This window comes from Mangifera indica, chromosome 4 (assembly GCF_011075055.1).
Source record: "Mangifera indica cultivar Alphonso chromosome 4, CATAS_Mindica_2.1, whole genome shotgun sequence".
Classification (NCBI taxonomy): Eukaryota; Viridiplantae; Streptophyta; class Magnoliopsida; order Sapindales; family Anacardiaceae; genus Mangifera; species Mangifera indica.
In genome coordinates, this window is record NC_058140.1 from 15,946,925 (window position 1) to 16,074,620 (window position 127,696).

The 127,696-nt window shown below is 32.8% G+C and overlaps 16 protein-coding genes, 1 long non-coding RNA gene and 2 pseudogenes across 29 annotated transcripts; 9 read left to right on the plus strand and 10 right to left on the minus strand.

The window, feature by feature from the left end:
• The first annotated feature begins 2,252 nt into the window (after positions 1–2,252).
• LOC123214591 (DNA (cytosine-5)-methyltransferase 1B-like) lies at positions 2,253–9,309 on the plus strand. The gene is made up of 11 exons (XM_044634458.1): positions 2,253–4,093; positions 4,465–5,959; positions 6,226–6,384; positions 6,485–6,683; positions 6,780–6,891; positions 7,135–7,282; positions 7,366–7,563; positions 7,777–8,055; positions 8,150–8,311; positions 8,401–8,619; positions 8,837–9,309. Exons 1-11 carry the CDS (start codon positions 2,574–2,576, stop codon positions 8,975–8,977), a joined length of 4,632 nt encoding a protein of 1,543 aa, XP_044490393.1. The 5' UTR covers positions 2,253–2,573; the 3' UTR covers positions 8,978–9,309.
• Positions 9,310–9,645: 336 nt separating this feature from the next.
• LOC123214592 (DEAD-box ATP-dependent RNA helicase 51-like) lies at positions 9,646–15,562 on the plus strand. Its single transcript, XM_044634459.1, has 12 exons — positions 9,646–10,066; positions 10,714–10,899; positions 11,238–11,423; positions 11,534–11,620; positions 12,193–12,234; positions 12,482–12,553; positions 12,648–12,947; positions 14,158–14,196; positions 14,304–14,408; positions 14,718–14,786; positions 14,870–14,995; positions 15,179–15,562. The coding sequence occupies exons 1-12, from the start codon at positions 9,704–9,706 to the stop codon at positions 15,356–15,358; spliced, it is 1,755 nt and encodes a 584-aa protein (XP_044490394.1). The 5' UTR covers positions 9,646–9,703; the 3' UTR covers positions 15,359–15,562.
• A 3,225-nt stretch (positions 15,563–18,787) lies between these two features.
• On the minus strand, positions 18,788–21,367 carry LOC123213412 (ethylene-responsive transcription factor ERF113-like). Its single transcript, XM_044632844.1, has 2 exons — positions 20,871–21,367; positions 18,788–19,859 (listed from the first exon to the last, which is right to left on the minus strand). Exons 1-2 carry the CDS (start codon positions 20,992–20,994, stop codon positions 19,291–19,293), a joined length of 693 nt encoding a protein of 230 aa, XP_044488779.1. The 5' UTR covers positions 20,995–21,367; the 3' UTR covers positions 18,788–19,290.
• A 1,746-nt stretch (positions 21,368–23,113) lies between these two features.
• On the plus strand, positions 23,114–29,265 carry LOC123214698. 4 transcript variants are annotated; one of them, XM_044634640.1, is made up of 5 exons: positions 23,114–23,214; positions 25,785–26,283; positions 27,480–27,593; positions 27,689–28,065; positions 28,595–29,265. In XM_044634640.1, the coding sequence occupies exons 2-5, from the start codon at positions 25,792–25,794 to the stop codon at positions 29,091–29,093; spliced, it is 1,482 nt and encodes a 493-aa protein (XP_044490575.1). In that variant the 5' UTR covers positions 23,114–23,214; positions 25,785–25,791; the 3' UTR covers positions 29,094–29,265. The 4 variants fall into 4 exon arrangements, with proteins under 4 accessions (XP_044490575.1, XP_044490576.1, XP_044490577.1 ...); XM_044634641.1 differs by having other exon boundaries at positions 23,127–23,214; positions 25,789–26,283; XM_044634642.1 differs by lacking the exon at positions 23,114–23,214 and having other exon boundaries at positions 23,344–26,283; positions 28,604–29,265.
• A 1,567-nt stretch (positions 29,266–30,832) lies between these two features.
• Positions 30,833–38,268, minus strand: LOC123213002 (DEAD-box ATP-dependent RNA helicase 1). 2 transcript variants are annotated; one of them, XM_044632303.1, is made up of 10 exons: positions 38,035–38,268; positions 36,699–36,842; positions 36,389–36,623; positions 35,481–35,735; positions 34,901–35,055; positions 34,532–34,709; positions 33,630–33,817; positions 32,795–32,999; positions 31,664–31,769; positions 30,833–31,253 (listed from the first exon to the last, which is right to left on the minus strand). In XM_044632303.1, exons 2-10 carry the CDS (start codon positions 36,809–36,811, stop codon positions 31,141–31,143), a joined length of 1,548 nt encoding a protein of 515 aa, XP_044488238.1. In that variant the 5' UTR covers positions 36,812–36,842; positions 38,035–38,268; the 3' UTR covers positions 30,833–31,140. The 2 variants fall into 2 exon arrangements, 1 of the variants encoding a protein (XP_044488238.1); XR_006501645.1 differs by lacking the exon at positions 38,035–38,268 and having other exon boundaries at positions 30,833–31,003; positions 31,051–31,253; positions 36,699–36,900.
• A 523-nt stretch (positions 38,269–38,791) lies between these two features.
• Positions 38,792–45,343, minus strand: LOC123213001 (protein PAT1 homolog 1-like). Its single transcript, XM_044632302.1, has 5 exons — positions 45,022–45,343; positions 44,683–44,831; positions 44,069–44,119; positions 41,858–41,930; positions 38,792–41,335 (listed from the first exon to the last, which is right to left on the minus strand). The coding sequence occupies exons 1-5, from the start codon at positions 45,095–45,097 to the stop codon at positions 39,291–39,293; spliced, it is 2,394 nt and encodes a 797-aa protein (XP_044488237.1). The 5' UTR covers positions 45,098–45,343; the 3' UTR covers positions 38,792–39,290.
• Positions 45,344–46,352: 1,009 nt separating this feature from the next.
• Positions 46,353–56,030, minus strand: LOC123213702 (heat shock 70 kDa protein 17-like). 5 transcript variants are annotated; one of them, XM_044633180.1, is made up of 16 exons: positions 55,953–55,987; positions 55,053–55,827; positions 54,307–54,542; positions 53,961–54,120; positions 52,497–52,742; positions 52,260–52,396; positions 51,791–52,130; positions 51,499–51,660; positions 51,116–51,187; positions 50,909–51,009; positions 50,702–50,771; positions 48,773–48,829; positions 48,630–48,691; positions 47,698–47,770; positions 47,282–47,586; positions 46,353–46,944 (listed from the first exon to the last, which is right to left on the minus strand). In XM_044633180.1, exons 2-15 carry the CDS (start codon positions 55,812–55,814, stop codon positions 47,320–47,322), a joined length of 2,745 nt encoding a protein of 914 aa, XP_044489115.1. In that variant the 5' UTR covers positions 55,815–55,827; positions 55,953–55,987; the 3' UTR covers positions 46,353–46,944; positions 47,282–47,319. The 5 variants fall into 5 exon arrangements, with proteins under 5 accessions (XP_044489115.1, XP_044489113.1, XP_044489114.1 ...); XM_044633178.1 differs by having other exon boundaries at positions 46,353–46,947; XM_044633179.1 differs by having other exon boundaries at positions 46,923–47,586; positions 55,973–56,030.
• On the plus strand, positions 48,962–50,289 carry LOC123213710. The gene is made up of 2 exons (XR_006501729.1): positions 48,962–49,352; positions 49,452–50,289. It is a non-coding gene; the product is annotated as an uncharacterized LOC123213710 (long non-coding RNA).
• Positions 56,031–58,001: 1,971 nt separating the features above from the next.
• On the plus strand, positions 58,002–58,954 carry LOC123213709 (cysteine-rich and transmembrane domain-containing protein WIH1-like). The gene is made up of 3 exons (XM_044633190.1): positions 58,002–58,342; positions 58,433–58,568; positions 58,657–58,954. The coding sequence occupies exons 1-3, from the start codon at positions 58,312–58,314 to the stop codon at positions 58,700–58,702; spliced, it is 213 nt and encodes a 70-aa protein (XP_044489125.1). The 5' UTR covers positions 58,002–58,311; the 3' UTR covers positions 58,703–58,954.
• Positions 58,955–61,173: 2,219 nt separating this feature from the next.
• On the plus strand, positions 61,174–61,873 carry LOC123213708 (60S ribosomal protein L27-like). The gene has a single exon (XM_044633189.1). It carries the CDS (start codon positions 61,265–61,267, stop codon positions 61,670–61,672), a length of 408 nt encoding a protein of 135 aa, XP_044489124.1. The 5' UTR covers positions 61,174–61,264; the 3' UTR covers positions 61,673–61,873.
• Positions 61,874–64,296: 2,423 nt separating this feature from the next.
• Positions 64,297–66,437, plus strand: LOC123213704 (scarecrow-like protein 23). The gene has a single exon (XM_044633182.1). The coding sequence runs from the start codon at positions 64,770–64,772 to the stop codon at positions 66,126–66,128; it is 1,359 nt and encodes a 452-aa protein (XP_044489117.1). The 5' UTR covers positions 64,297–64,769; the 3' UTR covers positions 66,129–66,437.
• Positions 66,438–68,138: 1,701 nt separating this feature from the next.
• Positions 68,139–72,104, minus strand: LOC123213706 (peptidyl-prolyl cis-trans isomerase FKBP19, chloroplastic). Of its 5 annotated transcripts, none has more exons than XM_044633186.1 (12): positions 71,948–72,104; positions 71,789–71,849; positions 71,452–71,627; positions 70,800–70,934; positions 70,236–70,321; positions 70,083–70,133; positions 69,791–69,871; positions 69,660–69,704; positions 69,278–69,333; positions 68,830–68,905; positions 68,608–68,752; positions 68,139–68,530 (listed from the first exon to the last, which is right to left on the minus strand). In XM_044633186.1, the coding sequence occupies exons 4-11, from the start codon at positions 70,918–70,920 to the stop codon at positions 68,657–68,659; spliced, it is 612 nt and encodes a 203-aa protein (XP_044489121.1). In that variant the 5' UTR covers positions 70,921–70,934; positions 71,452–71,627; positions 71,789–71,849; positions 71,948–72,104; the 3' UTR covers positions 68,139–68,530; positions 68,608–68,656. The 5 variants fall into 5 exon arrangements, 4 of the variants coding, with proteins under 4 accessions (XP_044489121.1, XP_044489120.1, XP_044489122.1 ...); XM_044633185.1 differs by having other exon boundaries at positions 71,434–71,627; XM_044633187.1 differs by having other exon boundaries at positions 71,434–71,627; positions 71,933–72,081.
• An 809-nt stretch (positions 72,105–72,913) lies between these two features.
• Positions 72,914–76,397, minus strand: LOC123213705 (transaldolase). The gene is made up of 7 exons (XM_044633183.1): positions 76,069–76,397; positions 75,370–75,541; positions 75,203–75,252; positions 74,268–74,568; positions 73,849–74,037; positions 73,577–73,759; positions 72,914–73,461 (listed from the first exon to the last, which is right to left on the minus strand). The coding sequence occupies exons 1-7, from the start codon at positions 76,257–76,259 to the stop codon at positions 73,216–73,218; spliced, it is 1,332 nt and encodes a 443-aa protein (XP_044489118.1). The 5' UTR covers positions 76,260–76,397; the 3' UTR covers positions 72,914–73,215.
• A 2,633-nt stretch (positions 76,398–79,030) lies between these two features.
• Positions 79,031–85,020, minus strand: LOC123213469 (cysteine-rich receptor-like protein kinase 10). The gene is made up of 9 exons (XM_044632904.1): positions 83,653–85,020; positions 83,400–83,564; positions 83,132–83,265; positions 82,823–83,033; positions 82,492–82,729; positions 82,120–82,270; positions 81,409–82,045; positions 79,905–80,591; positions 79,031–79,789 (listed from the first exon to the last, which is right to left on the minus strand). The coding sequence occupies exons 1-7, from the start codon at positions 84,740–84,742 to the stop codon at positions 81,737–81,739; spliced, it is 2,298 nt and encodes a 765-aa protein (XP_044488839.1). The 5' UTR covers positions 84,743–85,020; the 3' UTR covers positions 79,031–79,789; positions 79,905–80,591; positions 81,409–81,736.
• A 991-nt stretch (positions 85,021–86,011) lies between these two features.
• LOC123213473 lies at positions 86,012–87,293 on the minus strand (annotated as a pseudogene).
• Positions 87,294–96,846: 9,553 nt separating this feature from the next.
• On the plus strand, positions 96,847–99,065 carry LOC123213471 (class V chitinase-like). The gene is made up of 4 exons (XM_044632906.1): positions 96,847–97,945; positions 98,034–98,198; positions 98,303–98,437; positions 98,536–99,065. The coding sequence occupies exons 1-2, from the start codon at positions 96,860–96,862 to the stop codon at positions 98,046–98,048; spliced, it is 1,101 nt and encodes a 366-aa protein (XP_044488841.1). The 5' UTR covers positions 96,847–96,859; the 3' UTR covers positions 98,049–98,198; positions 98,303–98,437; positions 98,536–99,065.
• Positions 98,073–99,081, plus strand: LOC123214334 (cysteine-rich receptor-like protein kinase 25). Its single transcript, XM_044634083.1, has 4 exons — positions 98,073–98,078; positions 98,303–98,437; positions 98,536–98,746; positions 98,840–99,081. Exons 1-4 carry the CDS (start codon positions 98,073–98,075, stop codon positions 99,079–99,081), a joined length of 594 nt encoding a protein of 197 aa, XP_044490018.1.
• A 5,015-nt stretch (positions 99,082–104,096) lies between these two features.
• LOC123214335 lies at positions 104,097–109,648 on the minus strand (annotated as a pseudogene).
• Positions 109,649–110,546: 898 nt separating this feature from the next.
• Positions 110,547–114,673, minus strand: LOC123213468 (cysteine-rich receptor-like protein kinase 19). The gene is made up of 7 exons (XM_044632903.1): positions 113,455–114,673; positions 113,174–113,362; positions 112,928–113,061; positions 111,742–111,952; positions 111,410–111,647; positions 111,035–111,185; positions 110,547–110,960 (listed from the first exon to the last, which is right to left on the minus strand). The coding sequence occupies exons 1-7, from the start codon at positions 114,569–114,571 to the stop codon at positions 110,652–110,654; spliced, it is 2,349 nt and encodes a 782-aa protein (XP_044488838.1). The 5' UTR covers positions 114,572–114,673; the 3' UTR covers positions 110,547–110,651.
• Positions 114,674–127,696: the final 13,023 nt, after the last annotated feature.

Genomic DNA, 127,696 nt, shown 5'->3' on the forward strand with positions numbered 1-127,696 from the left:
TTTCTTGTTCTTTAGCCCCTTTTCTCACTCTGAACTTGCAACAAATTCAAGAATATGTGTTTGCTTGAGATAGGAATGAGTGGAATCCTCAGAAGGTTGTCAGTTTAGGGGGGTTTTCTGGAGTCAAAGTGAATTAATTTAAGAGTGTTTTTAAAGAAGGGTATTATTTTAATTGAAAAGAAAGAAATTTTGAGTACTATTTTGATTGAATTCAATGAAATTTTGATCAAAATTGTGTGATTCAAATGCGAATTTCGGGTTCTTATCACTAATTAGATGTTTTTTGGTTTGTCCTTCTGCATAAATTTCAAAATTTTGTGTATAAGTATATAGTCTTTAGAAGAAAGTGAGCACATTGAGAGAGTGCATAAAAGAAACGGTATTGTTTGTGTTAGTAGGATTAAAGCTTCTATTTTGACTGAAACTGAGTAAAACCTTGACTTTTTTTTTATGTTAATAATGCAAAATTTGAGCAATTTTGATAATTGTGATGTATATGAACCACAGGTATGTTCTTTGCATATGAAAAGTTCATATTTTTTTCCTTTTAATTTAGCTCTGCATGTTCAAGATAAAGCCTTCTCTTCAGTTAAGCTATCTCTCTTTTGGTCTACTTCTGAATAATTTGATTTTAGGCTTCTCTTTGTCACAAATGATGAATTATATGTACTCTTTAAATTTCTTCTCTTGTCTGTTGATACGCTCTGAAAGCTTCCTGACTGTATTTTGTCAATTTTCATTTCCTGATGTGAAGGTTTCATGTCTGATTATAAAGGGAGCCGTTTGATCTAGTTTACTTATTTTGCTTTCTAAGTTTTTAATCTCAGGACTCTGATTTCCTGATTTTGGTGATATTTCTTTTGTGCAATTGATCAAATCTGTTTTTCCTTACCTGTTCGCATTTGCATTGTAGTTTATCTTGTTTTCAGTTGGATTACTTTACCTTTAAGACATTTATCAAATTCTTTTCACCATGCATATTCTAGGGTTCATTATGAAGTTAGCAAATTTCAGGCTTCATTTTTTAGCCTTCTTTCATATATGAATATACAGTTGGTTGTTTGTTTGGGTGTGTAATTAATATTTTATTTGCTTTGCTTGTCTGCGAAACTTTTTCCTAGTGGATTTATTGTGGATCATCTGCAATACATTGGATTGTTCCCATTTTGTTCCTTTGGTTTATGAATGTAAATCGGGAGTATGTTTTATACTTTATATTTATTGAAATGTTATGTTCAGCAGTGATGTATTTATTTTATGTGCAATAAAATTTTTGGTGTTATAACTATGGCATGAACTTGTATGAAGGGATGGAAATATTCTTTTTCGTAGCATTGCACGTCAAATGTTCAGTGGTTTGGCATGTAGCTTCATTTTCTTGCGTGTCTTTTTAGTTTATATACATGTAGGTTATACAGATTTGGGAAGACTTAAGGAAAGACATTTATAATTGAGGTGAAAGTAGTGATTAAGAATTTGTTTTAAGTAATTAGCCCCTCTAAGAGCTTTTCTTTACATAAAATGATGAACACGTATACAGATTACGTCATGTTTTTTGACTTTCCTTAGTGCTTGATTGCATAATAGATTCATAAAATTCCTTTTTGAGATGCATTTATTTATATATTGCTTGCTTCTTAAATGCTTTAGACAACTGAAATTGGCATGTTTAACAGGTGTCCTCTTTAAGTTTATTAAAGTTGAGCATTTCATGTGCATTAAAACTTATTATCACATATAATTTAGTTACCTTATCTTTTGTGGGTATAACATGTCTTTAAAATTGTTAGCAGTCATTTAAATTTTGTGTCATTGAAAGCTACTTTGCAACCAGTTTCAACTGTTCTGGCAACGTTTTTATATGTTCATACTAGTTGAACTATGAGAAACTCTTCCTAAAGTCACTGTGGCTTAAATGATGGCTGAAACTTTTACTTTTAGTTCATTGATTCAACGGCTTCAGCCATTTTCAGGTAGATCTTTTACTTTCTACCTGATTTTAGTTTACTATTGTGTAAATTAAATGGTCAAAACGAGAGGATTAAAGACAAGCTGTAGACAATAACTTGTCACTTAATTCTTCTTTAGAACACAAATGGTAAATAAACCATGTTTATAAACTTCACAGTGTTTTGTTGTGTAATTTCATATGTCAGAAAATAGTTTAATAGGTTTCACTGGCAGTATTCTAAACTATCCTCTGCCTTAATACCATCAATCTTGCTGCCTCAAAGGGCTGCATTTTGGTCTTCTACAGATTTTTCTGTGCTTTGATGTGTAGTTTCAGTATTCAAGTTCCTTGTTGTTTTATCTCTCTGTTTTCATCTTTCATCTTTCATCTTTTTGCAGCATAATTTATTGAATGTAGACTTTGCCACTGAAGATATTTCTCTGTTGTCTCATATATTTACTTGATTGCATAACATTGGCACGTCACTGATAGGTCTTTATATTTATTTTTGAGATTACCTTTTCGGTCATTTTTATTTACATTAAGTTCATGTTATTTCTAGTAGATTTCTATCATTGCTTCCCTTTTATATTGATAAAGGACATGCACTTCTTTTTGTTGGATGGATATGTTTCTAGGGATGGCAAAGAAGACCAAAGGAAAATCATCTGCTGCGTCGAAGGCTAATAAAAGTGATTGTGAGTTTGAGATGGTCACAAAACCAAAAGGGAAGAGAAGCAGGCCTAACAATGATGACAAATCAGCTGTTTCTCGGAAAATGCCAAAGAGAGCTACAATAGCTTCAGACTACAAGGAGACATCTCTTTGCCAAACTGACAAGTCATCTCTTATTAAAAAGAGAAAGAAGGTTGAAATAGAAGATGAGGCTACTGCCGTAAACTTAACTGCTAGGCAAGATGACTCTCAAGCAAATCGAAGACTGACAGATTTTGTCTTTCATGATATTTATGGGAACCCACGTTCTATTGAAATGTTAGAAGTTAACGACTTGTTCATTTCAGGACTAATATTGCCCTTGGAAGGAAGTTTTGAAAAAGAGAAAGTAACAGGTGCTAAATGTAAAAGCTTTGGAAGGGTAGAATCTTGGTCAATATCTGGATATGATGAAGGCTTGCCTATCATTTGGGTCTCCACTAAGATTACAGATTATTGTTGTGTTAAACCTGCTAATAATTACAAAAATTTATATAATCTTTTTTTTGAAAAAGCTCATGCCTCTGTACAGGTCTACAAAGCATTGTCGAGGACTTGTGGAGGGAAACCTGATTTGACTATTGATGAACTAATTGCAAGAGTTGTTCGTTCCATGAGTGACAGTAAAAAATTTCCTCTTGGGATGTCTATCAAGGACTTTATCATTTCACAAGGTGAGTTCATATATAATCAACTCATTGGTTTGGATAAAACATCGAAGGAAAATGATATTCTCTTCAAAGACTTGCCTATACTGTCTATCCTTAGAGATGAGAATAAGAAACATGGAAAAAATGTGGTTCTAAAAGACTCAATTTCCAGTAGCGTGGTGAATACAAGTCTTACAATTCGTGAAGGGGAGCAGATCAATACATCCATTTTATCTGCTATTGTTAGTAATGATGTGGATATGAAGTTGGCCAAACTGTTACAGGAAGAAGAAAATTGGCAATCAATTAAACTGAAGAAAACTCAACACTCTGTTGGTTTATCAAACAAGTTTTATATTAAAATCAATGAAGATGAAATTGCCAGTGACTATCCTTTGCCGTCATATTATAAGCCCACTGTTGAAGAAACCGATGAGTATATTGTCTTTGACAATGATGTTAACATGCTTAATGTTGATGATCTTCCGCAGAGTGTGCTTCAAAATTGGTCACTTTACAACTCAGATTCTCGGTTTATTTCTTTGGAGCTACTTCCAATGCAACCTTGTGCAGATATTGATGTGACAATCTTTGGGTCGGGGTTCATGACAACCGATGAAGGAACTGAATATTATCACGACATTGATGCTGATCAATCTACCTTTGTAGGAGTACAAGATATGAATGGAATTCCTATTTATTTAAGTGCAATAAAGGAATGGGTGATTGAATTTGGATCATCAATGATATTTATATCAGTTCGAACGGATATGGCATGGTATGCATCTTTACTCATACGACGAAGAACCCTAGAGATAACTTTACAGTTTTTATTTCCCTTTTTCTTGTTCCTTTTTCTGTCGGCTAGTCTTTAAGAATTCATTTTCTACCATATTTGTGTTCTTTATCTCCTGGAAATTTTATATGGGAAAATTTGGATGGTTTTAAATTGGAAATGACTGGTTTGTGGCATGAAACCTTGACATGTTTCCATATGTGGAGGGTAAAGATTCTAAATCACAATCTAAACAACTTTTGTTAATTTTAAAGAAGTTGATATTTTAATTCCTAGCAATAAAGTGGAAACATATAAATTCAAAATGATTTCTAATTTCTCTCACTTTGTGTTCTTTGATTTTTGTTCTTCAGGTATAGACTTGGGAAGCCTTCAAAGCAATATGCACCATGGTATAAACCAGTTTTAAAAACGGCAAGGTTGGCTGTTGCCATAATTACCATGCTGGAGGATCAAGCAAGAGCCTCACGACTCTCATTTGCAGATGTGATCAAAAGAGTTTCAGGACTTAATCAGAACCATCCTTCTTACATTTCCTCCAATCCAGCTGCAGTTGAAAGGTATGTAGTAGTTCATGGGCAAATCATTTTGCAACAATTTGCGAAGTATCCAAATGATACAATCAGGAAGTGCGCTTTTGTGACTGCTCTTTGCAATAAAATGGAGGAAAGACATCATACCAAATGGTTGGTGAAGAAAAAAGTGGAGCTGAAGAAGGAAGCCAATTTAAATCCCAGGGCAGTAATGGAACCAATGGTATCAAAAAGGAAGGCAATGCCTGCAACTACTACAAGACTGATAAATACGATTTGGGGAGAGTTTTACTCAAATTATTCGCCTGAATATCCAAAGGAGGCAGATGGCGCAGACATAAAAGAGGATGAGGAAGTAGAGGAAGAATCTGAAGAGGTTGAAGAGGAACAGGTGCAAGTTGATAAGAAAATGGAGGACTCTCCTTCAGCTGTAATACTAACTAAATTGTCAATTTCTGACGAGGATATTAAATGGGATGGAGAATCAATAGGGAAAATGTGTTCCAGTGAGCCTCTATATAAACAAGCCTTTGTTCGTGGCAACTTGGTTGCTGTTGGTAGTTCTGTGTTGGTGGAAATTGCAGATTCTGGTCAACTGCCTCCCATTTATTTTGTAGAGTATATGTTTGAAAACTCAGATGCAAGAAGGATGGTTCATGGAAGACTGATGCTCAGAGGACCACAGACTGTTCTTTCCAATGCTGGTGATGAGAGGGAGGTGTTTCTGACCAATAACTGTAAGGAATTTGAACTGCGAGATATTAAAGAGACTGTGGAGGTTAAAATCCAATTCATTCCTTGGGGACATCAACATCGGAAGGCTAATGCTCATAACGACAAGATTGATAGAAAAAGAGCAGAAGATAGAAAATCTAAAGGATTGCCATTGGAATATTTTTGCAAAAGCTTATACTGGCCTGAGAGAGGTGCTTTCTTTTGCCTCCCAGTGGATAATATTGGGCTTGGAAATGGAGTTTGTCACTCTTGTAAAATCAAGGAAACTGAGGCACAGAAGGAGGCCTTTAATTATGATGTTAATGGGAATGGTTTTACTCTGAACGGAACTGAGTACCATGTCCATGATTTTGTCTACCTAGCACCTCATCATTTTACAGCTGAATATAAGGAAAGGGAAACATTTAAGGGTGGGAGAAATATAGAGCTGCAAGCATATGTTGTATGTCAGTTACTTGAGATTGAAGTACCAAAGTGCAAAAAACAAACCTCTCCAGAATCTACTAAAGTTAAAGTTCGGAAATTTTTCAGGCCAGAGGACATATCAACAGAGAAAGCATACTACTCTAACATTAGAGAAGTAAGTCCTATTCTAAGTTGCAACTTGCATCTAAATTTTAGATTCTATAGATTGGTTTAGAAGCACTCTGCTTGATATGTAGACAATCTACTTTTCAGTTGTCTTTGGAATATCTAAGTAAACATTGGTGTATCATCTTATAGTAGAACTCAATCCAAATATCTGTTTGTCCAATATTTTCAGTTATAGAAATCCTGTATTTGAAGTGTTGATGTTATCAAGTTGATATGGATCTTGTGTTGAGTGTCTTGGTATTGAATTTTCAGGTTTATTACAGTGAACAATTGCTGACAGTTTTTCTTATTGGAATAGAAGGCAAGTGTCAAGTCGTAAAGAAGCATGATCTTCCATTTTTGGATGGTCCTATTGAACATGTCTTCTTTTGTGAACACTTGTATGATCCTGACAAGGGAACTATCAAACAGGTATTTATAATATTTCCTTCCTTTCCCTTACAGCAAATTATGCTAGTTAAGCTGTTGCACTTTCTTATTATATTGATTGTGACTACTGTTTAATTGCCAGTTACCGGCTCATTTCAAGTTCAGTTTAATAAAAGAAAGGGTGGCTGACAGTGCTGCTTACCGAAAGAAAAAGGGAAAAACTAAACAGGGAGAGCTAGATGACAACATTGGCAAAGAAACAGTTGATCTACATAAGCGCCTATCCACCCTAGATATTTTTGCTGGTTGTGGTGGCTTATCAGAAGGCTTACAACGAGCAGGCAAGTTTTTAATACAGTTTCTTCAGCAAGCGACCCAAGCTCGTCTATAATATGAAGTGTTTAATGACTGACAATATGTCCATCGCATACTTGTAGGTGTGTCACAAACCAAGTGGGCTATAGAGTATGAAGAACCTGCAGGAGCAGCATTTCAGCTTAATCATCCGGAGGCTTTGGTGTTCATTCAAAACTGCAATGTGATTCTAAGGTGGATCCTTGCTTTCATATCAAGTGTTTTTAAGTAGTGCCTTCTGTTTTAATTTTAGATCTAGTTCATTATGGTCTTGTTTCAGTCCTCTTTTTCATTAATAAATAGACCTTTCCTCCATTCCATTTTTCAGTTTTCCTGGTTATGATTCTAGTGAATTTCCTCTCTCTAACTTCTATTCGTTTGTGTCACTATTGCTTTGTCAACCCACTTCTCATTAGTAAATTAATGAATTAAATACAGGGCAATCATGTCAGCATGTGGAGATGAAGATGACTGTATTTCAACCCCTGAAGCTGCTGATTTAGCTGCAAAACTTGATGAAAAAGATATTAATAATTTGCCTAGACCAGGACAAGTAGAATTTATCAACGGAGGGCCCCCTTGTCAGGTATATCAAGCTTCATGTATTGTAGGATTTGATTCACAAGCAACTCAAACAATGACAATCCCTTTTTTGTTACTCATTTGCAGGGGTTTTCTGGAATGAATAGGTTTAATCAAAGCCCTTGGAGTAAAGTTCAATGTGAGATGATCCTGGCATTCTTATCATTTACTGATTACTTCCGCCCTAAATTTTTCCTTTTGGAGAATGTGCGGAACTTTGTGTCATTCAACAAAGGGCAAACGTTTCGGTTGACTCTTGCTTCTCTTCTCAAGATGGGCTATCAGGTAAATGCAGTTTCAGTTTTCTAATATAAAAACTAGCCACTGTTCTCATTCATCGCATCATTGAAATATTTAATACTTCCAATAGAGGGTTAGATTTGATTTGGAAATTGTGGATATCTGGTTTGCAGTTCAAATATTTGATTATTCTGAATCTATTATATATTGGATGAAAAGATTTCTTTATTCTGTTAAATTTCGTACGAATTGTCATAGGTGAGGTTTGGTATACTGGAAGCTGGAGCCTACGGTGTCTCTCAGTCCCGTAAACGTGCATTCATATGGGCAGCGTCACCTGAGGAAACACTCCCAGAATGGCCTGAACCAATGCATGTCTTTGCTGGTCCGGAGCTTAAGATCAAATTAGATGGAAATTCCCAATATGCTGCTGTTCAAAGTACAGCTACTGGGGCTCCTTTCCGTTCAATAACGGTAAGAGATACGATTGGAGATCTCCCAGCCGTTGAAAATGGGGCTTCTGTAATGACAATGGATGTAAGATTTCTTTTAACATCTCTTATATTGTTTTTTTGTTTACTGTGTTTCTCAATTTGCTGACGGTCCCGTTTCTTGCCTTATTATTGCACAGTACACAAATGAACCTGTGTCTTGGTTTCAAAAGAAAATACGAGGGAATATGCTGCTCTTAAATGATCATATTACAAAGGAAATGAATGAGCTGAACTTGATTAGGTGTCAAAGAATTCCAAAACGACCTGGTTCTGATTGGCGTGATCTTCCTGACGAAAAAGTAGTGAAAATTTTCATCTTTTTCGAACTAGTATATACTGTAAGGAAATCTTGTTAAACTTATTTTATTTTCTTTTGTTTTTTGTGCAGGTCCAGTTGTCCTCAGGACAAGTAGTTGATTTAATACCCTGGTGCTTGCCAAACACAGCCAAAAGGCATAATCAATGGAAGGGCCTATTCGGAAGGCTGGACTGGCAAGGAAACTTTCCAACCTCCATTACTGATCCTCAACCGATGGGCAAGGTTGGAATGTGTTTTCACCCGGATCAGGATAGAATACTCACAGTACGTGAATGTGCTCGTTCACAAGTAAGTCTACTTAACTTTCTCTCAAACATACCAGAATAGAAGTTCTAAAGTAACCAGAAAGGGAAAAAATGCAGAATGGAAATAAAGGATTGCTTATTATAAGATGTGGAATCTTAAAATTTGCAGCCCCAGCTTGTTAAAAATAATTGGATTATTGCCCTTGGCTCTTTGCTAATGGCCACCATTGAAGGTTTCCTTGTTCTTCTTGTTTGTGCAGGGTTTCCCGGATAGCTACAAATTTGTAGGCAACATCCAACACAAGTACAGGCAGGTTGGAAATGCTGTGCCCCCTCCTCTAGCATTTGCAATGGGAAGAAAACTCCAAGAAGCAGTAGAAAAGAAACATTTAACACAGTAGTTTTTCAATTCCTGGCACCCTGGCAAAAGTTGTAGAGATTGTTTACCAGCAGGGTTTGTCAAGAATAGCACACATTCTTCACAACTCCACAGCCAAATACAAAAGCAAACGTTGAACATTAACAACCTTACAAATGAGACAGTCAGAAAGAATAATTTTTCCTCTTTGTGATGTTGGATTCTCAAAATAAAAAGAGATTGATTGCAGCAGCTGATTGTAAGAGGAGAAAAGCAACTAGTGTATTTGTTATAAGCAGCTCGAATTCGCCTGTATTTTTCTCAAGTCATTTTTTAAAATTCTCATTCAACAATAAAATTACTCTATTTTTGATATCCTGATTTCCTTTTAGAAGTAATTTTTTCTTTCATGGTATGAAAGTCATTGTGACAAACGTCAATAGTGAATTTTTCAAATTACTTAAGCATTTTGAATAATAAATTATGTTTATTCATATAAACCAAAGTCCAATAAGATATTATCATATTAAATATTGTATGGATAAATTTGTATACTATGGAAAAAGAAATATTTGAACATTATGTAAATATTCTGTCTAATTAGTGTTAAATTAACTCAGGTGAAAAAAATATTCCTATGTAATGATTTAATATTGAGGGTATTTTCGTCCTAAAATTGACACCTTTATATTTTCGCTAAAATATAAAACTCCGTGCTTTCGTCAAAACCCTACTTACAGTTAGCAGCTAGGGTTTGGGTTTTGTGACCATGGCTAAGGAAGAGAAGAAGAAATTGACGAGAAAACGTAAGCGCAGTCGAACCAAGAGAACTGAAGAAACAGTCGCCGAGCATGAACAAGCTGCTCAAATATCTGATGATGAAGAGGAACTGGAACAAACTGAAGAAGAGATTGAAGAGGTTGAGAAGAAAGAAGCGGAGAAGTATGTGAAGTATAAAAAGGAAAAGGATGAGCGGAAAGATGAGGACACTGAGGAAGAAGAAGAGAAGAGAGTGAAAGTGAAGAACCGGGGTGGGAGTGGGATTATGAGTACGACGTCGTTTGAGTCACTGGGGTTGTCTCAGCATACTTTTAGAGCTATTCAGGAGATGGGTTTTCAATTTATGACTCAGGTTTGGTTATTTTCATGGTATTATTATTACTATTATTTTTAAGGTTTAAACCTATATAAGTTTTGATTTGGGGTTCTTGATGATTATGATTCGCTTTGCCGGCAGATTATTTGTTGGAGAATGGGAATTTAGTTTCTGGGTTTAATTGGATTTGGATATCGTTCTTTTAACTACCAAAGATGCAATGCTAATGCTAGGACATTAGGCTTGTGAAAAATTATTTGACTGCAATTTTGGGAGTTCTTAATATGGATTTTTGTAATTTTTAATTCAGGAAACTCGATGTGGAATGGTTACAAAAATGATTTTATTTATGTGCCATTATTCAATACCCTTCCTAAGATGCTAGTTGAAATTCAGTAGGTTTACTAAATCCATTTCATGATAAGTATATAGAGTCTCCTTTTAGAAGGTTCTTATTTGATTTATCTAACAGTTGAATGGCGTTTCTGCTTGTCACATGTTAAGATGTTTATTTGTCATTGTAGGATTTCTTGTATAGAACTTTCCAAGACATTTTGAGGAGGAATGTATATATTTTGTGGTATTATTGTGAAGATCTTTTTTATTGATCTTTCATTATGATTGTGAATGCTGAGAGTGTATATATCATGTTGCTAACAGTTTACCTGTCATATTAAATGTAGATTCAAGCTAGAGCAATTCCGCCACTTATGGTTGGCAAAGATGTGCTTGGAGCTGCTAGGACTGGTTCAGGGAAAACTCTTGCTTTTCTAATACCTGCAGTGGAGTTGTTGTATCATGCCCAGTTTGCTGCTCGGAATGGTACAGGTGTTATTGTCATCTGCCCCACTAGAGAGCTTGCCATTCAGGTGAAAATCTATGATCATTTTTACAGATTATAAAATTTAACGTTTTCTTATCACTTGTATCTCCTTTTAAATATTTTTCTGTGCTATACTTCTGATCAAAGCTGATTCAATATTACTATGATGTCACTACCATTATGGTGCTAAAAAATCACATATCTCAACTTCTTGTTCCTTTTTGTATATCTTTACATTTTGAAATTTAACAACCTAAAATGTTGATGAGGGACTTAAGTTGGGCAATTTTCATTCCTGTTTCAGAACTTCTTATGTATCTTTGTTCCCTTTTAAACTCTTAACTATCTATCTATCCAGAATTGATTTAATTTTAAATATTTCAGACTCATGCTGTGGCAAAGGATCTTCTCAAGTACCACTCCCAGACTGTTGGTTTGGTTATTGGTGGTTCAGCTAGAAGAGGAGAAGCAGAAAGGATTGTAAAAGGAGTAAATTTGTTAGTTGCAACGCCTGGTCGACTTCTTGACCATCTTCAGAACACCAAAGGGTTCATATACAAGAACCTGAAGGTGACATGACAAAATTCAATATTTTCTCCTTAAAGTGGTGATTTTGACATAAATATGTGCATGTATATTTTTGTATACAAACTTATCAATCTAATTTCTTGAACTTGCAGTGCTTGATGATTGATGAAGCTGATAGGATATTGGAAGCGAATTTTGAGGAAGAAATGAAACAAATTATGAAGCTTCTACCAAAGAAGGTAAATCATGCGCTGTTCATCTATGTTGTCAATTATAAAGTGACTTAAACTTAAAGCTTATGTATATAATGCCCAGTTGGCCAGTATTTATTCAATCTGTCTTTAGGGCTTTTCTGAGAACATAGTAACAAGCGAGAATAAAGATAATAATCTGATTGTAATTCTCAAAAGAATGGTATATGCTTAGGGTGAATAGACATATTTATAAAGATGATTATAGCAGCACAGGTGAAGTAATATCACTTAGCATTCTTACAATAATTGTTGCATAGGCAAACATTATGTTTTGTGTTACAGTAATGCTGTGCTTTATCAATTATGACTTAAGTCTTTACCTCATATGGTGGGTTTCAAAGGCGTTGCTGCTTTCATTTTAGCTTTGACTTTTAGGATATTTCTGCATCTTTTTTAGAACTTAATAACCTAAGTAATTTTGGGCTTAGTTGGTAATGGTGACTGTGCTTTAATATGTTTATATTCATGAGTTCTTTCTTTGTTATAATTGCCTTTATGTTTTGTATTTATAATATATAAGGCCTTTGAGCTTATTGAGTTCCTTCTTAAATTTGCAGGATAGGCAAACTGCTTTATTTTCAGCCACTCAAACTAAGAAGGTTTGTGTTTTAACCTAATACCATAGATAATCTTTTTGTCTTCAGGGTTTCACAGTCTGTCATTGTGTTCAATTTTGGGCTGTGTTTGTAATCTAATGTTTTGGAAACTTTGTTTTTTCACTTGGATGTATGTATATTTCAATAGTCAAATAAAATATATCCTTATTAATTTTCACTGTGAAATGTGAAGGTTCTTTGTTTAGTGTTGAAATTCTCATAAGTTGCTTGTGCTTTGTGGAACCTTCAGGTTGAGGATCTTGCCCGCTTGTCATTTCAGACAACCCCTGTTTATATTGATGTTGATGATGGACGAAACAAGGTAGATTAAGAGATGAATTGTGATCCTTCAAACAACCATAAATGTGCCTGCATGCACTTGCCATTTAAAGCTGACAAAATGCTGATTATTTTAGGTTACCAATGAAGGATTGCAACAAGGCTACTGTGTTGTGCCGAGTGCCAAAAGATTTATCCTTCTGTATTCATTTCTGAAGAGGAATCAGTCAAAGAAAGTGATGGTCTTCTTTTCATCATGTAATTCAGTCAAATTTCATTCAGAACTTCTCAGATACATTCAGGTGGATTGCTTTGATATCCATGGAAAGCAGAAGCAACAGAAGCGAACCTCAACCTTCTTTGACTTCTGCAAAGCTGAGAAGGGCATCTTGCTATGTACTGATGTTGCGGCTCGTGGACTTGATATTCCTGCTGTGGTATGTTTGTGATGCATGATACAATAGTTAACACCAATAGATCTGATGGAGCATACATAATCTGATTGCGTGCTCTATTCTGTTATTAACTAAATGGTAATCTAGGAATTTACCTGAGACATTATCTGGGCTGTTGACTCAGCCTTTTTCTTGTGATAACACTAAATTGGATTATGGCTGATAGACACTGGAAAAACTTGCAAACAATAAAAGTAGAAGAAAGATAGATTGTAGTTTTACCAATTGGAATTCTCTCCACATATCACCTAAGATCTCTTCGATTTGTACCTAGGGTTAGGATCTTATCATACATTTTAAATGAGCTTTAGAGTTAAGTATTCTGAATTGCCAGCATTACAATATTATATGTGGACTTCAGAATTTCCTGATCTGACTAGGAAATGGCAATTTTATATAACTTAGATGCAATAAATGACCTATTACCAGAATATATGGCATATATCCACAATCTTTCGGCTTAGGTCTGGAAATCGGAAATCTACCATAGTATTTTGCATCCATGAAACTTGAGAAAACTGAAAAAATATTAATCTTGCAGCTTCTTATAAGAGATAACTTAGGAACTAAGGCCTAAAATTATATAGGAAAGAATATCAAGGGTCCCTTGTGCTCATTATCTAATTTGGGCCTTTTCAATCTTTTCGTTGTTTTTTCTCAAGTATTTTGTAGCTGGAACAGAATATTTCATTTATGATCTATATGATCTTTTCATAAGTTTCCTGTCTATTCATTGGATATCTGTAGTATACCTCAGGATGTTGCCTTCATTATCTTGATATTTCTCTAAATTGTAGTTACATCTTTTTTCCTTGGTTTCTTAAAATTGTGATGTGCAGTGTTATGTTAATTTTTTGGTTAAAATTTAGGCTTTACTTCCAATAATTCAATATATTCATTTAATTGTCATTGTAAAATATGAGACAAAGGCTATGTGCAATATCCAAAAGAGGGGGTGATTACCAACCAGAAGGCTGTGTGGAGATGATATAGATTGAAGCAAAATACAAACCAACATTATTTTTTCTGGAAGCTTTGAAGAAAATTTAATGTAGATTTTCAAGAAATATCTGTTACAGCTGTTGATTCTAGTAATTGTATGGCCATGGCACTGTGCTGGTTGAAATGTGTTGTGAAATTGAGATTGATGAATACAATTATTGACAATCTTTTTTCTCATTTATTCTTGTAGGACTGGATTGTGCAGTATGATCCTCCTGATGAACCCAAGGTCTCAGCAATTCTTAACTGTTAAAATTTCTTTCTAGTTAATCTTGGTCTTGTTTCATTGTTGATCATACTGCTGTGTAACATATAAATTCTGGTTACTTATTGCAGGAATACATTCATAGGGTTGGTCGAACTGCTCGCGGAGAAGGCGCAAAAGGAAATGCATTGCTTTTCCTGATTCCAGAAGAGTTACAATTTCTTCGATATCTGAAGGTCAAGTATTTTAATTATAGAACTTTGGTGATAGAGCTAAATCTTATTGGGATAAATGCTATCTGATGATCTAAATGCCAATTTAAAAAGTAGTGAACCAATTTCCTTCTGTTATGTTTTTGCAGCATGTGAATGGTTAATGGTGTAACTTATATATGTGGGCATGCATTACCAAGTTATATACGCCCAGAATTTCCTTCAGTTTTGCTTTTGCAGCATGTGTCATATGAAAAAGTTTCTGATGAACCTTTTGATTTGAAGGATAAAATAAGCAACTATTCTGAACTTCATAATTGTGTTTACTTTCAGGAGGCGAAAGTCCCTGTTAAAGAATATGAATTTGATCAAAAGAAGCTGGCAAATGTGCGGTCTCATTTGGTAATTTTCCACTTCCCCAGTTTTCATGATCAAGTCATTTTAAGTGCAGGGAAACTTACCTTTCACTATTTAAATTTATGCAGGAGAAATTAGTTGCCAACAACTATTATTTGAACAAGTCAGCTAAAGATGCATATCGATCATACATACTAGCGTATAATTCACACTCTATGAAAGATATCTTTAATGTTCACCGGCTTGATCTGCAGGTATTACTCAACACCTGTCTAATAATCAACAGATCTTGTTAAGCCTTCTTTTATGTAGTGCTTAAGAATATGAAGATGTTTGAATGGTTCTATATTAGTTTGTCAATCATGCTTTTTTCAGAAATTGGTGAGAAGAAACCACTGTAGTAGTGTAATTGCAAGTTTTGTTGTTTATTTGAGCAGGCTGTAGCTGCGTCATTTTGCTTCTCATCACCTCCAAAGGTTAATCTGAACATAGACAGCAGCGCATCCAAGTTTAGAAAGAAATCACGTAAAGTTGAAAGTCGCAATGGATTTAGTGAAAGCAATCCATACGGAAAGCAGGGAGGTGAAGTCGGTAAACGTCAGTTTGTAAGGTATTAGCAGAATTTGTGTTGGCAAACCCCACATTGATCTGCAGAAATTTTGCTCTAGTTGTCTGTTCTACAAATTACCAATTGTCACTTGTGGCCTCACACAAAATTAATATTTTTTCATTAGATGTGAAATCTGTAACTTTATGTTAAACAAATAGACTTGAAGGATCTTGATGATATTTTATAATTCAACTCTAATATTATCAATGTATACTTTTGATAAGTTAATATGAAAAAAAAATCTTAATTAACGCTTCATGGTACATAAGAAATAGACACAGTGATGGGTTGGGTTATGCCAGCCCGTCTCCACAATAGGACCGAGCCGCAAACCTTCTCAACAATCCTGATGTGACCTGCTTTATTTTATCTCAACCCATAATTTTGTGAACCATGCCACAGGGTTTGAGCTTTTTAGATTGGCACCGTCTAACTCAAGGTTTAATAAGAATAAACACAAGGGTGTAACATTGAAGTTTAAAGCGAGAAAATGATAAAGGGGGAGAATGTTTTGATTGGAATGATGAAAATTTGTAGTGTGTTGATATGATAGCATGCAATGCAACTCTGGACGGTGTAGAAAGGGCGGTGTGTAATTAATGGTCTCAATCATTACACCTCACCGCGTACTTTCATTTTGGCAACAAAGCATGCGCCGTAATCTATCCTTATCATGCCAACCCTTTCGTACCTTAAACTTATAATTTTAATGTTAGGAATGATTCTATTCTATGTTAAATTTGAATTCAAATTGGGTAAATCAGAATTGTAATCGAGAGTAGACATGGCGGCAGTGGATTCACCATGGCCTATCAAGATCTGTTGCAGTGTGAGTTTTACAAGTTTAAGTTATTTATAAGATAGAAAAGGTCTATGACAAGACCTAAAATTTTTTGGTTCTGATGGTATTAAGTTTTTAATGAGTCAATTTGTGTATTTTTACGAATTAACTTATCCAATTATAATATTTTTGTTATTTTTAATTTTTAATTTTTCTTTTCTTTTTCGTGAATCCTAATAAATCAATCATAAGTCTTATCTCAAAGATTTAATATGGTTCATACGTTATTTGAGTCTGACACAATCCACTATGACCACAAGTTGTGCCAAACCGACCCTGCTGACAAATCTAGATGAGTATAATATTAGGAAAAAAGCAGCCTGTAGCCGCATAATTTGACATAAAATTTTAGAAACCAAATGAATCCAAAATTAAGGTCATAAATCATACGAAAATAGAGTGGCCCCCAAAATCGAGCTGAAGCAACCACTCTCTTCACTCTTTCATGTTCATGAACATGATCATGCATGCATCTCTTCATTGAAATTCGTGCTCAATGTCAGTCTGCACGCGGCTTACGCTACTTCTAAGCTTCAAAAGAAAAATTAAAAGACAAAAAAAAACATCCCTTTTGTCTTCCTAAATAATTTGTTTGTGGCCAAAGTTTTTGGTGAAAGGGATTCTATTATACAAATTATGGTACAAAAATTATATGTGAAAAATTTTGATAAAATATTATTTGGTTGAAGAGGTTTTCTTTCTAAAAATGTTTTCAATAATATTGTAAAAAATATAACAAATTTGTTAATAATTTAACACTTAACAGAGGCTTAAAAAGTTGATAATCTGTTGTTTCATCAAATCTTGAATAGGGAATGGTCATTTTGGCCTCATTTAATTACAAATTTAACTCTACATAAGAAGAGAAATCACTTAGAATACAAATCTAGAAATAGTTTTTAAAATGTGCCTGAATAATGTTTTTAGGATTCCTCATTCGGTAAGTTTCATGTGATCAGAACCTAAGTTATCCCAAGTTTCGTGTCATAACGAGAAACTATAATAAAATTATATGTATAATATTATGTATAAATAATAATATGTTATTATATAATTAGATATTAATTTATCTGTAATTTTAAACTATTTAATCATATAATGATATGTTATTATTTATATATATAATATTATTCGAGAACCTATGATATGATATATATATATATATGTAGTTAATCAAAATGTAATGATAGTAATGGCATCCAAGATTTTACTCAATCTGAGAAAATTTTATTTGGAGAAATGTGATTTATGAATAAGGATAGATTTGATTGAAAAGAGATTGTTGATGCCACATGCTTTTTATAACTTGGTTGAGGTGAGGCCGGTTCTGATATAACAAGTGAATTAATATTTCATTTGACCTAGCTTTTCCTTAAAAAAACAATTAGTAAGAATGAGTGATTCTAATGAAAAAGAAATGTGGGTCTTGTGTAATTACAGTATAATGAGAAAATAATATGAGAAGTAATAAAAAAGAGAGAGTACGAAAGGGGAAGAAAAGATAAATATGAGGGGCTGAAGGATAAATATAAAAAAATATAAAGTGATTAATATTTCATTTTAGTATAATTTATAATATCTAAATTACATGTGCACCCAATCATGATGATCTCTAGAGCTCACTACTTGCTTATTTAATCACTTAGAAGAGGAATCCTACCATGCTTTCGAGGTTGAGAGCTAAGACAAGTTTGGTGAGAAGATCTCTTATTTTGGCTAAAAGTTAAGTTGAGACAATGACTTTGTGCCATTTTTCTAATGCTTTCAACCAAAGTTAGGCTACTGCCTTTTGAAATTCGATATATAAAAATTTAAAGAAAGAAGCCTCTGGTTCTTTCTCTCTCTCTCTTTCTCTCTCTCTCTCTCTCTCTCTCTCTCTCTCTCTCTCTCTCTCTCTCTCTCTCTATATATATATATATATATATATATATAAAAATTTAGGGCTACTGGGGACTTATAATATTTTGTTTTAGTACACGACAGGTAATAGAAAAGGTTCAAGTTACAATGAGTGTAGCATATTCCTAATTAATTATCTCTCCTAATCAGTGTCAATTAACATTTCAATCTAATAAAATTATATAACACCTCTCTCTAAAGATTTATTTGAAACTGATGGATAAAAATAAAGTCTTGAACTTAGCTTTAGTCCAATAAAAACTTACATGCTTGTCTCCACTTACAACTTTATAGCAATTAATTTATGTTGAAATTTCATTGAAAATCCACCATCCCAATAGATTAATGTATTATGATGTTAATTCTAAACAACTAAACGGGACATTCTAGTAGATATATTTTTATTGGAAACTAGTTATGAATTTATTCCTCTTAACCAAATCTATAACCTACATTGATGAATTTGTTCTATAAAGAGTAATATTACATGTACAAATAAATTTTATAAACTTATATATTCATATAATTTGATATTATATCTTCTAATTAAATGATTTTGAAGTAAAAGAAAAAACATAATTATATTATTTAATCATAAACTGTTATTTCAATTTGTATAAGTAATTTATATAATCAAGTAGGATTATTATTTTCTTCTCAAATGTAATCAAATGACAAAATAGAAGTACATTGATATATATTACTTCACTATTTCACTTCTTTAAGGATAAGTTCTTACACACACACACACATTTATATATCATAATTAAATCATAAGATGACAAGAACAATAGATTTTGCAGAAGAAAATACAAATTAAAAGAGAAACTGAAATCTCTTACTCATTTAGAGTTTTCACCTCTCTTTACACAAACTAGAAGATGCTCCTTAGGCCAATTATTACTACAAATATATATTTCACATAGGCATGCATCAAAAAACCAGAACTAGCTAAACAAGCTTTCCAAAATTGTTTCAAAAATACTTGGAAATCGCTTGCTCATGTTCTTGTGGTCGATTCTGCTGCAACTCTTTCTTGAAACTTGAATATATATACATATATACACACACACATATATATATATATATCTTATCACATATACATTCGTTTTAAAAACTACCCACAAAGGTAAAAAAAATTATGTATATCTGATGAAGATTTTATTAAATAGACGTAAGGAAAATTAAACATGGTACTACTACCCATTCGAGTCATCAAAATCCTTCCTGTGATGATGGATATCTTCCAAGTTTGACGAAAATCTCATAAGCTCCTGTTGGTTTTGCTGCTGGTGATCATGTGATGAGATGGTGGATGAAGATAAGGTTGAAGAAGAATGTGGAGAAAAAACTCCTTGATTAAAGAGACTTGAAGTGTAATAATTAAAACTAGCATCATCACTTGAAAGAATTTGAGCATATTGAAGCAAGTCGGGATAAGCTTCGTGGTGAATTGGAGGAGGAGGAGGATTATTAACCATTGGTGGCCTTACATTTTGGTCATTAAAGGACCTAGTGTTTGAAGAAGAATCTCCACCCATTAAAGAGAGAAACTCAGGCATTTCTTGAACTCTTTCAGGGAAATTAAGTTTAGCCTTGGTGCCTTTGAATTTTAGGGCAGCTTTATCATATGCAATGGCTGCATCCTCAGCAGTCTCGAATGTGCCAAGCCACACTCGAGCTGCCTTCTTGGGATCTCGAATTTCAGCTGCCCATTTGCCCCACGGTCTTTGTCTAACCCCTCTGTAATGTCTTCTCCTTGTTGTTCCTTCACAAAATTCATACAAATATACAAGATGAAGAAAATAAATAAATAAATAACACATAACATGAACAAACAAAGATACGATAATGAAATAAGAAAGGGTTTATGTATGAGTGGAATAAAGCAATTGTTATTTCATGCAAAAGCTAGCACTCTTGATTGTTTGCCATGCACGAGTAAGGAAGGTTTTAGTGGGAGACCGGTGGCCCTATATTTACTAAAATGAAATAACATGCTATCAGAAGTAATTAATTTTAAGTTCCAAAACAACTTTCGGCAACACTTTCCTTTATTTCGGGGGCCATTTTCCTAAAACAAAATTAAACTAAAAGTAAAATACTCCCCAAAACAAGTTATATTATATGAGTTAAATTCCTTTTGGTCATCCAAGATACATTTTATTTTGCTTTCTTCATTTTCATCATGCAACAAATTAAGTAGGGAGGATGATGTAATCCATAAATACTGAGGAACGTCAAGCAAAATTAACGATATTGGTTGAATTTTGATAGTTCTAGAAGGAAAAAGTAAGATCAGGTTTAAGTCCGTTAAGGAACTTGAGGCCAAGTACATGGCCACACCTTTTTTAAAGCAAGAAAATTTGATTGGAAAGATAAGGTTTGAATGCCAAAAATTAACGGGAACAAATGGAAAGATCGACATGCTATAAAAGCATAGCAGAAGAAATGTTCCAGAAAATATTGATAATTTGATACCAGACCAAAAATAAAACATGAAAAAGACTATTACAGTGTGAACATAATATAAAAAATATAAATAAAAATACGTGTTATCTTGCCAAAAATTAGACAAAATTACTCTTTAGAGAGAGATGGTTCTCTACGCAAACTTAATTAGAATACATCGAATTGGCAATGCCTTGACATTTGACTCTTTCGTCTTCATCATCCGTATGTTCCTCTACCAACAGTGTTAGCACATGCATATATTTCTCACTGCTAGGAAAGGCAAGAGTGTAATCATATGGAAAAGGGTAAGAATTGTATAAAATACCTTGATCTTGAGTTGGTTGAGGTGGGTCAGCTGAAGAAACTGATGAAGGGTTCGACTGCACCACGTTTGGCTGGTGACCGGTGGTGCCAATCACTTGAGTTAGAGCAGAAACCATGGCTGACATATCAGTCTCTGACCAAGAAGATTCATAAGGAGGAAAGTCATGATGCTCTTGATGTTTCTCTTTATCCTCTGATGCTTCCGATGGAAGTGGGCGCTTTCCATGCCTTCGATCCACCGTTTTCAGCTTGTAAAAAATGCAAAAATCGAACAATTATGTAGTGAGGATAGACTAGAAGTTGAAGATGTAGGAATTGTTAGAAGAAATATTTGTCAAAAGGGTTGCTAGATTTGAGACTAAGGTATCCAAATCAGGAGTGAGATGGAGGAAGAAATGTTGAATCTATAGGAAATTAATAGAAATAAGGGAAGGTCTAGAAGAGGAAAATTAGGGTTTGGCTTAAAGGATTTTATGGCTTTATCGGTTTAAGTTCATCTCCTGTTTCTGGTGGCATGTAATTAAATAATAAAATAATACAACATATACTTTTAAATATATAATTAAGTATATAAATAATATATCATATTTTATATAATTAAGTGATTTTTAATTTAAAATCACTTAATCATATAAAATGCGATATATTATTTTTATATATAATTATATATTAAAAAATATATATATATAATATTGCACGTGATGAAAATTATGTGCGAAGGATAATTTAATATTGAAAATAGAAAAGGAACTCAAAAAATTAAAAAAGAAAAGTAAAGAAAAAGATGAAGAGCATCTTGTATAACTATTGGTTTATCTTCCATGCTTCTGAAATTTTTGGCATAAATGTGAGAAGTGAATAATTTGTAAGATAGGTTGGCACCAAGTGAATAATAATAATAAGAAGAAGAAACATTTCAAATATTTCCAGATATGAGAATTTGGGTTCTTTCCGTATATGAATTTACATGAATTTGATATATATATATATATATATATATATATATATATATATATATATATATATATATATATATATCCCTACCAACTTTCATATATTTTACTTATTTTTTCAATTGAGTGAAACGTACAACGTGTGGTAAGAATAATAGTTAAGAATGTAAATTCATTAAACTAATCATTTTAAGAATTCATGACATTGTCCCTCCAAAGGTTTCGTCTAAAAACATTTCTCACCCTTTAATGATAATAATAACATTTTTCACCCAAAATCAAATCCTATTTGAAAAACAACTGGTGTAAAGACGATGTAGCAATTTTATTATCCATTTAATTCTCAAAAAAGATTAAAAAATAAATCCTTTCATATAACAAACCAAAATATTTTAAACATGATAGTTAGATACTTTTACATATTTAAAAATCTACAATATAGTTTCTACAAAAATTTTAAAACTCTAGCTTTTTTTGTCACTAATTAAAACCTCGCCTTATAGTTAACTTACCACCTTCATTACTTACAACAATATTACAATCCCTTCTTCACCTCATCAAAAATTGACACAATTAGATTTGGTCAATAAATTGATGGTATCAACAATTTAAAACAAAATTTGATAACTTCACATTTATGGTTATATTCATGGAATGATTTTTTGGTGAAGATGTCATCACCATTAGATTTTGTCAACAAGTTTTTAAGCCAGTATTTGTTGAGAAGGAAAACAAGAGGGTTGGAGAAGAAAAAGATGAAAGTGAATGGAAGAGGGAAAGATCAGGGTATTGTGCAAATTGAATATTTATAGGGTTTTTCTAAAAGTTTTTGAAGTTTTTATGTTTTTTGAGAGTTTTAAAAATAATAATTACACAGCTAAAAAATTTTAAAAAACATAAAAAATTAAAAGTGTAAATCTAATTACAAATTATTTGGATTATAAATATTTTTAAAATATATATAATAAATATGATAATTTCTTAAATAAGATAGAGAAAATTATTTATTCTAATAAATTTTAAAAACTTATAGCTACATTTCATAAAATTATTTAAGTTTAGTCTAATTTAACATTATTATTTTATTTTAAACTTAAAAAATATAACAACATTTAATTATATAATAAAATGATATAAATATCATTGAATTGTTAGAACTAATAGTTATTTTGATTGATGGGTAAAAAAATGGTTTTTTTAAAACTTAAAAATGAAATATGTCATTTTATCAAACCTCAGGCGGGAAACAATATAAAAAAATAAAAGGAAAACACTTCCGAGACATGGCCTTATCCGGGCCACCCATTCTCTCCAACTCTCTCTCTCTAAATAAATACCAACGTTGCTCACTTCGCTTTCACATCCATTTTCCTTTTCGTTCGAAATTTGGAGGTAATTTTCATTTAAAAGCAAAATCTCTCTCTTACGCTTCTTGAAATTTCAATTTTGTCTCTATTTTTTTGATTTTTTTTCTCAATTTGTTATTCCTGCGTCGAATTTTTCTTTCACATTTTTTAGTTAATTTTCTTCAATTTTGCGTTGAATTCTATGTTCAGTTTTGCTTGTGATACGATTAATTGAAATATTTCTCAATTTATTTTTAATTTATTGAATCGTATTTGTTTGCCACGCTTTTCTTTGCTATTATACTGATTTGATGGCAATACGAAGCCTGGGAGATACGTAGAATTGCAGTATTTGAGACTGTGGATGTCTTGCATTAAACATATAGAGTGTGTGTGTGTGTATAAAAGTTTTTAGAGAGAATTTTGTTACGTAATTCATGTTATAAGAGTGATTCGATGCTGATATTTGTTAATGTCTTGGATTTCAGAGAGAGTCGAATTATAGAGTTTAGTTGTAGAAAGAGAGGAATTTAAATTGTTTTGGGTTCTGTGAGCAACGAATGAGGACTCTGTAAAGATTGATTTATGGTTTTAGTAGATTTTTTATATGTCAATTTGCTCAGAGCCAGTGTGCTGAATGAACTTGTAAAGCCATGCCCATTGTGGTATTTACCTAAGTTTTGAAGTGTTGTATGACTTGGTTTCCCAAGATGGATTGGCTTGGTTGCATTAGTGGAGACAATGGGTAGAATTAATGGAGGAGTTAAACAGATGTAGTTGAATGAAATGATCTTCTCTTTTGTAGACACTCTGTTGACAATAGCAAAACATACTTCTGTTGATTGATGAAAAAATGGGTGATATTGGCTTGATGATATACCTTTGGGAACTGTGGGTATAAGTTGCACTATATTGACTGGAAAGGGGGCTATACCTATAAGAGACTATGTGGGATTGTGTGGTTTTTCAGATTGTTTTGAACATGCTTGTCTCTTATTTGAGGACCTAGCTAGTGATGGTCATACCATAAAACTCCTGGTGCATAAGGATGTTTGATACCTTTCTCTTTTTGCTGTTTTTTTCAATCCTAATCAACTTCACTTATGTTTTTACCTTTTCGATTATTATTACTTATTTGCTGAGGTTTGCAAGGAATGTAACCTAACAATTTAAGCTAACTTGCTCAGTTGGGATTCTTTCAGACAACTCATCATTATTCAAATGGATGAATGAAAGACACGTGTTCACTGATGGAAGAAATAAAGAAACATATATTTCATTTAATGGAATAAATGAGAACAAAATGACTTTATAACTCTACATGTACTTTGGAAAATTGGCATTTAGTATTTTTATTTTATCCCAAAATTTTGATCCTTGGGGAATTTTTTATATCAGGTGTATGAGTGATTGAGATGTTATTATCAACATTCTAAAGATATTGAATGACTTGTTTTTTATCAAATATCAAAAATATGTTTTTAAAAGGAATGATGTTCTATCCATGGATCGAGACCTAGGGGCAAGCCTGGTTCAAGCTTGCCCCAAAATCAGGAATAGTAATTAGACTGGGGTGAACCGATTTCCAACCACTAGAACACTCCCAGTTTGTGCTTTGATTGATAGTTTACCTTACCCCGATCAAACCCAGTTGTTGATGTCAGCACAAAAATTCAAAATTTTTATTCAAAGGCTAAGACACAAACTTGAGTCTCAACCTTTGCATAAGGTAGAAAGAACCACCAAGTCACATGGATGTTTGTATTTTTTTTCATTTAACCTACCTTTTGTATTTGGAAGGAAAAAAAAATTGCAATTATTGGAACTTGAACATCACACCTCATCCATTAATACAGTGTATTTGTGCCATCAGGTTAAGTTTATTTATATGTTAAAACAATTCAATTCATATATTTAATGATTAATTATGCTAAATTGATGTTATTATTATTTTTAATATTTATTTTAATAGTTCTCCGGTCTAACTTTCCATTGAATTGGACTTCCCCCCTCACTTGATCAACATCCGATTTGACTTTGAAAACATTGGTTCTATCTTTTGTGCCTTGTATTGTTGTATGATCTTTTTTGTCAACCTCATGTAGTGGGTCTGCTTTTATAACCATTGTACTTCAAAACAAAAGGTTTCATGACCAAACTTTGTTGAATCAAATCCTTCTTTTTTCTTATTCTTTAAGATACCCTAAAATCCATTTTCCTTCTCAATATGTTTACAAATTTCTAAATCGGGATTATTTCTGGACCCTTCAACCTTGGTACCCAAGAAATTGAGGGGTATATAATAGCTCAAGAGATTGAACCATTAACCTTTTAGGTGAAACCAAGGGCTTTAACTGCCAAGCATAACCCTCGGGGTTGTATTTGTGCCATATTGTGTTATAGGTTCCTAAAAATTAAAATGTTATTAGAACTCAGTGAACTTTTAAACTAAGTGCATATACAAGTGAGGTTTTTGGTTATATAAAAGGAAGGAATACGTTGATGGATAAGCATTATGCAATAAACTTACTTGAGCTTTGTCTTGGGTTGGGAACTGAATTTATATATGACTTTTTGTTCACATTTGATCTTTTTCTAATGGTTTCTATGCAACAGCTAGGCCATGGCAAAGAAAAAAGGCAAGAAGTTTGAGGGCCATGGTTCACCCATAAAACATCCTAGTAAGAAGATTGTAAATAGATCTAAGAAGAGGAAGAAAACTAATTTTAAGATAAAATCAACACCAACACCTCTTGATGGCTCTTCATCTACATCCGTGCTTGTTCGGGATGTCCCAACCGCTGTTGCTACAACATCCTCTGCTATTGCTCATGACAATGTAGCCACACCTAAAAATAAAAAAGAGAATGAAAATATAGATAGAACTCCTGGGTTTATATTCATGTGTAATGGAAAAACAAAAGCTGAATGCTATCGAAATCGTGTCTTCGGTTTACCAAGAGGACAATTGGAAATTGTGGAGAAAATAAAGTTGGGTTCAAAGCTTTTCTTATTTGACTTTGACTTAAAGCTTCTTTATGGCGTTTACAAGGCAACATCAAAAGGAGAGTTGGGATTGGTACCAACTGCATTTAACGGGAAATTTCCTGCACAGGTAAAAAATGATTCTTCATTAGCAATGGTTGATATTATAAATGGTAAAAGGGTAGAATATATGATGTGATATAATATGTGGTACCCTAGCAATGGTTAATCTTCTGTTTCAAATTTAATGCAAACTTGCTACTATTGTCGTCTACGTTGAGTTTAAAGATTTCTAAGATCTTGTAAATTAAGCTCGTTGCATGGGTAATATTTGTGTGGACTTGATTGTTTTTGCATATGAGATGAGCTAATCATATGTTAGATTGACCTCAGATGCATTCATATGCATTAAATTTAAGCTTTTCTAACTTAGATAGTTTTCTTTTTTCTTTTTTCTTTCTTTCATCAAAATGATGATTAATTGTACGGAAGAATAGAAATCCTACTTTCGATATTGAAGCAACCTAGACTGGTGTTGTGATATCTCTTCCTGATGGCTTAGTTGTAGCAGTTATTGTGATATTTCATCAAAGTGCACATGCCCAAAATTTTAAACCAAATATTGTTTTTTCTTCTTCCGTTTTTCCTTTTATGTGATAATTATGTAAAGACAAAAAGAACATTGAAGAAATAGGACCTGAAAAAGAGGAAAAGGAATTGAAGAATGCTAATAGTTTAGAAATATAAGCTTAGACAGAATGCAGAGAAAGATGAAGAGATGATGTGCGATATACATTGAGATGATATCTAATATTAATTTGATGAGTTCAAGTAGTTACAAGTTTTATCTTGAATGTTTTAATCATTTTCTCTCAATGAATGTATTCAAAATTGTCACTATGATTTGAAAGGCTAAAATTTACCCAAACTGCAAGTCTTTGTCTCTCTCACTCTCCTGGTGTGTGATTTGAATAAATGAAGAGACTCCAAATCACCTCTTGTTGTATATCTGAAACTTAATGCCTGATTAAACATGGTTTTTTTTCACTCTCTTTTTGATTTCTCTCTTTTATTAAAAATATATTTTATAGTATTCTAGATAAATTCTCGGATTGTAGTCATATTCATTTTAAAATGAACCTTTATATTATTCTATACAGTGTCAATAAGATCTTGTGGTTGTCATATAGACTATGTAATTTTTTTTCCCAAGAATGTGTTTTCTGCCTATATGTCGTTGAAATAAACTTTTTCTGCATTTCTTTTACCATTGGCTTTTGATATTTCTTGTTTCTTTGTGTCTCTTTATTTGATGGGGTTGCTCAGGTGAGGTTTAAGATCTTTAAGGAGTGTTTGCCCCTTCCTGAGAAGACTTTCAAGCATGCTATTAAAGATAACTACGATGGTTCCAAGTTCAGACAGGAGTTGAGTAACGAACAGGTAAAATTCGATTTGATAATCTTTTGCTCTTCATTATTTGTTAATGGAAGTATTGCTATCACACGTCGGTAATTAGCTTTTACATGCTAATGTAGGTGAGAACTTTAATGTCCTTGTTCCGCCCCCTTACATCAGCTACAGCGGCCTCCACTCTATCCAACGTTGTCACACCACATACAGTCTTAGCGCAGCTACCAGCAAGGCTGCCTCTTCCAAGTGGATCACAGTTATCCAGTGTGCATCATGGTCATGCCTTGTCAGTCCCCGTTGTTCGATCAGAGCAGGTGATCTCAGACCTGCCATACGATCAACACAGACTAGATACATCTCTTGAACTTGTGCAACCTCGTGTGGAGGTTCGACAAGTTCAGCAGGCTGCTCTTCCTCATTGTAGTGAGCCATATTATATGACAGAAGCACACCAGGCTTACTTGCCTGACAAACCTTCATTTCTACAGGATCCATATGGAAGGTACCTTATTGTTTTCCTGTCCAGTTTTTCTTTTTTTTTAAATGTGTGCACCATTTTTTTTCCCTATATTTATATTTCAAGGAGTTGCTCTTGTTTTATGACTAGTATTTGATGCATGATGAAACTTTTATGTTCGTAATTGCAAACTACTCTATGTTGTTTGATGATCATGATTATTAGTGTGTATTTAACTTATCATAGCGTGCATGCTCTATATTAGGAAATGCTTCTTGAAATTAAGTGATTTTGTTTGGACATGTTGATGCAAATGCTTCGTCCAGCAATCTTTATTTTACTAGTTGTTTATAAACAATGTTAAAGGTGAAGTGAAGATGTTTTTTTCTTATTTGATTTGGTTCATATGGAATGCTGTGGGGTGGTTTTGAGTGCACATCATGTAACCTGATCTTTCTGATTTAATCGAATGATGAGTTTGTTAAGGTTAAGTTGTTTGTTCTTTGTGCCCCTCCAGATATTCCCATTTGAGCATCAAAATGATTTTTCATTCACAATTCTAGCATTTCTTTAGTTTTTACAGGTATGGTACCTTGAATGTCATTCAAAGGGATCAAGTTGCCGGACATGGATATGGAGGTGAGAATCAGACATTACAAGTGATGAGGAGAGAAATTATTCTACATCCTGAAAATGTGGTTGATTACTATAGTCGATACCTACCTCCAGTTTCAGCCTCACATCCACAGCGAGAGTCAATGTCTTGCCAGTCCAGTTATCCTGTAACATCTAATGAGGGTCTTCGCGAGGCTTATGTCGACCCTCTTCAAGGGCCTATTTCTGGAAGATCTAGCTTGGTTGAAGCAAATGTGTCAACACATTCACAACGAGAATTGTTATCATCTTACCAACCTCAAGACCTACATTTTGCATATGCCAGTCCTCTTCAAAGGCCCGTTTCTGGAAAATCTAGCTTGGTAGAGGCAAATTTGCCAGCACATTCACAAGGAGAATTACCATCTTCGTACCAGCCCCATTATTCTTTTCTAGGAGCAGGTCCGACTTATCGCTAATTAGTATTTGGTGATGAGAGTTTTGAATGGGTGGATGATTCTTCATCTACTTGTAATGCTAAATTGGGATAGTCAAAATGAAGGGTATTTTGGTCTGCGAACTTTAAAAATCTTTCCAGCTAATCGACTTTGTTGACAATTCTTAATTTCTAGGGTAAATCTTTATATTTCAGAATGACTGAAACCTCAACCTCGTGCGGAAAAATGGTTCGTTTCCCTCTACTTACAAATTTATTCTTAACAAATATTTAATAAAAATATAATAATTTATATGGTTCGGTTATTATTTCAACTTGTATTCAGATGTGCTTACGAAAATTTTGTGTTCCTTTAGAGAACTTACGTTACTGACTTAACTAATTTTTTAACAACAATATATGCCATGAATGAAAAATACAAACGGATGGTTTTTACAGTGTTAAATTTTCGGATACTATACATTACCATTAATCAAAGATACAAGTTTCCACCCTTTGAATTCATCAGCTATAATTTTCACCTAACTTTGTTAATGAAAAATAATTACGAGTATTTGACTTCTTTGAAATCATTATAATACCCCTCTGATTGCAATTCAACCGTTGAAATCACACTAAAGAGTTCTTATGCTTCAGAAATTCACCAAATCTTGAGTGAGAAAGAAATGTAATACTTTTTATTTTAAAAATATTATATTGAAAATACTTAATAAATATTAACAACATGCCGTTCAATGATTTTTGTGTCGCCTGATGACAATGATGAAAAGTCTAAAATATCCTCATTTTGTTTTATCTGAATTAATTTAAAATTTAATATTATTATAAAACAGGGAGATTATTATTTCCACGCTAGAGGTTCAACATAAATAAGCAAAATATACATTACATAGAGATGACACGGGAGGAGAGGAAGGGATATTAATTAAAATAGGCAAAAAATTTTCTGCTTATATCTTTTTCGGCAAACGCACAATAATTTTACTTTTATAAGCAAATTTTTTTGTAACTCCAAAAATACCCTTCCAGCCCTGTATACGTGGACACTGGAAGAAAGGTTTGAGTGTGTGGTGCGTACGGAGTGCGCGCGGAGTGCGTGGGTGCATGCGGAGTGCACGCGGAGTGCGTGGTGCGTGCGGTATGTACAGTGCAAGTGCAGTGCACACGGTATGTATACAGTGCACAGTGCGCGCACTGTGCATATATATATATATATATATATATATATATATATATATATATATATTAAATAATTTAAAAAATATAATAAATAAATATTCATATTAAATATTATAATATTTAATATAATATATATAAATAATAATAATAATAATTTTTAAATATATATTATATTATTATATATTATATATAATATTATAATATATTAAATATATATAATAATATTATATATAATATTATAATATATTATATATATATATAATAATATTATATATATATATATATATATATATAAAAGACAGGGTGCGCGCACTGCACGCACTGCGCGCGCACCCTCACACTTTGTTTATATATATTAATCAGAGTACGCGCACTGCTCACGCACCGCACGCACCACGCACGCACCGCGCGCACTCTGCACGCACTCAAGTTTTCCTTCCAGCGCCTACGTATACAGGGTTTGAGGGTATTTTTGGAGTTATAAAAAGTTTTACTTATAAAAATAAAACTACTATGCGTTTGCCTAAAAAGGTATAAGCGAAAAAATTTTGCCTATTTTAATTATTATCCCGGAGAGGAACGTGGATTTGAATTTCTTTAAGAATATTATTTCTCTATTGAACCAGCCAGCCAGTCAAATCGCAAACTGGTGAAACAATCAGTTTGACTACTAGTCCAGTCTAAAAATGTTGCACAAAACGATACAAATTGGCACCTATTCTATAACCTCCAAGTAACCAAAAACCATTTCTCCTAGAAAAATGTCTGTCACCTGAATATGCTTAAGTGATCCACTTCTCGCATATTTTAATTTAATGGCCTCTCTCAAGCGCCAAATCAGAAGTCATTCGAATTATATGGCATCTATAAACTACCAGAATTTCAAAGAATTATACCTTTGTACCGTGTGCTTTCTTGCCTTTCCCAATTTTAGAAAACTTGAACCCGAATTTACGTTTCCTCGATGCTTCAGATTCAACTGTCTCTTTCAACTTTTCCAGTGCTGAAAAATTGAATAGAACTTAAGACTCAATACAAGAAGAAAGATCAAATCAATTATGGCATAGTCCTTAACCAAGCAAATTGCAGTCACCCCCAGAACAAAGACTCCATTTGACATGCAAGATGCAACCCTTTAAAAGGGAATCTCAACAGAAATGTATTCTGGACTACAGAATAATTTTAATTGACCTTAACTAATAGTTATAATCTCCTCATTGCTTTTTGCCCTTGGGAAGGACTAACAAATAGAGATGAAGCTTTGGGATAGCAACATTAATAATGAGGATTATCTGATCCAAATTATTTTGACACTATATAATGCAATCAACACAAGTATGGCAAATGGTGTAGTGAATAAGATTGAAATTGTGAATTATCAACTATTCATAAACAAAATAGGCAAGAAATTACCAGATATATAAATTGGTTGAAGTGACTCGATTGAACTGGACGGAAGGGAGTGATCGATGCAAGAGTTATTGTCAGCTTTTTGTAACATCTTGTTGAAACGCCTTAGCTGAAACATGTAAAAGAGTTAACCACGAGCAGGATTGATACATAGCTCAAACTTTAAGAAGGTAAATGAAAGCTATTTCATACTGGAATAAGTAATTGGGACAAACCAAATCCTACCAGACAGAATTGCACGCCATCTTTGACTAACAATTTAAGGGCTCTAAAAATCAGCAGTTCACAATAAAAAATTGTCAAACATGTTTTATTATCTTTTATAGATTTAATTTAACTCTAACAATTAACAAAACTTCAAATCAAATCGGGTTTAGAGGAACCTTGATGTCTGGATGCTATGGCAATAGTCCCAAGTGAAGAACATTTCAGGTAAATTCAAATAAAAGTGGGAAAGTTAAATCTAGGATTTCTTGGGATTGATATTAACCTAATTCAGGAATGGATTGATATCCATCCACTTTAGGCTTATTAGGATTAATATCCATCTAATTTAGGCTTATTGGGATTGGTATCCATTGAATTTAGGAATTAGATATTTTTTCTTCTTAATCTATAGTTTAAGGGTATAATTAGTGAAACTACTCTTGTGTGTATATACATAAACATATATATATAATTAAATAATTAAATCCTTTCTCATTTCAGAAGTATTGACATTAAACAGAACATATACTGAACCTTTTTTGGTTGAAACGAATAACTGTTGTTTTGGACTAAGCTTTACAAGTTGATGAGAACCAACCGACTTAATTTCCTGGTTCACTCAACCTCAGTCCAGGAACATTCAAAGTAATTGAAAGAAATGCAGACACCGTATAGCCATTTTGTGGGCAGACTTGGTTGCAATAAAGAACTATTTTCTTAGGTTAACTTTTAGTAGCAGCTGATTATAATGCGAAAAACCAACCATCTAGATCACCAAGATGTAAAAACTACCCAACTTATAAATTGCTAGTTGATATTTAGATGTTTAACATAAACTTAAATAAGGGAAAAGGACATTATTGTTGATCAATGTAGAATGAAACCAAATGCAACTAGGATGGGTAAAGAGTCAAGATGGCAGCTTACCTCGACCTTACGCAACAAAGTGAAGCAACGACCAGTCTGGCCTGCTCTTGCTGTCCGACCAACTCGATGAATATATGTCTTGATGTAGGCAGGCATATCATAATTAATAACATTTCTTACCCCTTCAACATCCATCCCACGAGTCATTGCATCAGAGGAAACAAGCACTTGTATCTCCCCTTCACGAAATTGCTTCAGAGTCTTGCTGCAAAAAAAAAAAAAAATTACATTACAGTACAACATTATCAAACTATTCAAAGATCTGCTTTGCATTAGCAATCACAGGCATCAATTGTGAAAGAAGAGTCATGCATCATAGGATAACTCTCAATTTGTTCTCCTTCCCTTTAAGAGAAAAAGGATAATACCTTAGCCACTAGATTCAAAATCCTCTAAAACAAGGAGCAGGTATTAGAACAAGCAAAACTCATTCTTATAGAACATTTACATTACACGTGGTAAAGTAACATGGGAAGAAAGGGAATAGGGAAAGATAAAGGTTCCTGACTATGTCTATTTTGCAGTTCCCCCCATTATTAATTATTTCTAACTGAATGAAAGGTAAATCTATTCATGTTGGGATCGGTTTCAACCAAAACCGACTATATAATTTGCATGAATCACAACTTGACCAAATGACCACACTCCTAAATCTCAAACTCTTTTCCCTAATCTTTAACAAAAAGTGAAACATAGAGAATTTTGAAAAACTATAAAAAGTAATTCTGCTTATCCTAGACCATCCTAATTTATACAGCAAAACTACACAAATTTCATGTAAGCCTCATGTTTAACACAAGTATTATGAATAAAGAGAAATCCACCCAGAGATTACCTTCTTACAGATTGGTGCTGAAGACCTGAATACTCCTTGATCTTCACTTTCAGATCTCCAAAAAAGTTCAGCAAGGTGCATAGCCGATGAGTTGACTCCACGGATGAAGTGAAGACAATACACTTCTCCCCTTCTAAACTTTGCAGAAGACTAACCAAATACACGGGCTTCAGCTTTGACTCGCAAAGCTACAGAAAAGAAAATTCTGGACACATCAACACAGGTGTATGACCAAACACAAAAAAGATGAATATATTAGTCCTATTCGTTATAATAGAAATTAAGAGGCTTAAAATGCCTTGTCCTTTGTTATATAGTGGCAAAGTTTCATGCAATAGCATATTCTGGATAGAAGAAGCACTAATTATTATGTTCATTGTATCAATCAACATAAAAGCTAAACTTATTTCAAGAAAATCAGGCCATATTTTTTATCGATTGTTTGTTTATGACAACTCAACTCCTAGTTGAAATCAAAAACAGATATTGGGCTTCTAGATCTTCCAAGTTTTACATAAATCTTGACCTTGAAGGGCAACAATGATTATAATTTAAGAGATTACCAGGCTACCAGATAACTTTAAATAGAGACAACATCACAAAATTTTCAAATTTATTCAGACCATTAACCTTGCCATGTGCTTCCATGTTCAGACCAAAATTCAGAAGGAAAAAGCACTTTCTAAGCTTTGTTAGTCAAAATGGTATATATTGTTAGAATCACAAGTTAATAAAATTGTTAAACTGACAATTTAATGGAATATCTGTCATATTTCATTATTCAATAGATACTTTTCATAGTTTTTTGACATGAAGTCAAGCCCTGACTTCCAATGCAAAAAGGGAAACCAAAACTTAGATGCTAGAAATAATTTCAGCAGTAAATTTATAATTTTTCATACCAGTTTGTATGATTCCAATTTATCTGGCAGCTTATAACGGCTTTGCCCAGTTGTCAAAAATAAAGGATGATGTAGATAAAGCTGAGCGAGTTTGCTTGGATCTTGCGTCAATGTGGCAGATAAAACCATCTTCACGAGCCTGGGATAAGGTTTATCCTTGAATCCCCTCTCAACACCACTGCAGAAAAAATGTAATAATATTTAAGTCTGAATATATCAAGCATTGTAATTTAACAAATTCAACAAACACAGATTATCTTCACAAATAATTCAGTTCATTTAATCTACAAGATAACCTAATGCTTCGGCAATTAAATACATGTAAAACAAATGGGTGGGATAAAGGAAGTAAACAAACATAGATCTCACCATCTCCTTATGGTTTTTAAGGAACCAAATGTAGAATGATTAAAAGTAGTTCCACAAAGAAAGTGGCTTTCACTATTAGAGCGAGTCAATTGAAGTACAGTTGGAAGCCAGGCTTGATATGCCTCTCTAAGCATTCGATCAGTTTCATCAACAACCTATATCGCATAAATAATCAGCATTAATTTTAACGGAAAAAGAAACAACCTAAAATGAGGTCTACTATGGTAGTTCACTAGGGCCTAGCACATGCACAAGTAATAAATTTGATTCTCAAGATGATAATTTCCTAGGAAATCCATGTCTGAGATATGCATATCATACTTTATATTTCTATAGATTACCAATTAACATATAAAAGCAATGTCCAGTAACAAACAGACAACAGATGAAACACATCTACGAACACCAGGATGGAAGTTGCTTAAAAAAAAGACTAGTAAGAATTAATAGTGGACTAAATAACATTGCCAGAATCAACCAAAATTAATCAGTCTCCCATGGACAGATTCCCCATTAAGTTTCAGTGAGATTAAAAAAACATAGGCATGAAATTTCTGGATAGAAAAAATTGACATCTTACAAGGTAACACAGATGCTCAAGTGTAAATCCCTTAGTTGCATTGATGTGGTCCATAAGCCTTCCTGGAGTGGCCACCAATATATCTACAGCACTTTGCAAGTGTTGAAAGTGATCTTCTGGGTCAAAACAGATTCCTGTCTCAAGCTTAGGCCTCTTAACAAGATCTGAAATTTCGTCAGCAATGGAAGACTGGCCCACAGCCAAACCAACAGTTAAACCAACTGCCGGTGCAATTGCAGAAAAAACTTCCTTCACCTATACTACAAAAGGAAAAGCAATCAAATAATCCATAACAAACCCAAATGTAGTTTCAAATTAAAGATATGGCCACAATGTCAGGCACACATCAATAACTAATGTCAAACTTGTTAAATGTCAAAAGACAACAATACAAGTAAATCATAAAACAGGAAAAAGTCCTTGTAACAATATGAGTACAAGTATACATCCCAAGTGGCGACTCTATAATGGCATAACACCATGGAGATACCACATTAGCCATACCACAAACCAACATATATATCACACGTACATTTTCAACTTAATAACTACCAATTACATCAATTAAAAAGATAAATGCAAGGAAAAAAATTGATAACTACCACTAAAACAAAAACAGCATTCATCCTCATTAAATGAGTTAACTTTTATTTGTTTTTACAAGTACTCTTCATTTTGTGCCATTGACAGTTTGTAATAGTATTATACTATAAACTTAGGTTCAAGAGGGAATATTTTTTTAATTCATCCTATTGATAGAATATTATTCATCCTAATCAAATGACTAATTTTTTTAACCTATACTCTCCCATTTATTTAGTGCAACGATATAGTTTGAAATATGTTTATATAAACTTATGTGACATGTCAATACAGATACAGCCAAGACAGTCGTGAGAAAAAATTACCTGCAAGGCTAAATCACGGGTAGGCAAAACCACCAAAGCACGCAAGCATTTGACAGCACGATTGGACAACATTTGCACTATTGGCAAAGCATAAGCCAAAGTTTTACCACTTCCAGTCGGCGAATTGATGCAGAGGTCTCGTTCAAAACAGCCAGGTCCAATCGTCTCTTGCCAAACTGCAACTTGCACAGGGAAGAGTGACGAAATACTCATCTTCTGCAAAGCCACCTTCAACCTAAATTCATAGGAATAAGCAATACATACTCTAAAACACCATAAAATTAACCAACCGAAGTATTTCTATAGCTACCTTGGGTCCAGACAAGGGATGGCTTCAAGAGTTCGCTCTTCAAACTGAGTGACGTCAACTGGCCTTCGCATCCATGGCAAAATTGGCTCGTTTTTCTTCTTAACTTCCTCCATTTTTTTTCCCTCTCTTTCTGAACTCTGAACCCTGGAGAAAGAAGAAACACAGGAAGGGTTTTTTTAAGGCAGTTGAAACAAAAGAAGAGACACATGTTTGCAAGAAGAATTACAATTTTATCCTATTAGAATTTTGTTTTTGCTCGGTACAACCACTTCCCTTATGTTTTTTTAAGGCCAAACGACTATTTCCCACCCAAGGTTTGATGTTTTCTCAAATGTCCCCTCTTTAACCATGGAAACACTAAACACCCATCCATGGCCGGTTAGATTTAACAAAACCCTAACGTCTAAAATTTTTATCTCTTTTTACCCCCTAAACTTTAAAAACTAAAATTTTTCCTCAGCCTAAGTTTTAAAAAATCGCAGTTTCACCCTAGGGTTTGGTTTTGAAATCTCCGGTGACCTCTTCGGCTTCGTTGTCGATGGTCTCTCCCTCCCGAAGCAACCTCTCCTTCCGGCGATCTCTTTTCTCTCATTTGGAGGTCTGATCGACGTTGGAAAGCCGATCAGACCTCCAAATGGGAGGAAAGAGATCGTCGGAAGGAGAGGTTGCTTCGAGAGGGAGAGGTCATCGGCAACAAAGCCGAAGAGGTCGCCGGAGATTTCAAAACCAAACCCTAGGGTAAAACTGCAATTTTTTAAAATTTAGGCTGGAAAAAAATTTTAGTTTTTAAAATTTAGGGGGGCAAAATTATATTTTATTTTAGTTTATTTTTAATATTATAGTAAAAATAACGATTTTACCCTTATTACTGTTAGGGTTTTGTTAAATCTAACCTATCATGGGTGGGTGTTTGGTATTTCCATAATTAAAAGATAAAAATTTGAGAAAACATCAAACCTTGGGTGGAAAATAGTCGTTTGGCCTTTTTTTTTAAATTGTTGTGGCTGTAGCAGTTACAGTCAAAGTGGCACGGCAGAGGCACCACTTTGGGTCAGCCTTCAAATGGGCATTCTGTAATATCAACCAATAAACTGATTTTTTTTTCTTTTTATTTATTTATTTATTTTGTGGTTGTGTGGGGTTGTTTTCATCAACAGTAAAATCTGAAAAAACAAAAGATCATCCGCAGCAACACAAATTATAAGCAATCAAAGATGCAGTACCATCGATTTTTCAATAACTTTTCTCTCTTCTCTTTTTCGCTATAATATTGCACTACTATTAGTCTCTTATTATAGCAAGAGAAAACCCTAAAAATTGAAGTTAGTAAAAACACCTTTCCTACGAACAACCAGAACCGTATCTATAAACAAGAAGAAATATTGTCTTAGTTCTTGCTCTTCATCTCCATGGATTCAATCCAAGAAATGGACAACTCAAACACTGAAGACGCAGGAAGCCTGACGCCAAACCTAGCCACACCCAACAACAACTCAGTTATTGCAGCCCCTTCTTCATCATCTCCATCCCCAACAAGTTCCAGCCGCTATGAGAACCAGAAGCGACGCGACTGGAACACCTTTGGCCGATACCTTAAAAACCACAGGCCTCCTCTCTCTCTTCAATGCTGATGTGGTGCAGCTGTACTAGCAAAGGTATTTGGGTTTTGAGTAGAATGATAATTATACATTATTACTTACTAACTGATTTTATATTGACGAGTGAGAAATTTATCGTTTGTGTTTGACAGTAATTCAATTAACCTAGAGCTTTTGAAAATTCATAATAGAAATAATAAATTTAACAAAACTGAAAAAAAAAAAAAAGGGGTAAAATCAAACCTTTTTAAAAAAATTAAATTTTGGGTTTTAATTTAGGTAATTATTGTTTATATTTACACACATGTATTTGTATAACATAATTTATGATTGTGACATATATGTTAACTAGTTTGGTTAATCCAAGATCTTAAACCGGTTTAATTAATCAATTTTAAACACCCATAATGTACATCTCAATCATAGATAGTGACAAAATTTCACAACACAAGTCAGTATCACTGTTAATAATAATAACATAATATGCAAATCACATGGATTATAACTAATGAAGAATTATAAAAACTTATATTACAAACAATTATCATTCAATGTCTCTTCGGACAATGTTATTTTGGGGTGGTTTTAAAGAAATCAGACAACTTCTTTTGGTTTGTCCCCTGCACATACAGACACTAGACTAGACAGGAAGCAGCATAATCACAGAACTGGCTTTCGAAATTAACCACCACCACCGCCACCACCACCTGTACATTTCATTCAAGTCTATCCCTTATTCCTTCCTACGGAGTTTCAACAAAGAGCACCAAAATATAGCTCCCCAGAAGATTAAAACTTCCAGTCACCAACCCCCTCCATCCAATCCATCATAATTATACATGTTTAATGCATCATCATAATTTCAAGATGAGCATTTACTGATGCACAAACCCTTACTTTCTGGGTCTACACTTCACATTCTGTTTCTATGCACAGTCACTTCCTCATGCATCCAAGAGATATTTTCCACGGCACATTGTCATCAAATTCTGCATTAACCTCGCACTGACTCAGAGATTATTTGACCACCACGACTAGCACAGGCAATAGACCCTGCATTGGGCTCGCATTGGTTGGCAAAATTTCTTAAAGAATTCAGCTGTTCCTCATTAGTGTGAGGCAGACTAGCACGGAGAAGCTCCCTGGGCATTTCCCGCTTTATAGCATCTGAATCTTTTACTTCTGTGCTCAACTGGGATTGCTTTATAGTTGCATACTTACTCATGCAATAATTGGTAAGAAGGTCAAAAAAACTGTCAAATGAAGCATGCCATAGGTCAAGGTTACGTATGCTACCAGCAGCATGGGATTGCAGTTCACTTGCTCTTTCAAGAACTGATATTAAAATAACAGTGGCACAATCCCCCGCCGGGCTGCCAAGAGGGCGGAGCGGTGGCTGCTCTGAGGAACAAACAACTGCAATAAGGCATGCACTAAGTGCACGAAGATCCATGCCATTAACACATGCACAAACTGTCTTTGCAAGATTAGTAGTTGTCAGAGCTGCTGAGGGATCAGAAGGAAGGCCACCAAATAAAAACCTCAAATGACGGAAAATAGCCATACACACGATTCGGGTGAGCTCACTGCCAGGGAATGAAAGCTGAAGAAATTTGATGAAAAGCTGTCGACCTTTAGCAAGAGAAACCAACCTTAGAAACACAATATCATCCTTCATGGCTAGCCCAACTGTCTGGCCACTTTTCCCAAATGGATCAACAAGCTGAAGTGAGGCTGCCAATCCTTCTAGCAGTATCTGCCGCTTCTGCCTAAGCTGAGCCCCACCATCCTGAGGCTGACCAAACTGTAGGAACCGGTCAATGTCATCAATATCAAGAAGAAGACAAAGACCATCTTCAATGGTGATTCTAGCTGCCAGCATTGGCTCCTGTTCCAGAGACTTCTCAGAGGCTTTTTGTTCACCAGTTTCATCACCAAGACCAGAAGTAGGTTCAACATCAAGGAGCGGACGCAGCCTACGTATGGAAGATAGGGGAATTCTCCCATGAGCATCAGCGTGAAGGTGATGCTCCACACTGTTGCGGTTTCGAGATGGCAGCTCCTTCAGGTGTGAAGGGAAAAAATGATTTTTCATCCTCAATCCAGAAGATTTTTTTGCAAGCCGAGCTTGGTGGTAATAATCATCTATGTATGGATCACTGCTATGCGTTGCCACGTGCTGCATTTTAAGAATACTCTCTATCTCGTCAGCTGTCATATACTTGGACCTGAATTGTATCCACCCGTTATCAGTCTTCTGGCTACTATTCTCAGAGCCTTGGGAATGGCGCACACTATGTCTGCCTCTTTGAGAAGCTTTTGGCTTTTGCTCCCTAATATCAGACAATCCATGCATCAATTTGAGTGAAGGATGTGAACTGTATAGTTGCGATTGCAAAGCTGCAAAGCGGGCCAAAGATGGTTGAACTTGATGGTGCAATCTCTGCTGTTGTAGATGTTGCTGCGCTGACACTAATTGTGGAGACATTGTGCTATTTTGGTAGGCTAACTGTTGTTGCAATATGTTGTGTATGAGACTAGAGTGGTCTCCATGCAATAAGCCTGCACGACTAACCCAGTGATTTTGTGGCCGGTTTTTAAGAGAAACACCAGGAGATGTCAACTGAGACAAACTTCCACCACCATGTAACCCATGAGATAAGCCAGCCTGACGATTGTTAGGGTTGGATAGAGGAGAAAGATTTGGTGCAGAGAAGGGTGACTGAGAGCCACCAGCAGAAGGAATATTCAGATGACATGGTGAAGCGTGCTGAGATGTACTACCAGGAGGAGGAAATGACGTGAAACTTGAATTGGGCACAAGAATTGGTTCACTAGAGAAGTGATGCAGCGGTTGCTCCTGGGGATAAGTGGATGTTCTGTACAAGGGTTTTGATTCTGATTCCAGAAAACGAGCAGAAGAAGATTGTGGTTGTGATGACCATCTCTTTCCTTCTTCAGAATTTTCAGTATCAAAAATTTGCTGATCAAACCAGCTCCCAAATTCTCCATCTTGTGCCCAGTCAGTAGCAGATGAACCTGATGTGAAGTTGCTGTCATATTGGGCTAGCAAGCAGCTAAGAAACCCAAACTATTCAAAGATATAATGATGAAATTTCACATTTAAATAAAGAATTGTTGAACAAAGTATTCATTTATATAAATGATACTATTTACCACTGGAACCACCTATGAAAGAAAACGCAGAGTTTCCAAAATAAATATCCCTTCTACCCAATAAATCTCCACAAACCGCAATTTCATAATCTCAGACACAAAAATACGCCAACTGAAAATTAATGTTAAAATTACAGCATTTGGCTATTACCATTTACTATATCACTGTTATAACCTAAGAGTATGTAAATAAGTTCACATCATTTCTTTTTTTTTTTTTTTTTTGGATAGGAATAATATACCACATTATCCAAGTAAATTCAGCAACTAATACATATTTGAAATTTGACAACTGTGACTGAAAATAAGATGCACGGAAACATGAAGATTCTTAATCTACACCAAATGCTGATGACAGAACGATAAAAGACAGTTTTTACTCACTCTCCCTTGAAAATGATCCAGATCTGTCACCAATGACACCTGGATTTCTTGGTCCTGCGACAACTCTGTTCAACTGCATAAACAAACAATAACTTCAGAAAAAACCTTGAAAAAGAGGTGACAGGAACCCAAAACCTTAAGATTACCTGATAATTGTTTTAAAAAAAAAAGTAATAATCAAGCAACCGTTATATAACAGCAGAAGCAGGATTAGAAAAACCAATAACAAACTTTAAGCAGCTTTTAACCATCCAGATCATGTAGTAGACATACATTTTAAGGTTCAATGAAGCAATGTCAAAGTTATCCAGCATCCTAAAAGAAAAGAGTGGATGTCTACTTAATTACATAATAAACTGTAAGTTTCTAATTTATGAGCAGCATGTACCTCTACCACTCAGTGTAAGAAGAGAAAGTGTAAATCCATTGCAACCATAACATTTTAAAGTTTGCAGGTTCCAGTCTACATGTACTTTGCTATCAAATAATGAGAAAATTCAAGAAATTTAATCCAAGCTCATATAAGTACAACAAAGCATCTCTCTTTTTGATAATCTGTTCACAATTATTACCATACATGCCTATCCCCAGGTTTTTTTTGTTTTCTTTGTTTACATCTGGTACATAGTTGTACCTCCTTTCCTATTTCTCTTTGATAGTCCAATATATATGTTTATATGCTAGGCCAAAATTATTGAGAATGAAAAAGAAAATTTTGTAAAAGGAACATCAGACAGAACAATGCATGACATAATACAAGAAGTACAGCACTGCACTTAGTTATGAGAACACATGACAGAGTCACTGATAAAGGTATTTACTCATTATTCATGTAAAAAATTATGGAAACTTAAAACAGTCTTATTCTGAACCTTCATGCAGCTTTAATTGATGTAAGGCTCAGATGGTTTTAAAGATCCAAGTCAAAATTAGTTAAGAGTTAAATAAGGTTTTTGTAACAGTATTGGTTTAGGAGTAAAGAATACACTTGTATGCAGGCTATAACTATAATTAAAACAATTGTGAGTAAATATGATGCATTAGTTTAGTTACACAATAGCAAAACTTTTAACACCTGTGTAATCAAAGTATTTTCTCAATCTTTGAACCACCGAATATAGAGTTATTTGGACCATAGTTGAAGGCACGAATGGCTAGTCTTTTCTTTCTCTCCCATCTTACCATGTTTTTTCTTTTTCTAGTTGTCAATATTGTTCTTTCTTGTCATCAATATTCTTGTTTGATAAACCCAATTCACTGCATATCAGTATATCACCATTTAGAAGCCACTACACATGTAATTATCCGCAGCTTCTACTCAGGTCGTGATTCTCAAATTTTCACCGTCAAAAAATTTTCCTTGAAACCATAATTTTATTTCAAATAGTTTAAATTTCTTATGCTACATACACATATGTCATCACCAGAAATGACATCAAGTTATTATTAACCTTACTATATAATTCCCAAATCTTCAATCCCTTAAAACCACCTAAACCCAACCAAAATCTCATGTCAAGGATATAAGCACAACTAGTGGACTTCATATTAAGCCAAATCCATGCCATTTAACTCTCCCCAGCAAAAAATCATCACCTAATTCTAGTATCATCTCATATTAACTCAATTTCCCCATCAAAAGCTCATGACATCAAGATCACAGAACACTCTCACCAAAATTAACATATTGCTTCTACCATGACTGATACTGTATTTTATGTCATTACAGGATCAGTTACAGGGCAGATCATTAAGATTTGAATCCATGTGACAGGTCAGAAATAGCATGACATACATGGTCACTTGTCAGACCCACAAAGAACAGAAATTTCAAAAAAGAACGTATATAAGTGGTTTTGCATTTAAGCACCTTTTTCTGTTCTCACACTGAACAGTGAATCATTTAAATTGAATAATCTTGTCCTTTCTTAATCTATAAATGTATGATCTAAAAAAGAATATATGAAATTGAAACAAATTAATTTTGTCAATATTTCCTAAGATTTGGGTCAGCGAAAGGTCTAAAAACACACACCTGTATGTGATGTGCATGACTAAGCAGAAAGAATAATTAATTATTGTCATCACTGACAGAGAGGAAAAAAGTACAATGAATATATTTTTACGTGGACAGCATTGTATTCCACCATATCTGCAAGATCATAATGAAAGAATCAGGCCTTTACAGAGGTAGAAAACAAAAAATCTGACCTTTGCAAAAGTAGTCGTCATATCATCCACATCAGGTATTGCTCCAAAACCCTGAAGAAAAAACATGGGTCTGTCATACCATAAACATTGAAAAAATGGAGTCAAAATTTTAAAACTTAAATTGCTACTGTTTAGAGAGACAAATTGAGCACTATACAAGAAATGGAATATGTTACAAATATTTAATCAAGAAAAAAGCTATATCACCAACTTTGGCATATTGGAAAAAAAAAAAATGCAAAGAAACAAGCCTTTAACTTATATCTATACATGAAGTGTAGATAAAGACGAAGCCACATTTCCATGCATGTTAAATCAACCTGAAAAGCCTTAATATACTCTTCCCCTCACGAAGTATTATAGTCATGCATCATACAAAACGCTCTACCAATAAGCAGCATATAGTTTATGCAATAAGACCTCAAATTTCCCTACCAATACTCTATTTTAACATGCATGTCAAATATTTTCAAATTGTGCCAAACAATATATTATGAAAACTCTATGATAAGCTGGATACCTAAGACGAAGCTCAAATAGAAAGAAAATTGTAATGCAAATAAGGAGACAGTATCATGCAACAACGAAAAAATTCAAAAGACCACAAATCTTACATCTCCTTTATCAAACAAATGATACTCATCGTCAACAGATCCAAACACAGGAGCGTCATCTCGATCATCCTCCAGTCCCCTCAATTCCACTTCCTCCCCAATATTTTGACCAAAAAATTCATATTGTGATGCATCAAATAGTGCATTTCCTGCAACACAGTTCATGAAGCAATCAAAACAAAGTCAATCGCAATTGACCGCACAAAACAACACAACAAGTACTCCAATTGATAAACCTCTAGACCAAAAAAAAAGTAAAAGAATTAATAATTCAAGAAATCCTGTTAGTAAATAATAAATCCCAAGAAACGAAATCGAAGGTCAAGAGAGAGAGATAACCAGTGGAGGTGGAGGAGGAGGAGGAGGAGGAGTAGTGAGCGAAGAGATGGAAATCTTTGTCACCCGGTCTCTCCATATTCACAGTGGGAACCAAAATCCTAAAGAATCGAGCGAGGAGAGTGTAAGTGTGAACTTTCAGTGAGAAGTGGAGAGCCTGGTGAGAAGAAAAAGGAAGTTAGGGTTTTGGTAGGGATGGGCTGGGGAAGAGGAAGAAGGAAGAGAACTAATAAAAATGGAAAGTAAAGGAAAAAGAAGACTTTGCAATTGTGCGTACGTACAAACTTCAGCATGAGACACGTGGATGCTTGGACAAAGACCCTCAACGCTCCTACCAAGTCTCGCTATCATTTCAAAGTTGAAAAAAATATAATTTTATTTTTTAGTTTCTGATGACCAGCAATTTCGAATTCAGTGTTTTATAATCATTATTATTGATGAATGGAATTATTTGAGGATTTAAATTATGGATAAATTAGAATTGTTAATCAAGTTGGATTTGTTTACGTTAGGATCAGTTCAAATTGAGTATATTTAAATTTAGTTTAAATAAGTTTGATTTATCAAACTTTTTAATTAAAAATTTAATACAAAGTAACATCGTTTTAATATGTCATTTTAATTAATATGTATTAAAACAAAATAACGTTATTTTAATAATAAAATAATTAAAAATTTAAACTTAAAATGAATCGAATTAAATTCAAATAGAGTTCAAATTTAGTTTCTATAAGTTCGAATTCAAAGTCTATTATATATAAATCAAGTCACCGATTAGAATCTACCTCTAGTTTATGTTCAAGCTTTAAAAAAAATAAATTAGAGTTTGTACTTCAGGCCTGCCTACTAAATTCTCCTATCTATATATAAAACGAAATAAAAAATTAATTTTAAATTTTATTTTAAATGCAATGGATAAAATTTTAACCCCTATCGTAATTATATAAATTTTAACGTCTAATTTCACATGTTAGTGAATTGTAGTGAGTCATCAAGATAGATTATTAGCTTTTTTTTTTAATTTTTTTAACATTATTTTGGTTATGACTTAAAGTGGAATTATCCCTACATCTGTTTATAACGTCATTTAAATGAAGGTAGTGTATTTTTACTTGATTAATATATTTTAAACTGAAAGTTTAGAAACAAAACCGTGATCATTAAATATCGATCATCATATCTTAATTTAATCTGACGGCTTTTAATACCTAACTTGTTAGTATATGTTTAATCTAAGTTTTATTAAAAAATGAGTTCAAAAATATCAGGGAATATGTTAAAGAATCTTTCCAGTGGTTTAAAAATATTCTAACTCAAATAAAAAAAATAGAAACTTTCTAAAACTATACCAAACAATTAGACTTGTATTAGGAATTCTACAATCTAAACACCTTGAGATGATTCTCTGCTTACCTGCAAAACAAGAAGACATGTTCTACTTATTAAGTGATAATTATCCATTCTTTTTCATTTTTTAAATATTTTTGCAAGTAAGAGAGATGTCGGTTGCATTGATGTGGGTCAGCAGAAGTCCAGCGTAAAGGGAATTATTAGTCAGTGATTTTAGGTTTTTGGAAGCAAATCAAATAACTTCTTAACAACATCACACTTCCCTTTCTCGATGTCACCCGAACTTATTGCATTCCAACAAGCCACATCTCCCTTGTTCGGAAGCAAATCAAATGGTCCCCTCGCGCTATTGCGTGTGTACCAGGTAATCATCAAAGACCATTAAAAGAGATCTCTTCTGGACGGCTTCTTCAATCTGACCTGCCTTTCCTAGCTGAGTAATTCTCAGGTTCTAGTTAAAAGACATGACTGCCTCGTTATCCAATTGATTGGAGCCTTTGCTTCATGGCTTACCTTACCAAGATTGTACAAACTTTGCCCACAGCAAATTCTTCTTTGCTTTGTTTTGTAGTAACACTACTGCCAGAAAAGGAAAAAAAGACTATATTTAAAAAAAAAAAATTATACAAAGTCTATATAACAAAATTCCTATGAGATTAGCTAAAAAATGATCAAAACTTTTTAAGGGCAAATTGAATAAGATCCCTCTGTTACCCAACTATGGTATAATAATTATCCTAATTATCTATATAAAAAATATCCTGCAAGGCTGCGACGTACTTTTTGAACTACTGCAGGCCCAACAACCAGGCCAACCAGATTTCGGTCATTTGGCTTAACATCATTTTCTGTGCCTAACCCTATATTCTAACAGAAGGTAGATAATCAGTTGTCAATTTGGATTCAAACTTACAAGGTGGATAATCAGCAGTGAATTCAAATTTGATTTGATCATAACTCCTCGTGTGGCTCAGCATCTGTATCAACCTTGTTATTATTTGATGAGCCATCTGACTCTGCAGTTGATTTTTTTGTCTGTGAGGTTTTCTCCTCATAAGTTGAGCCGGAATCTGAAGGTGGTCTCCCAGTTTGGGAGGTTTTGTCCTCAGAAGTTGAGTCAGAATCTTTCCGGCCCTCCCCACTGCTCTCAGTTTCGTTCTTCACAAGCTTCTTTTCAACTTTAGGCTTTGGGTTGGGAATTCTTTTAATGCTGGAAACCTATAAATATAGGTTCAAAAAATTCAATTAAAGATATTGTCATACGACCATTTGTGAATAACAGTGGCAAATCATGTGGAATTAATATCGATGAAGAGCTTGTAACAATACCTTATCTTGCAAATTAAATATTTTAGCATATACTTCTTGTGAGGTGAAAGCTGGTTTGCTGAATTCAGAAGTCCTGTAGTATTAGAAAGAAGATTTAGAAACAAGCATCAGTACTCCAGTAAGAAAAAGATCACCATCGCAGACTTAAAACACAGCCTTTAATCTTTGATTGATTTTCCCCTTTCAGTAACCCAAAATCTTAGGAACTACCATAAGAACAGGCATTCAACCAGACCACCCAAAAATTCAACAGGAGTTTAAAAAAATCCATAAGACAACAGTTATCTGCTTTAAACAAAACCTTTTGAATAATTTTTCACTAATGACCAATCAGAGTTATACATTAAGTACTGTTTTTTTGAACTAATATAATATTTAGATAATCTATAGGAGAGAATGGTGGAATCAAATACTGAAATATCTTTTAATAAAACTCTAGTAGCTTCTGTAGTGGGTGGCAAATGTGTGGTTGTGGGCTTGTAACCCAGATCATAAAGTAATAAAAGTATATTCCTCGTCAATCACAGCTCTTTTTACTTCCTCCTCAGAGCTTTGATTGATTTCCGTGTCCTCCTCTGCAATCACCTTACTTTTCACAATCTCTTTTAATTCCTTTAGACACCCTTTCACTGTCTAAATTCCACTGATCATATTATCTAATCTGGATTCCATGACTTTCAACTTTTCCTTCACTATCTCCAAAATTTTTTTCATTTCAACCCTATTTTCCATCATTTTTTAATTATTATCTTGATAGAGACATAGCTCAACTCCATTTATTCTATCCCTATCTACCTTTCAAATTCAAATATAATCCAAATCATATTCTAATAAAAAATTCATTTAATTAAATCCTGACATAATCTTCTCAAAGTATGCACATACAATCATTTATAGAAATCTGATTTATAATAGCAATAAATCCAACTTACTCCTTCTGCTCATTTTCCTTCTCATCCAACCAACTATTAAACTTATCAGCATCTTTTAAAACCTGGAAAAAACAAACCTCAAGTGAACATGGCAAATATGGAAGCCATAGAGAAGCTGAGTCAGATTAAGTACAAACAAATACCTCATCTACTCTATCTTTTGGAAGCCAAGGCTTGTTTTTCTCCCAGTCATGAACAATCTGAAGATGTTAAAAAGGAATAATTCAATACACATGCACTATTCATTTTACTTAAGCTAACCAAAACCAGAAAGCACATATGAAATATACTGGAAAGCACTGCATTATTTTAGCCTATTGAAGCCCCTTTAAAATTGTTTATACATAAAAGCAAACTAGTATGCTAACAAAAAGAACAAATGAAAACTGTATAAACATGAAAGAAACCCTGTTTCTTTTAGGAACATAGAACTAATGTATCGAAAAAGAAGTGTTAGGACTCAAGTGTACCATTGCAAAAAATACAAGGCCAGTGGCACAAAATCAAAAAAGGCTGGCAGTGATGAATTGGGCAAATAAAGGAGAAAGAAAATAAAGAGAGAAGGGTGTATGAGAGAGCGAGAAGGAAGGAAGTTTTAGGGAAACACTTGGGAGAGAGTCTAGCTTCTCAAAAGCCAGACCAGGGGGATTTGTTTATTGTTCTAATGTGTGTGGCTGTCTTTTGTAAAGAAGAGCAGTTGCTCATACTGATTGTAAATACTGGGTAGAATTATACAAATATAATAGCCTATTTTCCTTATTTCCACTGCTAATATTTGTGATTACCATTTGTTTATAATTGTTTGTTGTTGAACTTGGCTAGGTGTCTAGCAAATTGGTATCATAGCAGTAAGACTAGGGCATGGTCTGGAGGAGAATGGAAGGAAGGGTTGAAAAAGTGAAGAACCTAGAAATGGTGAAAGAAAGGTTGACCAGTATGGATTCAAGGCTGGAAAACTTGGGCAGCAGCTTTGAAACAATAACAGGTTATTTGACGGAGCATCTCCTCAATGAAGACATAGGAGGAGTGACAACAGAGGGAAAGCTTCAGTGGAGCAGCCCCTCTGCTGGCCAAATTGATTCCCATGAGAGAGGCCACACTGCCTCCTCCAAAGAGACAAAATGAGCAAGAGGCTGGGGAGAATTTAGTAATTAGGGTTGTAGCATTTGGAGAAAGTTTAGAAACGGGACGAAAGGATACACCTCACCAACGCTTAGAGAAGACCAATTTGGTTGGATATTTAGGGCAGAACAATATGAAGACCTGTTTTTCATGTATCTCAATTAGATAAGCAAATTGACCCAGCCATAGTAAGTCAACCACTACCCAATTGTCTGTATAATGATGTTGAGCTTGAGTTGCAACCTACAATGGTGAAGGACTTCACTATTCTTCCCAAGGAGAGTTGGAGAAATTGGTAAAGAGTCAACACAAGTCAGATTGTGAAAATTCTTGGGAGTGCTACTTGAGTTTAAGAATCTCTTTCCTCAATTTCAACTTGAGTACAACATGCCTCTAGATAGGTCGTGTAATGTTAAAGACATATGTACCATTGCAAAAAATACAAGGTTGGTGAGGTTGAGGGCACAAAAGCAACTGAGGACCTATTGAGGAGGGAAGATGATGTGGCTAGTGATGAATGGGGCAATTTGAGGAGAAAGAAAATAAAGAGAGGGATGCATGAGGGTGCAAAAAGGAAGGAATTTTTTAGGGAAAAATTAGGAGAGTCTAACCACTGGAAAGCCAAACCAAGTGGGGATTTGTTGAAAGTTTTTGCATGTGTGGTTGTCTTTTGTAAAGAAGGGTTGTTTCTGATACTAATCATAAATGTTGGCTAGAATCAATACAAACATAGCCTATTTTCCTTATTTCAACAGAAAATACTTGTGATTACCATTTGTTTACCATTGTTTATAGTTGAACTTGGTTGGGTGTCTAACAAGAAGAAAGTGGGAAACTTACCAATCTTGTAGACAACCAAAAGATATTAACAAGAGCATTCTAAACATGGTTCAAGTTATTAAAAAAAGCTTCGGCTTGTAAGCTTGTTGCAACCAAACTATAAAATGTACCTGTTGCACCTCCCCAAGATATTTTTTAGCATATTCAACAGCAGCTGATCTTGCAGTAAGCTCTTTAAATCTGAATCACAAACTATATCAGTTTGGGCATATGTTTTAGCTAGCAATGGGCTTCAACAAATTATAGAGGTAAAAAATGATTGTATACTTAATTTCATTCAGCAGATTTCAACTAAATAATACTAAAAAAAAACATACCGGAAAAATATAGGATCACCAAGAGCTTTCAACGAATCTAGGCGTTCCTGAAACTCCTTAGCAATAGCATCTTCACCATCCATATAAAGCCAATCTTGTACCTGGAAACAATGCACAAGACTCATGTCAAATACAGATTCAACTTATGTAAATAAAACCTTTTTAAAATTAAAAAAAAAAAAAAAACTGGTTGGAAATGGGGCTAACCTCATCAAGTTTTACAATAAAAGTTTCCCGCTCTTCGCTAGTAGAAATCTTCTCAAACTCAGCTGTTTCAAGCTGGAATAATCAATGATTTTATTAACAAGAAACCAAAATAATATACCACAAAACAATAATACATAATTCAAAAACAATTCACAGCCTAGAAAAACGAAAAAATGAAATAGAATACCAGATACTTTTCTTTCCCTAGAAATAAAAGCAAATAATTCAATCTACCTTAAATGCTTGTATTTGAATGAAGTGGAGCATAATAATGAACATCAAAAAATAATATGAAAACTTAACTGGATGATAATTGAGGAAAAGACCAGCAACATTCAATGCCAACTATGAATAGTAGGTTTAATTTTGCAAGGAATTCAAACCTTTTCTTTAGTTGCATATATGTAACTTTCTAGATTATTTTTTAGCTCTGCAGTTCTTCTTCGCTCTGCATCCTTCTTATCCAATGCTTCTAATTTAGCTTTACATTCAGCAAGAGCTTTCTTTGAAAGAGACACTCCAGGTCCTGCTGTCTTCTCCACTATCTACAACAAGCCAAAAATAGAAATTGTAAGTAAAACGAACCTGAATTTGATAAAAGAACATTTCCTATAATTAAATTACAAAAGAACTATAATGTGAGAACACATTTAAAACAGTCAGTTTGTATGTCACCTTCAGAGGTATCCAGAAAGTCCTCTTTTTCAGTTTTTTTTCAGTAGGTTGATCAATAATATTTGGTTCTTCAACAGTCGAGTTAGATGAATTAATATTACCACCATCAGAATGCAAGTTCTCATTGCCTCCTTCAGAAGAGTTTCCAGCACCTGTTTCAAGTGAAATGTTTGGAGAAGAAGATGTTGCATTCTTCACAGTCAGATTCTTTTTAGGAACTTCCACCCATTCTGTGATCTCAATAACAGCATCTGCTCGATACAAAGAAAGAATTCCACTTCTACTAAGAGAGAAATGCAGATTTGCCTTGATGGGAGAGGACAAATTTCGAGATGAATACCTAAACAGCGACAGGCAACAGACAACAAAATTCATATTGGCTTCAGATGAAGCTTTCTCAGGGAATATTAAAAATTTTTGGCATTAATTAAATGCAAAAATAAGGGATCAAGGAAATTGTTATCCTTACTTCTCACTAGTATCTGTCAAACCAGATACATCATACTTCGCAAATACTGGCGAGGTAACACCAGGGGGTAAAAGATCATCACTCTCATATGCAAGTGAAACTTCAAAATCTTTGTTATGGATAATGGATCTGAACATCTGCAAATAATCCCACAATGCAAACAAAAGGAATTAAAGTCTCAAGTTGCTTCTCTAATTTCACCCCCAACAGCATTTATTCATTGATGATAGTAGTTACCTTACTGGGAAGTTTTTTCATCCTCTGCACAAGTAACTGCCTAGTACTATCATCTTTCACAAGATCAGGTCCATCCAGTTCAACCACAAAACCATAGGAGGAACCATCAAGCATTCCTAGCTTGCGATTCAGTTTAATTCCATCGCTTAAATTTGCAGCAAGCAGAGATGCGCCAAGGACTATTGCTTCATCAGCGTCAAGATGCCTGTCTGGCTCTGTCCTTCCTAGATATTCCTGAAGCTTAGCCTGTCAGAAGAAAAAGCAATACTTTATTTTCATATTCATACTTCATTAGATAATCACCATTGTTTTTGAGCTGTTTAGGAAAATAAAACTTGATCTTAATTAAATATTTTTTACACCAAGGCACTTAAGCTTGATAGAGGCCTAATTACCAAAGTTTATTTCCGCAGGCCCAAGAATAGAATAGAGAAAGGAGACCCAGATTCAGATGAAAGGATGCAACTCTCAGCTGAAGATTCAAGGAGGGACATGATGGAGGGCAATCTGGGAATTACAGAAGCTGATCTGGAGCAGAATAAGCTTGGCCATTCAGCTGTGACCACTTGGCAGCTTATGAGTGGGCAGGAGGCAGAATTCGGTTAAGGAGAACTCATGCTTTTATAGGGCAGCAGAAAAAGGAGAAAGTAGCTTGGTTTTTATGAAAATGATGTACTGAAGTTTGTTAAGAAGAAGGAGGGGTCTGGCTCTCAAATTCCAGAATTAGCAGTGTTTATTTTTCTTGTTTGTCATGTCCATTTACTTGAGTTGTATTGTCCTGCTCATTGTTCTAAGTTTAGTTGTGAAGAACTTGGTGTAAACCTTTGCTTGATGAATGAATGAATGGGATTGGACTGCATTGTCTAATTGCTGGATTGAGTCCATTTGTATTGATTGAGTCCTTATTATTTAAACTGAATGCTGTCTATTGGAACCTGGAAATTTTACAGAATTGATTCTTTCACTCATTTGGTTTAGAAGAAATTGAAGCTTGAGCAGGGAAGGTTGCCGACTAAACAGGTACGCAACAAAGCTTTTTTCCCACACATGTGGTGTAGTTGTTTAATGGACTATTTAACATTATCTTTTGAAAATATTCATGATTCTAATAACAACATAAGGGAGAAATGGTAGTTTTTAATCGATGCAACACCCAGAGAAATTCAGAAAGCAACAAAGGGTAAATTGCTACTTACTAAGAGGGCTAAACCAATAAATGGTAAGATAAAATTGTCTTAAGTAAATTCCACAATTAATGAATATAAAATGAGCTCACTATCAGGAATAATATTTGAAGTAAAAAGTCCATCTAGAATAAGAACTTCTCCAGAGGTACGAGTAACAAAAGAAACTACAAAGACTAAAGAGCATCATCAAATGACACATCTATACAATGTCCAAGTAGGTTTTCCTGACTCAGGTTTATAGGAAGAAGTATAGAACAATAAAATGTGGATAGCAAACCTGCAACTTTGGCACTCTAGTCGCTCCTCCAATCAACTCTACAGCATATATCTCATCAACTTTTAAGCCTGACTGAGTAAGCACTTCCTTTAGAGGTATAAGAGACTTTTCCCAAAGATCCTCACAGAGCTCTTCAAATTTCTCACGTGTTATGGTGCTCCTGGAAGTCAGAAAATCACATAATAAACTTTTTGTCAGGCTCCACATACCCACAACCAAGCAACCAATTTAAAGAGGACAAAATTTTCAATAACAAACTTTGAACCCACACAAAAAACTGAATTATCTTCATAAAACTACACTGACCCTCACAAAAAGTGAATTATCTTCTTTAAACTACACTGACCTGAAGTCTCGATCATCATAGAGAGATTCAACTGATATAGGTGCTGCTGTGTTTGCACTAAGAATTTCCTTTGTACGTTTCACCTGTTTCTTTAATTTAGCCATTGCCTTAGGAGACTTCCTGACATCAACACCATCTCCAACTTGTTTATTGAACTCATCTGCAAAGTACTCCACAAGGCGTAATTCCATATTCTGACCCCCAAGTTCTGGATCCCATCTAACATCCTTTACCTGCTAAATTATGAAGAATCAGCCAACATTTCAAAAGTATTAAGATATGCCAGAACCTAATATAAGTGACAAAAGAAATTGCCTCCAAACAAGGAATAAACTGAGGAAAAAATGAGGCTTATGACCCTTAAAACCATCCACATACCAAACAAGTGGTATATAGAATAAGTAATTACCAAATACCCAGCAGTAAGTTTTCCTTGGGTAGCACCGTAAAAGCAAAGCCTATATAACCGATGTCATCTCCATAACAAAGCATTTCCAACACAGAAAATAGTTAAATTTCTGGTGCCCCTAAGACAATGTTTTCAGCCAGTGTAGCTTAAATTTCATTAAGTTGTTTCTTTCTACTGAGTCCATTTTCCAATCTGCGCCAGTAGCCAAATCACAACAGAGATCTTTTTGACATTGTAATACATCTAGCTTTCTAACATTTTATCACTATACAGAATGCATTAGCATGCTATATAAATCAGCACAAATATTTATATAAACTAAAATATAGCAACTTACCTGAAATTGATTAACTGACACAGTCTTGCCGAACTCCTTGGCATTATAAGCTGAAAAATACACCAGTGAAGCATGAGTTGTGGTAGCTCCCATATCATAAAATATAACATGCCTGGAACCATTAGAAAAATCCTTATCAATTCCATACTGCAATGCCGCACCAGAATGCTCATTAACCAAAGCAAGCACATTAATCCCAGCCAATTCCGCCGCCTGTAACAATCCCTTCCTCTCAACCTGCCCAAAATACGGCGGCACAGTAATAACAGAATCTTTAACAAACACCTTCGAATGAAACTCGGCCAAATTAACGGCGTAACTGAAAATCATCGCCAATAACTCCTCCACAGAATAAAATTTCCCATCATTTTCACCATCATCAACTTTAAAACTAACACCACCTCTAGAATCTTCCACAATCTGAAAAGGCAAATACAAAATGTTAATTAACTGTTTAACATGTTTGTACGGTTTGCCAATCATGTCACGGAGCTGTGAATAGACTTTGTGCGGATATCGTGCGATGATTCCAGCGGCCTCTTCGCCAAGAAGACGAGTGTCTGCATGGAAGGAAACCAAAGCCGGAGATTTACGTTTCGACATCTCGTTGATGGCAATGGATATAGGACTCTGGCCAGGTATTAGATTTACAACAGCTACCTTCAGCCATTCTGAACCTAGATCTATGCTCGACACTGCCGATTGTGAAGGTACTGAAAGTAGTGAAAACGCTAACAGTAGTATCACTAACCGGATAAGCATTGTCTTCGTTATTCTGCACAGAAAATAGATCAAGCAAAACAATATTAATAACAATTTTAGAATTCAAATTTATCTAGTTTAAAATTTCTTGAGTAGCAATCACAAAAATGCAATAGCTATAGAAACGAGAAATAACACCAGAGGGAAAGAAAGATAACCAGTTATGCAAAAATAGCATTCTATCGTAGTATTTTCTATTTATTTTTCATAAGTTTCAGTTTGGTTGACGACTGTTCTTACACGCAGAAAATTTGTGAGAGTGGAGTTTACGTGGGAGACCTTGACAACGAATGGAAGGTTGCCGTGTGGCAACTCTTACACGTGGGCAATCGAGACGTTTGGTGATGCTGTACTCTGTTGTGGTGGATCTTGCGGAAAGCTTCGGCCGTTTGATTCTAATTTTTAAATATTACTTTAATAATTTATCTTTTATTCTCTTATTTATTTTATTAATAATAAAATATTATATTACCCAAATCAAACTCCTATGATTCATTGATTGAAAATTATGATTTGATTTTGGTGAAAAATTTTAAAAAATATATTTAGTCTGAATTAGTAAATTTTAAAAAAAAAAATTTATAGTTGTGATTGTGGTTGAAGCCATAACAAAATTAACCTTTAAATTATATTATTTATATATATATATCGAAAGAATGTTTTTCACCCAAGGTTTGAGGAAATAATAGATTCCCACACTTAAATGTTTTCAATAAAATATTTAAAAATACAGAAAAAAAATTTTGATCTCTTTCCTAAAATTTTATTAAATAATTTGTATATCTTTAAGTTATATTAATTTTAATAAAAAATTATAAAAAATTAATAATACATGTATAAGTAAGAGTTATAATGACATATAATTATTGAATTAATATCATCAAATGATAAAATTATTTAATTAATGTTGTGACATTTAAATTTAATTTTTGATAGTAAATTATTTTTATATTGAATGCGCATCATATAATAAATTTAATTACACAAGATGAAATATGAATAATTAGACTACAATTACTTATATTTTATCATGTATTTCACATTTATAATAATAAATAAATACATTTAAAAAGAGAAAATTAAACATTAATGTTAAAACTCGGTATATTTAATATTAAAATTTTGTCAAAGTTATGAAAATGTTATTATTCAATATTTTAATATACAATCAAAATATTAAAACGGATATTTTTTTATTGAACGTGATTGGGAAGTTTGGATATACTTTAATTAATATTTTGGAATTTTAGAGTAGAAATTTTGTTAAAAGTTATTGGCAAAAATCCGGAGACCGTTGATAAATTGCAATTGAAAATGTTAAGAATTTTTTCCTTAAATATGTTTGGTTTATGGATTCTAATACAGAAACAATATAAACACGTTACAACCATATTTATGTTTAGAGTGTTTTGTAAGCATAAATTAAACTAATTTCAGGATCACAGAAAGCATATCCGGTTTGTCTGAATCTGACAATTGATGATGATTTGGTGATTCGATGCACTCCAGAAACTATTTACAACACAATTTGCTGATTATCTCTCGTTTCTGCAAGAATCCTTTCAGAGAATTGATTTGGAAGAGTACTGTAATTATATTTCTGTTTTTGGTTCAATTAACTTCTTTAGTTAACTTCTCAATGGAAGTTACATGCTTTTTAAATAAGAAAGGGAGTAGCAGTTATTAAAAAATAATTGTCAAGGGCAATATTGTAATATTGTCTTCCATGGGTTAACCTTATAACCCTAATGGATCGGGTTAACCCATCATAGGTGGACCGGATCCAATATGTTTGATTTTAAAAATTTGGACCTATAAAAAAATGAAAAAAGTATGATACTTCATTAATAAGATATATGAGTTTATTTTTTAACGTATGATTTTTTATTCATGAAACTATAGTTTTCGTCCGCCTTTGTCAGTGCATTTTAACAAATATTATAGATGCTGGTATTATTTATTTTTAAAAATAAAAATTAATAATTTGATTATTACGACACGGACAAACCTATCAAGGCACAACCCATTATACTATGGGCTGTATCCTCGGCCCTTTAAAAATATCGGTGGGCACTATGGACTGCCCCAGATTACTCATAGCCCAGCCCAGCCTTCTCTAGGTGTGAGAGTTGCTTTACGTTATGAGCTGAGGGACAGATTTCAGTTGACGAGGTCAATAGGTAAGAAAGACGACTAAATGTGAAATGACATAAATGTATATTGAAGACTAAGTAAGCGAAAGAAAGGTTTAATGGCTGGCGCGGCCGGCAGAGTGTAGCTTTAGAATCCTAGTCTCTGCTGGCTTTGTGCGTCTTTAATAAAAGCGACGCGGTTCCAAGATCAAATCAGTCACCGCCCTCGTCAAAACCTCTCCTTCTAAGCAATCATATTAAATATCTATATATATTACCCCTTTCTCAATTATTCTTTGTCTTCAACAGTTCAACCTCTCTTACTTTTTCTCTTCATCGTTTCATTTTCTTTCTTCCTTTCAAACATGAGTTCTTACGATAAAAACCAAGCTTCAGGTTTGTTGAAAGATTTGTAAATCTTCTTTTATTGTTTCAATAAAACTCTAGTTACTTCAACTAATTGTTCTATATTGGATTTTGTTGCAGCGCCACAGCCGCCACCCTCAACAGGCCTGTACGTGGCACCTCCACCAGCTGGTTATCCAACGATGGATAACTCTGTGAATCAGAATCAAGCTCCTGTTGAGACAAAATCGAGAGGTGATGGGTTCTGGAAGGGATGGTAAGTTTTAAGATTTCATTTTTTTTTTCTTTTTAATTCTCTGTTGATTTATCATATGGCTATCAATTGATTTTGTTTATATTTGCAGTTGTGCTGCGTTGTGTTGCTGCTGTGTCCTGGATGCTTGCTTTTGATGGTCGTCAAGATTTTTACTGTGTTTCTGCCAATTGAATTTTGTATAAAATTATTACGAAGGATGAGGATAAGGATGAGGATAAGAAGCACTATGGTTTTCTCTTTGTGCTTCTTGTTTCAGGCTCATCTAGACTTGGTCTTTTAATTATTCTTTTCCTTCCTTTGGTGGTTGCGCTTGAGTCAACTTTGATTGTATTTGTATTTTGTATTTGCACGATTCTTGTTCTAATAAAGCTATTCTTATTCGCGGATCTTTTGTCTTTGTCTTTACGCTAAATCTATATATATCTGTTTGAATACATATTAAATAAAAGATACATAAATATGCACGTAATTATATATCTAATATAGTATTGTTATGTCTTATCACCCATAAAAAAAATCTAAATGTTTTGTTTTGGTATTACGTATTTAATCAAATTGTTGATACATTTTAAATAATAATAAAATAATACAAAATTTTAATAAATAATATTATATGTATTTATTTTTTTATACATAATTTTTATATATTGATAATATATCATTATATAATTAAATGATTTTGAATCATGTGTCTTCATATGATAAAACAACACTTAATCACATAATAATACATTATTTATATATACGATTATATATCAAAAATAAATACATATAATTTTATTGAATTTTAATTATTATATGACTTAAAATATATTATAAACATCTTTAACATATTAAAAAACTTGAATACATTTATGTCATGTTATCTTTTTTGTGAAATGGTATGTCTAAATTGTATTGTTTATATGTTATACATTACATATATTATATTGTATCATTTTCAATATATTTTATAATATATTTATATCGTATCATAAAATATATATCATATATCATAAAATAATAACAACATATTCTATCACTTAACATCATTCTTTATATTATATTATTATTTACTGGTAAATTATTTTACATTGCAAGTTTGCAACCATGTCCGTGACAAAATCTTATTTAGTAGTTGTCAAAGTTTTGGATAATATTGATGTGTTAATTTCAGTCATGTTTAATAATTAGGCAAAGAGCTTGTTCCCACTTAAGGTTAGCCCTAATCTCAAATTCACACTTGTCAATTTTTTAAAATTCAAAGTTCTATCGATAAATCAAATTATGTTAAAATTATCAGTTAAAGAATAAAATTGTTATTTAATATAAATTTTTAAAAATTAAAGTTTTATTACATTTTTCTTCTCAATTTAAAAATCTAATAATTTGTCTTCCATTCAAAGTTTAAAAAATGACAATTTCTCCTTTAAGTTTTTTTTCTCATGCTCTCTTACGACTCATCCTTCTCGTCCATCGACTTATCTTCCTTCATTCTTCTCCCTTAGCCGACCATCATTCCCTCTCACCCCTTCTCTTGACGAAAACCCTTGTCTTCTTCTCAGACGAAGACGTTCGTTTTTATCTCATATGAAAGTGTTTTGTCTTTGTAAGAGGGAAATGTTTGATCGATAGGGAGAGATAAGTCAAGAGGGAGAATTAACATAACAGGAGAGAGTGAATTTTATCGTCTCCAGTGATAATTTTAAAACTCTAAAGGAGAAATGTTTATTTTTTCAATTTTAAGTCTAAGAGAAATTATGAGATTTTTAAACATAGAAAGAAAAATGTGATAAAATTTTAAAATTTTAAATTCTTTTAATAGATAACGATTTTACTTTTAATTTTAACATAAAATTTTAATAAAAATTAATTCATAAATAAATATTTAAAATTTAAAAAATTAACAAAAAAAACTAAAAACTACATCGAACCTTGGGTGGGAATAAGTCTGTTGACCTAATAATTAATTATTCTCTTATAATATAAACATCAATTAAAATGGATATTTAATTTGGAATGCGTAGATGGGATTCTTACTTTGATAAGGGCGCATCTTCCAATATATTCCAAGAATACTCAATTATAATAATGGATTATTAAGGTGGATTTGAGTTCAGATTAATGTGGATCTCAAATAAGTAGAATTTAGGTAAGGGTAGCCTAATTTGAAATCAAAACAAGTCAGCTTGATTTAATTGACAAGTAGTTGGAGGGAAGAAAAGATTGTGGTAGGCTATAAGAGAACAATGACATATTTTATCTGTGATCAATTATTATTATATTCACAAAAAATAAAATTATATATATATATATATATTCATTTTAACTATATAAATATATATATATATATATATATATATATATATATATATATATATATCATCATAACTGAATAATAAATAGAATTATTCATCCACAAAAAACAATGGGGTTAAACAGTTTAACAATAATTGGAAAGATCATATTACTTCTAGTCCAGCCCATTTCAGACTGAAGGCCCTTTTAAAAGCCCTTTTTATCCTTAAAATCCCATTAAAGATTGAAGGTCCGTCTGAAAGCCCATACCATTTTAGGGTTAGCACTTTGGCTAGGGTTTTGTGAGAACTCAGCGTATAAATACCTCCATAACGCCTCATTTCCTGCTTCTTCGTTTCAGGGTCTGCTCCCACATTCAGAGCTCGCGAGAGAGAGTAGAGAACAAGAACAAGCGGAAGATGGTGAAGTTCCTCAAGCCAAACAAGGCCGTAATCCTTCTTCAAGGCCGCTACGCCGGCCGCAAGGCGGTGATCATTAAGTCATTCGACGATGGCACTCGCGAGCGTGCCTACGGCCACTGTTTGGTTGCTGGGATAAAGAAGTACCCCAGTAAGGTTATCAGGAAGGACTCGTCCAAGAAGACGGCCAAGAAGTCCCGCGTCAAGGCCTTTATAAAGCTCGTCAATTATCAGCACCTGATGCCCACACGATACACTCTCGATGTGGATTTGAAGGACATCGTCACTGTCGATAGTCTGCAGAGCAAGGACAAGAAGGTCACCTCTTGTAAGGAGACTAAGAAGAGATTGGAGGAGAGGTTCAAAACCGGCAAGAACCGTTGGTTCTTTACCAAGCTAAGGTTTTAAATTTGTTTTTTATTTTGTGGGAACGACTCGTCGTCTTGTTTAGTTTATTAAAGTTGTTAAGATGATTTTGAGGATTATGTAGTGTTTTATGAATCTGTTTTTGTTTGGAACTGGGTCCGTTTCCATCAGACATTTTTGGGTTTATAATGCTTTTGAAAGATTTTTACTTAAATTGCTAATGTTATATGTTATTTTCGTTTATGATTATTGAACTGATTTGCTCATTTAATTTCTTTAATGCTTGGTGTTTATTATTTAGTTTAAGAGTTATTATCAATTGATGATTTTGGTGAGTTATTGTGTGGTTCATTATATTTATGCTCGACTATGATTGATTAGTGCTTTTCTCCATTTTTTATTTGATTCTAGGAATTGATTTCTGTGTGATTGATGGCATACATTAATGTTTGTAATGCTCCAATGAGATTAAATTTGATAAATTTTGGTTTCTCTTTTAATTTAACTGTGGTATGTTTCTTGTCTTCATGGGATGTTTCTACTCACCTGGTGATTATTGCGCAAGTTTATTAATATTGGGTTAGGTTTGGACTTGTAAAGACCTGAATTTACGACAAGAAATCATTACATGATTGCTTTGCTTATTAAAACTAATTGATGAGTATTTTTTGGCTTGCCCATTTTCTGGGTCGGTTTTGGTTGTAGAAAGGTTTGATATTACTAGCAGCCAAGATTTAGTGTTGTGGGCTAATGTGTAATTTTGGAGTTAAGTATTTGTTCTAAGCATATGTTCTTAGACAAACTTCAGGGCTCTACCGTTATTTTGGAGTGAACTATGTGGTGTTCTACTGTTATAAGATAGGTAATTTATAAATTGCAATTACATGCTATTTGATTTGTTTTTGTATTTGAATTTAATCAAAATAGATTTTATTATAAGGTTATGAACATGAAAACATTTTTGCAGTTGTAGTTCTGTGAATATAATATCATATGAACTATAATCAAAAGTATTGTTTTGGTTTAGAGGGTTTTGATAATTTCTTTCATCTCTTTGTTGATGATATAATGTACAATACTTGGCTACACTTTTTATAATTTACTACTTTTATGATTTTACTACTATGTTTCAAATATGAGCCTTAAGAGTGTAGCCATAAATCTGTAATTTTAATTCAACTTTCACATGTATATACAAATACTTATGTGTGTGTGTGTGTGTGTGTGTGTGTATATGTATGTATGTTTCATAATTTAAGTGGAATTTGACAAACGGTTTTGAGAAAAAAGACATCTAAGATTAAAAGTTTCTTGGTCACTTTTATTAATATTCAAAACTAAATTTTGAGTTGTCCATGCTAGCTGAAGTGAGAACATGAGTTTCTGAGTGTACAGCAGTCAAAGGTATTTTAGTAGATAGATCATGATTTGTTATTCAGCACGAATTGCTAGAAGGCCAATGCCGCTAAACAATTCGAGCAAATGCGGAAACCGGCTTTTCCATTGTCAACTAATGGGCTTCCCTTGACCCCTACGCCCACTCATTCCTTTGGGCAGAAGTCAGATTTCCATGGTTGGAATGTGTCTTAACTAAGCTTGACAAGGCCTGAGTTTCCGGTGCTTAAGTTTTGAGTGAGCTGCGCTAATTTAAGATCCGTGTTTTCTTATTATTAGTAGGTAGTTTGGAGACGATTACTAATGTTGTTTCGGCTATTTAATTTTCATTTTGCTGGGCCTGCTGTACCAAGTTTAGAACCCTCCTGTCCTGGTGGAGACCGCCAAAACAACTGTTAAGGACCTGCGGAGGGACACTTTTCAAATTCCTCTGCACGCCCATCAAATTCAACTCGATCATATTATCTTTTTCTCTCCTTCCTTCCCCTCTCAGTTCAGTATTTCTGCATTTCATTTTTTAATTTTTGCACACCAACGCTAATTTTCATCATAATATTAATCGGTTTGCCTCGCCGCCTCATATGGTCCAAGTTCCAAACCTCAAGTGGCCAATTGAGTGGGCCAGTACGAATGAGTTCAATAAAGCAAGCATCAAGCTAGCGGATACGAAGGCCATCTTATCGGCCAGGGGAAAAAAAGAAGAAGAAAGAAATTGGCCTTTTTCGACTAAAAAGTACATAAAAATGTGTCTTGGTCGTTTCTTCCTTGAACTCTTGCTCCAATACCATATCTGTTAGGGAAGAAATCTTGATTCCAAGGTGAAAGAGATACAAATAAGTTGATACGGTTGAGAGCTAGAGGATGAGAAGTGCATCTTGTGTTGACCCTTGGGCTGCCTTAGACATGTTTCTGATCGAGCATGGGAAAAATAGGAAGGAGAAATTAAATAAGGGTTACGGCTACCTATAAAACCTAGGCAGATTTGGCTCTATTTACGGAACTATTTGTTAGCAAGAGGCCTTGGTTGCCGCCGTCTTCGTAACCTATCACTCTCCTTATGGTTTTTATTGGGCTTCTGGCTTTTAACAATTTACTTCAATTTTAAATACCATATATCCATCCTTTTATTTCAGTTTGACGGTTGAAAATTGATTGGGAGACTGAATGATTGAGGAAGAAAATGATAGGGTTTTGCGATTATGTGAATTGATTAATAGATTGATAGAAAGAAGAAATTAGTAGGAGATTATGAAAAAAAAAATGGCTGAAGAGAGATTATAAAGATTAGGTGCTGAGAGACTTGGTTATGATATTTGTGAAGTTGAGAGGAAGACTGGGTAGAGAAAGACCTATTATTTTTCACATTGTAAGTGCCAGATATTTACAAATAAGGTAGAAATAATGCTGAAACATAAAAGACAAATATCTCCTCTCTCCCTCCCGAGAATCCAAGGATGATGCTAATGCTATTATATTTGTCTATTAATTAATCACAGATACAAACGGACTTAACGACACCCTCAAACGGATTACTAGCTCCATGCCATCTTTTCTTTTATTCCTTTCTCTCTATTTTCCCTCACTTTCTCTATGCCCAAACACCTATTTGTCTTTTAATTTTACCTGACCGTCTGACACCTCTCTGCAGCTCTCTGTACATACTTCCTTTGTCCTTCTCTCTCATTTGTCACTTTTCTTCTGAAAGCTCTTCCCGTACCGAATCTCACTGCTTTCTGCTGTTATCATGCTTCAAAGCTTACTCCCTCAGTCTCCAATCAACTCCAATAACAACAACAACAACAACAACAATAACAACAACTCTTCCGCCATGAGAACCAAGCGCGTCGACCGCGACACCGACATCATCGACGATGTCGACGGTCCTTCCACGAAGCGCGCCAACATCGAACAAACTCAAACTCAGGAACAGCACGACCAACAAGAAGAGGCGTCGGAACCAGAACAGGTAGTTATGGAATTGGAAGGAGAGTCAACTGGATTGAGACTGTTAGGTTTATTGCTTCAATGCGCTGAGTGTGTTGCCATGGACAATCTCGACAACGCCACTGATCTTTTGCCTGAAATCTCCGAGCTCTCCTCTCCGTTCGGTTCTTCACCGGAACGCGTCGGCGCGTACTTTGCTCACGCGCTCCAAGCGCGCGTTGTGAGTTCATGCTTAGGGACTTACTTGCCGCTTACCATGAAATCGTTAACGTTATCTCAGTCTCAGAAGATCTTCAACGCTTTGCAATCATACAATTCAATCTGTCCATTGATTAAGTTCTCTCATTTTACCGCCAACCAAGCAATTTTCCAAGCTCTGGACGGTGAGGATTGCGTTCACGTCATCGATCTCGACATCATGCAAGGCCTTCAGTGGCCAGGATTGTTTCACATCTTAGCCTCCCGGTCTAAGAAGATCCGTTCCATGAGAATAACCGGGTTCGGATCCTCTTCCGAGTTGCTGGAGTCAACCGGGAGAAGACTCGCAGACTTTGCGAATTCACTGGGATTACCATTCGAGTTTCATCCACTGGAGGGCAAAATTGGAAATGTGAGTGATCTAAGTCAACTTGGGGTGAGACCGAGTGAGGCAATTGTGGTCCATTGGATGCATCATTGTTTGTACGATATAACGGGGAGTGATTTAGGGACGTTGAGATTGTTGACTTTGTTGAGGCCGAAATTGATCACGATCGTCGAACAAGATTTGAGCCATGGGGGTGGTTTTTTAGGGAGGTTCGTTGAAGCGTTACATTATTATAGCGCATTGTTTGATGCGTTAGGGGACGGCTTGGGTGTGGACAGTGTAGAGAGGCATACGGTGGAGCAGCAGTTGTTCGGTTGCGAGATCAGGAATATCGTGGCAGTTGGTGGACCTAAGAGAACAGGGGAAGTCAAAATAGAAAAATGGGGTGAAGAATTAAGACGGGTCGGATTTAAACCCGTATCACTTGGAGGTAACCCGGCTTCACAAGCAAGTTTGTTACTTGGGATGTTCCCGTGGAAAGGGTACACTTTAGTGGAGGAAAACGGGTCACTGAAATTGGGTTGGAAGGATTTGTCTCTGCTGACGGCGTCGGCTTGGCAGCCGTCGGATTAAATATTATATAATGGATTGAATCCAATGATCAATGATTGGGTTGATGGAGTGAATGATCAACATTGAATATTGGGTCACGGATGGTGAAAATGTATATGTTTAATCCTTTTGGAACAATTTTGTAAGCATATATGCTTTGAAGACTCAGACTGAGCCGATTGGATGAAATTCATAAGAGTAATTAATTTTTGTTCGGAGAAAGAGAAATAAAAAGAAAAGGAAAAGGAATGTTGTGAGTTGATCCTATTCATGAAATTTGTAATTGTAAATGCTGATTTGAAGTTAAAATCATTTGACATTCTCAATATACTTTAAAATGAGTTGAGATGAATAGTTTGATAGTACGTTATTACTGGTTTTTCACGTTGAAAACCTGTAAATTTGAACAACTCGGTTGTGGGGTAGTGAATGGAACAGTCGTAGATTAGATATTTTATTATGGCCAAAGGAATTATTCTCACTCAAAGTATAGGAAAATTCTAAACTTTCATTCTCTAATTTTTTAAAATTTAAATATTTATCTATGAATTAAAATTTAATAAATTTTTTAATTAAAATTAAGAGTAAAATTATATCATTTTACTCTCTTAATTTGAAAAACTAATAATTTCTCTAAAATTAAATTTTGAAAAGTGATATTTTCTCCTTACATAAGGTTTTTGAATTTTGTCGGTGAATTTCCAACCAATAATGGCCGATCTCTCTCCTTCTGCTGCTTAATATCCGATCAACAATGTTTGGATTAGACGAAATCGAGATAAAGAGTTTTATCGTCCAAACAAAATTAGTTTCGTCTAGACGACGACGACGATGATCTAGGCGAGGAGATCAACCTTGTCTAGAGGAGAACAACTCCTTGTCTAGACTGTCATTATCGTTTAGATGAAGTTGAATTCCTCTGGATGATGAAAATCTAGATAAAGAGTTTTAACTTTTTATTTGGATTTCGTTAAATCCAGACTTCATCGATCGGATATCAAACCCAAGAGGGAGAGAGGATATTGGGAGGGAGAGAGATCGACAATCGTTAGTCAAAAATTTTTCGGTGAAATTGAAAATCCTACGTAAGAGGAAAATGTCATTTCTCAAAATTTAATTTTGAGAAAAATTATTAGTTTTTTAAATTAAAAGGGTAAAATTATATAAATTTTAAATATTGTTGTTAAATGATAATTTTATCTTTAATTTTAACCGAAAAATTTAATAAATTTTAATTCAAAAATAGGTTTTTAAAAATGTAAAAATAAATTTTTAGAAATTAAAAGAGGGGAATTTGAAATTTCGTTATACTTTGGGTGAGAATAAGTCTTTTGGCCTTTTGTTATTTTGGGAAACTTGAATGGTCCAAAATAGAGGAGCCCAGCCACGGGGTAGCCCACTTATAGAAGAGGATGCCTGCCAGTGGTGAGGACAAAAGTCGGACAGCTAATAAGTCATGGCTTGGTAAAGCCAAACAAATGAGTCCATAAATGTAATTGTCATGTGCCCTTCAAAACCAAAGCTTTTTGGCCCTCGAATCAAATATGAAACTTATGGGTGAATAATAGTAGATCATAAGTTTTAATTCAAAATAATAATAATTGTACTGTACACTCTCATCAACCACTTGAGTTATTACCACGTTGATCTTTCAAGTTAAAGCACGTTTTTTTTTTTTTTCCTTGCATCACGCCGTCAAACCCCTCCTTGCTCAGAGATATAACACCATAAAAGTGATAAAAAATTGATTCAGCTATCCAATAAAATTATATAAATCTATTAGTATAAATTAAAATATCAATTTGTGATCAGATAATATAATTATTTATTTTTTTCTTATTTTAAAATCATCTAATTAAATATCATTACATCAGATTATATGAATAAGTTTATACAATTTATTTAATAAGTTTATATAATTTATTTGTATCAAATCACTCATACCACATGAGCTGTTTCAAGGATAAGTTCTATCAAGTGTCTGCTCAACAGTTAAACAATTAATAATTTCCAGCACGAGAAAGGAAAAAATGAAAAAATCATGTGGTAGGGTCCAAAAGTTCATTGTAAATGTCAAGACACAGAACCACCAGAATTACCTGAAAGACAAATGTTCTGAGCCTGTGGAACAAATGTAGTAAATACAACAAGAAACAAAATTCCAGGCTGAAATTGTAGCATGCAACTTTAATTACAGGGAAAGATATTACTGACTTGAGTAGTAGATACATCAAAGCTTTCACATGGTAGGTATCTTGAATCTATAAACTCTGGTAGGCAAAGAGCCGTATATTTATATGCTTTCTTACCTCGACAATAAATCGAGAATTATGACAAAACAGCTCTAATTTCATGAAAATTATGGTGAAACAGCTCTACTTTCAAAATGTGGCTTCCTTGATTTGCAATTATCTTCCAGCTATCTGTATTTTTAAGCATTACCAAATCATGGAAATTTGCAAATTTGTGATAAAAACCAATGAATGAAATAAAATCTAACCTTAATGTTTCAGATAGTGCCAATGAAGCATGTGGAAATTCGCAAATGATTAGTTTGGTATGATTTTGAGGAGCTCGATATCAAACAGCAAAGTCTTGTCTATCAGTCCTTGGTTCCTCAGCACAAAATCCAAGGCTCGCTGGCCCTGTGGAACACAAGATTATTTTCCCTTGAGTAAAATAAAAATTATATAATACAAGATATCAGAAGTTTGATTATTACTGAAAAAGTAGTTGGCCTTGGGCCACTTTTGTTGTAGTCGTTCTCAGGATATCCCAGTTCTGGGGGCACTATGATCCTGCATCACTGTGAAGTACAATGTGAAATTCGCAAAGAATTTCCTCATCATGAAAGGAAATGAGTAAAATACTACAAGTTCCCAGAAGAGCATCAATGCAGTAAGTAAATTAATCAATAAAGCCAGGATTGACTAGAAGCTAGAATAACATCAAAATGCATCAGTCTGGCAGCTTGCCTTTTTCAGTATACAATAACAGTCTGTTCGGATATAGCAAAACTCAAGGTTAGATGTAATTAAATTATGCATGATCTGATTGAATGTAGGTGAATGTGTGTATCCTATGCATGTCTACTGTTTCTAGTGGATAATTGCTGTAACTTTTTTATCAAACATAACAAAGACTATGTTTCAGAAAAGCATATGCAGCACCTTCTAACGCCACCCAAAGCCATTCCTCTAACAGCTTCTTCAAAAGCTGGAATTACCTGAAATTCAAGAAGCAGGCAGCACCATTAGCAATTGCCTTTCCAACCAGAGTATCATGCCACTAAGGAAACAAGAAAATCATATAATTAAATTTTAGGACTAAATTTCCAGTGATATTCATTTAAAACCTCAATTTATAAGGTTGCACTATGTACTTGACTTATATGTGAAACCTCAGAGAGCATGAATGTGTACCAGGAAGAAAGACTTCAGATGCATTTAAACTAGAACAACCCAAAAAATATAACAGTACAATGTCTACTCCATCCTATCTTTGTTACAAGAATAAAAATCTTTAAACATTGGAAAAGGGAAATAATCTCACCTCTTGAGATCCAATCCTAAATTTGAAAAAGTCCTTGTCATCTCCCTACAAATTGCAAAACCACAGAAAATTATGTTTTTATCAAGAATTGTAGAGAAAGATCTAGCTGAAGAATAAAAAGCTTTTCATACCATGAAAGAGCCGCCCTTAGTTTTGTTTCGAGCTTCAAATATGCGGCCATAGTAGCCTATCGTGTAACCATCCCAATCAACCTACCAAATCATAGTTCACAAACAGACTGCATAACTCCAACATGTTATAAAGGAATCATCTTGTTAAAGAAACTCAGATTCATAAGCATAAACTGTTCGAATATGAACCAGAAATTATCAAAGCTAACAAATTCGCAATTGAATTTTGGAAGCCAATTTATAACATTTACAGGAACTGGTAAAGCCATTCATAGGGACATTAGCTCCTTACCACAACTGTCTCTCCCATCTTTGGTGTAGGTCCACTTCCCGGTCGCAAGTCCTGCATTTTTTTAGTAGTTTTAAATTAACCAAGGAATTAAATATAATGCTTTTACCTGTCAACACATCAGGAGGTTGTTGGATGAAGAATTCAATGGATGACCTTATATTGAAGACCTGATTCTGTTTCTGTGTAGTCTGGATACCGCATCTTTGTCTTGCCATAATCCTTCCCCCTAAGTGCTGGCACTGCATGGACCAAGCAGAGTGCCAAATGTAAGTCTTGCGACCATAATAGGATGTACATTCTGAATCTATAATACAGAATTAGAATGCAGTATAAGAAGCAAGAAAATCGAGGAAGTTACCCTTGAATCAGCCTAGTTCCCAATGTGGTGTGTTAGTGAATGAAGCAATATGATAATATTTTAGAGGACATGAATTAATAATCATACTACTAGTGAGGTTTTTCATTTGCTCAAAATAGGAAGGTAATGGTATACTAAAAGATAAATAAGGAAATACACCATCATATTTAAGCTCCTGCTTAAGGAATTTTGACTATCTATTTCTATTGATGGAAGAGATCAAACCACATGTTACTCTTTCAGATCAAGAACATGGAAGTGGTGCTCCAAAACAGACAGTAAAATGGCAGATGCATGAACCAAACATCACAGAGTACACAAAAATGATTGATATTAATAAAGGGATAACAATAAGTTACTATCAGTAAATTCAGCTGCAGAAGCTACTCCATTCATTGGTGAACTGCACAAGGCTCCAACTAGTACTCCAATGGACGATATCAGCACTTTTCTTCGGTCAATGTCTTGTATATTGCTCATGGGATTACTTTCACCTATAACAGAAAAATCCCAAAAAAAAAATCGCCATTAATATGAGAAAAAAGGGGTCACAAACCCAAATATACAGCCTAACTACACAAAAACTCACTGTTATAAAATTTTTGAGGAACTCCAATTAACCCCTCAATAATTAATTATTTATAGCAAAAACTCAAGAAATTCCGGTCCTAAAACGATTGTGATAGGTTTAAAAAATAAAAAAATCTTTATCAAGGAACTTCTGCCACATAATTTTCATCATGAATATACTGACAAGTTTTATATTCTTTTTCATTTTTTACTAAAACAACAAACCAACAAGTTTGAGTATTCCAAGCAAACATTAAAATTCAGTCTTGAACCAATTATGCATTATAAAAAAAATGGAAAAAGACTACAAGGAGGACACAGCCTTCAAATTTATCAGGTAGCAGCAACTAAAGAATATCTACTCAATTGTTAACCAAAATGTGGCTTGAAGAAAGCTAAAAAATGCACAATAACAGTACCCACATCAACATTGAAAGTTACGTTTTAGATGAGTGTAGCTGCACGACGGCTACAGTGAGAAGGTCAACTCAGTTGAGGCAAGACCGTAGCTTACACAAAAAAATTGGCCTGTCTGTGTAGCATACCCAATACTTATAAGCCCAATTGCCAATCCTTAGCCTAGCGATGCGAAACTTATTTGGATTGATAGAAGTCACCTTAATTTAAGACATTCGTCATATATAACAATTAATCAACTTGATTTTTAGCCATAATGCGTCTTACAGAAAGCTAAAAAAGCACAATTTAAACTACCCACATGGGCATTCAAAGTAGAAAACTCTACAGCACATAAGATTAACATTAAATTGAAACTAACCCCACGAAGCAGAACACCAAAATCTATGCGGGTTCTGAAGGGACTCAGCTCTGCTCGTTCTCTGAAAAATATTATCAGTTGAATTCGATTATAAGAACTTTGAAACATATATACAAACAAATATATAAAATAAAAAACACACACACAACGGCGTCGTACGGAGATGAGGGTTTGAGAAGGAAGAAAGGAGATCCAAGAGCTGAAATTGAAGCCATTGAAAGAGAGCGAGGTGCTTCGCGGGAAGATAACGGCCTCAGCTTTTGGTAGACCCGACTTACCTCTTAATTTTCTTTTATTTATTAATTTGTTTTTTTTTTAAATATATTTGGGAGAAATCTAGTAAGCATAAATATCCCTTTAAAATTATTTATGAGTTTATGTTATAATTAGCGTTACTATAATAATCCTCCTTAATTATAATTAAATCTTAAATTTTTTCTTGTGATGATAATAAGAACACAATTTTCTATATAATTTATGTTTTTAGTTAAAAAAATGAATTTATAGTAAAACCTCAGACATTTCACCATTTATAAACATTTGGCATGTGTACATTTATAGGCATTTACGATTACAATAATAAAATTAGGTATATTTATTTCAAATACATAAATATATACATATTTTATATATGTCATCATGTGATTGATTAATTTTGAATTAAAAATAAAATAATATTCACTTATGTAATGACACATATAAATGTGTATATATTTATTATTTGAAATAAATACACATAATATTACTATATATACACATTTATATACAAATATATAATATATTATTATGTAATTAAATATTATTTTATGATTAATTTAAAATCATTCAATTAATGTCTAATCATATAATAATATGTTATATATATACATATTTACATATTATGTATATGCATAAAATATAGTATTATATGATAAATTTAAGTTTTATAGTATTATAAAGTTTCTTGATAAATTTAATATAATATAAATTTATTTTAGATTATAGAAAATATAAAGAGAATAACATTGGAAATAGATGTAGAAATTATTTTTAATAGTCCCCATTTTTCTCATGATTTGAAAAAGTAGAATTTTTTGAAATATCATATATACACTTAAACAACTCACATTAAAAAAATGCCCAATATTGTTGAATATAGCCTGAATTTCTCTTATATTCCATTTTCTGATTGCAACATACAAATCCCATTTACATTCACCAAACCTTCTCATTCAAATGTAATATGCTACAACCAGATTGGAAGATTTAAAATTAAAATTGAAAAATAAAACCAAGGTTTTTAATGGAACTTCCAATAAACTAGAGCAACTAAGCCACTACTGGTACACAACAGATAATCATGAACAAGTCAAACAAAGCTAAGAGGCAGGATTTGAGAGCCCACTTCTTTTATTTTGATCACAATGAACAAATTCATAAGCACTTGCTTAGTGGCTTACCAGCTTCAGAGAGTTTGCCTTCTCTTGCAGGGTGTCGAGTAGACTGTCAAAGCTCTTCTTGAAGGCGTCGACTCCTTCAAGTTCAAGTTGAGTGCCAACATAGTTCCAGTCAATTCCCAACTTCTCGAGTGCACTGTAAACACCTTCAGCTTCAGAAACATTTACATCGATTGTCCTTGAAACAGCACCGTGATCAACAAATGCTTGGAGAGCTTGGTCGGGCATGGTTGAAACCTGCAAAAGGGAATTCGGTAATAAGAATAAAAAAGGGTATTTATTGACATGATCCTTGTTAAAAAAACAGTGTAACAAGAATAGCAGATCAACTGTAAGAATAGAAGATGCTCACCGTATCAGGTCCAATGAGAGGAGCAACATACAAAGTATCGGGGTAGGCAGGGTTCTTAACGCTGGTTGAAGCCCACAACAACCTCTGCTTCTTTGCGCCTTTCTTCACAAGAGAATCCCATCTTGGACCAGAAAACTTCTTCTGGTAGAGCTGGTATGCCAAGGCAGCTTGAGCCACAGCAGCCTAAAACAGTTAAGATGCCATGTTATGAGCACAATTTTGATTCTTTTATAGTCCCAGGGAGTAAGAGTATGTAATTGAACCTAAGTTACCTTTCCCCGGAGATCAAGAGCTTCTGGTGTTCCAATCTTTTCAAGCATTTTGTCAATGAGGGTGTCAACTCGACTAACAAAAAAGGATGCAACACTTGTGACTCTAGAGAGGTCATCTAACCCAGAAGCCTCTAGGCCATCCAAGTAAGCATCAATGACTGCTTCATATCTAGCAAGGGAGAAAATGAGCTGTACAAACACAACAGAAATTGAAGTTTAAGAGACTACCATAGACAAGTGGATCGTTTTAAAACATAGCCAAAAATTTGATACTTTGGATCAATAAAGCAAGGGCACCTACTTTGCACTCAAGGTAATAGCAGAATACACCAGCATATAATAGCATAAATTAAGACAACTTCCACGATAAAATTGTTTATATAGTCCAAGAATAGAAATGGAAGCGCAGAAGAACTCACGGTCACATTGACGCTAATGCCATTTGCTATAACTTCCTTGATAGAAGGAATACATGGAGCTGTGGCAGGAATCTTAATGTAGACATTGGGGCGGTCAACCACTTTATGAAGCCATTTTGCAGCTTCCACAGTCCCTTTAGTATCATCAGCAAGTCTAGGTGAAACTTCAACTGAAACATAACCATCACCACCATCAGTATCATCATAAATATGCTCAAAAAGTTTGCACGCATCTTGAATGTCCTTAATCACAAGTTCCCAGTATGCAGCTTCAATGTCTTTTCCAGATTGTACAAGTTCCCTGTATATTGCAATAATCATTTGATGAATACAACAAACAACTTTATATGTCTAAACAAAAATAAAAATATATACCTAACTTCAAAATACTAATTAACAGAAAACACAGAAAATTCCTCTGAAATGAACACAAGTTCTATATACAAGAATTTTACTTCTGTTGGCATTAAGTGTCAATTGTTGCATCCTTTGCCGCCTAATAAAGCAATAAAAACAAGAGGCATGCAAGTTTCCACCTCAAAACAATGGAAATTTCAGTTAAAAATTATATATACATAGTGCATTCCATACAATTAATAACTGAACTGCAAAATTACAAAGATAAGCTGTGCTCCATACACTATTTTCAGCCATTGCAACAATAAATTACACTATCCTTCACAAAAATCTCCTAAGCACTTGGCATCCATAATACCATACATTCTATAAATCTATTTAGATCTTATCATGGTTGGTTTAGTTTTCACTTTTCTGCCCATACGAAAACATAATGTTCACAAATTCGGTAAAACTGTAGTGTTAAAAATTTTTGCAAAAAACTCATCACAACTGGGCAGCCCCCAGGCTACCACAAACAAAACAAAGCAATTTAAATCTCTGATCATATAGAAATCACAGTAGCTTTTTAACAATACCTGAACTGGTCGTTGTAAGCGTTTGAAGATGAAATAGCTTTCTGGAAAATCTACATTCAAGCAAAAAGCTTAGACAGCTCAGTGCACAGCCTTAATATCAATCAAACAAATATAAGTTTGTGTTATGTAAACAAGCAAACAAAACTGAAAACCAGATTAGTAGTTACCGCTGGATTGCTTGTTACACCTCTCACACCACTGGCAATCAGTGGAAGCAAATCTGTAACGGGGCGGCAGAGATTATCATACCAAGGGCTCTGACCTTCCTTTTCATAAAGATCATGAAGAGATGTTCTTTTTGTTGCACTTCCATTTCCACCTGGTTGTGAACACCTGACACTGTAACCCAGTTGATTTTAGCATCAAACTTTACCAAATGGGGTGCAATTTTTTGGTCTCTGATGTTTTACATTTCATCAAAACAAAAGCATTATTCTACATTTGATTTATTACCTTCCTTATGTACCAAAAATTAAATTAGAGTACAAATAAAAATAATGCACCTCATCAATCTAATAACAGATAATAACATTATGATACATATAGATAGAAATCTATAATCTTTTAGAAAAAGATTCTGAAAGAGAATGATTTGAATGGCAAAATTATACAGAATGCAAAGCTCTATCAACTTTATATCAGAAAGAAACTTTACTGCCAAAAGGAAATATAAATCAAACATAAAAATGAAATCAAATCACAGCACTAAACTTGATTACCCAAACCCAAAGGGTTTCCAGAAAAAAAAAAAAAAAAACTTAGAACGGATCAGACTGAGACAAAGATAAACTGAACGAAAATGGAATATATTATCAAGTTTATAGACAAGATCACAGGGAAAACGCTGAAAGCAAAAGCAAACTTACACCAAGGAGCCTCTCAAAGCATGGCTATTTCTAAGGCTCAACTGAGAGGACCCAACTTTGGAATTGAACCCAGTTTTGTTTTTGAGAGAAACGAAAGAAACCAACCCAGAAGAGGATCTGGGCTTGAACGATGGTGAAGAAGAGTCGAGAGCAGCAGGTGGTGAATTGCAAAGTTTTGAAACAGTAGCCATAGTGAGGTTGGTGAAACAGAAGTGGCGTTGTTTGATACGTTACGATACAACCGAAGAGAAACGAAGAGAGGATTCAATGTTTTTATATAAAACAATGAAGAGAGTTAGTTGGCGCTGAGTTTGTGAGAGGTTTACACTGACATTGAATTTTATATTTTTATTGGGCATAACATTAGGATAGCTTCCATTTTGATTCTTTTTAGTTTTTATATGAAATTAGGTTTATAAATAATCTAGATTTTAAATTGATTAAATGTATTATATATTAATAAAAATAGATTAATATAAAATTTACATAGGTTAGATTAAAGTTTTCAATTGATTTTATTGTATATGGTAAACTATAAAGTATCACATTAATGTAATAAAATGTTATTATGGTTTTTCAACTAGTAAATTTTATTGGCAATAAAGTATTCAACAATAATAATAGTAAACTAAAAATTAATTTTTTAAAATCGGATTGCATATTGACACAATAATGGAGTGGTTTGGTTTAATCATCTGTTAGACATTTTATCAGTGATACACTGGTTAATTATTTAAACATAAATTAATATTTAAAATAATTTTGTAAATTTAATTATTAAATATATAATATAAATTGTTTAACATAAAAATAAACTTAATTTGATGACATACATCTAGATAGGGTTTTGCATTCAAGTTCCAATAATGTGTATAGAAAAATTAATTTTTTTTTTCTGTTATCGACAACTGAAGTGAACTCAAATTTATACTTAATCAAATTGTAAATTAGGACGATTCGAGTGATTAGATCACGATCAAATCCAACTAAACTCCAAAAAGGATTTTTTAGCAAACATTTTCTGTTATTCTTAGTAGACCAACTATTCCGAACCAATTTTTAAACCCATGCCATAAATTATAATATATCATTATAATAATCTCTCTACTTTAGTTTCTATGGATTCTATTCATACTAACATAATGTATTTGGAATAGTGATAATGTTGAAGTAAAAAATTGGTGTTGTGACTAACAATTCATTTGAAAAACCAAATGTGACCTTTGGGTGTAGCGGTAAGGAACAAATGTGAATGACATGAAAATGGAGAAGTAGAAGAAGAAGACGCACAGTTGAAATTGAAAGCCAGTTATAAAATATGTTACTTTTTTATTATTATGAATATGATGCCTCATAGCTAGAGGTCAATTTGCCAACAAATTTGATTACACCAACTACCATCCACCTGTCACATTGAAAGTTTCATTTGTCTCTCTACAACAAAATTGGGTTTACTTAATTAAAATGATTCAATTAAAAGGTGTGTTTATAGAATTGATCAATTTTGTTAAGTAATAAAAAAAAATTAAAAGGGTAATAAAGTATTACTCAAATTGAGTAATATTTTATTACCAAAAATAAAAATTACTATAAAGATAAATTATTTTAAAAATGATTGAACTATAAATTTTTATTATATTTAAAAAAAATTGATAAATATAAATAAATACAATAATATATAAGGATAAAATTATAATAAAATTAAAATTACTTTTAAAAATTAATCTTAATTTTAATATTTTCTTCGATAAAATTATAATAATAGATAAACACAAATTGACCTCTTCTTCGATTAATTTTAATATCTTTGAAAATTAGAGTGAAATTATTAATTTTAATGCCCCTTTTTTAAATTCATATGCTTAGATGATGGGCTTGTCCTTATCCCAATTGGTCATAAATTTGACCATTATTTTAGCTCAAGGGATGCTTATCCATTAGTTGTACGCAACTTTGAGCCAAATCTAAAGGTCAACAATACATCATTTTGCCATTATTGTAGTTGTTATTGGGTACCTAACAATCCTATCCGTTGATCAGGAAATTTAGGTCAAGGGATTTGATCAAGAAGTCAAAATGTTGACCTTCTGGTTTTTGTATATAAAAGCCTGAAAGGATGGGAATTAATTTCATTCATTTGTTTTCTTAGGAAGGAATAAAGATGGCAATTTCGGATCAATTTTAAGGACCTGACCCTCCTCAATCTTAACGGGAAGGAAATTTTTCAATAAAAATAAAAAAAGGGTTAGAAACAGAGATGAAAAAAATCTCTATAATCAGAGACAAGTCAGAAATGAAGATATATGTGTCTCCTCCCCGCTCTGCCTCTTCCCTACCTCGTTTTCATCCTCGTCTCTTTATATTAATATATTTATTTAAAATACTAACATATCTTTATAATTTTAAATTATTTATGTTTTAAAAATTTATTTAGGTTTTTATTGTGTATATTTAAGTGATTAATATATTATATTTGTGATATTTAAAATAGTAAATTACTTTTAATTTTACTTAATTTTGTTATTTAATATATTTATATTGTATTTAGAGAGTATAAGGAGAATATTTTTTTTTTGCAGGTAGGGGAAAGAGATTTTTTCCCATAGGGATGGGGAGAGGATTTTTTTCGTGGGGAGGGGACGGAAAGTTATTTTTATCCTCACAATAGGGATGAACTGGGGACGAAGATTGATATCACCTAGGGGGATGGGGATTGAGATCCCTTCCCTGCCCCTCCCCATTGCCACCCCTAAGAAGTAACATCAATCGATTAGAGATAAACTAAAGAAATAAAGGGAAAATTTCAAAAGTTAAATTCATGTTTTGCAGCTACCTGAAATGGGGATAAAATATATAAGAGTAATGCTATATACATAATTTTTGTGCACAAATAATATTGTATCATTATATGATTAGATAGTTGAAAATTAAAGATAAATTAATATCAAATCACATGATGATATATCATTATTTGTGTATAAAATTATACACATAGTTTTATTGAATGTACAAAATTGCTATTCATCAACTATACAATTATGCATTTGTATAGTTTAATAATCTCTACAAATGCAAATTTTGGTATAAATCCAATGGGCAAACTAAACAAAACCAAGTTTAAACACTAAACAAACCTTACAAAGACCATACATTCACTACCATTACCAAGGTTTCAAGTCTCCAACAGCCCTGCAGTCCAATTCAAAATCTCTTCACCAGGTTTCAACTCTCAAGTAGACAATCTTGTTGTGAGGCAGTTTGCGTGCCAAACCATTCAAAATTTGGTGAAAGGCGTCGCCAGATTGCGCCGGTTGAGGGAACAACATAGCGCGTTTCATCTAAGGATTTGCCAAAAGCCTTTGTTTCCTAGGAATAGTTTCTGTTGGTATGGATGTGAAGATTGCGTCAAAGTTAGGCACATCTTCCGCCGCCACAAATACCCCAATTTCTTCCCAGGGGATGACATCTGCGAAGGGTAGTACGATATCGTCTGCGATGATTAAAGGGATGCAACCGAAGACTACTGCCTTGACAAGCCCTGGAGTCCAAGGCACCCACCCTAGAGGGCACAAGCAGACGATCTTTTTTTGGTTAACCACACAAGCAGAAGATCGATTGCTGCATATCTTCGTAATATGTTGTTGGATGATCACTAGAGATGTCAAATAGGTTTTCTTTTTTTTTTTTTTTTAAATTCTCCCACACAGCTGCCCTTGCTCCTCTGTTGGCAAAACAAAAAAGGGTCAGGGATTAAGCTAGGTAAACATAACAAGCTAATAGAAACAAACATTGTGGAGTCATAGGGGTATGTCTCTCTCGAGAGGTGAAGATCATACCTTGCATAATAACCTCCTTCTGGATCATTATTCACATCATAAAACAAACCGCGGAAGTAGACGAAGATTGAGCGCGGAGTATCTGGCTGAATCTGGTGAGCCTGCATTTTTTGTGGTGGTGCCTATGGAGGAATTGTGATAGAGCCCTCATTCAAGCACACATGATTGCGTTGCCCAAAAGCCTGGACCAAAGTAGCACGCTGGAGTAATGGAAGAATTCCCCTTTCAATGGCTTTCTCTTCCCGCACAATGCTAACCAAAAATCACAACTTCATCGGGCAATTGTGATGGGGATGGCAGTTTCGATAACTGATAATAGAAGCAAGCCCCAAAGTCATGAGGCACAACAAGGAAATGGTCAGCCCCTTCAGAAGTGCCAATTTGAGGAGATAAGTTGTATAGCACTTCTCATCATCCTGGGAGATTTAAATGGCAATGGCAAGCCCGTGGGGGTGAGATCACAAGTGAATAGGGGTGTAAAACCAATCAGCCTCCTCAGGATTCAGAGTCCTGACCTGACAGCACCGGATAAAAGAAATCTGTGCATAAAAATCTCAGCCGCGAACATATGAGTGAGACATCTGGGATCTTTTTGCAGAAGCTTCTTATTTTATTTGCTTGGAAGTTCATAAATGTAAACTTCAAGCCTCCCCACAGGATCATCTTCCAGGACATCTCCAGCACTTCCTGGAATATTAATAAAATCACAGTGAAAATTTCAGCCTTCAGGAAAATTTCAAGTCAATTTTCTGGTGAGTTTGGTGAAACTTGACAACTTCTGAAAATTCCTCTTCACCAAATTTATATTTCCAAAGTTGAAATGCATAAATCAACTTATGAACAACTGTAGAGAGCCCAATTTAATGCCTCATTTTATTTGCCAAGAAAATCAACGAGTGCCATTATTTTGCTCTGTTCTTGGAGCAATGCTTATAGGTCTTTAAAGAAAAAATAGATAACTAGCTAGAGGAAAAAGGAAATTTAATATAATCCTGAAAGTGGTGATCTGGCTCGAGCGAGGTTCTTTGTTTTAAAAAAAAATTTTAATAGTAGTTAATAACTTAACTTTCAATGAAAAAACAAAACAGAATTCTGTCTTAACAGGCATAGGCCACTCCCAAACCCAGTGGGCCGTAAACACAAGTGCTCAAACAGTACGATGGGCTGTGTTTAATTCGGGGTGGCCCATCAACGTAGCACGACCCCTTATCTTATAGACTGTGCTTCTGTAGGTTTTCAAAACTATGAAAAAAGTAAACTAGGGGGAAATTATCTGTTTATAAAATTATTTACATAAAAAAGAACTTAACTTTACCTTTGTTGGTTTTCTTTTTTAAATTTTAATTCACCCCACTAAAAGAAGCAGCTTTTGAAACCTACAAATTAAAAAATCTTTAACTTTTGGAAACCTTTTGTATATAATCACATTTTTTAAAACAATTAAAAAAGAAAACTTTTAACTAAGAACTTGTTTCTTATTTAACTATAACCATTTCAAACTCACCTTTTAAGTCAATGTCTTTGACTATCATTAGTAAGTAAAGGTCTTGGCCTTCTTCTTTACTGCACTTACTGAAAAATTCTCAAAGACTTGTGGAAAATTGCCTTTTTTTTTGTGCTTGCAACAATTACAACATTCCAACAAGTAATTATTTCATTAGTTAACACGAAATACAAAATTATGTTTCGTAATAATGATAATATATTATTTAAATAATTAATTAAATATTTAAAATTAGATATATATAGTTTTATTTAAAAAAAAAAACAAAAGCAAGAAGGGTTTGATCAGGTCCAACTTGCCATATTGCAGACACAATAATATTTGTAATTCACCTAGCGGAAACATTTGAAACTGTTACATCATTAATTGATGAAGGACTCCCCGAATGACCTTTCAAGTGTACTACTGTAGATTCATTCTGTTTTGAGAAGGCAGGTCTTTTTGGAATCATCATATCTGACATTTCAGTTTTGAGCATGAAGAAAACTTCTAGCATAGATGGCCTATCCATTGGATTTTCTTGGACACACAACAAAGCTATATGCAAGCATCTCGTCAATTTACATGACAAAGATGTATCGTCTAGTGTTTCATCCATGAATTCCATGGCTTTACCATGATTCCACAACTCATATGCCTGAAAATTATCAAATAAATTATTTTAATGCATGTAAATTTTGAACTAATAGCTTTCAAAGATATTAAACTTACATAGTCTAGAAGACTTAAACTTTCATTTGAACCATATAAAAGGGAAATCCTTTTGCCACTTATGATTTGCAGAAGTAAAACCCCAAAACTATAAACATCGGATTTGGTAGAGTATATGCCTCTTAGAGCATATTCAGGAGGAACATAACCACTGTGTATATAAACATGACAAAGTTAATTAATTATATATATAATAAAAATACATATATATACTTTTAATACATAATTGGATACATGAATTATTTTAAATTAATGATAAGATAACGCTTAATCACATAATAACATATCATCTATATACTCAATTATGTATTCAAATATGTGATAAACAAATTCTTGACACAATAATAATATATTAAGAGTACGTAAACTTACATTGTTCCAACAATATGACTTGTGTTTGCTTCAAGATCATCTTTGACAAATATTCTGGCCATTCCAAAATCAGATATTTTGGAATTCATTTCTCCGTCTAATAACACATTACTTGCTTTTATATCTCGATGAATGATAGTTAACCTTGAATATTCTTGAAGATATAAAAGCCCTTGAGTAATTCCTTCAATAATATGCACACGTTTTTTCCAATCCAGAATAAGCCGTCTCATGGGATCTACATCAAATTTAAGCATATATAAAACATAAATGCAAATACTTTCGTTTCAAAAGGAGAAATAATTGCAGAAATTGAAAATAAAAGGCTGACCGAAAAGGTAAAAGTCTAAGCTTTTGTTTTCCATGTATTCGTAGACGAGTATTTGTTCTTCCTTGTCAATGCAAAAACCCAAAACTCGGACAAGATTTACATGTTGGAGCTTGGCAGTAAGCATAACCTCATTCTTGAATTCCTCAAATCCTTGGGTGGATGTTTTTGAAAGTTTCTTCGCTGCAATTACCTCTCCATTTGGCAATATTCCCTAGCAGAATGCACTCTAATTAGTTGGTAACTTTTAATTCATTTACAATGATAACTAGCCAGAAAATTTACAATGATGACTAGCGCAGTCAAAGTTACCTTATAAACAGGGCCATATCCTCCTTGTCCAAGCTTATTTTCGATTGAAAATCCATTGGTTGCTGCCTCTATCTCCGCCAATGTATATTCTGTCAGACTAGGAATGTTGGAGCTAAATTCTCCAGCAGATGATGCTGTCAACCAATATCAAACAAAAACATAAGAATTAAATAATTGGACAATGGAAAAAGAAAACTGAACTGCTTCTTACTCATCCACTGTAAAAAAAATTGGAGAATTATTAATATTCTTAAACAAACTTATATACCTTTTAGTTTATGATTTCTTCTCCAGCAGTAAAACGTAAAAAATATTCCTATTAGGAGAGCAACAGCAGCTGTTGTAGACAAAGGGATTACTAACGAAGACCTCTTTTTATTATTTCTACTTTCATTATCCACCTGAACTGAGGAATCTTTTATCTCCACTTCAGCTAGAAAAATAATTAATCAACAATATTAACGTAATTAAAGATCTCAATTCAAAGGGATAGAGGAGAAATCTAGTAAAATTTAGGTTACCTGCAGTTTTAGAAAGAGCCCAGTTAAAATCAAAGGCGACTTCCCACACAAAGTAGCCAAGCAGTTTTTTCTCCTTGGCATAAGAAACCTTAGTTCTAATGGCCTCAACATCGTCAAAACCAATCCAAGTGGTTCCCTTTGACCAGTAATTCACCACATAAGTTGAATTGTACTTTACAGGAACATCTCGACCATGATCCTCAATGTAATTCTTGATTTCCCTATAGGTTACTCCTCCTCCAAGCGGTTTATTAATGATAGCTCCAGTTGCTTCTGCACCGATACCATTGTCCTTCGGGTTCTTGAGCGTCCATGCATAGCCATAGAAAAACAAACCCAAAACAATTCTATTAGCTGATAATCCTCCGTTGATCCATTCTCTTATGCCATAATTTGTATCAAATAAATTACTAGGATTATACAGAGCTGCATGAGCACCGGTAAAGTTGCTCTTGAGAGGACTAGTAAATTCATTGGACAAAACATGGACCCAATCCAAATTTTGTTGTATCATCTCGATGGGGTAACTTTCTGAGAATACCGCTGGCAAATAATAAACGGCAGCCGTCAAGATTAGTTGTGACTGGTTGGAGTGTTTCGCCTCTAAATCAGCAGCTGCTTTCAACTCTTTAAATAGAACACCCATATTGAACGTATCAGAGGTTGTGTTTGGATAAATCCAAGCAAAATCAAGGCCTTGAAAGCCGTAGCGTCGGGCTATTCTTATCGAGGAATCGATGAAAGATTTCCTGTAAGAAGAATTGCTTACCATTGAAGAAATGGTTGAATAATTTGCATATCTACCCCCAATGGATAGCAGTGTAGTGACAGATGGGTTGTTTTGTTTCACAGTAAGTGTGAAGGTAGACAGGTTTTCTTCTTCAGCTGATGATAAAGAAAGCTGGTAGGAGGAGGAATTCACAGCGGTATGAGCACAAATTATGTGGGTGAAGAGAGAAGAATCTATCTCCGAAACGGGGAACTTGTAAATTGAATACCAGTAATAACCAACCCTAACCCAGTTTGTTTGCGCTATAGAAATAGAAAGGAAAATATAGAAAAGATCAATCATAATAATCTTCTGCATCATTTGATACGCTGCTTGATTGGAACCAAACTTGCTATCTTCAACTCGTTTGTACTACTTATTTATATGCATATCTCAAGTAGAGGAGAAAGCAGTGTTGAATTTTCTTCCCAACACTTAGGTCGGTTTGTGCGTGGAAACTTCAACCATTTGCACACGCTATCCTATCAAGCAAAAAGATTGAAACTTTTCGCTGCTGGAAAGAGATTGTAGAATCCCATTTAGTTGACTGAGTCAGATAAATCCTGTTTAATATTTCGTGAAATACTTTTGTAGTTCGTAGCTGATGATGTAGCAGTAAGTTAGTAAAATATTGGATGTGGCCAGTTTCTCTTTGATTCAGAGATTACTAGTTAGAATGTTGTAATTATTGCTAGCAAAAAATTAAAAAAAAGCCAATTTTGGAGAGAATTGTACAGTAGTTGCAGATTGCAGGTGTATTGACAAATCTTCTTGTATTAATACGTGAAATATACAAAGAATCAGTGAACATTAAAAATTAAAGGTATAAAAAAAATACAAAGATACTTAACTAATTAATCATTTGTTTTTTTTTTTCATTTAATGCCCAACAATATTATGGTTGGATCTGCATTGATTGCTCAACGAGGCCATTAACTCTATGCTGCTCATTCTAATTTGACCGGTACCAGCCATGCTGTCGAATCTTTGATAAAGAAGAAGGCCAAGGCCTTTATCAGCCAAAAATAAATAAAGGCATTGACTTAGGAGGCTGAGTTTCGAATTGCTATGGTATACTTAGATATGAGACTAAATAAGTTATTTATAAACATTCAACTTTAAATTTTAAACCTTAAGCCTTACAAAGTTTTTTTTTTTGTTTAAGTTAATGTTAAAAAGTGATGAAAAATATTATACAAACATACTTTTGTATATATAATTGTAATCACATTTAACTTTGTATTAAAAAATGTGTATATTTAGTTTCATTGAAAAATGATTATGTACTCAAGAATTCCAAAAGTTAGATTTGTTTAGATTTTAAGGTTTAAAAACTCTTTTAGTGGTGTGAATTAAAATTAAAATTAAAAAAACAAATAAGATAAACTTAAATTCCTTTCTTATATGAATAATTTTATAATTAAACTAATAATATGATGTAAAGACGACTTTGATCTATCGATTCCAATTATTGGGTCTCTAATTAAATCAACTACTGATGAGGGGTTGCATCAAACACTAGTTATATTTGAGGAGTGAATTTGAAAATTGATTGATACCTACAAAAGTTGGATGGACAATCGAATCAGTGAACTAGAGATTTTGATATCAAGCCCAGTGGATTGGATGGCAACTCGTTAGAGTGCATCAGACAAACATAATGTAAGTTATAATTTCAATTTAAATGTCATCTGCGAAGGGTAGAACGATATCGTCTGCGATGATTAAAGGCATGCAACCGAAGACTACTGCCTTGACAAGCCTTGGACTCCAAGGTGCCCGCCCTAGAGGGCACAAGCAGAAGATCGATTTCTGCATTTGTTCATTATATGTTGATGATGATCAGTAGAGATGTCAAATAGGGGATTGTTTTTAGAATTCTCCCACACAGCTGCCCTTGCTCCTCTATTGGCAAAACAAAAAAGGGTCAGGTATTAAGCTAGGTAAACGTTAACAAGCTAATAGCAACAAACATTGTAGGGTCAAGAGGGTATGTCCCTGCCCAGAGGCGAAGATCATACCTTGCACAATAACCTCCTTCTGGATCATTATTCACATCATAAAACAAACCGGGGAAGTAGACGAAGATTGAGCGTGGAGTATCTGGAGGAATCTGGTGAGCCTGAATTTTTTGTGGCGGTGCATATGGAGGAATTGTGATGGAGCCCTTATTCAAGCACACATGATTGCGTTGCCCAAAAGTCTGGACCAAAGTAGCACGCTTGAGTAATGGAAGAATTTCCCTTTCAATGGCTTTCTCTTCCCGCACAATGCTAACCAAAAATCACAACTTCGTCGGGCAATTGTGATGGGGATGGCAGTTCGATACCTGATAATGGAAGCAAGCCCCAAAGTCATGAGGCGCAAAAAGAAATGGTCAGCCCCTTCAGTCCGATTCCAGAAGGGCCAATTTGAGGAGATAAGTTGTATGGCACTTCTCATCATCCTGGGAGATTTAAGTGGCAATGGCAAGCCAGTGGGGGTGAGATCACAAGTGGGATAAATAGGGGTGTAAAACCAATCAGCTTTCTCAGGATTCCGAGTCCTGACAGCACTATATAAAAGAAATATGTGCATAAAAATCTCAGCTGCGAGCATATGAGTGATTCATCTGGGATCTTTCTGCAGAAGCTTCTTGTTGTATTTGCTTGAAGTTCATAAATGTAAACTTTAAGCCTCCCCACAGGATCATCTTCCAGCACTGCGTGGAATATTAATTAGAATCAGAGTGAAAACTTCAGTCTTGAGAAAGATTTTCAAGTCAATTTTCTGGTGAGTTTGATGGAATTTGACGACTTCTGGAAATTTCTCTTCACCAAATTTATATTTCTAAAGTTGAAATGCATAAATCAATCTATGAACAACTGCAGAGAGTCCAATTTAAGGCCTCATTTTATTTACCAAGAAAATCAATGAGTGCCATTATCTAGTCTGTTCTTGGAACTCATAATTCATAGAAGAAAGAAAATAGATAACTAGCTAGAGGCGAAATGAAATTTAATATTAGTTAATGACCAACTTTGGATGAAATAGCAAAACAAAACTCTATCTAACTCTATCTTAATGTGAATGCACCACTCCCTAACCCAATGGGCCTCAAACACGAGTGCTCAGACATTAAGATGGGAGCTGGGCGGTGCTTCTTTGGTGTGGCCCATCACCGTGGCATGACCCATTACCTTGTTGAATGTGATTCCATTGGTTTTTTGAAAGCTGACCTATGTGTTTTCTGAACAAATCGTCAAATTCAATTTATATATATTTTTTTAAAATTATTTTTTATGATAATTTATAAATTTTTACCGTCGTGTCAGATAAGCCTATAAACCGTGGCATGACCTATAATTTTACAGATTGTATCCCTAGGTTTGGATTCTTTAGTATCATCTCTCCTGTCATACTAACCAACAGGTTTGGATTTTTATTTTATAAAAAATAATTGATGTGACAGAAATATTTATTTCGGAAACCTTTTAATGAAAAATGATCACACATATATCATAATTAAATAAAATGATGGGCGAAAAACCGAAAAAATTAAAAAGGCTTAAAGCATACCTGAAATCCTCTCTATTCTTGGACCTTTCGCAGCACCAATGCTCCAAACAAAACAGAAGGCAAGAGCAAGAAGAACCCAGATGCCAAAGGTCTTCATATTGCCTCTGAAGCCAAACTTACACAAAAGATAGTAAAAGGGAACTGGTGCACTTGGAAAGAGAATGAAAAGGCTGGTATATAAGAAGCTTAATTGTTTAAAAGGTTGGAACGTCATGTAGAGAGAGTAGTTGAGGGGTTTACTTAGAAAATAAGGTTATGAGGAAGAACGAATATGAAATGAAAATTTTGGGCGATTGAAAGGGAAAAGAAAGAGAGAAATTGCTTGAAGAAACAAAGAAGTAGAAGACATTTTCATGAACGTTTAGGGACAATCAGATCCCTTAGGTTTAGCATAAGTAAATTTTGTCTACTAAATGAAAAAGTAGCATTGGATAACCTAAGAAATAACAGTTTTATCAGTATTCAACTAGAAATTAACACACTGTGGTTATTTTGATAGTAGGGATGGTAAAGTTTTTTGCATGAGCGGCCAACTTATAAATTTATTGACAGTGTTTATAACTGGACACAAATCAAGTTATTTCGTTCTCAAAAGCTAACTTGGTTTAGATCGAATTTATTTATATCATACTTGAATCAAACTAGACAAAAAATATGATTCTCAATATGTTAATGACAAAAAATATTTATTTTCTTTTTTTAAATGGTAAGTTCATGTGAACATTATTTATGTAATTCACACTGTCATAGGAAAACGGTAAGTTCACACAAGTAACCATTCTATAGAGTATTTTAATACTAAATAAATATATTTTAAAAATATCATAATGAATTATTAATTATTATTACTATGTATATATGTTTATATTTTGTGAATATATTTTCTAGTTTCATAGGTTTTTTTTCGTTAAAATGATACTATTAAAAAAATATTTTTTATACAATAACAGATAAAATAATCAAGTAATGGTTAAATGAACTTATCATAAAATTCTGGATAATTTTGTATAATTAATAATAAAAATATATAATAGGAATTGATTTAATGCAAAAATAAACTTGACTGGGTATCATATGAAGTGTTAGGTTAAAGTCCTAACCATTGCAATTTTATTTTATTTTTTATATAACATAAAAAAAAAGATAAAAAAAATAAAATAATAATAATAGTAAACTAAACTTCCAAATGACATGTTTTTCCTACTCAGGCTTAAATCGGGATCAAATAATAACAAATCGAGGAGGATCCAACCACTGGAGTGTGGTCCAATCTGATCCAATTACCAATATGTTTTTGGACAAACCAAACCGTATTATCAAGATTTTTGATTGCTCAATATAAAATAATAAAGTTAAACTACATGTGCTGTGAGGTCACTAGTCTCCACTTGTCACTATGTATGTCTGTGCAGTGTCACCCAATGATAATGGCCAGACTAATCAAGGACTCTACAAACCGTTTTCTTGATTTTTTATTTTTAATTATATTATTAATTCAATTATGGAATTATTCATATTAAGAAGAATTTATTTATCTTTGTTGTCTTTTTAATTATGATTCACACCACTGAAAGCAGTTTTTGAATCCTAAAAACCAAGATTTTTAAAATCGGATCGGAGTAAAAATCATTTTGAATATTGGTTTCGGTTGAACCGGTCAAACCGTTTAGACCGGCCGGTTCGATCGGAATTATAGTTTTATATAATAATTTAAAAAAATTATGTCTAATTACATATGTTTTACATACTAAATTTTATGTTACACATACTTTTCATAATTAACAAAATATATGTATTATTGAACATAAATTTAATAAGTAATAACCATTAACTTTACATCAAAACAAAACATCATTTTTAATAGCATTATTGATAAAATATATAGTTGAATATTTTATTTTCTTTCACCCTAAAAATCAATTATTTACGCAAATATTTCAATATCAATTATTTATAACAATATTCATTATAAATTATCATATATTGGTTTATTATATATAAATAGGGTATTATAGAAGATTGATATTTAACTTCCAAATTTTTGAAAACTAACCATATTATGAATGAAATATATTTAGTCCAGATATCCAATACAGATACATAATAAAATTATAAATTAATAATAATATATTAAATTGACAGAAATACTAAGTCAATTACAAATTAATAATAATAAGTTAACCTATTATTAAATACCAAAAATCATAACACAAATTAACAAGCATCAAATGCCAAACCTTGTTGAATTAAAATGTAAAAAATTACAATGTTGACTTGTTGTGCACTATTTAACCAAATTATCAGAAGAAAAAAATTTAAAAAATACTATACAGTAAGCGTTTAAACAAACATAATATAAAACAAATCATTTAATTTAAACCAACTATATTATTATTATTATTACTCACTGCTGTCTTGGGAGCCTGCAACAACTGCAGCAATTGATCAACTGCATGCAAGATTTAAACTTGAATCAACGGTGTGAAAGCTTGCAACATGAATCAACGGCGGTTTTAACTTGTGAAGTTGGAGAAAACCATCTCCTGCAAGTCTTGCGTGCACGGCAAGGAAGAAGAAAAAAATTAAATTTTTTTTTTTATATAAAGCCTTGAACCGGAACCACCTAAACCGGGTTGGACCGCGGTTCAGGTGTGAACCGTCGGTTCAACCGTGGCCCAAATCTATTTTAAACTAAAAACGGTTACTATAAAAAAACGGTCCTGCCTAATATAGTAACTGTTTACTGTTCCGATTCACGGTTCGGCCGGTTCGATCGACGGGTCCGGTTTTAAAAACCTTGTTAAAAACTGAAAAATCTAACTTTTGGAAACCTTTTATATATCAATAAAACTATATTTATCCATTTTGAGTATATAATATATATATACTTATATGTGTTATCACATAATTGAATGATTTTAAATTTAAAATAAAGTAATGCCTAATTACATGATAACACATACACTTACACACACACACACATATATATATATATACACTCAAATTAGATATGTATAATATTATTCTTTGTACGTAATCACATTTTTTAAATTAATTAAAAAAATTTAACTAAGAACTTATTTGTTATTTAATTATAAAGATTCCAAACTTATCTTTAAAGTCAATCTCTCTGTTTATTATTGGTAACTAAAGGTCTTGGTCTTTCCTTTACTACGTTCAAGTGGGAGAATGCTACAATAATATCTATCTAATCTATTATTTGGACAAACAATGCAATTGAAAAGCAATTTCAATAAAATAGAAATTGATAAGTTATTTGGATCTTGATGTGGTCCATTAGTTATACACTTATACGTTTCTGATTATTTCCGAAAGGCCAAATGACTATTTCCCACTCAAAGTATGTTGATTTCTCAAGTTTTTTTCTGTTAACTTTGAAAATTTCATTTACCCATCAATGAGCGGTTAAATTAATTGATTCTGTTAGTTATATCATTTTCCCTCCTAAACCCTAAAAACTAACAATTTTCTCTAACCCAAGTTTTTAAAAACTGCATTGCCCCCTTAGGGTTTCCAAAATTTCAGATCCAATTTATTTGATGACAACCGAAGATCTCCAAGCACCGTCTCTTCCTTTGGCATCTCCTCCTTCCAGCCGTGCGATGTCTCCCCCTCATCGACATCGTCATCGATGAAGACGACGTCTTCATCGACTACAAAGACTCTTCTTGTCTTTGTAGTCGATGAATACATCGTCTTCGTCTCTCGACGAAGATGATTTATCTTCGTCTCAATGAAGCCAAAGAGGGTGAGAAGCAGCATAACTAGAAGGAGGAGACACCGGAGAGAAAGAGATGGTGTATGAAGATCATTGATCGTCGTCGAAAAAATTGGATCTAAAAGTTTGGAAACCATAGGGGGGAAATGCAGTTTTTTAAAACTTGGGTTGGGGGAAAATTGTTAGTTTTTAGGGTTTATGAGAGAAAATAAAATCAAAATTAAATTTATTTTTAATATTATAGATAAAATGATAATTTTACCCTTGAAATCATTAAGTTTAACCGTTTGTGAGTGGGTAAATGAGATTTTTAAAGTTAACAGGAGAAAACTTGGGAAATCAGCATACTTTGGGTGGAAAATAGTCCTTTGGCCTTCCCGAAATTCAAAGTAACAGAAAATTCAGGATTAGGGTTCTCCCTAAATATTTAAATATTTTTTCGATAGAGAAAGTACATATGAGCTTTTTAATATAAACCCTTCACCATATGGTCTTATAATTTTGTGCCAGTGATTTCCATTGCTTTAAGCAATACGGTTTTACAAAGGCTAGAAAGTATATAATTAAAATATACATACACAAATTTTATTTTCTACCTGAGATATATCGTTTATGTTGTTGAAAAAAGATTTATATTTGTTTCCACAAATTTGATCTTAATAGAGGTTTACATTGGCTGATGAATTATGGATATAGTCATCTAACATCTTTGTCATGTAAATTAATGAGATGCTACAGTATTTAAGATAATCCAATTGACCCGTATCAACTACGGGATCATATATTTCCAAAAAGAGAAGACCAAGACCTTAACTTATCAATAATAGCCAAAGACATTGGCTTAAAAGATTAAGTTTGGAATTGCTACAGTGTTTTAGATAAGAAATCGCTAAATCTTAAACTTTAATTTAAACTTTAAATTTTTTTAAAAATTAATGTTAAAAAGTGATTATGTGCTAAAGGATTCCCAAAAAGTTAGATTGTTTTAGGTATTAGTGTTTGAAAACCCTTTTAGTGGTGTGAGTTAAAAAAAAAAAAAAACAAATAAGATACAAAGGGATATTGAATTTTTTACCCTTTTTTTACACTATGTATATATATATACCACTCATCTCAAACTCTAAAAAAAAGTATCACAACAGTAATTTATTTTTCTAAAATATCTCCATTAATGAAACTTATATAGAAAGAAAGAAGTAATTTCTTTCTCTTTCTTTAACTTTCTAGCAAAGGAAGAAATCCTTGCAATATGAAAAAAAATTCTTCAACAGAAAAAATACCTATGATTGAATAATAAAACTTATGAGAGAAAACCATTATAAAGGGATTCAACTTAGACACAAGAGAGAGAGATGAAAATTATCAAATTTTTTTAGAGATTTTACATGTGAAATATAATATAATTGTGATTTCATGTTGTTAAATTGTTTAATATTATAATTTTATGTTATTGTATTGTTTAATGTTACAGTGATGGTTAAAAAAATATAAAAATTTAATTCTGAAAAAAAACCAGATGATGAACAAGTTGGAGGAGAGCTAGAGGTTGGCGGCAATGCCAACGCTAACGCCAAGGGTTGACATTGCCACCAACCTGTTCTTCGTCTGGTTTTTATTTAGAACTAAATTTTTATATTTTTTAACTATTAATACAATATTAACCAATATTATAACAACATTAAACAATATAACAATATGAAATCACAATGTTAAATAATATAAACAACATGAAATCACAACAAAATTATATTTCATATCAAGTTATAAACATAAATCTACTTTATATTATTTGATTTTCAATTGTTAAATAAGAAAACACAAAACATAAGGGCTTGAATCAAGACTGACTTGAATTTGGATGATTTTGTTGTAAAATCTTTGCAAGAAATATGAATTCTCTAAAAAAATTTGACAATTTTCATTTTTTCCTTCCTTGTGTTTATATGAATCCTTTATAATGAGTAACAATTCCTTTCTTTAAATTTTTTTTACAAGTTTTATTGTTCAATCATATGTGCTTGCTTCAATTATTTTTCAAAGTTGCAGAGATTTTTTTTTTTGCTGGAAGGATGATGAAAAAGAGAAATAATCTCTCTGCATGGATAATATCAATAAGGGTATTTTAGAAAAAGAAATTACTATTATGATATTTTTGTTAAGTGAATATGTGGTGTGGTATATATGTATATACTGTTAAAAAAAAAAGGTAAAATATCCAATATCTTTTAGATAAACTTATATTTCTTTTCTTGATATAAATAATTTCATAATTAAATTAATAACATGGTGTAAAGACAACCCACGGTCCATCAACTCTAATTTGTTGAATTTCTAGCCAAATCAATCACCAATGAGGGGCTGCATTATACCCCGATCATGTTTGGAGAGTAAATTTGGGAATCGATCGAAACCCGCATAAGACATATGGAAAATCGAATCAATAAACTAGAGATTTCGATATCAATCTTAATGGATTTGATGACAACGGGTTAGAATGTGTTGAACAAACATAATATAAGTTATAATTTCAATTAAAACGTAGCAAAACTAACCAAAATTAAATGTGTGCAGGACAAATAATATTTTTTTAAGCTTTGCATTCATGTCCATTGAACAGACAATAAGCGTGTCTTTGGAAAAAAAAAATATTGGTTTTCTTGTTAATTAAAATAAATTAATCAAATTCTATCTTAAATTATAACAATATCCAAAGAAAATTATTGAAAAAAAAGAAAATATATTATTTAACCTTGAAATTCACTCAAATAATAATTTTACCTGAAAATTCATGCTTATCGTGACCTGACAACTGTTGGTGGAATGTGCCAATTAACCCTGTAGGCATTGCCACCTAGACAAATATTGAAAAAAATTCTATCATGTCTACTGCAAAATATCAATTAACCCTAACACTTGATAAAATTTTATTACCCTTTCATTTCGCTGACCCCAAAAGTATCATTTACCCCCTTGCTCGAATTTCATTTGGTAAAATTTTGTTGTACCCCTAAAAAACATATTAAAAATTTTCATCTTATCTCTTTCATCAAAATTTCATTTCTAAGTGTCATCATGTCTACTGGGTAAATGATGCCTACCAATGAAATTTTCATGATTTTCATGTCAGATTTATTATTCTATATGACACTAAAAAGACACTCTTACCTTTCCTAAATTACTTTTTTGTCAATATTGAACAAATTTTCAAAAAAAAAAAAAAAAAAACACAACATTCATAAACTAAATTTCCTAAACCCATACGCCAAACAGAAAACTTAACCAAAAACAAAAATATTGATTGAAAATCACAAAAAAATAAACTATAAAATATAACAAATTAACTCTTTATACTATACTTTGAACCCAAAGTAAGGTTTAAGTTGGAAATTAGTGATTTTTATTGGAATTCCTCTGCTATAGTTAGATTCTTAGGTTGAATATGATTTAACTTCCACAAAAAACTCTCTTATAAATTGGGGTAGATTCATTCAACCTTATTCCAATAGTTATATTCGTAAAACCCTTAGAGTGTTAACCAAGCTTGTATAAAACCTCTCAAATTATGTTAATTTAATTAAGGCCAAAAGACTTATTCCAATCCAAGGTTTAATTTATTGTCAAACTCCTATCTGCTAAGTTTTGAAAATTCAAATACCCATCCATGAAATATTAAAATTAACAAAATCTGTTAGTATTAAGGGTATAATTATCGTATTTAACTAGTAATATTAAAAAAATAAAATTTTATATTATTTCTTCAGCTTAGTTTTGAAAACTAATAATTTTCCCCCAGCTTAGTTTTGAAAACTTACATTTTCCCCTTTAGGTTTTCATTTCTTTCCTCCATTCTCCGGTGACCTTTATTTGATCGACAACCCATCTTCTTTCTCTATTGGTGCTCCCTCCCATCTCTCAAAGATAGACTGATCGAAGATGGCCCGACGTAATTGCATTCGTGCAAATTTGTAGTTTGTTTGGATTTGTGGGGAGGAAATTCTTCCTAAATTCTTGATGTGGTCTTTTTTTGTCTGTCTTCGATTCATCTTCAAATCCACATGAATGTGATTTCATTTGGCCATCTTCGATTCATCTATCTTTGAGAGACAGGAGAGAGTGCCAATAGAGAATGAAGATGGGTCATTGGCTGGAGAAAGATCATTGGAGAAGGGAGGAAAAAAGTGAAACCTTGAGCGAAAATGGTAAGTTTTTAAAACTAAATTAGAGAAAAATTATCAGTTTTGAAAACAAAAATAGAGAAATGAGATAAATTATTATTTTTTAATATTACTGGTTAAATAACAATTATATTCTTAATACTAACATATTTTGTTAATTTTAACAGTTGGTGAATGAGTATTTAAATTTTTAAAACTTAACAGATGAGAGTTTGATAATGAATTAAACCCTAGATGGGAATAAGTCTTTTAGCCTTTAATTAATTATATATAAAAATAGATGTTAATTAAGTTAAATGATAATAAAAAAAAATCATATATAAAATTCTTATACATAATATTAATCTAATGTTTTTCGTACGTGTAAACTTATTACACAAAATATTAAACAGGATTTATAACACAGTCAATTTGATGAGACATTCTACAAAGAGTAAAATTATATGTGCAAAAAATTATATAAACTTTTATGTATAATTTAAAATGGCAATTTGTGATTGAGTGAATTAATTATTTACATTTTTTCTTATTTCAGAATCATCCAAATCGGTACTACCATATCACATTGTATACAAAAGTTTACATAATTTATTTTTGCATATAATATTACTCTTCTACAATCCCTTTCCGGCAGCGAAGTTTCCATCTTTTTGCTCGATTGGATTTCGTGTACGAAGGGTTGAAGTTTCCATCTTTTCTGCTTGACTGCGTTTCGTGTGCGCAGGGTTGAAGTTTTCATCTTTTTTGCTTGACTGGATTTCGTGTGCAAAAGGTTGAAGTTTCCATCTTTTTTGCTTGACTGGATTTCGTGCACAAAGGGTTAAAGTTTCCACGTATAATTAAGCTAAGCTAAGTGTCCGGAAGAAAATTCAACACCACTTTCTCCTGTACTCGAGATATGCGTATAAATAAGTAATACAAACGAGTTGATGATAGCAAGTTTGGTTCCAATCAAGCAGCTTTTGAATGATGCAGAAGATTATCATGATTGATCTTTTCTATATTTTCCTTTGTATTTCTATAGCGCAAACAAACTGGGTTAGGGTTGGTTATTACTCGTATTCAACATACGAGTCCCCCGTTTCGGAGATAAATTCTTCTCTCTTCACCCACATTATTTTTGCTTATACTGACGTGGATTCCACCTCCTACCAGCTTTCTTTATCACCGGCTGTTGAAGAACACCTGTCTACCTTCACACTTACTGTGAAAAAAAAAAACACATCTGTCATTACACTGCTATCCATTGGGGGTCAAAATGCAGATTATTTAACCTTTTCTTCAATGGTAAGTGATTCTTCTTACAGAAAATCCTTCATCGATTCCTCGATAAGAATGGCCCGACGTTACGGCTTTCAAGGCCTTGACTTTGCTTGGCAATATCCAAAGACATCTTCTGATATGTTCAATGTGGGTGTTCTATTTCAAGAGTTGAAAGCTGCCGCTGATTTAGAGGCGAAAAACTCCAAACAGTCACAACTAATCTTGACGACTAGGGTTAAATATTCGCCATTGGTATCATTAGAAAGTTACCCTATCGCGATGATACAACAAAATTTGGATTGGGTCCATGTTGTGTCAGCAGATTTTACTACTCCTCTCTCGAGCAAGTGTACCGGTGCTCATGCAGCTCTGTATGATCCAATTACTTCTGTTGATACAGATTATGGTATAACAGAATGGATCAACGGAGGATTATCAGCTAATAAAATAGTTTTGTCTTTGTCTTTCTATGGCTATACATGGACGCTGAAGAGCCCGATGGACAATGGTATTGGTGCTGCAGCAACGGGAGCCGCCATTAATGAACCGAGTGGGTTTGTAACATATAGGTATATCAAGAATTACATTGAGGAAAATGGTCGAGATGCTCCTGTAATGTACAATTCAACTTATGTGGTGAATTACTGGTCAAAGGAAGAACTTGGATTGGTTTTGACGATGTTGAGGCCATTAGAGCTAAGATTTCTTATGCCAAGGAGAAAAAGCTACTTGGCTACTATGTGTGGCAAGTCTCCTATGATGTTAACTGGGTGCTTTCTAAAACTGCAGGTAACCTAAATTATGCTAGATTTCTCTCCTATCCTTTCGAATTGAAATCTTTAATTACGTTAACATTATTGATTGACTATTTTTCCAGCTGAAGTGGAGATAAAAAATTCCTCAGTTCAGGTGGGCAATGAAAGTAGAAAAAAGAAAAAGAGGTCTTCGTTAGTAATCCCTTTGTCTACAACAGCTGCTGTTGCTCTTCTAATAGGAATATTTTTTATATTTTACTGCTGTTGGAGAAATCTCAAATTAAAAGGTAAGTTTGTTTAAGAATGAGTAATTAAGAAGCAGTTCAGTTTTCTTTTTTCTTTGTCCAATTATTTAAATTCTTATGTTTTTGTTTGATTTCTTGGTTGACAGGATCATCTGCTGGAGATTTTTAATTCCAACATTCCTAGTCTGACAGAATATACATTGGCGGAGATAGAGGCAGCAACCAATGGATTTTCAATTGAAAATAAGCTTGGACAAGGAGGATATGGCCCTGTTTATAAGGTAACTTTGACTACGCTAGTCATCGTTGTAAATTTTCTGGCTAGTTATCATTGTAAATGAATTAAAAGTTACCAACTAATTAGAGTGCATTCTGCTAGGGAATATTGCCAAATGGAGAAGTAATAGCAGCGAAGAAACTTTCAAAAACATCCACCCAAGGATTTGAGGAATTTAAGAATGAGGTTATGCTTACTGCCAAGCTCCAACATGTGAATCTTGTCCGAGTTTTGGGTTTTTGCCTTGACAATGAAGAACAGATACTCATCTACGAATACATGCAAAACAAAAGCTTAGACTTTTACCTTTTTGGTCAGCCTTTTATTTTCATTTCCTGTTATTTTTTCTTCTTTTTAAACAAAAGTTTTTGCATTGATGTTTTATATATGCGTGAATTTCATGTAGACCCCCTTATACGTCTTATTTTGGATTGGAAAAAGCGTGTGTATATTATCGAAGGAGTTATTCAAGGACTTTTATATCTCCAAGAATATTCAAGATTGACTGTTATTCATCGAGATTTAAAAGTTAATAATGTGTTATTAGATGGAAAAATGAAACCCAAAATATCAGATTTTGGAATGGCTAGAATATTTGTCAAAGATGATCTTGAAGCAAATACAAATCGTATTTTTGGAACAGTATAAGTTTATATGCTCTTATTATATAAAATATTATTATCTCAAAAGTTTGCTTGTTTCATATATATAATTAATTAACCTTGTCATTTTTTTGTATACAGTGGTTATCTTCCTCCTGAATATGCTATAAAAGGCATATACGCCACCAAATCTGATGTTTATAGTTTTGGAGTTCTACTTTTACAAATCATAAGTGGCAAAAGGATTTCCCTTTTATATGGTCCGAATGAAAGTTTAAGTATTGTAGATTACGTAAGTTAATTTCTTTAAAAGCTAATAGTTCCAAATTTACTTGCATTAAAATAATTTATTTGATAATTGATTTTCAGGCTTATGAGTTGTGGAATCACGATAAAACCATGAAATTCATGGATGAAACACTAGATGATACATCTGTGTCATGCAAATTAACGAGATGCTTACATATAGCTTTGTTATGTGTCCAAGAAAATCCAATTGATAGACCATCCATGTTGGAAGTTTTTTCTATGTTCAAATCTGAAACGCCAAGTATGATGATTCTAAAGAAGTCTGTTTTCTCAAATCAAAATAAATCTACAATAGTATATTTGGAAGGTCAATTAGGGAGTACTTCATCAATTAATGATACAACAGTTTCAGATGTTTCAGGTAGATGAATTACAAATATTATTATATCTACTACTTTGATAAGTTGGACATAATCAATCCCTTTTCGCTTTAGTTTCTTTAATATTACAAATCATAATTCTGTATAATTACTCATTGGAATGTTGTACTTGTTGCTAGCACAAAAAATAAATGGCAATTTTCCACGAGTCTTTGAGATTTGTATGGTAAATGCGGATAGCTGGCTTAATTATCATCACACTGCAGTGTCTGCATACTCATGAGGCCGTTTACTTCCAAAAGGAAGAAGACCAAGACCTTTACTTCCCAACCAAAGACCTTGCCTTAAATAAAAAAATAAATTCTTAGTTAAAAGGTTTTTTTTTTTAAAATTGATTTAAAAAATGTGATCATATACAAAAGGATTCCAACACATTGATCTTTAAGTTTTTAGGTTTCAAAAGCTGCTTTTAGTGGAAGGACAAACTTAATTTCTTTTGTATATGAGTAATTTTAGTTAAAAAGGAACTGATAAGAAAAATAAGGGAGGAATGACCAAATAAACTCTGTGTATTCCTCTATGACTATTTGTGTGTTGTTTACAAATGATTTTTCACATATTTACATACATTTTATGGATAAAATTTAATTTAATATCAAAATTTAAACTGCGATAAATCAAATTTGGAAATTTAAACTTTAATCTAAATCTAATTTCAAAGTTTAAATTTTAATGTAATTTAATCTCAAAATTTTATGTGTTAATGAGGAGACTTGGTCTTATCTAACAATTTTATAATTAAATTAATAATATAATACAAAATACAGAATCAAGAAAAATGGTCTATAGAGTCTTTGATTAGTAGTCTTTGGCCATTATCAGATGACACTGCACAAACATGCATAGTGGCGAGTGGGGTTGGGTGATCTCACAAACCACTTAGTTTATTATAACTTTATTACTTCATATTGAGCAACCAAAAATCTTGAAAATACGGTCCGTTTGCCCAAAAATTATTGGGTATTTTTTGCATTAAATTTGTTTTGCAAAATAGTGACACTGCACCTCATCCATTGATATAGTGTATGTATAATATTGGGTAAATTTATTTTTTCATTAAATCAATTCGTATTATATATTTTATTATTAATTATACAAAATAATCCAAAATTTTATTATGAGTTTATTTAACCATTACTTGATTAATTTATTGTTATTGTATAAAAATATGTTTTTAATTAATATCATTTTAACAAAAAATCTATGAAACTAGAAAATAAATTCACAAAATATATACATATAATAATAATAATAATAATAATAATAATAATAATAATAATAATAATAATTCATTATGATATTTTCAAAAAAAATATTTAACATTAAAATACTTTACATAACGGTTATTCGCGTGACCTTACCGTTTTCATATGATAGTGTGAGTTATAAAAATAATTTCTACATGAACGCCCTTTTTAGAAATTTTTTTTTTTTGTCATTAGCATATTGAGAATCATATTATTTGATATTAATAGATCTTCTTGGTATAAAACTTTAGTATCAACCAAGATTTTCAAAACCGGATAGGAATAAAAACCGTTTTAAGTATTGGTTTCGGTCGGATCGGTTGGACCGTTTAGACCGGTCGGTTGGACCGGAATTACAATTTTACGTAAAAACTTAAAAATATTATATCTAATTATTAATTACATATGTTTTATACAGTAAATTTTATACTGTACATATTTTTCAGTTTTCACGATTAACAAAATATATGTATTATTGAACATAAATTTAATAAGTAATAACAACTAACTTTGCATCAAAACAAAACATATGCATTAAACAAATCCAATTCTACAAACATATACACTATTAATTATTGGACACCCAAACAAATTAAAAATCTAATATATGTAGTAAATAAAATATAAAATTAACTAACCAACATACATCCACTTTGATAAATAGTATAAAGAAATAGAAGGAGCTATGAAAGATTGGCTTTGATAAAGATGAGAAATGTAAAGAAGGTATATATAGGCAAGGGGTATGTCAAGTGGGTTTGGTTACGTGGGTGAGCTGTTCTCCATAACTTCCTAAGAAATGCCCGTTACAATAAGCCTCTCGCTCTGGCAGTTCACTTGTTTCTCAAGTACATGTTTCCACTTCCCCATCTGCACCTATACCTACCACCAGAACGCCCATTAATTAATGGTTTTCAAATACCAACTCGTTTGACTGAACCATGGTTCCTTCATGGTTTCAACTTTCAAGCTTGCAGTTGCATCATAAGAGTCGGTCAAACACAAAATTGAATCAATGTTGTCGGCGGCAATGCAGAAGATCTCACCACTATGCAGCAGAAAAACTAGAGTAAAGATGTCAAACGAGTTGGTATTTTACACAACTAGATTTTCTCCAGTCATCTTTACTGGTTGGTATTTTACACAACTAGGTTACTCGTTGCTCCAGTAAAACGAGTAAAGATGTCAAACGAGTTGGTATTTTCTCCAGCTTCAGTCCTAAGAAAATACCAACCAGTAAAGATGACTGGAGAAAATACCAACTGATGTCAGTCAAACCGTAACCCACAACTGGAGCAACGAAGTTGACGGCAACGTAGGACTGAAGCTGGAGAAAATTTTACACTGAGCATTTTTACAATTGTGAACCGGATTGACCGCGAACCGCCAATGAACCACCGGTTCAACCGCGGTTCAATCCGAAAATTTAAAATGGACGGTTTTTTCCTGTTTAAAAATCGCTACAGTTCACGGTTCACGGTCCAGCCGGTTGAACCGGCCTGTGCGGTCCGGGTTTTAAAACCTTGGTATCAACTTTTAATTTTATGATTAGTTTTAAATGCATATTGTTATTTGACCACATGTTTCTAGTGAAATTTTAAACTTCATAAGAAGAAAAATAAAGTTTAAAGGGTCCATTTAGTTTTTTATTAACGAAAATCACATTGATTTGGGAAGCATATTGATTAATGAGTGGTCAGCAAACCGGCAAAACAAGCACACCTTCCTATCTCTCGGGCTAACACTCACATTTTCTTCAAATTCTTTGACGTTTCTTCCTTTTTTCAATGTCCACGGATAGTTATAATAATTAGAGGCCAAAGGACTATTTCCCACACAAACTATGTTGAATCCTTAAAGTTCTTTCGTTAACTTTGAAATTCTTATTTATCTATTTATAACCGTTTAAATTTATTAATTTTAAGGGTAAAATTGTTATTTTCTATTTAATATTAAAAATAAATTTAAATATGATTTTATTTTCCCTCCTAAATTTAAAAAACTAACTTTTCTCCCAAAAACAAAGTTTGAAAAAATCACATTGTCCTCCTAGGGTTTAGTTTCAAAACTTGTTCACTTTCTCCAATGTCATCGTTAGCCATCTCTCTCTTCCTACGATTTCCTTTCCTATAACAGCCTACCTCAACTTCACTCCAACCCATCCGACGCTGAGAGAAGTCGTTTTCTCAGACGAAGACGAGATGACTCGTCTTCCTCTCGGCCCTGCCTGACACTGTAGTCTTTCAGACTAGATCCATGGGCCTTTTGGGCCATGCTGTGGGCCTAGATATTAGGCCTATGGATAGGCCTAGGTGACCTTTTACTGTTAAAAATATTAAAAAATAAAAAAAAAATTATATGGCAGGTTGCTTCTGCTTGCTGTAGTTGGCAGAAGCCATTGAAGAACCCAATTTTTTTTTAAAATTTTTAAATTTTTTTATCCTATATAAACAGCCAAAATCTTCTTTATTTTTTTAATTTTATTTACAAATATCTTAATCTCAATTATTTTGTTATATTCTCATTTTTATTTTCTTTTATCAACTCTCTCTCAGAAACAGTTTGAATTCACAAACAATAATTTTTTATATTTATAATTTCATTTTAATTTTAATTTTAGCATTACAAAATATTACAAATAGATCCAGAGTCAAATGAATTCAATCTATTTGATTATTATTTATGTAGATAATTGATATTGTATATATATTTTATTTGTATTTGTAATTATACAATATGTAAATTAATTTATTTGTACTATGTCATGATATTTTTATCATTTAACCATAAACAAGAGATTATAAATAAAATGTTCAGATTATTGTCATTGATTTTAATAATTGAAAAATAATTTGTGTTTAAATTTTTTAATTAAAATTTTTCTAAAATTTGTTTAAATAGATTGGTCTGTGAACCAGCCGTGGAGTGCCTGATTAAGGCCCAACCCAACCCTATATATTGGGTCTTGGGCCTTAAAATTCTATGAGTTAGCCCAGCCAGAGGACCCATCATTCTGTCGGCCTAGGGCCTGGCCTGGTCTGCCGGGCCCATGGACACTCTGCCCTAGCAGTGTAAGGATACACCATGATTTGCCTTCCATATAAGTTTCAGTTTCCTTTATAAAACTAAATAAAATAAAAGCGTGATTTGGCTCGAGCCGGTTGAGGGAACAACATAGCGCGTTTCATCGAAGGATTCGCCAAAAGTCTTTGTTTCTGTTGGTATGGATGTGAGGATTGTGTCCAAGTTAGGCACATCTTCCTCCGCTACAAACAGTCCAATTTCTTTCCAGGAGATGGCATCTGTGAAGGATAGAACTATATCATCTGCGATGATTACAGGAATGCAACCGAAGACTACCGCGTCGACAAGCCTTGGACTCCAAGGTGCCCACCCTAGAGGGAATTGTTGGACTATATCGTCTGAGATCACTCGCTGCATATATTCGTAATATGTTGTTGGATGATCAGTAGAGATGTCAAATAGGGAATTGTTTTTAAAATTCTCCCACACAGCTGCCCTTGCTCCTCTGTTGGCAAAACAAAATTGGTAAGACATTAAGCAAAAAAATGGACTTGAAATTTACTAGAGGTGAAGATTGAAGAGCATACCTTGCATGGTAGCCTCCTTCTGGATCATTATTCACATCATAAAACAAACCGCGAAAGTAGACGAAGACTGAGCAAGGAGTATCTGGAGGAATCTGGTGAGCCTGCATTTTTTGAGGTGGTGCATATGGAGGAATTGTGATAGAGCCCTCATTCAAGCACAATGATTGCGTTGCCCAAAAGTCTGGACCTAAGTAGCACGCTGGAGTAATGGAAGTATTCCCCTTTCAATTGCTTTCTCTTCCTGCACAATGCCAACCAAAAATCACAACTTCAATGGAAGCAAGCCCCGAAGTCATGAGGCGCAACAAAAACGTGGTCAGTCCCATCAGTCCGATTCCAGAAGGGCCAATTTGAGGAGATTAGGTTGTATAGCACTTCTCACCATCCTGGGAGATTTAAATGGCAATGGCAAGCCAGTGGGGGTGAGGGATCACAAGTGGGATAAATAGGGGTGTAAAACCAATCAGCCTCCACAGGATTCAGAATCCTGACTGCACTGGATAAAAGAAATCTGTGCATAAAAATCTCAGCTGCGAACATATGAGTGAGACATCTGGGATCTTTCTGCAGAAGCTTCTCATTTTATTTGCTTGGAAGTTCATAAATGTAAACTTTTAAGCCTCCCCACAGGATCATCTTCCAGGACATCTCCGGCACTTCCCGAAATATTAATAAAATCACAGTGAAAATTTCAGCCTTCAGAAAAAATTTCAAGTCAATTTACTGGTGAGTTTGGCGAAAATTGACAACTTCCGAAAATTTCTCTCCACCAAATTAATATTTCTAAAGTTTAAATGCATAAATCAACCTATGAACAACTACAGAGAGTCCATTTTAATGCCTCATTTTATCTGCCAAGAAAATCAACGAGTGCCATTATTTAGTCTGTTCTTGGAGCAATGCTCGCTCATGAGTCATAAAAGAAAGAAAAAGGATAACTAGCCAGAGGCAAAAAAAAATTTAATATTAGTTAATGACCAACTTCCGAGGAAATAACAAAACAAAACTCTGTCTTAACACGCATGCAGTACTCCCTAACCCAGTGGGCCTTAAACACAAGTGCTCAGACTGTGATGCTGTAGGTTTTTTAAGGGCCGATCCGTGTGTTTTATGGACCGTCCGTCCAATTTAATTTTTATATAGATTTTATAATATTTTATAAAATTTTACTGTCGTATTAGATAAGCTTGCGGATCTTGGTACAGCCTGCAATTTTGCTGATTGCACTTCCCGGCTTTGGATTTTTATTTTATAAAAAATAATTACCGCGACAAAATATTCGAGGGGATAATCTGTTTATACCAAACTTGAACCGAATTAGATAAAAAATATGGTTCTGAATATGTTGATGAAAATCAAACAATATGGTTCTCAATATGTTAATGACAATTTGTTTTTTTTATATTTTTAAAGGTGAAGTTCATGTAAACATTGTTTATATAACTCACACACTGATATGAAAACAGTAAGTTCACTCGATTAATGATTCTTTAAAGTATTTTAATGTTAATTTTTCTTTTGAAAATATCATAATGAATTATTAATTATTTTGTGAATTTATTTTATAGTTTCATAATTTTTTTTTTTGCTAAAATGATATTAATTAAAAGCATATTATTTTTGATATAATAATAGATAAAAAATAAAGGAATGGTTAAATTAATTTTTCATGAAATTTTGGATTATTTATGAAAAATGAAAATTAATGTTTTATACAATATTTTTAGAGTTAGACCGGACGCCACCTATTGAAAGGACGGTTAATCCAATCTAACTGGTGGTTAAATCAACCAAATATAAAATATATATATATATATATATATATATATATATATATATATATATATATATATATATTCAATACAATTTATATAATTATAATTAAATATAAATATGATTTAATAACACATAAACTTGGTCAGATATCGTGCATATAGAGGTGAGGTGTTAGGTTAAAGTCCTAACAATTATAATTATTTTAATTTTTTATATAAAACATAAAAGATAAATTAAATAAAATAACAATAATAATAAACGAAATTTCCATGTGCAATGTTTTTTCCCACTGGGGGTTTAATTGGGATCGAACAACAAACCAAAGAGGTTCCAACGGTGACCAATGGACAATGTTGTCAAGATTTTTGATTACTCAATATGAAGTAATAAAGTTAAAACAAACTATGTGCATGTGGGATCACCAGCTCTCGCTTGCCGGTGTAATGTCATCCGGTGGTAATGACCAAAGGCAACCAATCAAAGACTCTACAGGCCATTTTTCTTGATTTTGTAATTTTAATTATATTCTTAATTTAATTATAAAATTACTCATATAAAAACAAATTTAAGTTTATCTTTGTTGTTTTTTTTTTTTAAATTTTAATTCACACCGCTAAAAAAAAACCAGCTTTTGAAACCTACAAAAACTGAAAAATCTATAACTTTGGAATACTTTCGGATATAATCACATTTTTCAAATTAATCAAATTTTTTTTTTTTTTTCACTTAAGAACTTATTTCTTATTTAACTATAACGATTCCAAACTCATCCTTTTAAGTCAGTATCTTTGATTATTATTGGTATGTAAAGGTCTTGGTTTTCTTCTTTACTGCACTTACTGAAAAATTCTGAAAGACTTGGAAAATTGCCAATTTTGTTATGTGCTCGCAACAACTATTTCACTAGTCAACTACAAAATACAAAATTATGATTCATAATAATGTTGATTAGACCTGGCCACAGTTCATAAACCGCCAGTTTCGGTTTGGAATCGCCGGTTCACGGTTCGAAAATATAAGGACCCTAAACTGAAACCGTAACAGGACGAATCGTCCACGGTTCAGAACCGTCGGTTTCGGTTCATGGCCCCGGTTCGGAACCGACGGTTTCGGTTCGAAACCGATATTGAACCGTCAATTCTAATACATGATCTTGATTTAATTTTTAAATTATTAATTACAATAATTGAAATTTAAAAGAAAGGCTTGGACTTAATTTTTCAATTAAGCTTCCTACGTATCTCCTTGGGGTTTAGAAGAATCAAAGCCTACGTAGTTCTCTTACCTTCGCATATCTAATAGCTGGCAGTACCCCCTTACCTTATCATTCACCTCCACTATCTTGAGTATTATTTCCCGTCATCATCGAACTATCCGTAGTTAAATCAAGCGATTCTTTATTGAAGTCCACTTTCATTTCTTGTTGGCGTAATTCGGCTCTTGTCCAATCGTCCACACATACTTGAGCTTCAATAGATTCGGGAGCCAAACTTGATCGTCTCTCATCCAATATATTACCCTCTTGACTAAAAGCTTGTTCTACTGCGACAGTTGATACCAGTGCTGCTAGAACTTGTTTAGCAATAGCTGTTAATATTGGAAAAGTTGATGCGTGTCGACTCCACCATTCTAAAATTGGAAAGTCTTTACCTATATTGCTGTCACCAAACTCAAAAATAGTAGTTAAATAAATATCAAGCTCCGAGGTGGAACCTAATGTTCTTCTTGGTCTTTTGCCCCTTTGCATCATAATACGATCACCATAACTCATATTTTGGGTTGATGATGGGGCAATAGGTGGTAGAGAGGAAGAAGAACCACCATAAATTAATACATATTCAGCATAAATTTCTTTAATTAAATTCATACTATTAGTTATAGTTAATGGAATATTAACTTCATCTAATTGCAAACATTCATAATATAATGTCAAATAATCTGTGACACCATCTAATTTAAATCTAGGATCAAAAAAACATGCAACAAGAAAAAGTTCTGGAATTATTTTATAGTAATTTAACCATTTTGTTTTCATTAAAGAAACAGCTTCTTGTAGAATAATATCTTGTTTGGCTTCTTGTAAAGCTCCAATAATATTAACAGCTTCATTTAAAAACAAATGAGAAGTAGGATAATAAACCCCACTTAAAGTATATGTTGCATTATTAAAATTTCTTAATACATTTAAAATTTTTTTACAAATATCCCAATGTTGGAGATATAATATAATTTGTGGCACATTTTGTGAAATAAATGAGCATAATAAATCCTTATAATCAAATGACTAGTTGAGTAATTCATATGTTGAATTCCAACGAGTCGGCACGTCTTTAGGAAATCTTTTTGGTCTTTTATTATATTGTTTATAAAATTTACTCCATTCTTTCATAGTTTGGGGATGTGTCCATAAATATGAAATTGCTATTTTTATTAGACTAATAAAATTATTAAGACATTGTAAACCATTTTGTACACATAAATTTAATACATGACATGCACATCTAATATGAAAAAATCTACCACTTAAATTAGGTTTACAAATATCAATTAAATCATTTATTGAGGCAGTATTTGAACGTGCATTATCAAATGAAATTGAAAAAATTTTATAAAGTAATTTATATTCTTCAATATTTTTTTAATTATTCTATAAATATTATCAGCCGTATGTCGTTCATCAAACACACTAAATGATAAAATTCTTTTTTATAATAAAAAATTGTCATATATCCAATAACAAGTTATACCCATATAAGAGTGAACTTGCCAATGGTCACTCCAAATATCACTACATAGAGATACACGTCTATTAAAATTTGTAAAAAATTGAATTAACTCTTTTTTTTATATAAACTAAATAATGTTCTTTTTAATGTATTTCTTGGAATAGTTTTATGTGCAGGATTTAATACAATTTTACAATAATTATTAAAACCTAAATTTTCACCAAAACTAAATGCTAAATGATCTATTGCTACCATTTTTGCAAATTCTTCTTTTCTTTTATTATCACTATACATAAACAAAGATTTGTGTGTAGAACCATACCCGATTATTTGTGTTTGGCCTCGGCTTTGCCCCATTTTTTTCGGATGCTTTGACTCCAAGTGCCTTTTGAATGTCCCGTATCCACCTCCTTGTTTAAATTTATAAATTTGCCTACAATAATTGCAAGCAACATCAAAATTACCATCTTCCTTTTGTATTTTCTTGAAATGAATTTTGAAAATATCGGATGTAGGAATTTTTTGAGATTGTTGTTCCATCTCCATCTGTTGTTGATGTTGTTGTTGTTGCTTCACCTCTTCATATTGGTTTTCACTTTCTTGTGAATGAAAATCATCTATAAATTGATTTTCATTCATATTTGATATATGTAAATATTGACCAAATCTCCTATTACTGGAAGAATTTCCACTACTTGCCATTTTTTGATAATAAATAAAATTAATTATATAAATAAATTATATGATTAATTATAAAAGATAATAAATAAATAATAAATAAAATTAATTATAGAAATAAATTATATAATTAATTATGAATTGTATAAAAAAAATTGAAATTGAAATTAATAAAAAATTAAGAAAGAATTTAATTAAATTTAAGAAAATTTGATTAAATTGAAAGATTGAGAGAATATTAAGAGTTTAAAGAATGAGAATGAGAGTTTGAAAGATTGAGTGAGAGAGTAGAGAGATTGAGATTTGAGAGAATAGAATTTGAAGCGGTATATATAGAAAAAAAACTTTTTTGAAAAAAAATAAAAATGGGGGGGGGGGGGGGGGTGGTGAATTGAAATTCTAAAAATTGCAGGGGACCAACGGTCCCCTGCAACTTCTCTGCTCTGAAAATTGCAGGGGACCGTTGGTCCCCTGCATTTTTTCCTTCAAAGCCAACGGTTCCATGCGCAGGGAACCGTTGGCTTTCTGAAAAAAATTCAAATTTTTTTCGGTTCAGTATAGTAAACCACTGGTTCATAAACCGGTGTGAACCGGCGGTTCCACGGTTCCAATTTATGTGAACTAGAACCACGGTTTTGGTTCCGGTTCAGTCCGGTTCCAGGTCTGTCGGTTTCGGTTCCGATTTTATCTGGGCCGGTTTCGGTCCAGTTTTGGTCTTGTTCACGGGCCAAACCGGCCCGTGGCCAGGTCTAATGTTGATATATTATTTAAATATTTAATTAGATACTTAAAACTGAGTATATATAATTTTATTGAACACAAAAACTAAAGTGAGAAGGGATTTATCATATCCAATTTGCAACATTGCAGACACAATGATATTTGTAATTCATCTAGCGGAAACATCTGAAATTGTTACATCATTAATTGATGAAGAATACCCTGAATGACCTTTTAAGTGTATTGTTGTTGATTCATTTTGTTTTGAGAAAGCAGGCTTCTTTGGAATCATCATATTGGACATTTCAGTTTTGAGCATGGAGAAAACTTCTGGCATGGATGGCCTATCCATTGGATTTTCTTGGACACACAACAAAGCTATATGCAAGCATCTCGTCAATTTACATGACAAAGATGTATCGTCTAGTGTTTCATCCATGAATTCCATGGCTTTACCATGATTCCACAACTCATATGCCTGTACATTATCAAATAAATTATTTTAATGCAAGTAAATTTTAAACTAATAGCTTTTAAAGATATTAAACTTACGTAGTCTAGAAGACTTAAATTTTCATTTGGACCATACAGAAGGGAAATCCTTTTGCCACTTATGATTTGTAGAAGTAGAACCCCAAAACTATAAACATCGGATTTGGTTGAGTATGTGCCTCTTAGAGCATATTCAGGAGGAACATAGCCACTGCATACATAAACATGACAAAGTTAATTAATTATTTAAATAATAGAAGTATGTATACATATTTTTGATAGATAATTGGATACATGAATGATTTTAAATTAATGATTTAGTAAAATTTAATAATCATATGATGATATAACATCTATATACCCGATTATGTATTCAAATATGTAACGAACAAATTCTTGGCACAATAATATTATATTAAGAGCATATAAACTTACATTGTTCCTACGATACGACTTGTGTTTGCTTCAAGATCATCTTTGGCAAATATTCTAGCCATTCCAAAATCAGATATTTTGGAATTCATTTTTTTATCTAATAACACGTTGCTTACTTTTAAATCTCGATGAATAATGGTTAACCTTGAATATTCTTGAAGATATAAAAGTCCTTGAATAATTCCTTCAATAATATGCACACGCTTTTTCCAATCCAAACTAAGCCGTCTAATAGGATCTACATCAAATTTTAAGGATATATAAAACATAAAGGCAAAAACTTTTGTTTGAAAAGGAGAAATAATTGCAGAAATTGAAAATAAAAGGCTGACCGAAAAGGTAAAAGTCTAAGCTTTTGTTTTGCATGTATTCGTAGATGAGTATTTGTTCTTCCTTGTCAATGCAAAAACCCAAAACTCGGACAAGATTTAGATGTTGGAGCTTGGCAGTAAGCATAACCTCATTCTTAAATTCCTCAAATCCTTGGGTGGACGTTTTTGAAAGTTTCTTCGCTGCTATTACCTCTCCATTTGGCAATATTCCCTAGCAGAATGCACTCCAATTGGTTGTTACCTTTTAATACGTGTTTAAAGCATGCTATGTTCCTCCTGAAGCATAGAATCAAGGCCAGAAGACTTGTTCCCACCCAAGGTTTGATATAAATCTAACTCCAGCCTGCCAACTTTCAAAAACCTAAAGTCTCACCCATTAGTCAAATTCTAGTAAAATTTTAAGTTAATTATAAAAGTAAAACTGTCATTTCAATAATAATATTAAAAATTAATTTATTACATTTTCCCTCCAAGTTATAAAAACTAACAACTTTTCCTTTACCTAAAATTTTTTATTTTTAAAAATCACGTTGCTCTCCCAAATTTAAGGTTTTTTTTTCACCTCTCCAACCATCATCTCTGTCTTTGGAAACCGTTGAATCCACCATAAAACGTTGCTATCAAAGTCTTCTCAACTCTCCAGCCACAGAGAATGAAAATGCAGATAAATTGTCTGGACAACGACATCTAGATGAATCATCTGGAAGATCACATGTCCAAACGATTTGTCTAGATTTTCATATAAAAATTGTCTAGGTTTTTAGACGAAAATTGTTTGGATTTCCGTCTTCTATGGTTGGAGAGGTGAGAAGACTTCAATGACAATGGTTTAGGGTGGATTTGACGGTGGCCAGAGATAAAGATGGTAGTTGGAGAAGTAAAGAAAAAAACCTTTGGTTTGGGAGAGAAAATGTGATTTTTCAAAACTGAAAAATTTTAGGTAGAGATAAAATTGTTAATTATTAAAACTTGAGGGGCAAATGTAATAAATTATATATTTTTTTTAATATTATTTTTGAAATGATGATTCCACCTTTATATCTAATTGAGAGATTTAATATAATTTGATTTATGGGTGGAATTTTAGATTTTTGAAAGTTCATAGGTGAGTGCGGAGTTATATCAAACCTGGGGTGGGAAAGGCTTTTGGTCTAGAATCAATGATAAATAGCGAAATCAAAGTTACCTTGTAAACAGGGCCATATCCTCCTTGTCCAAGCTTATTTTCAATTGAAAATCCATTGGTTGCTGCCTCTATCTCCGCCAACGTATATGCTGTCAGACTAGGAATGTTGGAATTAAAATCTCCAGCAGATGATGCTGTCAACCAAGAAATCAAACAAAAATCATAAGAAATTAAATAATTGAACATAGAAAATTGAAAATTGAAAAAAATTATTGGAGAAATATTAATATTCTTAAACAAACTTACCTTTTAATTTTATATTTCTCCTCCAGCAGTAAAATATAAAAAATATTCCTATTAGAAGGGCACCAGCAGCTGTTGTAGACAAGGGGATTACTAACGAAGACCCCTTTTTATTTTTTCTACTTTCAATATCCACCTGAACTGTGAAATTTTTATCCCCCTGAACTGTGAAATTTTTTATCTCCACTTCAGCTGGAAATATAATTAATCAAAAATGTTAATATAATTAAAGATCTCAATTCGATTTAAGGAATAGGAGAGAAATCTAGTAAAATTTAGGTTACCTGCAGTTTTAGAAAGCACCCAGTTAAAATCGTAGGAGACTTCCGACACATAGTAGCCTAGTAACCTTTTCTCCTTGGCATAAGAAACCTTAGCTCTAATGGCCTCAACATCGTCAAAACCAATCCAAGTTGTTTCCTTTGACCAGTAATTCACCACATAAGTTGAATTATACATTACAGGAGCATCTCGACCATATTGCTCAATGTAATTCTTGATTTCCCTATAGCTTACTGATCCATCGTCATATTCAGCAATGGCGGCGGCGGGTCCCGTTGCTGCTACAGCGGGTCCCGTTGCTGCTGCACCAATACCATTGTCCCTCGGGCTCTTGAGCGACCATGCATAGCCATAGAAAGGCAAAGCCAAAACAATTTTATTTGCTGATAATCCTTGGTTGATCCATTCTGTTATACCGTAATTCGTATTACGACGAGTAGTTGGATCATACAGAGGTGCTTGAGCACCGGTAAGATTGCTCAAGAGAGGTCCAGTAAGACTTTCTGACACAACATGGACCCAGTCCAAATTTTGTTGCATCTTCTCGATAGGGTAATTTTCTGAGTATACCGTTGGCGAATAGTCAACCTGAGCCGTCAAGATTAGTCGGGACTGGTTGGAGTTTTTCGCCTCTAAATCAGCAGCAGCTTTTAACTCTTGAAATAGAACACCCACATTGAAAATATCAGAAGATGTGTCTAGATGATACCAAGGAAAGTCAAGGCCTTGAAAGCCGTAAGATCGGGCTATTTTTATCCAGGAATCGATGAAGGATTTTCTGTGAGAAGGATTGCTTACCATTGAAGAAAAGGTTGCATGATTTTCGTCTGTAACCGCAATGGATAGCAGTGTAGTGACAGAAGGGTTGTTTTGTTTGACAGTACGTGTGAAATTAGACAGGTGTTCTTCTTCAGCCGGTGAGAAAGAAAGCTGGTAGGAGGTGGAATTCACGTCGACAGAATAATGAATAATATGGGTGAAGAGAGAAGAATTTATGTCCGAAACGGGGATCTTGTCTGTTGAATCACAATAATAACCAACCCTAACCCAGTTTGTTTGCGCTGTAGAAATAGAAAGGAAAATATAGAAAAGATCAATAATGATAATCTTTTGCATCATTTGATAAGCTGCTTGAGTGGAATCAAACTTGTTATCTATCAACTCGTTTGTGCTACTTTTATATATATACGCATATCTCAAGTGGAGGAGAAAGTAGTGTTGAATTTTCTCCCTGACACTTAGCTTAGTTTATACGTGGAAATTTCAACCCTTTGCACACGAAATTCATTCAACAAAAAAGGATGGAAATGTCAACCCTTTCCACACGAAATCCAATCAAGAGCAAAGATGGATATTTCAACCCTTTCCACAAAATCCGATCAAGCAAAAAGATGAAAACTTCTCTGTTGGATAGGGGTTGTAGAATATCCCATATAGTTGACTGAGTCAGATAAGTCCTATTTAATATTTCATCATATAAGTTTAAACTGGCGAAAAACTTTAGATTATTATGATGTATAAGAATTTCATATATAAATTATTTTGTTACTGTAATATCTATTTTTATATACAGTTAATTATATGAACCTTATTTGAGAGGATTTAACCTTATTTAAGAGGATTTATACGATTTTGTTCAACACTTTAGGGTTTTACAAATATAAACATTAGAATAGAGTTAACTGAATTTATTCTAATTTATAAGAGAGTTTTCTCAGAAGTTAAATCATACTGAACCTAAGAATCTGATGATAGTAAAGAAATTCCAATAAAAATCATCATTTTCCAAATTAAAACTTGATTTAAATGGATTGAAAGTTTTGTATAAAGTGTTAATTTGCTATATTATGGAGTTTTTTTTTTTTGTGATTGTTAAATATTTATTGTTTTTTGTTGCATATTTTGTTTAGCCTATGAGTTTAGGAATTTTAGTTGATGAATATTGTGGTTTTTTGTGAGAATTTGTTCAATATTGATGAAAAGTAATTTAGATTGAGTAAGAGTGTATTTTTATGGTACATAACAATATATTTGACATGAAAATCATGAAAATTTCATCAACGAGTGTCATTTGCCCAGTAGATATGATAACGCCTATAAATTAATTTTTTATGAAAAGGGTAAAATGAAATTTTTTAGTATGCTTTTTAGAGGTATAATGAAATTGTACCAATAAAAAAAAGTAGGGGGTAAATGTTTTTATGGGCAAAATGGAAGGGTTAATTGATATTTTATTAGACATTCGGGTTAATCGATATTTTCCAGGAGAGACCGTACATTTTTTTCCGATATTCGTATGGTGGCAATGTCCACGAGGTTGATTTGTACACTCCACTAGGTGTGTTCGAGTCACCATAGGTATGAACTTTCGGATGAAATTCTGATTTAAGTGAATTTCAAGGTTAAATAATATTTGTTTTCTCTCTTTTATTTCAATAATTTTCTTTTGATATTGTTATAATTTAGGGTAAAATTTGATTAATTAACCAAAAAACCAATTTTTTTCCCAATGATAGTTGTCTGGATGGTTGTTATCTATTCAATCGATATGTAAAGTTAGATTAAAACCGAGTTTTAACTATTTGTTATTAAAACGACGTCATTTTAATATATATTGATCAAAACGATGTTGTTTTGTAAAAAAATTTTTAACTTACGAGTTTAACGAGCAACTGGAGCTCATTTGAGGTTAGCTCGTTTAAATCGAACTTCAACTCGATTCGAATCAAATCCTATGGACATGAATGCAAAACATAACAAATATTATTTATCCTTGCACACATTTTGTTTAGTTTAGATTTTCTACATTTTAATGGAAATTAGAACTTATATTACGTTTGCGTGGTACATTCTAATGAGTTCTCTTACTGATTCGATCATCCATCTAATTTCTTTACATCATATTATTAAATTAATTATAATATTATACATATAAAAAGGAAATTTAAGTTTATCTTATTTGCTTCTTTAATTTTAATTCACACCACCAAAAGTGTTTTTGAACCCTAAACCTGAAAAAAAAAAAAATCTAACTCTAGGAATTCTTTACTACATAATCACTTTTCAATATAACTCTGTATATACAATTAAATATATAGATAATATGTCATTAAACAATTAAATAATTTTAAATTAATGATAAAATAAAATTTAATCATATAATAATATAGCAATTCTATACACAATTATGTACACATAGAATTACTCATCACTTTTTGACATTAATTTAAAATAAAAAACTTTTTAAGGTTTAAGGTTTAGAAAACAAAGTTTAACGTTTATAAATAACATATTTAATTTGATCCATGTGTTTATTATTTATGTACATCATCATATGATTGAGTTAATTTATTTTAATAATAAAGTAACACTCAATTATGTGATGATATATATAAGTGTGTATCAATTTATACACCTAAAATAAATGTGTATATTATTTTTTTAAATTACGTGCATGTAACATTACTCTATGAAATAAGCATTATTTTTAAACTAATATAGTATATGAGTAAGCTAAAATGACTAAGACATAGATAGTTACATTACCATTTAATTTGCCCATGTAATATATGAATTGATAGATTGGAATCATGGATGCAGGCAAATGCATCGGTAATTCAATATAATTCTTAATTAAATAAATTTGTTTGATATACAAACATTGCACCATTGGGACAACCACCCTCTTTGACAGTGAAGAATTGGGTGGTGTGCCTTAAACGTCAATGTCCTTTAAGTTCAAAGAAACCCATCAAAACCTTCTCCAAATTGTTATCAACAAAAGCGACCTCAACTTTTCAAGAAAAATTAAAGTCTTTGTGCTTGTTGGGAGTTGGAATAGTTTCAAACATGAAAAGATAATTATTGGGCTTGGTCCACCCATAATGGGTTGACTTGACGCATACCCAATTTACTTAACTACCTATAACAATGAGAACTGTTGAGACTATATTTAAAATTTCAAAACTGCCACTCAATCATCTTCTTCTTTTGGAGTTTTCGGCCATAAAACCAATTTTACATTTAAAAAAATTGCAAATTGTATTAGAAACGTCAATGGGCCAAGTTGAGCATTGGTTGGTAATGTGTTTATTTATTATTGGTTGGTAAAGGTCTTGGTCTACCTCTTTATCAAAGATTTGACACCATGGTTGATACGAGGCAAATTAGAATGGGCAACATAGGGTTAATGACCTCAGTATGCAGTCAATAGAAATCCAACCATAAAAAAATAAATTAGTTATATATCTTTGTATTTTTATACCTCCAAAGTCCAATTTTAAATGTTCAGTCATTCTACATATATTTCAAGTATTAATACAAGAAGATTTGTCAGTATACTCGTAATCTGCAACTACTATACAATTCTCAAAGGGATCTCGAAATTTGGCTTATTCTTTTTTTTTTCTTTTTGTGCTAGCAACAATTACAACTTTCCAACTAGTTATCTCTGCATCAAAGAGAAACCGGCCACATCTAATACTTCACTAACTTATTACTGCATCATCAACTACGAAGTACAAAATTATGACTCGTAATTTATTTTGAATCAAAGGAATTAAATACACCCAAACCACCGTTATAGGTTGAGAATTTGTCATCACAGAGCCTTAGTTTGAGAAGCATATATACACTCTACCATGGACATAGCTCACCAAATCTAATACATTTTAGCTTCTTTATCTTGACATCTTCATCTTATCTGAAGTCTAATTATATGTTTGTTTAATCTTTACAGATGGTATTTGTTGAGAAGAAAAAAATGAAGTCCACTCTGCTTGAAGACATGGATGAGAGGCAGCTTCCTGACATATATGGAGCCAAACTGCCTTTAGTTTATATACAGTGACACCACATCATGAGAAGTTTCTTATGGCTGCCATTACTTTATAATTATATCTTTCATGAGAACTATACATAAGGCATTGATAACAAAAGTTCATATATGAATTCTGTTTCACCAAAACTAATAGAAGTTCATATATTGGAGTCCTCATGTAGAGTTCATTCAATCTGGGTTGCACATGAAAGTAGTGACTGATGAGCCAAGTGGGAGAATGTTATAATAATATCTATCTTCTCTATTATTTGGACAAACACTGCAACTGAAAAACAATTTCAGTAAAATAGAAATTGGTAAGTTATTTGGATATTGTTGTGGTCCATTCTGATTATTTCCAAAATTCAGGAGAGGATTAGGGTTCTCCCTAATTAGATAAATATTTTTTCGATGGAGGAAGAATATACGAGCTTTTTTATATACACCCTTTACCATGTGGTATTACAAATTTGTGCCAGTGATTTCCATTGCTTTAAACAATGCGGTTTTACAAAGGCTAGAAAATTAGTGCTCTATAATTTAAATATGCATACATAATTTTTTTTTTCTACCTGGAGAGATCTATCGGTTCTGTTCTTGGAAAACAATTTATGTTTATTTCCACGAATTTGATCTTAATAGAGCTTCATATCGGTTGATGAATTATGGATATAGTCATCCAACATATTTATCACGTAAATTAACAAGATGCTTATATCCAGCTTTAGTATGTTTCCAAGATAACTCAATTGATAGACCATATACACGGAGAGTTATCTTTACGTTCAAAATTGAAATGCCGATTATGATGATTTTCAAAGAAGTCAGCTTTCTCAAAAATAAATAAATCTATACTAACACACTTGGAAGGTTATTCAAGGAGTAATTCATCAGTAAATGATATAACAATTACATATGTTTCAGTTTGATGAATTACAAATATTATTCTATCTACAACTCTGACAAGCTGAACATGATTAATTCCTTCTAGCTTCAATTTCTTTGATGTAGCAGTAAGTAAAGTAACAGATGTGGACGGTTTCTCTTTGATGCAGATATTACTAGTTGGATTGTTTTAATTGTTGCTAGAAAAAAAAATTCGGGGCCTCTTTGAGAATTGTACAGTAGTTGCAGATTGCAAGTATATCAACAAGTCTCCTTGTACTATACTTGAAATATATATAGAATGAGTGAACATTAAAAATTGGAGGTATTAAAAAAGCAAAGAAATATAACTAATCAATTTTTTTTTGTCATTTAAGGCCCAACAATGTTATGATTGTACCTGTGTTGGCTGGATATTGAGGTCATTAATGCTACGCTATCTCTTATAAATTAACTTTGACCCGTATTAATAACGGAATCAAATATTTTCTGAAAAATAAAGTCAAGACCTTTACTTATCAATAATAGTCAAAGACATTAACTTAAAATACTGACTTTAAAATTGCTACCAAGGATTTAAAAACCGGACCGGCCGGTTGGACCGGCCGGACCGTGAACCGGTACTGTAGCTGGCTGTTATTATGCACAGAACCGTTTTAGGATTAAAATCGGATTGGACCGCGGTCGAACCGCCGGTTCGCATCTGAACCGCGGTCCAACCCGATCAAGCGGTCCCCCGGTTCAGAAGCTACGCATGAGAAACAGTTTTATATAAAACTTTCCTCCTGTTCCTTGCAGTGCACGCAGACGCAAAGGATTTGCTGCAGCCAACGACTTGCTCCGACGTCACAAGTTGAAACGGTCGTCGATTCATCTGTTACCGACGACCGTTTAAAGACGCCTGCCGACGACGACGACGAAGCTGTCGAGGGCTGTTGGTTTGCGGGCTCACAAGACAGCAGCTTCACGACACGACTATATTGCAACCTTTCACGGCGACTTCTCAGTCTTAGACGGCGACTGATGACGACGAGTTCCGTTGCTGTTGTGACCGGTGACTTCTCAGGCAACGACGGGAAGCTGGTGTGTTTCCTTCCAATGCTTTGAAACAGTATTTACATAAATAAAGTTTAATAAACAATATGATCTCAACTTGATTATTTGGTTTAATCAACAGTGCTTGATTGAAACAGTATATATTGAAACACTATTTACATAAACAATGCTTGGAAAAAAGTTTGGAATTACTATTCAAATAATTAACTACTCTTTAGTTTTTGAATTAGTATTCACCAATGTTTGGAAAAAAACCCTAAAATCCTTGGAAAAAAATAATGTTTGGTTTGTTTGAATTAACAGTATATAAATTAAAAGTGTAAACAAATTAAAAAATATATAAATAATATATCAATTTATATAAACAAATAACAATTCTTAAAAATATATAAATTAGTAAATATTAATTGATTTATTATTAATTTGTAATTTTATGTTACGAATTTGTAATTTTATTATGTATCTATATTGAATGTTTGGATTGAATGTATTTTATTCATAACGTAATTAGTTTTTAAGAATTTGAAAGTTGAATATCAATCTTCTGTGATACCCTATTTACATATAATAACTCAATATATGACAATTTATAACGAATATTGAAATTCGGATTATGAATGTATGAAGTTATGTATTGTGCCCAAATTACGAATATTGTTATTTATAATGAATGTATGAAGTTATGTATGTTGAAATTCCACAATTAATTGGTATTTTGTTTTTATTGTTATTCTTATATGCAACAGATAAATAAAGTGGAAGTATGTCTTCATCTGGATCTGGGGTTTCTTCAACACCATGTCGAGTGAAAGACGATATTACTTGGGCACATGTTTCTGAGAGTATAGATGATAATGGAAGGAAGATGTTGAAGTGTTTATATTGTGGTAAGACAACTAGAGGAGGTGGTATATATAGAATGAAACAACATTTGGCTGGAAAAAAAGGGGATGTTGGTCCATGCACTAAAGTTCCTCATGATGTTAGATTTCAAATGGCGAATGCATTAGAAGAGATTATAGCAAAAAATAAAGAAAAACAAGAATTTCGTAGGTATACAACTCCTTTTGGTGCTACTATACCTCCATTTGAGGGTGATATTGCAGTTGAAGAATTTGAAGGGTTGTCTCCTCCTATGAACATGACTGAAGGTAATATTGGTATTGGGTCTTCTAAAAAACAAATTAGACTTATAAATGATTCAAAAAGAAAAAGGCCAATTGGGGTTGGGGATTTTTTTGCTCCAAGGACTACTAGTGGGGCTCAACCTTCAATAAAAAGTGTTTTGGCTGGAAAAGAAGCCAAATGGAGAGCTGACATGGCTGTTGTGAGGTTCTTATATGATGCTTGCATCCCTCTTAATGCATTAAATTCTATTTATTTCCAACCTATGTTAGATGTCATTACTGCAATTGGCCCTGGATATAAGCAGCCAACATATTATGAAGCACGAGTGAATTTGTTGAACGATTCAAAGAAGGAAGTGCAATTACTTATTGATAGTTACAAAAAAAATTGGGAAGAAGTTGGTTGTACACTTATGGCTAATGGTTGGACAGACATTTCTAGTAGGTCGCTGATTAATTTTTTAGTATATTGTCCAAAAGGGATTTGTTTTATCAAATCAGTGGATGCATCTGGTGTTGTAAAGGGGGCGGATACATTATTTGGGTTGTTTGAGGAAATAGTATTATGGGTTGGGCCTAAGAGTATTGTCCATTTTGTGACTGATAATGGAGCTAATTATAAAGCAGCTGGAGGATTATTGTCTGAAAAATATAAAAATATTACTTGGTCACCTTGTGCAGCACACAGTATCAATTTGATTTTAAAAGATATTGGTGAAATGGATCACATTATTAGAATTTTCAAATGTGCATCTCTTGTGACAAAGTTCATTTATAATCATACATTATTGATAGCTTGGTTGAGGAAGAGAGAAGGATGGAGAGAAATTATACGGCCTGGTGCAACCCGATTTGCTATGACTTTTATCGCATTACAAAGTCTTTTTGAGCATAAGTATGACTTACAAGCGATGGTCACTGACAGGTTTTTTATTGATTCTAGATATGCAAAGAGTAATCAAGACAAAGATGTTGTGATTATAATTCTGAATAATGCTTTTTGGAACGAAATAGGTATAATTGTAAAAGTTGTGGGACCATTGATGCGTTTGCTTCGTATTGTAGATTCAGATGAAAGACCTTTATTAGGATATGTCATGATGGAATGTATAGAGCTAGGTTGGGGATAAAGAAGTTGTTTAAGAAAAAAAAAAATTCTACAAGCCTTATACTCAAATAATCAAGTTGAGGTGGGATAGGACATTGCGTCGAGGTATTCATACAACTGCATATTACTTGAATCCTGCATTTCAATATGATCGTGAATCTTTTTGCATAAAACCAGAGATATTACAAGGTTTTCTGGATGTTGTTGAGAGTAAAACATGTATGTTTAATGTTAGTAAAGCAAAGTTAGTAGAGGAGAGTAGAATGTTTCGTGATTGTGAGGAGAGTTTTTTACGTCAACTTGCTATTGAAACATGCAAAACCACACGACCTGGTATGAATTTAATTTATATGTTTTTTATGTCTCGATTCTTTTTTCTAATTTATAAAATTCTATTACATTATTATTTATATGTTATTTTGTATTAGATGAATGGTGGAGAACATATGGATACAGTACTCCCAATTTACAGAAGTTTGCAATTAAAATTCTTAGTCAAACTTCAACATCTTCAGACTGTGAGCGTAATTGGAATGTTTTTGAACGCATACATACTAAGAAGAGAAATAGATTGAAACATCAACATGTAAATGATCTTGTTTTTATTCATTATAACTTACGGTTGCAAAATAGGTAAACACAATTATCAATTATTCATCATTACATTTATAAATATTTTTATTTAAACTATTTTATCATTTTTAACGATTATTTCCAACTGTACATGTACCTTACTTAATGCTCTTTAATCTTTACTTTTTATCTTTTTGGGTATTTAGGTTATGTTACAAGAAGTCAAATTTTGATCCAATTGATTATGAAAGTATCGATAAAACAGACTTCTGGATAGTAGACGAGGAAGAGGAGTTTGGTGAACTTAATGCAGATGAATTGGATCAAATGCTTTATGGAGAGGGATCTATTCCTATCAATAATGATTCAACAAATTATGATTTGTCACATAATTTCCCAGGTAAAAACATTTTTTTAGTACTTACACAAATATTTACATACTTATATAAATAATTGATTTTTTAGAGTAAGAAAATAAATATGCAATTATAAATTTTGCAGATAATACTACTGAAGAAGATGGTGTAGAAGATGAACAATTGATAGAGGGTACAACAGAAGCAATGACAGGATCTTTTATCATTAGTGATAATGAAGAATGAGTAATTATTCATTTATTAAATTTTATGTTAAACAAATTATATTTTTGATATGTTTTGTTAAATGTTGAATTGAATATTATTTGTTTAATAATAGTTATGTTGATTGGTTGATTTTATATTTTATTTAATACATATATTAGATTTCTGATTTGTTTTAGTGTTCAATAATTAATAGTGTACGTGCTTGTAGAATTGGATTTGTTTTATGTATATGTTTTGGTTTGATGCAAAGTTAATTATTATTACTTATTATATTTATGTTCAATAATGCATATATTTTGTTAATTGTGAAAATTGAAAAGTATGCACAATATAAAATTTATTGTGTAAAACATATGTAATTACTAATTAAACATAATTTTTTTAGGTTTTTACATAAAACCGGTCCAAACGATTCAATCGACCAGTCCAAACGGTCCAACCGGTCCGACCGAAACCAGTACTTAAAACGGTTTTTATTCCAGTCCGGTTTTGAAAACCTTGATTGCTACAATATATTTAGATAAAAAATCGGAAAATCTTAAACCTTAAATTTTATATTTAGACATTGATTGGATATTGAAGTTATTAACTCTATACTATCTCTTCTAAATTAACTTTGACCCATATTAATAACGGAATCAAATATTTCCTGAAAAATAAGGTCAAGACCTTTATTTATCAATAATAATAAAAAACATTAACTTAAAATACTGACTTTAAAATTGCTACAATATATTTAAATAAAAAATCGTAAAATCTTAAACCTTAAATTTTAAATTATTTTTTTAAATTAATGTCAAAAGGTGAGTATGTACCAAAGGATCCCAAAAAGTTAGATTTTTGTAAGTTTTAGTGTTCAAAAGCGCTTTTAATAGTATAAATTATAATAAAAGAACAAATAAGATAAACTTAAATTCCTTCTTAATATAAATAATTTTATAATTAAATTAATAATATAGTGTAAAGATAATCTTTTATCTATTGGCTCTAATTGTTGAGCCTCCATCCAAATCAATTATTGATGAGGGATTACGTTATACTTTAGTCATGCTTGTGGAGTAAATTTGGGGATTGACTGAAACCTACATAAGTCATATCGAATTAATAAATTAGAGATTACGATATCGAACCTAAAGGATTTAGTGGGAACACGTTAAAATGCATTGGACAAACAAATGAAAGTTACGATTTCCATTAAAATGTAGAAAACCTAAACTAAATTAAATGTATACAGGATAAATAATATTTTTTCTAAGCTTTGCATTCATGTTCATTGAATGGACATTGATAATAGTGATCTTTGGAAAAAAAAAAAAAACATTGGTTTTGTTGTTAGTTAAAATGAAATTAAACAATTTCTATCTTAAATTATAATAATATTAAAAAAAATATTGAAAATGATATATATATATATATATATATATATATATATATATATATATATTATTTAACTCTGAAATTCCCTTATATTATAATTTTACTTTAAAATTCATGTTATCGTGACTTGATAACACTTGATAAATATTTAGTTTGAGTAATATTTTATTACTATCTTAAGGATTACTGGATATAAATTATTACTATATTTGATAAAAATTAATAAATTAGATATATATAAATAATTATTATATTTAGTTGAAGTAATAAAAGAATACTAGTATATTATTTTACTTAAATATCTTTAGGTATAATTATTCGAAAACATTTTTTATGTTATTTGTTATATTAATTGAAAATGAGATTATTTTTGTTTTAAAAAATTAATAAATAAAGATATAGTTATAATAAATTGAAGATTACCTTGATAATTTTTAATATCTAAGGAAGAAGTGATAATAATTTAATACATAAGACATTGATAGTAAAAGTTCATATATAAATTCGAGGTCTCTTTGAGAATTATATAGTAGTTGCATATTGTAGATATATCCACAAATCTCCTTGTATTATACTTGAAATATTTATAGAATGAGTGAACATTAAAAATTGGAGGTATAAAAATGCAAAGACATATAGCTAATCAATTTTTTTTTTTTCATTTAAGGCCAACAATGTTATGGTTGGTTCTGTGTTGACTGGGTATTAAAGTCTTTAATTTTACGCTGTCCATTCTAAATTAACTTTGACCCGTATCAATTACGGAGTTAGATATTTCTCCAAAAAAAAGATCAAGACCTTTACTTATCAATAATAGTCAAAGATATTAATTTAAAATACTGACTTTGGAATTGCTGCAGTTATTTAGATAAGAAATAGGGAAACCTTAATCCTTAAATTTTAAAGTTTTTTTTTTTTTTAAATTAATGTCAAAAGTGAGTATATAGCAAAGGATTTTTGTAAGTTTTAGTGTTTGAAAACGCTTTTAATGGTATAAATTAGAATAAAAGAACAAATAGGATAAACTTAAATTCCTTCTTAATATAAATAATTTATAATTAAATTAACAATATAATGTAAAGATAATCCTTTATCTATTGGTTTTAATTGTTGAGCCTCCATCCAAATCAATAATTGATGAGGGGTTACGATATATCTTAGTCATGCTTGTGGAGTAAATTTTGGGATTGATTGAAACCTCCATAAGTCATATCAAATTAATAAATTAGAGATTACGATTTCAAACCTAAAGGATTCGGTGGGAACACGTCAAAATGCATTGGGCAAACAAATGAAAGTTATGATTTCCATTAAAACGTAGAAACCTAAACTAAATTAAATGTACGCAGGATAAATAATTTTTTTTCTAAGCTTTGCATTCATGTTCATTGAAAGACATTGACCATACTGATCTTTGGAAAAAAAAAAAAACATTGGTTTTGTTGTTAATTAAAATGAAATTAATCAATTTCTATCTTAAATTATAATAATATTGAAAATGAAAAAAAAATATATTATTTAACTCTGAAATTCACTCATATTATAATTTTACCTTAAAATTCATGTTATCGTGACTTGATAACACTTGGGTAATATTTAGTTTGAGTAATATTTTATTATTAAAATTAAAAGATCACCTTAAAGATGGATTAACTTAAAGATTATTAGATATAAATTGTTACTATATTTGATAAAAATTGATAAATTAGATATGTATAAATAATTATTATGTTTAGTTAGAAGTAATAAAATAATACTAGTATATTATTTTACTTAAATATCTTTAGATATAATTATTCGAAAACATTTTTTATGTTATTTGTTATATTAATTGAAAATGAGATTATTTTTGTTCTAGAAAATTAATAAATAAAGATATAATTATAATAAAATGAAGATTACCTTGATAATTTTTAATATCTAAGGAAGAAGTGATAATAATTTAATACATAAGACATTGATAGTAAAAGTTCATATATAAATTCGAGGTCTCTTTGAGAATTATATAGTAGTTGCATATTGTAGATATATCCACAAATCTCCTTGTATTATACTTGAAATATTTATAGAATGAGTGAACATTAAAAATTGGAGGTATAAAAAAGCAAAGATGTTATAAACAGCCCAACAGATATTGTCCGCTTTGGGCTTCAAGCCCGCACAGTTTTGTTCCTAAAACGCGTCTCTTGGGTAAAGGGTTTCTGGCCCCTGTTTATATACAAGCTCAATAGACTATACGGGAGCGATGTGGGACTTCAGGTCACAACACACCCCCCCATCGCGAATCGTGCTGATAACGTGTTATAAACAGTCCAACAGATATTGTCCGCTTTGGGCTTCAAGCCCACACGGTTTTGTTCCTAAAACGCGTCTCTTAAAGGGGCAGGCTTCAAGCCTGCATGGGCCACCTTCAACAGATATTGTCTGTTTTCCTCTTCAGGAGCTCACGGTTTTATTACGCGTCTCTCGAAGGGGCAGACTTCAGGCCTGCATGGGCCACCTTCAACAGATATTATCCACTTTGCTTTTCAGGCCTCTATTTATATACAAGCTCAGTAGATTATACGGAAACGATGTGAGACTTCAGGTCACAACAAAAGACATATCGCTAATCAATTTTTTTTTTTCATTTAAGGCCAACAATGTTATGGTTGGTTCTGTGTTGACTGGATATTAAGGTCTTTAATTTTACGCTGTCCATTCTAAATTGACTCT

Excerpts from the sequence above, each read along its gene's own strand:
- LOC123213709 (XM_044633190.1), top strand. The coding sequence starts at position 58,312 with ATGAGTTCTTACGATAAAAACCAAGCTTCAG. Across the intron at positions 58,343-58,432 it reads CGATAAAAACCAAGCTTCAG|CGCCACAGCCGCCACCCTCA; the intron begins GTTTGTTGAAAG and ends ATTTTGTTGCAG. Across the intron at positions 58,569-58,656 it reads GATGGGTTCTGGAAGGGATG|TTGTGCTGCGTTGTGTTGCT; the intron begins GTAAGTTTTAAG and ends TTATATTTGCAG.
- LOC123214591 (XM_044634458.1), top strand. The coding sequence starts at position 2,574 with ATGGATATGTTTCTAGGGATGGCAAAGAAGACCAAAGGAAAATCATCT. Across the intron at positions 4,094-4,464 it reads GTTCGAACGGATATGGCATG|GTATAGACTTGGGAAGCCTT; the intron begins GTATGCATCTTT and ends TTTGTTCTTCAG. Across the intron at positions 7,564-7,776 it reads TTCTCAAGATGGGCTATCAG|GTGAGGTTTGGTATACTGGA; the intron begins GTAAATGCAGTT and ends GAATTGTCATAG.
- LOC123213706 (XM_044633184.1), bottom strand. The coding sequence starts at position 72,003 with ATGGCTTCAATTTCAGCTCTTGGATCTCCTTTCTTCCTTCTCAAACCC. Across the intron at positions 70,134-70,235 it reads AATCAGGTCTTCAATATAAG|GACTTGCGACCGGGAAGTGG; the intron begins GTCATCCATTGA and ends AAAAAAATGCAG. Across the intron at positions 68,753-68,829 it reads CAAGGCCAACTACTTTTTCA|GGCCAGCGAGCCTTGGATTT; the intron begins GTAATAATCAAA and ends TGTGTTCCACAG.
- LOC123214334 (XM_044634083.1), top strand. Across the intron at positions 98,438-98,535 it reads GATATGGCCCTGTTTATAAG|GGAATATTGCCAAATGGAGA; the intron begins GTAACTTTGACT and ends GCATTCTGCTAG. Across the intron at positions 98,747-98,839 it reads CTTAGACTTTTACCTTTTTG|ACCCCCTTATACGTCTTATT; the intron begins GTCAGCCTTTTA and ends AATTTCATGTAG.
- LOC123213468 (XM_044632903.1), bottom strand. The coding sequence starts at position 114,571 with ATGATGCAAAAGATTATCATTATTGATCTTTTCTATATTTTCCTTTCT. Across the intron at positions 113,062-113,173 it reads GAGAAATATAAAATTAAAAG|CATCATCTGCTGGAGATTTT; the intron begins GTAAGTTTGTTT and ends CTTGGTTGACAG. Across the intron at positions 111,953-112,927 it reads GATATGGCCCTGTTTACAAG|GGAATATTGCCAAATGGAGA; the intron begins GTAACTTTGATT and ends GCATTCTGCTAG.
- LOC123213708 (XM_044633189.1), top strand. The coding sequence starts at position 61,265 with ATGGTGAAGTTCCTCAAGCCAAACAAGGCCGTAATCCTTCTTCAAGGC.
- LOC123213412 (XM_044632844.1), bottom strand. The coding sequence starts at position 20,994 with ATGTCAGCCATGGTTTCTGCTCTAACTCAAGTGATTGGCACCACCGGT. Across the intron at positions 19,860-20,870 it reads TCAACCAACTCAAGATCAAG|GAACAACAAGGAGAAGACAT; the intron begins GTATTTTATACA and ends AATTTTGTGAAG.
- LOC123213002 (XM_044632303.1), bottom strand. The coding sequence starts at position 36,811 with ATGGAGGAAGTTAAGAAGAAAAACGAGCCAATTTTGCCATGGATGCGA. Across the intron at positions 33,000-33,629 it reads CAGCACCAATCTGTAAGAAG|CAAGACTCTGAAGCAATTTC; the intron begins GTAATCTCTGGG and ends TTTTTTTTGCAG. Across the intron at positions 31,254-31,663 it reads TCAACCAATTTATATATCTG|CACTGGAAAAGTTGAAAGAG; the intron begins GTAATTTCTTGC and ends TCAATTTTTCAG.
- LOC123214592 (XM_044634459.1), top strand. The coding sequence starts at position 9,704 with ATGGCTAAGGAAGAGAAGAAGAAATTGACGAGAAAACGTAAGCGCAGT. Across the intron at positions 10,900-11,237 it reads CTAGAGAGCTTGCCATTCAG|ACTCATGCTGTGGCAAAGGA; the intron begins GTGAAAATCTAT and ends TAAATATTTCAG. Across the intron at positions 12,948-14,157 it reads GACTTGATATTCCTGCTGTG|GACTGGATTGTGCAGTATGA; the intron begins GTATGTTTGTGA and ends TTATTCTTGTAG.
- LOC123214698 (XM_044634640.1), top strand. The coding sequence starts at position 25,792 with ATGGCAAAGAAAAAAGGCAAGAAGTTTGAGGGCCATGGTTCACCCATA. Across the intron at positions 26,284-27,479 it reads ACGGGAAATTTCCTGCACAG|GTGAGGTTTAAGATCTTTAA; the intron begins GTAAAAAATGAT and ends GGGGTTGCTCAG. Across the intron at positions 28,066-28,594 it reads CTACAGGATCCATATGGAAG|TTTTTACAGGTATGGTACCT; the intron begins GTACCTTATTGT and ends GCATTTCTTTAG.
- LOC123213705 (XM_044633183.1), bottom strand. The coding sequence starts at position 76,259 with ATGGCTACTGTTTCAAAACTTTGCAATTCACCACCTGCTGCTCTCGAC. Across the intron at positions 75,253-75,369 it reads GTGTAACAAGCAATCCAGCG|ATTTTCCAGAAAGCTATTTC; the intron begins GTAACTACTAAT and ends GCTTGAATGTAG. Across the intron at positions 74,569-75,202 it reads GCTTACAACGACCAGTTCAG|GGAACTTGTACAATCTGGAA; the intron begins GTATTGTTAAAA and ends TGCAATATACAG.
- LOC123213702 (XM_044633180.1), bottom strand. The coding sequence starts at position 55,814 with ATGCTTATCCGGTTAGTGATACTACTGTTAGCGTTTTCACTACTTTCA. Across the intron at positions 48,830-50,701 it reads ATCTTGGGGAGGTGCAACAG|ATTGTTCATGACTGGGAGAA; the intron begins GTACATTTTATA and ends TAACATCTTCAG. Across the intron at positions 48,692-48,772 it reads CAAAAGATAGAGTAGATGAG|GTTTTAAAAGATGCTGATAA; the intron begins GTATTTGTTTGT and ends TGTTTTTTCCAG.
- LOC123213704 (XM_044633182.1), top strand. The coding sequence starts at position 64,770 with ATGCTTCAAAGCTTACTCCCTCAGTCTCCAATCAACTCCAATAACAAC.
- LOC123213469 (XM_044632904.1), bottom strand. The coding sequence starts at position 84,742 with ATGATGCAGAAGATTATTATGATTGATCTTTTCTATATTTTCCTTTCT. Across the intron at positions 83,034-83,131 it reads GATATGGCCCTGTTTATAAG|GGAATATTGCCAAATGGAGA; the intron begins GTAACTTTGACT and ends GCATTCTGCTAG. Across the intron at positions 82,046-82,119 it reads GTTTAAGTCTTCTAGACTAT|GCATATGAGTTGTGGAATCA; the intron begins GTAAGTTTAATA and ends GATAATTTTCAG.
- LOC123213001 (XM_044632302.1), bottom strand. The coding sequence starts at position 45,097 with ATGGAGAGACCGGGTGACAAAGATTTCCATCTCTTCGCTCACTACTCC. Across the intron at positions 44,832-45,021 it reads CTCCTCCTCCACCTCCACTG|GAAATGCACTATTTGATGCA; the intron begins GTTATCTCTCTC and ends ACTGTGTTGCAG. Across the intron at positions 41,336-41,857 it reads TGGATCATTTTCAAGGGAGA|GTTCATCTGCTACTGACTGG; the intron begins GTGAGTAAAAAC and ends ACTTCACATCAG.
- LOC123213471 (XM_044632906.1), top strand. The coding sequence starts at position 96,860 with ATGATGCAGAAGATTATCATGATTGATCTTTTCTATATTTTCCTTTGT.